Source organism: Helianthus annuus, chromosome 7, assembly GCF_002127325.2.
Source record: "Helianthus annuus cultivar XRQ/B chromosome 7, HanXRQr2.0-SUNRISE, whole genome shotgun sequence".
Lineage (NCBI taxonomy): Eukaryota > Viridiplantae > Streptophyta > Magnoliopsida > Asterales > Asteraceae > Helianthus > Helianthus annuus.
Window position 1 is genome coordinate 145,044,923 of NC_035439.2, and position 144,179 is coordinate 145,189,101.

Genomic DNA, 144,179 nt, shown 5'->3' on the forward strand with positions numbered 1-144,179 from the left:
GCTTGTACGTTTGCTTCCGTACAGGCGCGGTTGTAAGCCGCTATCAGCAGGTCAGTCTGCTGTTGGTACCAGGAGTGTAAGTCCACGCCTGGTGGAAGCACAGTTGGGGCCTGTGATAAGTCGTGTCCGAACGCAAAGGATGGGATCCTTTGGGTGGACGTGCCAATGTGTCCGGGTTGGGGGGTCGAAGGGTGGACCCCTGTTGGGACCGGGGGATTTGGGTTATCCGCATTGGTGTTTTGGTTATCAGTCATGATCTTGAGAGGGAGAGGGATGGATTAAAAAGTGCTAAAAGTAGCGGTGGGCGCCAATGATGAAACAATGGTTAACCGGGCAGGGTTAACACACTGGTCTCGTCAAGAAGGGTTAATCCCTTCCTCTCGGAGATCGCTGGCTGGGTCACCGGTGGATGATCTCCTGCACAAGGAAACAAGCCGTGACTCGTAACAAGGAGGATGGGGTGGGGGGTGCTCCTTGTTACCACTCTCCGGCGTGAGAATCAGTAGTTTGCTTGGGAAGCAAAGCAAGATAATAGTAGTAGTTAGAGGATTGTGAAGAGATACCTCAAACCTGGTTTGGGGTCGGTATTTATAGCCGAGGAGTGAAGGAGGAGATTGATGGATGGGCTGACGACGAGCTGCACCGTTGCAGGTGTGTCAGTCTCGCCGGCCGTGGGGGTTACGCCACGTCAGCCCATTGCTTTAATAGCTCTGACAGGGGACTGTCTTCGGCGCCACTTGCCTCGTGGTGTCAGCCACTTGCCTGGCGTGTCAGTCCACTTGTTGGATATGCAGGGTGCGGTGCGAGCCGCATCGCTGCATGCGGTAACGTCTGAAGTTACCGCGTCTCCTACTTGTGATCAAGAAATACGCGAGATGCGGTGTTGGCCGCATCATCGTATGTGGAGACTATTTGCTCGCTTCCCTTGTCGTGACGAAAATGGCCATATGATGCGGTGCCAGCCGCATCGATATGCTCATCTTCTTTCGTACTTGGGTCAAGCTATTCATCTTCGAACCGAATGAGTTCGAAGGATGTGACCGCATGGGTGCGGTTTGCTTACTGGTAGGGGTTTGTTTGATGCGGGTAATGGTCGTTTTGGGACCATACCCCTTCAAAGACGCTTCTCAAGCTCTTGTCAAAGACAACGATTTGAATCGACTTATTTAAATATGTTGTATTTCATATTTAATTTTGTATGGATTTGTATACGGTACGGGTACTACAATTTCCCAAAAATTATGTAAAGAGAGTATCTTTACAATTTTATATTTATTTATATAATTTTTTATTATAATTGTGACCCATTTCCTACAAACTTAAAACAGATTTCGTGAGATTGTGGCTACAATCTTAAAACTTTATTTATAAGGATTTTGGGTTCACGAAAAAATTTATACTAAAAAAAATATTTTTTAGAGATTGTGATCTTATAATATTTTTTTTTGGGAAATATGTTAGTAGTACAACTTGTTGTGTTTGGATTTATTGAGATTGAGATACAATCTTAAATCCTATACCGTGGTACAAAACGAACAGTTTTGGTTCAAACGTTTGGTTTTGAAACGATTTTGGAAATCGTTAATTTTTCTAACTTTGTGTTAGATGGGTTTAATATTGTAAGCCATACGTTTTTGTAAACGTTAATTTCTCTAACGTGTGTGTTAGACCGGCTTTATTTTTATAAGCAATACGTTTTTTGTAAACGTTTCATGTTCTAACATGCTTGTTAGAAATGGTCATATTATTTATATAATATGATTTAAAAAAAATGAGTGTTAAAAATAAGTTTATTTTATATAAACTAATAAGCCTTATAATGATTTTTGTAATCATTTATTTCTACACGAGCGTGTTAGAATTGGGTTATTTATACAAACTAATAAGTTTTATGACGGTTTTTGTAATCGTTTTATGACGGTTTTTGTAATCGTTTATTTCTAACGAGCTTGTTATAATTTATTTATTGATAAGCTTTATAACAATTTTTGTAATTTTTTACTTCCAACAAAAATGTTAGAAACTGTTTATAAAACTGTTAAATTTGAAAATGATTTTTGTAATCATTTATATTCTAACATGTGTGTTAGAAACATTCATGGAAAGTGTTAGTTTGGACAATTTTTTAATTGTTTATTTTCTAACGTGTGTGTTGGAAATGGCTTATTTATTTAAACCATACATGTGTTTATAGAAGGTCGAATTAACATTTTGTGGAAATGTTAATATTTCTAACGTGCGCGTTAGAATTTCTTTCATTTTAACATGATTGTTAAAAATGGTTAAATACAAATGCTTTGAAATGTTTTATGTAATCATTTGATATAAGTAATTTGTTGTAGCATTGATTTTAATGAATATAAACACTTATTTTATTCTTTGTATGGTTTAGAAACAAAAGCTCATACATTGAAGTTGATGTTTGATTGGCTTCAAGATTCAAATCACCATAAAGTGATGGTGTAGTTGTGTGAGATTTATCACCAATCTTAATTTGTGATTTCTAAATCCATTTGAGTGAAATTTTAATTACTAATTAAACTCTTCATATGATGAAACTCTTGAGTAGAATTTTAATGATGGCATTGATGAGTTTTATTAGAATTTAAATATATAATTATTGAGACTCTTAACTCTTCTTATGGTGAAACTCTTGAGTAGAGTTTTAATGATGACATTTGATAAGTTTTATTAGAGTTTAAGTCTATAATTATTAACACTCTTAACTCTTCATATGTGAAACTCTTGACTAGAGTTTTATTGATGACATTTGACGAGTTTTAATGATGACATGTAATGCCTTAATTTGGTCATGTTTTATATATATAAAATGACTTAAATTTCTAACACATGTGTTAGAAAATGTGTATCACGAATACAAGGTTAGAAATTGTTCATAATGAACATAAATGTTTTATGTAAACATTTAATTACCTATATGTGCATTATAAATGATGAGAAATTGTTTATTTTATAAACTATATCTTTGGAAAACGTTTTATGTAAACGTTCGATTCTATAATGTGCTTATTATAACATTTTTTTATCTAACATGCTTGTTAGAAAATGTTATTTGGTGAAAAACAACTTGGTGTTGTTGTGAACAAATTTAATTATTTAAGTTTACTGCTTAAATGTAGTATTTGTAACAACTTGGTGTTGTTTTAAGCATAATTGTCCAAGTTTAAAGTTTCAAGATGAAATGAGAAACTTGTACTTACAAGTGCATGGAGTCTTATTGAGGGAGTACCTCAAGACATGCCATGGGACGATATTGTTGAGAAGATTTCAGTAAGATTATAAAGTGTTGAAGATAAAAGCACTTTGCTATTTGATGTCTACATATTGTCTATGGTTCCGTTTAAATTTCAAAAGTGATTGACATTTATGATTTAGTTTCCAATGTATTTTATTGTTTTGTGTTCAATATCTTCGGATAACACATGCAATTTTTTACAAAGAAATAAATCACTAATGTTTGTGACGTATAAATTATTTTTGTGAAAATAATTATAACGCCAATTATACATTGTTTAACAGAATATGGTTTTAAACGGATAGTACATGAAAATTCTTGGACATAAACAACTTAAGAGTTGTTGCATTGACTAAATGTCAAAGACGAGACATCAAATGTGTAACCACATCATGAGAGAATAATGAAAGAACGTACTAAGTGTATTGAGATGAAATACACAAATGAGATTCATGTCGACATACTTCGTTAGGAGTCATTGGAAAATTCATAAGTGTGAATAATAAATCTTGCGAGATTTGTTCCAAGTGATCTACATGTAGATGCGTCTACCACTTGATTATTGTTAGAACTATATGGAGATTTTACCTTTATTTGGGAGAGCATCCTAAATATACATATCTCCTAATGAATAACAATAATTGTGTGCAAATCACTTATAGCAAAATTATGAATGCCATGTTGTTGAGTGTCAATCTAATTGACTCTATGTCACACATAATAGTGATTGTAGACGAGGAACATTCATCTTGTTGGTGATGAATGTGTTCACCAAGTGACTTGGATTAAGACTTATGTTTAAGTCCTTATGAGTCAATGGTAAAGTGTTGGAGATCAAAGGTAAACAAGTTATGTTCCTTAAATGAATGATAAAATTTAGCTATGTGCTATATACAATAATTCGTGAGACCTTCCTAAATATTGTTGTTTTAGGATTATGAATAAGTCTCATTATTTTGTCTTAACAAGGGATGAATGTTGCAAAGTGATATTATGATATCCTTAGGGTTGTGAATAATCAGAATGATGCATCTTCTGTTCACATGCTAAAGTATTGTAGTCTAAAGCATGCTAGACTAGTACTTGGTTAATTGTGGGTCTTGATGGAGACTAATTAACTCTAAACATTTAAATGTGTATGAACACAAAAAGAATTTGTGTATAGACAAAGTTGAGGGAGAATTTTCATTCATTATAAGGAAAAGGCATGTAACATTTTAAGAGTTTGTTCGAAAAGCTAATGAGGAGAACTCATTGTCTAAGCTTATTCTAGATGTTAAATTAGAATTATTCTAAGTTGGTGACAAACTTATGCCAATGGCATGTGTTGCTTTGCTTAGCTCGGAAGCTTATGTAAGCTAATGCAATATGAGTTAAATCAAATGGCAAGAAATGTGGGGGAAGATCCATTTAAGAAACAACCCTATTAGGGTATATAGAAATGGTTCTCATTAACCCATCTAGATGTTATCCAATAACACTTAAATGTGGGGGTGTCTTGCATTTGTACCATAAAATTTTGGCAATAAGGATTTTGTAATCCAATCTAACATTGCAAACAGACGACTAAGTGGAGGACACAAATGTCGTACTGCATAATGGAGATGTGTTTGCCTTATATAATAAATGTATCATTCTAAGACAAATATTATAACCAGATTCAGGTGGCCACTGAGGTTATAGTCTTAGAAGTTGACAATAGGCAATGTTAACTTTCGAGTTACGAACACGTCATGACAATTGATCTCAATTGCAAAGTTATCTTCAGTGACTTGTCAAAGACAAATATAATGTTATGGATCCAACAACCTGAGGGTTTATTAGAGATCAAGTTGTGGAATGAGACTAAAGCTCATGGAAAAAGGGTGTGTGAAGGAAACCTACCTTAGTTGACTGGAGATCCCAAGATCTAAGCTCAATAGGACAACGAATTCATATGCCTAAGGGCGGTCACTGTGGGGGCATAGCTGATATGCATAAGCTAGTATATATGGTCATATATACCCCCTAAATGATAAAAGGGTGTTTAAATACGTCCTAGTTCATTCCTATGAAATTCAGTGACAAATTGTGAGGCTAAGCATATTATGAGGTAAATGATTTTGCGTAATCATGATAACTACGATGCTTTTAATGATTTAAGGAGAATCACCTATGTTAGAGAGAAGTGGGGTCGCTTCGAATGGAATTGGGGGCACAATTCCTAGAGCTCTCGCAGAACCAGGAAAGTGTTCCACGACCATTATTGGACACGACTATGAGGGGATGACCCAGCTAAGGAGAGTATTGTGTGAATTGTATTGTCGTCTACATAAATGGGGTTTGTTCAAGGACATCGTGTCTACAAACCGCTAGGAGGCTAAGTATGCTTCACAACGGAAAGTTCAAAGGGACACCTACTTATCCGGCAATACTCAACTATCGAGGTTCCATTGGAAACTTTGTGTTTTGATCAATCTCCATTCATGTGGGGGATTGTTGGAAATTTAGATATTATGAATGGATATTAATTTAGTGAGATTATATTTTAATGAAATTATAATTATTTACTAGATTACTATATGGAACATAAACTCTTAAGAAGAGTTTTTATGTCAATTTATTAGTGTTTATTAGAGTTTATGTCTCTAATAAATCTCTAATTAAGTACTAGACTCTTCATATGTAACATAAACTCTTAAGTAGAGTTTTTATGTCAATTTATTAGTGTTTATTAGAGTTTATGTCTCTAATAAATTTCTAATTAAGTGAGACATGTCTCTACCCATGTCTTTTGTATTAATAGTAGGCTATGTGCCTAACTTGATGAGTTGTAGATATAAAACTACAAGAGTAAGAATACAAGTAGGAGATATAATATATGTATGAAGAGTCTTTGGAGAAGTAGTATTTGATGACCCATATGTTGGGAACATATAGAGATAAGTTTCTCTACATGATTCAACTACTTTCTATTTTTTAGTTTTCAAAAGGTCTAACACTATGTTTTTATCCGGTGTAACCTCGGGCGTGTGGCCTTCTCCGGCAGTACATACTGCTTCGGCTGTTGTACCCTGGGAAACAGACGCGTCATCTTTAGTAGAGGCGCGAAATCTGTTTTAAGGGAAGCGTGTTGAACACGTGCCTCAGCCACAACCGTCAACACCAGTTTGTTCACTCTTGCAGCAAAGAAGGATCGCACAAGGAGACGCGGTTCAAGTTCTCGTAGCAGAAATTGTACAAGAAGACGCTTCTCAAGCTCTTGTCAAAGACAACGATTTGAATCGACTTATTTAAATATGTTGTATTTCATATTTAATTTTGTATGGATTTGTATACGGTACGGGTACTACAATTTCCCAAAAATTATGTAAAGAGAGTATCTTTACAATTTTATATTTATTTATATAATTTTTTATTATAATTGTGACCCATTTCCTACAGACCTTTCATATTTCCGGTAATTAACCTAACTTTCCCAGTTTGTGCGTGCGCTGCTCACAACCTACCAATCTTCCATATTCCATCCTGAACTTGATTCATTCAACACTCTAATACCATAAACCTATTGTAGACATTTATTTAAAATAACTTTGTTTGAAAATTAAGTACTTTTGGATTATTTTTGTTATGGATTAATTTTCATTATAGAATCATGTATTTTTGGATTACTTTCTAAGTTGAAGTTTTACTTTTATGGAATTACAGGGGTTAATTAGTCAACCTGATTAAACCGCCAGTATAACCGATTATACAATTTCTAAGCCCAACCTGATATGATTTAAATACCAATTTTTAAAACATTGATTATGTGAGGGAATAAAATTTACTGTTCCAATTAGATCATTCTACTTTATTTTGGTGTTCTAATGCTGGATATTTTACCTGAATAGCAGGTCATAGTCTTACATGACATTTATTTAACTTTTTTTTAAAAAACATGTTGACATGGAATAAAAAAAAAGAAATATAATAAATCAAAACAAAATCAAAATCTAAAAGGATCAAATATTACAAATCGTTGAAATTTTATCGTTAGTTGTTTATCTTCTTCTATAACTTTTTAGATATTTTGAAAAAAAAATCACATTTTTTAAAAATTTTCGCGTTTTTTTAACTTTTCTACAATTTTTAAAATTTTTTTAAACCCATTTCGCATTTTTTTCCTAATCCATTTAGCATTTATGTGCCATGTCAACAAAATTTTTTAAATAAAAAACCTAAATAAATGTCATGTCAACAAATTTTTTTAAATAAAAAACCTAAATAAACGCTTCTCCTTACAACTTTCATCAAATGCCTCACCCTTCCTTTTTATTACAGTCATACGACACGTTTTTTGTTTCTTCAATCTTTGTTACTTATTAAAGTTTTATTTTTTTCTACTTTTAGAAATATTTGACCACCTAACGACTGTAAAATGTCTCGTGTGATTGACATCTTAAATCCATTAAATACTTTGGGTAAAATCTAATTTTCTTTTCATACGGGCCGTATACAATTATACGGCCCGTATACATTGTTCGTATCCATTGTATACGACCAGGCAAATTCTTTACACATGGTGTATATGGGCCGTATACAGTTATACGGCCCGTATGGAATGAAAAAAACTGACAAAGTCTGAAGGCACAGACTTTGCTAGTTTTATTTTATTCTATACGGGCCGTATAACTGTATACGGCCCGTATACACCATGTGTAAATAAGTTTTTGCCATGTATTAATATTATGACCCTTTAAACAATCCTTTTTATTATTTTGAGAAAACTAATGAATTACGACTCTGAATTTTGAGAATTTCTATTTTTTATCAGGATTTTAGATAAATATTATTAGGTTAAAACCATCAAACAAAATTGCCACCATTCACTCTCTCCCTCCCTCTACTATTTCCTTCCTCCCCACACTGCCGCCGTCATAGCCACACCACCTCCACCACTCCAAGTCCGCCGCAGCCACCACCACAATCGCTCACCAAGTTCAAATATTTTTTTTCTCCGATTTTCTAGCTTCCATCTCTCTCTCTAAAAACCCTATTTTTCTCTCTAAAAAACCCAAACTTTTAGCACATCAACCCACTCAAAGAACAAATCTAAAAGAATGGAGAGTGGAGGTGGTAGTGGCTGTAGTACCTGGCGACGGCGTGGTTGTGGTTGCGGTTGCTGTGGTGAAACCGCCTCTTAGTGGCGGTGGTGGCGGTAGAACCCATTGGGGGATGTTGTGGTGGGTGGAGAAAACGCCTCTGAACAAATGTACCTTTAAGGGCTAGGTAAAACCATGCAATGAAAGTAAAAAAAAAAACATGAAGCATTGTGTTATCTTTCCAACTTAATACGGAGCCGGAGGTCGACGGTGGTTCACCGCCAAGGTGGACAAGGAGGTGGTCTTTGAAGACTGTTTGGGTGGACCTGGGAATTTGTATTGTGTTTGTCTGAATGTAGGCTGAAACGATGCTTTAAACAAAGGGTAAAGTTGTAATTTGTGTTGGTGGCACTGTAGCCACCGACCTTGTTTTGATATTATATAAACTAGCTTACAACCCCGTGTATTACACGGATTGAATGACGAAAAATGTAAATTATAAACTTGTATATAATCCTTATTAATGAAATGACTTATTTAGATAAATTAATAAAACAAAAGAATAGTTATATTTTCGTTACTTGTACATGTGATTTGATACTTTATTACTAATTATTGTTTATACCCAAATAATATATTTTATCTTAACAAACATATATGGTTAGGGTAAAATGAAAACTTCTACGAGTTGTGAGAACCTAGATAACTTGACCTTACAAAAAGGTTTTTTGAATATTTTACAGAGAATGTGAATGAGCGGTTAAAGACTCAATGTGTTAAACTTTTTGATTTTGGATTCAAATGGTTAATACCACTAAAACATAAGGACTCAAAAAGTAAGTTACTATTAATTAAATTTGAAATTATACGTTTGATCTCTAACTATATTAAATAATATTATATTTATTATATTATTTGATACATTTATATTTGTTATAGATAATTATTAATTAAATTTGAATTTAGACGTTTATCTCTAACTTTATTAATTAATATTATATTATATTTTGTGTACAAAATTAATATGTAATACTACTATTAAGAGGAAGGATGCACAAAAGAGTGACACGTGTGCAAAATTTTTTTTTATTTATTAGTATAAGAAGATATCTATAATGAATATATCATGAACACCGGCATACATTGTATTATTGTAATAGACTTCCATGATGACATTAGACGCCCACATGCTATCATATTTCAATACACATGCGTGATTCAAGTGTGCAAGTTGTAGAGCTAGATTTAGATTCATATTACGTCATGGACTCATGAATTACTAACGGCGGATCTAGAAAAAACCTAAAGAGGTAACGCTTATATAAAAAGGGGCAGCGAAATCAAAAAAACATCAATTTTTTCCAAAATTTACACTACCGTCAGAGCGTTAAGGGGCAACTTGTTCTATGCTAGGTCCACACCACTGTAATGAAATCTAGAACTTATGAAATCCACTACGTGTGCTAATATGGATTTACTTTTATAAATCTAGAATATATGAAAATTCATTGACTTATTTATAAATCTGGAATATATGAAATTCATTGACTTAAAATTCCAATAGGAAGCAGAGGAGAAAAGATCTCAAGGGGAATGATCAATGATGCCAAACTAGTCTAGTCCCATGAGAAATTCATTAAATTGCTTAGTTTCCTTAAACTTGGTCATTAACTTCCCAATACTACAAGAACAGTTTCCACATGTGCAAAGGGGTGTACATGGTAACACTGAATGTACTTCATCCCACAAACCAGGCCCTCATCCTTGTGTAGTAGGTTGTGACTTCTGGTTTCTTTTCGGCACCCTTTCCGTCGACCATGGTGGCGACGATGGAGTTCTTGGTGTATGCAATTGTGTTGTGATTTTCGGGTTTTTAATTTTGGTTAGCCTGTTCCGATACCATAAAAATTTATGATATCAAAAGTTGTATTATAATTCACTAAACCATTTACAAGAGAAGGAGCCATAAAATAAGACCAAATAATACAACAAATCAGTCTAAAATTAAAAAAAAAGATATATGTTAATATCTTGGTTGAGTTCCATTATATGCAATGTTTAAAATACCGGTATGTACCAGTCGGTGATATCATATACCGGGCATGGGCCCGGTACGAAAAAAGACCGATAATACTAGAATATGGTATATGTTATACATTGGCGGTAAATCTTCTTCTACAGTTGAATCGGTTTGCAAAATCTTCAAATTTAATTTTTATATTTTATTAAAATCTGATAGTAAGGTAATAGCCGACCTTTCATATTTCCGGTAATTAACCTAGCTTTCCCAGTTCATGCGTGCGCTGCTCACGACCTTCCCATCTTCCATACTCCATCCTGAATTTGATTTATTCAACACTCCAATACCATAAACCTATTGTAGACATTTATTTAAAATAACTTTGTTTGAAAATTAAGTACTTTTGGATTATTTTTGTTATGGATTATTTTTCATTATAGAATCATGTATTTTTGGATTACTTTCTAAGATGAAGTTACACTTTTATGGAATTACAGGGTTAATTAGTCAACCTGATTAAATCGCCAGTATCAGTATAACCAATTATACCATTTCTAAGCCCAATCTGATATGATTTAAAAACTGATTTTTAAAACATTGGTTATGTGATGATATGATAGCAATAAATAAATGTAAGCAACTTAAAATATGGTAATTGTGACAACTAATGGAGTAAACCGGATTATGGTCAAAGTAGAATCGCTTGGGTCAAAACTGGCCGATCTAAAAAAACCATCATCTTGGTTTGTATCACACGGGTTCCGAACAAAATGAACTCATATGGCCATGAGGTGTACTCTAACAATTTCGGTGTTAACGGTGACATGTCATATTAACCGGTATTGCATGTGAAAGGGCATTAAAGGGATTATATGTTAATATGTTAACCGGATTATAAAGATTGAATTAATTATTCTTTTCTTTTTAAAACAAAAACCATTAAAAAATATGGTGAAGTTAACGAGATTAAACCATTTCCTTGAAGTGGTGTAAAGTAATATGGGGAAAAATAGATGATGTGGCACTTAGATGAAGTTAAGTGATTATTCTAATTATTACAAAACTATCGGTTTAACTGATTTCAAAGAAAAATAAAATACTAATTATTCTAATCGTCTTATATATCATTTAAAATGGGTCGATCTCTTTTGCCATTCAATTCAAATAAATACGTCTCATGAAAAGGTTATTTTCCCGATTATGCATATTTTCAGTTCAAAATTAGCAACCTTATATATTGTCAAAATATCTTTTCCGTAATCATTAGTTATTGTTTTGCCTGTCCATTCTTTTTTTTTTTTAAAGATCAACAAACTATTATTCAAGGGTGTACATATTCAGACACCTTGTTCCCTAAATTCACACCCTTCTATACGCTTCGTATAGGGCTATACGAAGCGTATAGGGTTGCTTTTCCCGACCAACTTCTGCACCTCGTACAACGTCACATCAGTCAACTTATACGGGGAGTCTAGGCCTGTACGAGGGGCCAATACGAAGGCCCTTAGACGCCTCGTATAGACCTATACGAGGCGTCTTGGACTGACCGATTTGACTATGAAGGGACTATGTCTGACATGACTTAAAGGCATACGGGGAGTAAAGACCTATACGAGGCGTCTTTAGCTCCCATAAAATGCAACCTACAGTGCGTTCTTGGTCCACATCCGAGGTTTCAACAAAAAACCACTCACATTCTGTTTGTTTTTTTATTTGTGTTTGCGTTATTATCATCCCGGAGTGTTGAAATGTCATCATATTGGAACGGCAACTATATCTTCGGGCAATATTCTAGCGAAAACTGGGGGCACGAAAGCGTTCCGGTAACAGTTATTAGCGTAAATGTTATAATTACTTGTTGTTTTCGTTTATTATTTACTAATGATGATACGGTTGTCTATTTTGGAGGAGTCTGGCATTCCCGATTCTAATGAGCAAGAGGAGGTTGTGTCTAGTATACAAGGAAAACAAAACAGCCCGTTTCTAGATTTGAACAAGCATCCTCCTGTTGATGAAACAGCCCCTGTAGATGACTCATACCCTGCTAGTGGATACGGAGGAGACGGTGGATACGGAGGAGACGGTGGATACGGAGGACACGGTGGATACGGAGGAGACGGTGGATACGGAGGAGACGGTGGATACGGAGGAGACCGTGGATACGGAGGAGACGGTGGATACGGAGGAGACGGTGGATACGGAGGAGACCGTGGATACGGAGGAGACGGTGGATACGGAGGAGACGGTGGATACGGAGGGGACGGTGGATATGGTGGATACGGTGGATACGGGGGATACGGTGGATACGGAGGAGACGGTGATCATCAGCAATTCATTTCCCCGGGCACTCCTTATGTTCATCAAAACAATTCGGACGTTGGAGGATATGGTGGTTATGGTGGATATGGTAGATATGGTAGTGAAGCACCTCCCATTCTGGACAGTCTGTACTTAAAAAAGACGGTATAAATTACTATTTTATTATTAATATTTTATTATTATTAATTTTATTATTATTATTTTTATTATATTATTATTATTATTATATTATTATTATTATTATTATTATTATTATTATTATTATTATTGTCGATGTTACAGGTTTTCAACTCCTTAGATGAACTAAAGAAACGGATACAAGAAATAGCAAATGCGGATGGTTTCGTTATTGTCACCCGTCGATCAAAGAAAATCGGGGGAAGAACCGGGAGGGTATGGCTTGAATGTGATCGTGGTGGTGAGCACCAGAGTACAGCAACACTTAGAAAAGCTGGAAGCAAAAAAACCGGTTGCCCGTTTTACCTGCTGGCTGTCCGAAACCACCCGTATGAAACCTGGGAGATAAAAGACGGAACAATTGAACATAACCACGAACTTTGTGAGGACCTGTCGGCCCACGCGTTTGTGCGAAGGTTTACTCCAAGCGAAATGAAACTGATCGAGCAGCTGACAGCTCAAAACATGGAGCCGCGCAAAATATTTCAAACGATAAGGAAGCAGGACCCCGACAGGTTTCATGTTCAGAAAGACGTTCAAAACGTTGTAGCGAAGATTAGAGCCGAACAAAGACAAGGATTGACTCCCATGCAGTCACTAGAAAATGTGCTGATGAAGAACGACTTTATTTACGAGATCCGGGAAGAACCCGGAACAGAGATCGTAACAGAGATCTTCTTTCTTCATCGGGACTCGAGAGTCTTGTGGCGTGCATTCCCCCACGTCATGATGATCGATGCAACGTACAAGACAAACATATACAATATGCCCTTTATCCAGATTGTTGGTTTATACATGCAGGAGGAGATCGAGACTGAGATCTACACAGCGGGGCTAGTGGTGGTTGAAAAACCCACTCTTGTTGGGTTTTGGCAGGTGATTGCGGGGGCGGATCATTGGGAGCATGACAAGTCGAAGGGGAGGGTGTCGTTTGTTAGCGACCCACTATACAGGTATGTACGTTTATTATTGCAATTATTGTGATTATATGCACTGTTTATTAATCTCTGTTTTTGTATTTCGCTAACACTATCTGCAGGTATCTGCACCATTTGCTCGCCACTTCTATATCAGCGCGCGGCTACAGCCGTGAGTGGTGTACGACCACAGATCTTTTTTTCCTATATTGTTTGTTGTATAGGAGGCCGTGCGCGCTAGCACACGGTCTAGCCCAGTACTTCGCCTCCGGCCATCACCGGCAGGAGCGCGGATTTTTGTATGGCGGGGCGTACGTGACCGTCATTGCCCGTTCATTTGGCCTCGTACCACATCAGGACCCACATCTACGGACGCCGGCCATCATGCCGACGCGGATGGGTATGCCGTCGCTATGGGGGATGAGGGTTATCAAGAGGTTCCCGGTTGGCCCGCGGTTTAAAAACCGCGAGGGGGGCGTATGGAGAGAGGAGGACCTACCAGAGCATTTCGAGGACGTTCATCCTCCTGCAGATCCTGCTGATGTAGTGCCCGTGGAGGACCCTCCGGAGGATCTAGACGGTGCAGCGGGGCCACAGCCACCGCCACCTGCCGGGGCACCTCAGTTTCCACGTCACGCTATTCGAGGTGGTGCCCCAGGAGCTGCACTACATCCGGATGTACTAGCCAGGCTTGACAGGCTCGACGATTTGGTAGGTTGGTTGGTACGGGCGGAGCAGGATAGACGAGAGAGAGAGGGATTACCCCCGATACCGCTTCCACCGGTTCGAGCACCACATCAGCAGCAGCAGCCGCAGCAGCAGCACCAGCCGCAGCAGCAGCATCAGGATTCAGATTCGGATTTGGATGCATAGACCTGTTGTTGTTTTTATTGTTATTGTGGATGTACAAACTTATCTTCTATATTTTTGTTATGGATGTAAACAGTTATCTTATATATGTCATATTTATGTTTGTTTTCAGTTATTCGGTTACTCAATGATTGTTCTCTTAAATTTAGATAATACGGAAACAATATAACCCCTGAATATAATACGGAAACAATATTTGAAAGAAATAAAATTTTAATCGAAAGAATAATATTTAAAAAAGTAAAATGTTAAAAACAATATAATATATTTAAAGAGCCGATTTTTAAAATAGTTGATTTAATCGACGCTGAAACAAAAAAATTTTTTAAACTTTTTATAGTGTAAAAAACAAAAAAAAACAAAACTTTTTTAAAAATAAAAAAAAACGATTTTTAAAGGCAAATAGTTAATTTTTAAAAAACAACAACTTTTTATAGTGTAAAAAAGAAAAAAAAAACTTTTTTTAAAACCTAAAAAAATTTCATCAAAAAAACACATCTTCAAAAACCATCCAAAAAACCAACCCAAAACCCACCAAAACACCCCTCATTTCAGCCAAAAAAAAATACCAAACAGAGACGCCTCGTATAGCCCCATACCCTGCGTATAGGGTTCCTTAAACAACGTGCCTGACACCCTCTGTACACCCATCGAATTCAGTGCATGGACGCCTCGTATAGGTCTATACGAGGCGTCTAGGTTTGCAAAAGTGTGGATTTAGGCGCAGTGGGTGTCCGGATAGGCGGAGCCTTATTCAATCAAGACCCAACCAACAGGTTGGATCAACACCACAGTTACATTACAACGTGCAGAATAACCAAATAATCACACATTCATACAAGACACCTCAAAGTTACACCACTGTGCCCATGTCAAGCTGTTAGCTTTGGCCCGATTCTTGACCCACACAAACCCGAGACGTTTAATCTCCTCCTTGATGCCTTCTATACTGCCGGTTTTCTACTTGAAAATCCACTACTCATTTATGCATTTTTGCCTGTCCATTCTAATTGTCATATCTTCTTTGCCGTCTCAACTTAGCTTAGGTAAAGCATCAAGTACAAGAGAACATTTTTTTTGAACTGTACAAGAGAACATTTTAATACAAGTATATCTTGACAATTTAGGTATAGCAAGTGTATTTTTCAATTTTAATACAAGAGAACATTTTATAGCATTTTCCATTGAACGTACTTCGTCCCCAATTTTCAAACGACTATAACGTTTTCATATCATAAAATTTAGAAAAAATTATATCGTTTTAACGAGTATTTCGTTTTCTTTAATTTGAGCAGACTATTTCTGTGGTTTTCTTAATTTTTAAAAAAATTATTTAAAAGCTATAAAGTTACGAGATTTGTGTAACGTTACATGATATGTTACAGTACGTAATTACCGGAGAAAAAACCATAATACCGTTTTTCATTTGTTTTTTCAATTGCTGAAGCTTTCAAATTACGTAATTACCTCTGCGTTATTTTGAGTCGATGATCTTAGGGAACCAATGGATATGGATGTTGCGTATTGTATGGTTACCCTCATCTCTCTTCTTATTAGAACAATGAGATGATGATATAATACTATTTAAACTAAAATCATTAATATTTAAACATTTTGATGTTCAGTTGGTTGAAATTCTTTAAAAATGTAAACTAAATTATATTCATCGATTCTTTGGTTTGATGGATTTATTATAGTCTAAGGGATAACATGTTTAGGAAATGCGTAATGAGGGATTATAGGGTGTGAAAGTTTTGATAACGTTCTAACACCATTCTTCTGGTATTATAGGGGCGTGAAGAGAGATGGTCATTTCTAAGATAATGACAAATGAAGAGAAAACAAAATAGAAAGCAATGATTGAAAGAGCATTAAAAGACGTTATCCATTACACAATTTTTAAAGGTTATTAGACCATGGGGGTGGTTCGGGGAAGCCCTTTGTGGCAACTCATGTGGCACCTTCTCCCAAGGGGAACACCATGGATCCCCGTTCTCCCCGAGCTCACTTTTGAGATTTGAGGATGTTGATTGGTTGGAGGGGAATGGGTACACCACTCCCCTAGATGGGGAAGATGATGAGGTGGAGGTAAGGTGATGATGTGGATGTTGGGGAGGGTTACACCACACCCCATGGTCTAATGATGTTAATTTGGCGAAATATAGTAAATTACAAAAATCGTCCTTTATGTTTACACCATATTGCAAATCATGTCTTTTATCTTCAAAATTTACAAATAATGTACTCTACGTCTACAAATCCTTACACGTTACATCCATTAACCCTAACTCAATTAAATTTTAGTGTTAAATTAGGAAACACAAGGGTATTTTGGTCTTTTACCCATTTATTTAAAAACATTTTAATAACTACTGTCATCGTCACAACGTCACCATTGTGGCCGCTAGCACCGCCTCATTGTTACCATCAAAGCAGATACACCACCATCACCACAACTAACACAATCATCATTTTGATCACCGCCGCCTAAGGACTGCCTGCCGGACGGTTTCAAGTCCACTGCCACGACCAACACCAACACAACAACTTCTGTTTTTGTTGCAACCTTCATCACCACCACATTCCAAGTTATGTAACAAATTTAAAAAATCAAATATAATTATTTGTAAATTAAATTCATCAAATATTGATTACCTATACAAAATCAAATTCATTCAGTTATATTCAGTTATAGTTTTTTAAAATTATTATATATAACAAAAGAGGGTTTCTATTATTTTATTATTTTTCTTTGATAAATTTACCAAAATGTCATCAAGTGGTTTTTATTTCTATTTTTGTATTAAATCCTTCAATTTTTAGCATTGTCCCTAACACTTTCTCAACTTTTTAAAAAATTTGTAAAATATCACTTTTGACTCCCTCAAGTTTTATGTGCTTATTTTATGTACGTGGGTCAACTATAATACGTTTCCGTGCTTATTTCTATTTACGTTTTTTGTTGGTCTATGCATTGTCTGGAAACGAGTCGAGTCAAATATAATATGTTTTCACTAGACGGTATAAATTCGAGTTACTTTACGTTTCGACTCCGCCGCCACAGGTGGTACCATTTATTAACGTATAAAACGCTATTTTCTTACGTGCTTATTTTAAGTATGTTTCGTTATAAATCCAAGTTAGTTTACGTTTTACCTTTTGACTTAAATCTTCTTGGTAATGAGTCAGTTCAAATATAATACATTTTCGTGCTTATTTTCATGTGCGTTTTTAGTTAGTCTACGTTTTAACGTAACTTTTGTTCGAATACGAGTCAACTCAAATATTTAACGGTATAAGTTCGAGTTATTTAACGTTTTGACGCCGCCGCAACACGCGACGGGTCAAAATACTAGTTTTAAGAAAAAGTTCATAAATTTTCAAATACAACTTCTCAAAATATCATTAAAAGCAAAAGCCTCTAAAATAATTGGCGTTGTCAAATGAGACAACATTTTCCATGCTACGTTCTGTACTTTTAAACATTAGTGTAAACTCAATAATTTATTATCATCCTTAGCTAAAAAACAAAACTAAGGTAAAAAATGGAATGTGTAAAATTAATTATAAAAAATGTACAATGGCTTTCTTTAATTATTACTGTAGTTCGATAACGAAAAGATCAATCATTTTTATATGCAAAAAATTTAAGTGTTTATATTGTTTGTAATTTTATTTAAACCAGTTGCCGGTTTATATCAATCGAAGTATGTTTCTAACAGTTAAAGTTAGTGAAAAGAAAGTTTTTGGAGTTTTTATTTTAATGCTAACGGATCAATAATCTATATTATATTATATTATATTATATCATATTTTAGAATGGTTAACTCACATTTTATGTAAGTGCTCTGTACAACAATCCATCAAGATTAAAATCCTCAATCAAGGAGCGCATTTATTACATACTTTCAATAAATTTAGGCTATAATCCGCTTGATGAATAAATAAAAATAATTAGAAATCTAAATAAAAGTGAATTGTTTCAAAAGAATTATAGATAGTGCATACAAACAATTACATTTTACGCTCTTTAAAATCAAATTGGACGTCAATAAAACTCTATTTGATTTATCAATGTTTATAAATCTTTTAAAAACATCAGAAATTAAATATTCGACCCTGTGTATAATTCGCTACCTAAATTAAGTTGAGATAACCAACTTTTAATAATGTTTAGAATTAGTTTTTTTAATATTTCTAGATTAAGTTGAGATAACCAACTTTAATAATGTTTAGTATTAGTTTTTTTAATATTTCTAGATTAAGTTGAGATAACCAACTTTTAATAATGTTTAAAATTAGTTTTTTTTTTTTTTTTTAATATTTCGAGTTGTGAAAGTGCAACATTTTTTTCAAGTCATGTGTTTCAAAGTGTAGAAAATTCTTCCACCAAATAATAAGTCTAACGACCTCCTCACCCATACCAAGTCGTCTTGTAGACCCAACTCAAAAAAGCTACCAATTTTTTTGAGACCATGACCAAGTCAACCCAACCAACGTATCCAAGAGATTACAAATACTTTGAATCCTTTTCTTTTTTTCTTAACCCCTTTTACCCATTTCTTCACATTCTTTTCTTCATATACACATACATTTATCATTATATTTATACCATCATTTTTCTTGTATACGCTACACCAACATTTTGTTATACACATTAAACCGTTCTTAACTCGAAAATAGAGACCGCGAAAACCGTCATTAATGGAAGAAATTGCTTCTTTGCTCTCTTTTGGGTGTAAGTTAGTTAAAGATCTAGAAGAAACCCTACCCAACATGGCAAACCAGCCTCATGTTCTCATTAGTTCATGTGATGATATCAGTAAGGTTTTCGGTAACGTGCGCGACCGGTTGAGCATGGCGGTGCAGGACTATGGGAACCACGAGGCGCAGGCTGGTGGCGGTGGGTCGGTGTCGGAGTGGCTCAGGAGTTCACAAGCAATGAATATGCAGGTGTTGCATGAACATGAACAAGTGGCTCAACACCAGCAGCATAGGTTTGATCAGGGTGTTGGTGGTCAAGAACATTTGGATGGTTCGTTGCTACGAACACGAAGAAGGTAATGGGAAATTATGGTTTGACAAAATGAATTATAAAGGTGGTTAATTTTTTATTATGTTTAGAACATGTTTTGTTTGAAGTTTTCCATGAGTTCATACTTGGAGGGAAAAAAGACTCTACATAATCTTACATGCAAATTTTTTTGTATATATAAAATGGGTCCTACACTCCTACGTATGCCCTACATGTTAAAGAGGCAAATCTATAAATGCATGCAAAAAGAATTTATTTATGTAAGATTCAAATTTACGTCACTATTTTTCCTAATATGGAATCTAAAAAAAAACCACTAAACTATATATATTTGTTGGTAATCCATCGGAAATCACCAACGAATTGCCGAGGGAAACTATGACGGTCTAACCGACAATTACTGACGAAAAATGTGTCGAAAATGAGACTTTGCACTAGAAAATTTGTCGGTAATCCGTCAGTAACCGTCGGTTATACTAATTATTTTTTAGTGTAAACTAGTTGTTAATTAGAAATGTCAATCGCTACACATTATAAGTCATAAACAATGTTTTTAGAACTAGACCGACACACTAAACGACAGGGCTCGGTCTTAGAGCCTAGTTTGCCGGTAATTGAAGAACGTAAGATAAACGTTTTTTTACAGATTTTTCACCGCTTAGTTAAAAACTAGCTGATTTACACATGTCATTCCTTGGGGTAAACAAACTAACGCTACATACATTGTTCTTCTTTAACCGGTAAAACTATTAAGGTTTTTTGAACGGCAAAATTATTTTTAATCCTGTCGTTTGTGCGACTTGAACTCCCTCTCAAGGTGTTTAAAGGTTTTATCTTTACCAATGGACCACCAACTATTAAGTATTGTCCGGTTTTCAAAAGATTATATATTTCTTGTTTGTAAATGCAGAAAACATGAAGCGGATAGACGAACCATTAGAGTGCCTGCGCCTAGAATGGGGAACACAGAAGTTCCACCGGAAGATGGCTACACTTGGAGAAAATATGGTCAGAAGGAAATTCTTGGTTCTAGATTTCCAAGGTATATAAATCAAAGTCAACAACATATTATTCGAACATAACAGTTTTCTTTATAAGACCAAAACACATGTTAACCTTCCAAAACTAAATTAAAAAAAAAATGAGTTAAATGTCATTTTAGTCCTTATGGTTTGGGTCATTTTGCCAGTTTAGTCCAAATGTTTGAAACATTGTCATTTTAGTCCAAATTGTTTCAAGCGTTGCCATTTTAGTCCACTGGGTTAACTCCGTCCATTTTTTCTATTAGCTAGAAAGGTAATTCGATTATTTTATATGGTCGAATTGCTCTTCTAGTTAACAGAATTACATATAAAATGACCGAAATGCCCTTCTAGTTTACAGAATAAAGGATGCAGTTAACCTAATGGACTAAAATGGCAATGTTTGAAAGCTTTGGATTAAACTGATGAAATGACCCAAACCACGGTGTATACGGTGTATAAAATGATACTTAACTAAAAAAAATTAACACAATTTTTTGAGTGTTTGTGTTACACGTCAGATTGAAAGTTTCTTGTCGCAAATCTTGAAAGTCCACAATTCTATGATTGCAACGGGTTAAAAGTGACCTTTTTAATTGGTTGAATTCAACGGTTTTGGTATACAAGGTGGTCCTCTTGCCACGACATGTGTTTACTGTCGTTTGAATATTCAACCTTTCAAATATTTAATTTCATGCTTACCATTACCATTACCATTCTGTTAATTTCTAGATGATAAACGACTTTAAATTTACACTTCGGTCCCTTATATTCCAGGGGATATTACAGATGCACCCACCAGAAATTATACAACTGTCCAGCTAAGAAACAAGTACAAAGACTTGATAACGACCCCTTCACTTTTGAAGTAACATATCGGGGTGATCATACATGTACCATGTCCTCTACCGCGCCCTCCATGGCCCCACCACCGCCAGTCGAGGCTATAACCACCCATTCTCCACCAACTCATTTGGCACCTACGGCGTCACAATCACTCCCTCAATGGTTATCGATAGATCTCAAACAGTCAGTCGGAGATCTTTATAGTATTACGCATCAAAGCATGCAACCCTTTAGGAACCAAACCGATATCGGTAATGAGGCAGGCCCATCGTCTCCTACTAACTATGTCGACTATCCAAGAGTGACAGATCTAGCGGATACGATGTTTAATTCTGGTAGTAGCAGCAATAATAGTATGGAACTAATTTTTTCTTCTCAAAATGAAGAAAAAAAGGAGGGTGGAGATAATACACATTAATTACATACATTAAAAAAACAATCAAGTTTTTGTACCTTTAGGAATGCTACATTTAACAAATAAATAGGTTATCTTTGGTAAGGTTCTAATTGCCAAATGTATAAGTTTCCTTTCATCCTTTTAGCTCATGTAATTTATGAAAATTGATTTTACATTTTACTTTTTTTATTGCACTTTCTATTATTTATGAAAATTAATTTTACACTTTACTTTTTTTATTGCACTTTCTATTTGTAAATTGGTGTTTTAATAAGATTGAAAGGTTTTTATTTTATTTTGTTATTGTTAGTTTTAGAAACGTTTTTAGATGTATGTATGCATGCATGAATGTATATAAATGTATATATGTGTAATATATATTAATATCTTGTTCTTGTTACCATGGTCCATCACCCCCACTAAGGCCACGACCCACGAGTGCTTGCCACCCTAAGTCCCACCATTCAATTTTTTTTATTTTTTTTTTTTTTTTGAACGGTGAACACAAAGAAAATAACATATCAAATCTACTTTCTCAAGATATACAAGTTAGTTATTGTTGACTGAAATTCCCGACTCCTTACAAGTCGATGATGGGAAAGGGTGACAAAGGAGTTCAAGTTACAAGTCGGTGAACTTGAAGGACCGTATTTAACAAGTAGGTTAAATTGGTTAAGTTTCCTAATTACATTAAGGTGTAGGGAGTGGTTAGACACTTGAAAGTGATAAACTTCAAAATCCACCAATGAGAGTGTGCCATGTCATTCAATGAAAAGTGTTTAAACTATGCTCAAATTGTTGGCAATGGTTAGACACTTCATGAATTGGTAAACTATTTAAAAAAATGAAAAATGTGTGATTGATTAAGATGACATGGACCCCACCCCACACACCCCCTCTCTCTCCTACCCTCCCTCTCCCCGATCGGTAACCCATCTCCACTTCTCCGATTTTACCGAGCGGCAAAACCCACCGGCAGTGGTGTTACCGCCCGGTAAACCACCTTTGCCGAGTGGGTTTGCCGCCCACTCCGGATAACATTATAATTATTTGGTAATGTCTTGGCCACCAAGTTAGGGTTAGACATTATTAAAAGATAAGAGAAGAGATAAAACGAGTTATGTTTTATGAGTTATTGCAATCAAGTTTTTTGAGTTATATTTTCTTGGTTATAATAAAAGTTCTTGGAGAGTTATTCCATTTGTTCTTGTTCTTATGTTTGATTATTCGATTGGGACTTGAATTGGTATAAGAGCCAAGTTCAATCATCATAATCAAAACAAGGAGCCAAAGTTGAATTCTCACCGGCTTTCGGAGTTGTTGATCGAAGCCGGCGTTTGAGAGTTCGTGATCTAGACCGAGTTGAGGGTTCGAGACCAATATCGGCTTAATCAGAACCTGTCAGGTTCCGATTTGCAATCAGCGGCATTACTTAAAGCCTTGGCCAGCGGCAATCAGGACTAGAGGATTTCCGATCAGAGTAGTCACGTTACCAGCGAAAATCGTTTTGCAGGTTATTGTCGTATGCGGCAATTTCTTTATAAGGCATTCTAGCTGCATTATATTAGAGAATAAAAACAAGAGACAAGAGAAGAGATAAACTGAATTATGGTTTACGAGTTATTGTATAATCATGTTTTTTGAGTTATATTTTCTTGGTTATAATAAAAGTTCTTGGAGAGTTATTCCATTGTTCTTATTCTTGTGTTCGATTATTCGATTGGGACTTGAATTGGTTGCTTGAGGTGGCTTGATTTTTTTTTGGGATCCGACAAGATATTCAAGAAATAAAAGAAAACAATTTGTTTATTTTTTTCTTCTTTGTTGCTGGTGACGTAGAACAAGAATACACAAATACAAGTTTGTGTTATTTTCGGTTGAACAAGTTTACGTTCACTGTTGACTTGAGTTGTATTATTTGATTCGAGTAAGTGGGTTCAATTCAAGATTTATATTTAGGTCATGTGTAGTCATAAAGCCCTTTTGTGGGCGTTATGCGACACGTGTCGTGCCACGTCACACAGGGGCTTTATGTCACTAGAGCCCGTAGTCATAAAGCCCCTACCTCATCATAACCAAAGTGTAAAATGCAGGGACCAAAGTGTAAAATGCAGGGACCAAAGTGTTTTAATGCAGGGACCAAAGTGTAAAATGCAGGGACCAAAGTGGAAAATGGAAACAACAAAACGCCGTGAAAAAAGTAGCGCCCTCCCCCCATTTTCATCTCATAAAGCCCCCCGTAATGGTGTTCAAGGGCTTTATGGGGCTTTATGAGGTGAGATGGAGCCCCACTACACAAGGCCTTATACACAAAACGCTTGTACTTCGGTAATTTTGAACCTACGTAGCAATGATGTAACTGCAAAGATTTTTTTCATCTACTTATATTAATAAGTATAATATATAAAATTATTCATATTGTGTTCTCACTGATTTGAGTAAACTGCCATTTTAGTCTCTGTGGTTTGGCCAGTTTTGCCATTTTAGTCCAAATCTCAAACTTTTTAAATCTGGGTCCCTGTGGTTTCGTTTTTGTTGCCATTTTAGTTCAAAAGTTAAATTTGGTCAGATTCCCCAACTTAAACCCTTAAGTTTTGTCCTTTTGCACATGGGCAAAATGGTCATCTTATCATTAATATATATCACAAATTTCTAATTAAAAAAATAAAATAAAATTCATCAATGACCTGTGCACCACTCCTCACCATCGTAAATAATTCCCACATCAAAACATCAAATTTGTAAATCTACATCTGAAACACATCTATGATACCCAAAATTCAAACACAGACACAACCTCTGCACATGAACCGCAGATTCAAGCTACCCAAATCAATTAACACAAAACATAAAACCCAACCCATATGATACCCAAAATTCAAACACAAACACAACCTCTGCAACCCCACATGAGTGTTCTTCGTTCTTCAAGATCTCATGCCATTACACTTCAAATCAAAAGTCAAATACAAGATAAAGGCCTAATGATGCTACTACCTGATTTTGACGATTGTTGATTTTTCATAAACTGTTTTTCCGCTAGGTTTTCCGATTGCCGTTTTGTTCAGATTCCGACTCGGAATCTCACATCAGCGATGAAGATGATGGCCGCTGTGAAACGTACGGTGACGATTGCTGCAGATGAGGTGGATGAGGATGAATATGATGATGAGATGTAGGAGTAGACGGAGATCGGTGAGGCGGCGATGACGATGACGTGTCTCCGACGACTCTACCACGGCCACTACAGTGGTTCTTCCATTTTAGATGTGGTACAGGTGAAGATGAAGATGAAATCAGATGATAATCAACGCTATGATATTAATTGAAAGTGGTGGTCGGATGGTGGTGATGGTTGTGGTGGTAGAACTGAAAGTGGTGGTCGGATGGTGGTGATGGTTGTGGTGGTAGAGATGGTGGTAGTTGGTGAGGCAGGTGGTTGTGTGCGTGGATTAGGTTTAATTTGGAGGAGGAAGATGATCTCTCATGTACATGTTTATAAGGTCATTAATAATTTTATTTTATTATTTTAATTAGAAATTTGTTATGATAAAACTTGCAAAGACCAAAATGCCCTTCACTAAAGGACAAAAAACCATGTTTTTTTATGAAAAATCTGAGCTAACTTTGCTTTTGGACTAAAATGGCCAAAAAAACGAAACCACAGGGACCCAGATTTAAAAAGTTTGAGATTTGGACTAAAATAGCAAAACTGGTCAAACCACAGGGACTAAAATGACAGTTTACTCCACTGATTTTATTATCTCAGATTTACCATATTTCATACAAAATAATATACAAGACATTGTCGATATATAGATAAATATTAATTTATTAGAACTGACAAAGAAAAATTCATGAGGTTGTGCATGTTTTTGGTTCTCATTTCATTTCATTTCATTTCATTATCTCGTTAAATGATACTGAAATTATATAATATATGCTCTGTTCATCTAATCATGTGAAACGAAATACGTGTATAGGTCGTGTTATTTATTTGCTTTATTTGTCAATAATAGGGCTGACAAATCGTGTTTTATCAGGTTTGACAACCTTAAGGTGTAAGGGGTGCTCACCTAATAGGTGAATCCCCCATCTTACACCTAACCAATCACATGGTGCCACGTCAACTCCCCTAATACACTCCCCTAATTCCCCATTTTGATGGCGTTCAAAATTTTTTTTTTTTTTTTTGTTAAAATTATGGATGTTTAAAAATTTATATAAAAGACATTTCATTAAATTTAAAAAAAAAAATACATTCAAACTAGAAAAAAAAAACACATTCAAACTAGAAAAAAAAAACACATTCAAACTAGAAAAAAAAATACATTCAAACTAGAAAAAAAAATACATTCAAACTAGAAATCGCATGGCCACCCGTACTTGTTAGCGATTTCTCGCTTTCGGGCTAGGATGATCGGCAACATAGTTGGCGGAACATCGTCGTGCGGCTTAAGGAAGGTTTTCATATCTCGATCGTAATTGTAGTTTTTCATCGTCTCGATTTGTACCGATATGAGCTCGCGAGCCTCCGACTCTCTTTTTTTCCTCAATTCGATCGCCTCCAATTCTACCGCTTGCTTCGCTTCTTTCATGGCGGTGTACACTTTGAATTGTGCCGCCAACTCGGCCGAGCTTCCCTCGGACGATGTAGCTTGACGCTTGTCTCGCCGTTGTGCTCTTTGTGGCGAGGGATCTTCGTTAATATCCGGTATTGAAAAGTCTACTTCAACCGGCTTTCTTTTATGTGCCGAACCTTCACCTTCCTCGCCCATCAATGGGACTTGGGCCCATTTCTCGTGTTTTCGAACGACCTCCCACGCCTCGATGTGTTGAAAACCGCTTGGAAATCTTTCTTTAAATTCTTTTAACGCGACTTTCATCACGTCGAGATCTTGACATCCACTTGCTCGTGTGCGATCCTACATGTTATAAAATAAAAAAAAAATTAGAAAGTGTTAAAAAAGTATGAACTTAGAAAAAAAAATAAAAAATATGCAATGTTAAAAAAAATATAATTTTTACCGCTTGTTGGTATAGGCCGTTGAAAAAGTTTATTTTCGCATGCATCGGGTTCCATTTAGACCGTACTTGATGAACGGTCCGGTTACTTCCACCGATAGTTTTGTTAAAGTGCTCTAAAATTTTACCCCAAAAACTTTCGCGACTTTGTTGATTGCCCTTTTTTTTGTTGGTAGAACAATGTACCCACGCCTTCGCCAACGCCTCTTCTTGTTCTTTTGTCCATTTTTCGCTCACCGTTTTCCCTTTTTTTTCTCGAGCCTCGTCTTCTTCGTTGCCCGCGTCTTCGTCCACATTATATTCATATTCCTCGTCGTCGTCGCCCAAATTTTGAGTTTCGGGCACTACCTCATCGTCCTCGTCGTCCTCGTCAATAGGTAGAGGACGTTCGACATTTCCTCGTGTAGAAGGAACTTGTGGAGAACGATAAGCATATGGGTCGAAGGCGGGGGATTGAGGAGGAGCGTCCATTGATAGCAAATTTTGAAAATAGCCGAAATTGGGTTGTTGGGTGTTGTAAAACGAGGGGTGTGGAGGTTGTTGGAAATAAAACGGGGGTTGTGAAGTGTATCCGTAAGGGGGTTGTGGTTGAGCATTTGCACCGCTCGAACCATCTCGAGACGGTTTCGATACCCGCCCCTTATTTTTTTTCTTGGCCTCGCGGGGTCGGTTCTCCATTGCTCGGTGTATAAAAAATAAAAAGTGGATGGGGTTTGGTTGGAGAGTATAAAAAATAAAGAGTGAAATGGTTGTGGTTGGAGAGTTTAAAAAAATATAGAGAATGAGATGGTTGTGGATAAAAAAAAGGGTGAAAATGAGTTGGGTATTTATATTAGTTTAAAAAAAATTGAATTTTTTTTTTTTTTATTAAAAAGTCGACCGTTCAACGGTCACCTCCTCGATCCACGCAACAATTACAGCGGTGAACCACCACCCAAAATCAACCCCGATTCGGGACCCCGCGGGGATGGCGGCGGTGTTCCCGATCGGGGAAACCCTTCACCGATCCATTCACCGATTGCGCCCCGTACACCCTTAGTCGATAAGATCAAACAAGGGTCCCGGCATTTGCTTTATAAATTACTCTATATACATATTATAAAGGGTGTGAAATAAAACCACATTACTTGAAAAAGAATATACTAAATTGACTGAAAATGAAGTAACCTACGAAAAAGGGATTCAACTTTCAAATTCATCGTTCATGTTCAAATTCATTTACATCATTCCCCATCTTCGCGTCTTTGTTGTTTTCTTTTGTTTTTTTCAGTTGTAGCTCGTATCTAGACTAGTTCTATTTTATTTTATTTTATTTTATTTTCGTTATCTTATTGAAATTTGTTATTGTTATGAACTGTTACAAATTATGTGTGTATCTGTTCAGAGATTAGTTTGTTTTGTTTTCTTATAGTTATCTTAATTGTATTAGTTTTTAATGTTTTAGTTTTTTATTGTTTTTCAAGTCACATGCTAAACAAATTAAATTTATTTAAAACAATTGCATTAACTTTCTTATCACAACATCTCTTGTTCGCGGTATTTAACACAGATTTGGACCTCTTTCCGAAACCATTGGCCAAAAAATATATTGCTTTTTTATGTGTATTTTTTTGATATATATTTTCGTTGTTATCCAAAAAGAAATATCATTTTTCGAGTGAGAAAGGAATGGGCCGTGGGCCTTGCATGACTGGTCCAAACTGCTATCATCATTCCTGGCCCCTGTGCCAAATTGGGCTCAACTTTGAAATGGTATTATTATTATTATTATTTATTTTGTATTTAATTTAATATTTAATATTAAAGTAATTAAAAAAAATGGTGAGTATGAGATAGAGTTAACAAGGTTAAACCATTTCATTAGGATGGGGTGAAGTAAACAGGTGATGTGGCGCTTATATGGAGTTAAAACGGTTAAAGTATACCCCATTGCCTAATAGACAAATGTGTACATATTTAGAAGTAGGATTTCCCGTAAGATCGAGAGTTCAAGTTTCATAATAGACAAATTTATACATATTTAGAAGTAGGATTATATGATGTAAGTTGGCCGGTAATAAAAGAGAGATTTAACAAATTTTGTTTGAAAAATTAAACTCAACTCATTGTTAAGAGTGTGTTGAAACGATCAATTATTTGAAAAATAAACCCAACTTATTGTAGGAAATTAGTTTTTGCCCCGCCCGCGTTGCAGGGCGATAAGGCAAATATTTCTCTCTCATAACATGTATGTCTGTACAGAGGGCAAAATCGGAATTATATTTTGAACAGGAGGCGAAATCATGATTTTAAACTAAGAGCAAAATATAATATTGAGCTAGGAGGAAAACATAATTTTATTTTTAACTGTGGAAAAAACGTAATTTTGAGCTGAGGGCAGAATCGTAATTTTGAGCTACAGGAAAAAACAACATTTTATTTTTAACTGGGGCAAAAACGTAATTTTAAACGGAGGGTGAAACCGTAATTTTAAATTGGGAACAAAATTAAAAAAAGAGTTTTTAAACCGAGGGAAAAAGCGTATTTTGAGCTTTAAACTGAGAATAAAATTAAAAAAACGTAATTTTAAACGAAAGACGAAAGCGTAACTTTAAACTGAGAATAAAATTAAAAAAAATGAGCTGGTCCAATAGGGAAGTGACATGCAGCTAATAATTTTGAGCTAGGGGGAAAACATAATTTTATTTTGAACTAGAGGCAAAAACGTAATTTTGAGCTGAGGGCAGAATCGTAATTTTGAGCTAGAGGGAAAAACAACATTTTATTTTGAACTGGGGGCAAAAGCGTAATTTTAAACGGAGGGCGAAACCTTATTTTTAAACTAGGAACAAAATTAAAAATTAGTTTTTGAATCGAGGGCAAAAGTGTAACTTTGAGTCAAGGGGCAAAATTATAATTTTATTTTGAGCTGGGGGCGAAAACGTAATTTTAGCTAGGGGCAAAATTATAAGTTTATTTTTTAGCTTGGGGCAAAATCGTAATTTTAAACGAAGGACGAAAGCGTAATTTTAAACTGGGAATAAAATTAAATTAAAAATGGGTTGGTCAAATAGGAAAGTGCCAGGCTAGCTGCCTGGCACTATTCCTTTTCACTTGTAAGGGTGAGAGGGGCACTCCCCTCTTAGGGGAGTCCCCTCTCTTACGCACACCCAATCAGGTTATGCCACGTCAACTCCCTTCTTAAACTCCCCTCACACCCTCAATTTGATGGCGGCACTCCTCTCTTAGGGACTTGTCTTTTTATTCAAAAAGAAAAAAAAAATTGATTGGTGGGAATGAAGGGACCCCACATGCAAACTCCCTCTTTCTCTTCATTCTTCATCGGTGAACCCTCCCCGATCCCCCTCCCCGATTTGCCTCACCGTGGGGATGGCGACGGTGTTCCCGCTCGGGGACTTGAGTCACCGCTCCACTCCCCGCATGGTGCCCCGTATACCCTAAATGTATATGTAGAGAATTATATATCGTGAAAAATATACTCACAATTATAATAACATATCCATATCTGATCCCTAGATGCTTGTGCAAACGCACATGTATGCAATGGCTTACCCAATATTTTTTTTTTTTTTGAGGATAACTTCATTCAACCAAAAACAAACCAGCTCGAAACCGAGCGGCCCAAACCCAAAACAAGCAACCCCTATTACAAAATTACATATTTACACCAATCCTCCCAAAAAATACCTCTATTCTTAGATCTATTTTTATACAAAATATAACCCATCGATCTAATATCTCAAAAAACCTTTTCAATCCTAAATGACTTTCCCGAAAAAATCAAATCATTTCTAGCTCTCCATATCATCCAACATGTAAGAATTGAAATTCCTTGGAACACTTCCTTCCTATGCCCATCCAAGCCCACCCACTTGTGAACCTCAAGAATGTCCCGAAACGAAAAGACGAATTGTGGTGTCTCACTATTTAGAATTGTGAATTAGGTTGCGTGGTATCGGGCGCTAAGCCCACACCACCTCAGCTCAAACACAATAATAGCGTTTCTCACTCTCATACTCTAGGCGCTATAGAGGTGGCGTTATTGACCCCTCGTCAACGCAATAACAAGCATTCATGAGAGAAAATAGTGGGATGTTCTGCTTTTGACCATTAAATCAACGGTAATATTTAAAAAATAATAATTTCAAAATCAATTAATATATCCTCTATATATAGAGAAACTCTCTTATTTTATTTCATTCAAACCTCTCTATCCTCTCTTTTATACTCTCAACCTTTTCTTATACTCTCAACATTTTTATTTAAATGACACGTCGTTAGACCAAGGCCGAGGATATTGCCTTATTCTCAAGTTGGGCGGGATACGATCGAATTAGGATTCCCAACCGATTCACCTCAGTGTTGAAGCATGATTAGGACCACATTCTAAGAATGTGTAGGTGAGAATTTTCATGGAAGAGAACAAATTCTAGGAAAGTCTATGCAACTACACATAAAGTGTACACATTTTGAGAGGTGCTACGTCACTGCCTTAAGCCGCGAGGAAGGTGAAGCCGAGGATGAAGCACTTACCGAGGAACGTACCAAGTTCGAAGCACAGTACGTAAGGCTGTTTGATCACGTTGTGGTTTGGAGGATTTTGCGAAACCGGATTTGGTGGCTTGGTGCAACACGCCTTACGTTTCCTTTATTTAAATGTCTAATGTTTTATTTGTGTGTTGTGTTTTTATTTTCAAGTTATTCAAATGTTAGTTGTTTATTTTTTTAGTTATTTAAATGTTATGCTTTTTATTTATAAGTTATTTAAATTTAAATGTTGGTTGTTTATTTTTTAGTTATTTAAATGTTATGTTTTTATTTATAATTTATTTAAATATTTTTACATAAAAACAATAATTAAGTAATTATTGAAGGGGCTCCATTCCATATCGTAAAGTCATTCTAAAAATGTAATGGAGTTCCTTCTTCTAAATGACGCCTGCGTATCGATGAGGTGGCATAGACTCCATTCCATACCTCGCAACCCCAGTGTCACTCAACTATGATAATATAACACATCAAAATTGTTTTTTCAGCGAGAGTCATTTGTATGCTAAAAATTCTTATCTATATTATATATAAGGATTTTAGAAGGCATTTTAAGATATCTAAAAATTAAAATCTTTTTAATGCATAATTTATAACTTAAAATAAGAGTAAATTAGTATTTTAAACACTAATTACACTTTAATCCCTTTATTTTAATTACACTTTAATTTTCTTATCTTTAACTAAATTATGTATAATTAGTTAGTACTTACATTTGTCCCCATTATAATAAAATGAACTACCTCTACGAGTTTTAACCTCCCATAACATTTTCATACGTTAATATTTTTATGAAAAAAAATACACCATAAAAACAAGCATTTTATTTCTCTTTAATTTGAGTACGATATTGCTATAGTTTTTTTAATTAACACGGCGTTCTAAATTTTGTAAGTTAACACGGCGCAACGTGCATGTGTGGTTTAATGTTTTTATGTCTATTTTTCCCGTTTAACATGTTCGACGCAACCGCGGTTCCAAGCTAGATCGACTTAGTGTTGATGGTTGTTAACGATAATGTGGTATTGGTACTATTTGGTAGAATTTTACACATTCTCCGCAACTGAGCTCAGACTTAATTCTAGTTAGTACTATATAATAACAAACAATATTTGTAATTATTTTCTTCTCCCTTGCCTCTTACCCATGAAACATATTGTATATACTTATTATTTTATTTTCGTTACAGGGCACTATATTTGCATTTGCTAGCGTCTAGCTGAGCTTACTTGCATGGCAAACACTGGCATTCTGGCCTATGTGGCACGGGAATGGGTACAGGACTGGGGTACGGGGAACGGCCAAAACTTAAAAATCCAAGATACGGATACGGCAAAGGTACGGCAAAAAATATAGAAAAAAATAAAAGTATATTAAACAAATACAATTGTCATTAGGACTTTCCTTTTTTTAATACTTTTGACGGTTGGACACATGGACAGACTTGGCCCTTTCTCATCTTGGTTACCAATGGGCTTTAGTAGATTATAACAAAAAGCCCACTACATCGGAGTCAAATTAGGTTTATCTTCTTCGTCTGGCTACTGTCTTTCTTTAGCAGCGCCGCAGCCTACCGGAAAAATGTGACTTTCTTAGTTTCTTTCTTTTCATCTCCAACACTTTCTAGAACGTCGCTTTCATCATCAGAAATTCGCACCCAAACCATGTAACTATGCAGCCGTGAGCCGTCCCCGAACCCTTTAATTATCGTCCCCATTTTCCGGAAGCGTTTAGCAACCGTCCCCCAATATCCGGAAATGTTTAGGGAACGTCCTCATGTCGTTTCCCTCCCCAAAACGTCCCCGGGATGGGTACTCCACGCTTCCGAGTGTCCCGTGTTTCATAGCTAGACTGGATCATTTCTTGCCGTTCTTAAGCATTCATATGTTTTGTCCACAGTAAAACAACGAAACGTAAACAACAACTAAACTTAAATAATGATGACCATTTATATATATTTTGGTCGGTTTGGAAAGTAAAACAATATAACAAATGAATTAACAGAATACGTATTTGATACATAGCCATGCATCTAGTTATCATATTAACTAGGATTTTGTTCCGCCGCGTGTTGCGGCGGCGTCAAAAGTTAAAGTCATTCGTATAAATATACTTTACATTTAACCCGACTCTTTACTGAAAAAAATTACGTCGCCATCGAATGAAAACGTATTATATTTGACCCAACTCGCTTTCGAATACAGTTTACGAATGTACATAAAATAAGTATAAAACGTATTATTTTTTACCTGACTCACTTGAGAAAAAAGTTTATGTCAAAACGTGAATTTAAAATGACAGGTATGTTAAAACTGCGATACACAACACACTACGTCGGCGGCACCTTAGTTGTTTATAGCGGACGACACATTATGTGATGCGTTGACCATATAAAACACGTGTTTGATGTATCCGATCAAGCTCAGTGTAACCTATATATGCATTTGTGGTTACAACGTACAATGATGACAATAACGTTTGATGCACGCACGTGACATTACACTTTTTTACTTTGTTACACACGGTACGTTCGTGACATTAACGCCATTAGATATATATAGTATGGCTCGATCATTGCGGTGTAAAGTTGTAACAATATTTTAGACAATCGTGTAAAGTCGTAAAAGTAATTTAGAAATTAACATGGTTATACATAGATAAAAAATAGTATAATAATGTGTGACGTTATGGTCTAAAGTCGTAAAAGCAATTCAAATAAGATTAGACGTGAAGTTATTAAGTAGAAAAAGTTAGCGGATCAAAGTTGTCAATTACCAAAAGTTAGAAGTAAATGTGTAACTTACTTAGTTTGAAAGTGTGAAGTGAAAAAATTAAAAGTATAAGAGGTTAGAAAGTAAAATTATTAGGGGGGAGGGGGTGGTCACCTAGTGATAGAATTCTATCACTCACAAGCACCAATCAAGTTCCGCCATGTCATCAACCATTTTTTCATCACTCACAACCTTTTTTGGTGGCAATGGTCATCACTCACCACCACACCCAACAATTTCCCCGCAACCAACAATTTCTCACACAAAATCTGGCCATCACGCCGTTATTTTTGTCACGCGTGCATCTTCCACGCGTTATAAACTTATGCCGGCGGCGGTCATCACGGCGTTGAAAATAGCCATAACGCGTTGAACTTCATCCGCCCTGGGTCCTCTTAGAGTTAAAATTATAATATATGAAAATTGAAAAAACATAAATGTTCAAGGGCTAAATGTGTATTTTTTGTAAATGTTTATGACTTAAAACACAAAAGGACTAAATGGGTACATTTTGTGAATGCTACTTAAAACACAAAAGGACTAAATGGGTACATTTTGTAAATGTTCAGGACTTAAAACACAAAGTCTCCACCGACTTTGTGTTTTAAGGTCGTGGGGTATGGGGCTTGGGTTGGGGTGTGGGTTGGGGGAAAACGCCCAAGGCACCACCCCGGGTGAGCTTGGGTTGGGGCGTGGCCCCTTGGGGCTTGGGTTTCAAGCTGGGCGTGGGGCGAGGGAGCAAGGTGATATGGCGGTTTGTGAATGGCCAAAAGAAAATAGCCGTTGGGCTAGCCGTTGGCCAACGGCTATATGAAAAAAAAATAATTTTTTCTTCCATTTTTTCACTATAAAACTCACATTTTTCTTCCATTTTTTACCACATTTAACCACATCTTCTATACATTTTCAAATTCTCCTTCTACAATACGAAAAAATGCATCCTTATAACCGTGCTTATGACTGGACCAACCCGTATGCATTCCAAGAAACTAATCCTAGCCCACCACCCAATCGTCCAATTCCTCGTCCATTTTTCATACACTCTTTTATGCCCCATGAAGCGAGTTATGCATCGCTTCTTGGGAATCGTGTATTTACTAACTTCCCACACTCCGATGATTCGATACCTACCATGTTTACACAATCGCCCATCAACCTTTCACCAACCTCCATCGACCTTTCACAAAACGAAACCGTTCCCAAAACTCAACCACCCAATGATGGTCCTTCCGCATCGAAACCCATCAAAAAGAGAAGTCATAAGAAAAAAAAACCCGAGGAGGATAAAGTAGTGGAAACCGCCAAACGAAAACAACAAAAATGGGTCTATGCTGAAGAAGTTGCATTGGCGAGGGCTTGGTGTGAACAATCTCAACATTCAACTTTAGGTATGCTTAACCTTTGTTTATATTAATGGAATGGTTATTTTTTATATAACTTTGTAATATATTAATATTTTTTTATTAAAATAGGAAATTCGCAACATCGAACCGCCCTGTGGGAATCGGTTAGTAGACTATTCCATGAAGAAATGGGTAGGGGGACTTATCGTGAAAACGATAGCTTATCCTCAAAGTGGAGCGAGATAAGCACCCAACTTACAAAATTTAGTGGTTTTTTAAATAAAGCAAAGCAAAACCCCAAAAGTGGTGAAACCGAAGCCGACGTTTTGACAAATGCAGTAAATGCATTCAAATCAAATATGAACACCGACTTCCGTTTCATGCATTGTTGGGAGATTTGTAAATTCCATCCAAAGTGGGCGACTATCCCCACTGGTAGCGAAACTAACTCGTCTAGTAAAAGGTTAAGGGCCTCGTCCCAAGCCCAATCTGATGCACGAGATCAAGAGTTTGAGGACCTTTTGGATGATTCGCCAAGCCCAAACCGGCCTGAGCATGGAAGAAATGCCTCAAGAAGGCGTGCTCAAAAACAAACGGCATCGCCTTCAGCTGGGAGTTCTGGCTCGCGTAGGGGAATATACAGCGACCAGTTGGATGACATTTCATGCAAGTTGGATACATTCAACGTATTCCAACAACAAAGGGCCGAAATACGAAGGAGCAAAGAAGCTAGAGATGCCGCTAGAGATGCCCTGAAACAAAGACGAGATGATTTGAAAATTCTATCACAGCCGATTGATCACCTACAGGGTGACGAGTTAGAAATAGTCTTGGCGTTGAGAGAAGAGATAAAAAACAAATATAAAAGTTAGGAATTTTTTTTTTTGTAATTTTCTTTATTTAAAAATATTAAAAAATTAAATTTGTGTTTTAAATCATATCGGGTCTGCCCAACGGGTCACCCCACAAGCCCACCAAACCCACGCCCCCCAAACCCCCGCCCCACCATACCGTGTGTTCTTGTGGGTTTACCCACGTCTGCCACCCATTCCACATGTCAACCAATGCTCAACCCAAGCCCCAACGCAAGCCCCACTATACCCCATGGTCTAAGATATTATAGAATTTGGTTCATATATATTTTTTGTGAAGTATATAAAGATGAAAGACGTTCAGACTGAATGCAATTAATTAGTCAGACAAGGGGGTACTTTATATGTGCAACATCATGTTGAAAAAATGAGAAGTAACCTTTGTTGTATGTTCCGATTCTAGGAAAGTGGCTGAGGAATCACACACATATGTATTTAACAATAATACTAATATTACTAAAAAAATAAATAAAATATGGTACCACATGTAAACAAAAGAACTGGTATATACCACTTGCAATGGGAAGTGGTACCACTTGTAAGGCTACTTGGTTGATTGCCCACTATACAATTACCTCAACATAAGGTAAGTTGATTGCACACTTTACACTTCAACTTTTGGAGCATGTTGTCCAAAATAAAGTTTTGTTTTTTTTTTGTTTTTTTTTTTTATAATTAATTGATGGTGTATATATCATTGGTCAGAGAATCAGACATGTTGTCAAGTGATCCACAACTTGATTGTGAATGTTGCACTATAATTATACAAGATATTTCTAGCCAGACAGTCGAACAATCAGCCGCTACAGTATGGTTTGTTCGAGGGGACCGATCATCATTTTAAAAATATGACAATAACACGTGGCAATATCGATAGACTACAGGAGCTAAATATAAATACTGACCTATATCATCATTTCTATTTTAAGTTAAAAGGTAACTCGATTATTAATCTATATTGAAAGAGGTTTATATACATTAATTATATCCTACACATCATTTGAATATATCCGCCGGCCGTTTAGTTATGCTGTCGAACGTGGGCCTACATGTATGCTTGACACTAGAATGAAAAAGGCTTAATTAACTAAGATATTTAAACATATTTTTTATCCAAATACAAAATATTGTTTTTTACTTGCTTATACAACTCTCAAAGATGGTCAACTTTCCAACAACATAGTTTAAGAGATTATAACATGTTTGAACATTGTATGTTATCATTTCTATTATAGATTTATTAACCTTTTGTTTTTATAAATAGGGATTTTATCTTGTTAGGTAGATTTGAACCTACAAATTTTAGATAGCGAAAAACTTTATTAATTATGAAGGATTTTATGTGACAGGTGTGAAAGGAAAAATGATTTCTTAAAATCTTAACTATGTCTTAAAAGCTTTGTACATGAAAATCAATAAAAGCCGTGTACAATAGAAAAAAGAAAAACTAAAAAAGGTTAGTAGTCCGTTGTTGATTACTGATAGACGGCTGAAGGATACCATAACTTAGGGGAATATGACTATCACCATCATGATAACACTCGCTACAATTTACTAGCAAACCGTCGCAGAATATCCCATTGGCGATCACCCAATGGTAATATATGTAAGAACTTGCATTATCCATGCCATACTTAGGATCTTCCTCATGGATAAGATCTATAGTTGCAGGATCACATGAGAGAGTGTTAAAGCCCTCACAACACTCGATGCCTGGTCTAGCTTATTGATTAGGGTGAGTCACTCAAGTCCCTCAAAATTATGTATCGGTTTGTTGTTATTATTCTGATTGAGTATCACTAGCGGATATGTCCGTTGGTAAAAGTCATTTGTTTTTTGATGTCCTTTGGTTAAGGTTCTAACAAACAAAAATAACGAGTTAACAAATATAGTTAGCCTGTAGAAGTAACGGGGCTTTAAGGTTTTAATATATGGAATGATAATGACGACATCACCTTCGGGCAAGAACTAATTTAGGGTACGAAGATGATAGAGAGACGTGGTACATAAAATAGATGAAAAGTTGTGATGGTGTTATGGCAGAACTCGTTCATTAGGTCATGGTGGTGTTAAGGTTACGAGACAGTCATGTTTATTTTAATATCTTAGCTTGATACAAATTTAGATAAAACCCACAAATTTTAGTGTCACTTATTATTTTCATGAATAGGTTTTATAAGTTGATTGAAAAATTACAATAATGAAGCTTTGAAAACTTCGTAATTACATTAAAGACATAAAACTAGATTGGTTAATATGATCTTGGTCTATAGTAATTTAACAAATGGGTTGAAAGTTGTTTAATCATTTAGTTTATAATTATAATTAAGAAACTTAATTTTGATGATCTAGCTAGCTCACATGCATGTACATGCTATCAAACAATTCAGTTGAACTAGTATACTTCAGTATCACATAATAGATATATTATTCAACTAGCTACACTAGTTGCAATCACAATGCACCACTTGTATGTAAAAAAAGAAATCTCGAATGATTCAACTAACTAACAAAACACTTCAATTAACAGGTTTTGATATATATTACTTTTAAAATCACCATACTCGATTAGGCTAACGAACTAAACATTTGACGAACAGTTCGTGAATCGTTTGGCGGGAAGTTCGTTTGTTTCATTCATTTATTAAACACGAACATGAACAAAGACCACGTTCATTCGTTTATATTCGTAAACGTTCACTAACTTGTTCGTTTAAGTTCAATTGTGTTTGATGGTTCACTAGTATTTTTAGTTTTTATATTTTATCTAAATATTTCAAAATCCAATAGATAGAATATTTAATAAGTGTCAGCGTATTATATATTCTGTTCATGAACGCTTATTCGTTTTTGTTTGTTTCCATTTGTGTTCATGAACATTAGTTTGTGCTCATTTGTGTTCATCAGCATTCGTTTTCGTTTGCTGCCTAAAATTAACAAACAAACGCAAATGAACATGTACAAGTTTATTTCCTTAACAAACGAACACAAACATGAATCTCGTTCGGTAAGTGTTCGTAAACAGTTTGTGAACACATATTTCTTAACAAACGAACACAAACAAGTTGTTCGTGTTTGTTCGGTTCGTTTACAGCCCTATCCTCGATCACCTTGTTGAATAGTGTTTGATCTACATAATTTTAACCCTTGGTTGTAAATTCGCATTCGTTTAGTAACCAAATCCATTGCACATTCATGGGTTTAAACTTATGACCCTATCTTTTTCATGAACTACAAGAATTACAATTCAATGTTTCTCCAATATCCAGATGGAAAAATCTAATTAGTTCCATCAAGTAACCAATAATATTTTCCTTGCTTATTTATACAATTGTCTACTTTACATGATATGTATGGTCCCCTATGTTTTTTATTTATACATAAATTGATTTTAAAAATGGTATTATCAAGCATAAAATATATTATACAGGATTGAGTGTCGGCATTGTTAACTTAAACACATAAAATACATGTTATATAATTTGAAAAGAGAAAGGATGATATATGTTACAATGTGCACTTGGTGTTGTACACCTCTAGCAAGCCTATTATTCTTGAGGTCACAAGATAACTAAAATACATCTTACAAAATTAAACTAAGGGAAACCACAAGTAATTGTACAACATGTATTTACAAAACTTTAGATTTTCGATGATGGCGACAGGCGATGAGGGGCTGATAACTCGAATAACCGACTCATATGTAGATAGGTGCGAACGCGAAAGAAGAGTGAATAAACAGGTAACAAGGAAACATAAATCAAAGCAGTAATTACAACATGTAATTACAAAACTTTAGATTTACGACGATGGCTTCTAGACATGGATCACGATATCATCATGTCTCTATCTCTTTACTAGTGTTGATTACTCGAAAAGGAATTGTTCGGTTAATCAGGAAAGTTGTCTCTTTGAACCAAGATAACCATATTCAGAACTGGCTCAGGAAAATACTCCATCAAATTGAATAATATCACTTAGAAAATCACCATTGTTGAGAAAATGAAAATCCATATTCAAATAGCCATGTGAGCTAGTTGAAGCACTAGAATCTTCAAGGTCAAACCTCATGAATGATGCACCCTCATGACATGATCCCAAATCAGCCCTTAACACCTCATTCCACCTTATTGCTGAAGAAGATTGGTCATCATTGCCTGATGAAATGTTGTCGGAAACATCGGTACTTTGAGCCTTAGATTCAACCTCTTGTTTAACACAAGTGTGGATGTTTGTAATAGTTGAGGGACTGTTAGGGAGAAGGTTATTGTTTTTGGAATCTTCAAGATTTAGGACCACTTCATAGTGTTGGTGTGAGAGAGAATCTGGTGAAGGGCAAGTGTGTTTGCCAAAATATGTGATGTGAAACATGTTTGATTCACCTTCTTCCAGTTTCTGAACTTGTTTCAATGCTTTGCACCCATGAAAATGTTTATGGGTGCACCTAAAGTAGCACCTACAACACATAACAAAATAAACTGTCATTATTTGATAAGAAAAAACATATAATTTATTTACATAAAAAAATTGTAAATGGTGTTTTTAACTTTTTAGACAAATCCATATTCTAGATTCGGGCTAATGACATGATAATCGATCAGATTTAAATCTTGCGTATCATCGATCATTAGCCCGATGATGAATTAAACTTTTTTTTTTCAAAATTATTGGAAAAAATAAGAAAAAATTGAGCAATGACTACCTTGGGAATTTAGAGTTAAGGATCTCCTTTTGTCCATACTTCCTCCATGCATAACCATCTTCCATTGTAGTACTTATCTTGACCCTAGAATCAACAGTCCTTCTGCAAAAAGTTTGATCAAAGGAGAAAAAAAAAAAACACACATCAATATGTGTTGTACCATGTGCCAATATCAATTGTACTTCACATAACATATCAAGTAAAACATATGTTTCCCCTAACTAACTAATTAATTAAGAACAATGTACTCCTAATGTCTTAGATCATGTACTAAATCTGATAATAAAAACATTTAAAATTTTCACACATATTTTAACACGTTCCTTCTTAACTGGTTGAGAGTTCTAGTCTGACAGCAACAAACATCAAATCAACAGTAGTTTAAAAAGCCGATACTAATACTAGATAGTGTGTGAGTTAGTCGTTATAAAAAAAGTGCGTTACCTTCTTTTGTAACAACCTCTTCTTTCCTTAACAACCGGAGCCGGTTTCTTCCCGGTGCAAACATCCGGTACCTGAAAAACCGTAGGACTCGCCGGAACCCTAGAAATCTCACCGGAATCCGTATAATTCAACATCGAAAGACCACCGGAGAAAGATTCGAGTATCTCCGCCAATAGATCCTTAACCGGAACCGACCCGTCAACGTTCATTCTCAACTGGAGAAAGCTCTGCAGTCTCTGAGCAGAATCTCTTCCTCTAATTAGGGTTTCAATCAATCTGTCCTTATTTTCTTCCATTTCTAGTAACATAAAAGTAATAAATCTCTCACAACTCTAAGGTTCAGATATGTGATCTATAATTATAGGGTTGAGTGTAAACTGTAAAGTGAAGCTGAAGTGATAGCTAGTGTATATACATATATATATATATATATGATAATATGAATGTTATTTACAGAGAGAAAGTGTTGAATTTATTGAGAGAAAGTGGGAAGGGACTAGGAAACATCTAATTCACATCCAGGAAACTTCAAGGTGAAAAAAAAATTCTAGAAAAATAACATTGTGACGTCACTATACTACGTCATTCATGGTGATGTGTTCAAGTAAAGTAGGTGTTGTACGGACGGGTAAAAAAGTTTGGTTGTGGCAGTTTTGTAAATATTGAGAGTTCTGTGTCCGATAAGATAGCGGTTCTTTGTTTTGGTACATTCAGCAGATGGTGATGCATTGAAAGGTTGGTGGACCCATTCATTTAACTTGTATTCAAGTTTCTATCTACTTTTTTTTTTCTTGTTTTGTCTTTACTTGCTCATTGGTTGCTAGGTTTTTTTTTTTTTTTTTTTTTCTGAACAGCAATTTAGTTGCTTTTATCCGCACGTTGCGGTGTGCGGTTTTAAATAAAGTTTATATTGAAATATCGATAAAGATAAGTGTGTCATAAGAGATTGAAAAGAAGCAGAATATGTTATATCGATTGAAACCCATAAAAAAACAAATACTGATGCTGTGTCGGTATCATTTCAATACATTTTGGTCCATTTAGTTACATGTATGGTATTGACCATCGATATAGTTTACGACATTAAAAATAAACTATTATGAACACAATTCGGTTTGTCACGGTAAATGTACTTGTATATTGAAGTTTATGCTAAATAAGATTACATACAATGGTTTTTTTACTCAAAAATTTTCTAATGTAACCCAAAAATAAAGTTGGGTTTTACAACAATCGAAAACCATAAAAACGAATACCAATAATACTTCCCATACTACCAACATCGGTACTGATATTGTTCGATCATCATCAGCTCCGTTCGTCACAATATCGATGTATTACAGTACTAGATATAGCCTACGATACAAAAAGAAACTCTACTTCGAACAAACTTCGTTTTCTACAAATTTATGTTGGTATGTTGAGAGTTTTCTTTTTTTTTAAACATAAATGCTTATTTAGCTTTTTTTTATTAAAAAAAATAACATATGCAAGTTACAAGAGGAAAACCAAATTTATAAATTTAAAAAGAGTGAAATGTATATTATGTATGTTGTAGGAGTAAGAATAAAAACTAAAAAAAAAAAAACACATTGAAGATACTATCCGTAAAAGTTTGTCTTTGATAATGTAAATGAATATGAACTAGTACTTAGCACCCTCGCGTTGCGGTAGGGGCGAACACTAATGTCACACTACTGCCAGCGACCAACGACACTGAAGTTGCGACGTGTTAATAAGAAAAAAATAAACAGAAAAGTAAAACATAGAATACAACAACTAAGTTGTTCTAGGACTCGCGCGTTACGATGAACCCGCGTCTATTTTTTCCTGTTTGACAGATTCATCGTAATTTACATAATATATATATATATATATATATATATATATATATATATATATATATATATATATATATCATTAATACTATACAAACCATAATGCATACATTACAACAACCATTGCATCAATATGTTGCAAATTATACTTATACAAGATTTTGGCTAAATTAATTAGATTATTATAAATAATAATAATTTACATATAAAACAACACAACTATGAATGGATCAAAACGATTGAATTTGATAAGATAATGAAACAATTATTTAATTAGGGTACAACCACTTAAGATAATGAAAACAAATTGAATTTGGTAAGGTAATGAAATCATTATTTGATTAAGGTACAACCATTTGACCACAATTTACAATCAAACATGCATATAAATATTACAAATTAATAGTATATAAATAGTATATAAATGTGAATGAATAGAATATGAATTCATGATATTCATCATAGGTTATTTTTTAAAGTATATAATATACAATATACTGTTTATAATTTTATTTGCATGTAAAAAAGTATATTAATACGTACTTTTTATTTATTGAATGATATATATTCTATAACGTAAGAGATATTGTTCATCAGAATATTAATTGAACAAAGTGCAATACGAAGTAAAAAAATATATATAGTACATGTTTAAGAACTCTTGAGTTTGAAGGTTATAATCCTAAAATACAAAGCCTAGAACATGGAGGGTAAAAGTGACAAGTAGAATTAAGTATAGTTTTAAAGTAATTATTATTTTATTGTTTATCCTTAGGAGTATGATTGGTTTAATTTAGTTTTTATTTGTTTTCAAGTAGGTTTCTAATTCCTAGTTTATAGGATTTGAATTATGCTAGATTTAGAATTAATGTAGTTTAATTAGTATGCTACTAGGTAGGGTATATTTCGTATGCAATTAGTATTTTTTTTGTTAGGTTCAGTATTATTGTTCCACGAATACAAATTTTCTTCATCTTTATTTCTTTGGTTTGGGTTAGATCTTGGGTTGAAGCCAACAATTGGTATCAGAGCTTAGGCTCTCGAACCATGGTTTGAAGTTTTGCGAAGGAAGTAAGTGATTCAAATAAGGTTTTTGCCGGATCAAAAAGGTGACCAGTTAAAGTAGGTAGTCAAGAAGGTAGTAAGAAAGAAGGTAAATCAAGAACGATCTTTGGAAGGAAGGTTGTCACGTTCGTTTCTTGAAAGTAGGTAAAGAAGGTAGAAGGTAAAAGAAGGTAGAAGATAAAGAAGGTAGAAGGCAAAAGTAGGTTGAAGATAGAAGGTAAAGAAGGTTGAAAAAATAATGGCAGAACCAAACCTAGAGTTGGGTCTGGTAAGAGAGCAGGAGAATGTGTCACTTCGATGCCCGAAGTTGACTGATTCGAACTACACCACGAGGTCGATTCTGATGGAGCAGATTTTAACGGTGTATGGTCTTTGGGAAATTACAGAAGTAGGTACGGAAGCTGATGAAAAGAAGGTGGCTACTACAAAGGCGATGATTTTTCAAACATTGCCTGAAGATATTTGATGCAGGTGGCTCAATATGAAACCGCGAAAGAGGTGTGGGATTCAATCAAAATCCTACATGTAGGAGCAGATATGGTCCAAAAGGCTCGTTTGCATACTTTGAGGGCTGAATTGGAAGCTATGAATATGAAGGAGAATGAGACAATAGATTTTTTTTTGCAGGAAAGTTGAATGGAATAAGAGCTAAGTTTAGATCTCCTGGTTCTATTTTGAAGGAAAAGGTCATAGTAAGGAAGTTATTCGGTTCAGCACCGAGGAAGTTTTACCATTCATAGCCTCTGTCGAACAATATTCTGATATTGACAACATGTTATTTGAGGATGCAGTAGGAAGGATGAAGGCGTTCGAAGAAAGGCTTAAGGGTTTTGATTAACATAAAGAAGCAGATCAAAACAAATTGCTTCTGGCAGGTACAAGCAATGGGGAAGGAAATCACGACCATTGAAGCGGTTCTGTAAGAAGAGAAGGAAAACAAGGCCAAGGAGGTGGTTTTGGAAGAGGTCGTGGAACTAGAGACAAGGGCACTTTCAGGTGTTTTGAATGTGGTGAATTTGGGCACTTTGGATACGAATGCACCAAGTGGGATGAAAAGAAAGAGGAAGCAAATCTAGCGGAAGACGTCAACAATTTACAATTGTTTTAAAAGAAGTACGAGTCAAGTTTTAGGATTAAAGGTATAATCCTAAAATACAAAGCGTAGAAGATGGAAGGTTAAAGTGACAAGTAGAATTAAGTATAGTTTTAAAGTAATTATTATTTGATTGTTTATCCGTAGGAGTAGGATTGGTTTAATTTAGTTTTTATTTGTTTTCAAGTAGGTTTCTAATTCCTAGTTTATAGGATTTGAATTATGCTAGATTTAGAATTAATGTAGTTTAAGTAGTATGCTACTAGGTAGGGTATATTTCGTATGCAATTTTCTGAATTAAAGAAGTATTTTTTTTGTTAGGTTCAGTATTATTGTTCCACGAATACAAATTTTCTTCATCTTTATTTCTTTGGTTTGGGTTAGATCTTGGGTTGAAACCAACAATTGCTATCAGAGCTTAGGCTCTCGAACCATGGTATGAAGTTTTGCGAAGAAAGTAGGTGATTCAAAGAAGGTTTTTGTCGGATAAAAAGGTGACCGGTTCAAGTAGGTAGTCAAGAAGGTAGTAGGAAAGAAGGTAAATCAAGAACGATCTTTGGAAGGAAGGTTGCTAGGTTCGTGTAACACTCGTAATATTTAAATGGGACTTTAATAGAAAATACACATTTTTCTATAAGATAATACTTTATTACCTAAAGTTATACAAAACGGAAGTTTACAAAATACCATATTCGTGTTAACTACCAACTAAGTTTAACATCCCAAAACGACAATTTAAGTGTCTACAACATAAACATTGTTTTTAACTGAATTAGATAACCGCAGAAGCTTCAAAGGATAGTATTTGGTTCTTGAATTGTTGCTTGATCGTCATCCGGAGCATGACCAACATCACCTAAGGTCAAAACTACATGAAATGTTAGTTTTGATAATGTTAGAATGGCTATAACAAGTTTCATGAGTCAAAACAACAAAAATTAAACAATTTCGGAATTTGGGGGGGGGGGGGCGTCGCGCTACACCTAGCCCCCTTTTTAACAGCAAGTTGTTTATTTGTTGTTGCACTTTCCCAGCTCAACCTTTTATCAAGTCCAAACTTAAAACCACCATAACTTTTGATCCGTAAGTCCGTTTTAGGTGATTCTTTTTCCTAAGCGTCCGTAATTAAATTACCAATGCATCTATCAAGATTATTATATCAAAAATTGGATGTACTGGCTGAAAGTCTATAAATGCCTTATGTATTTATCTGACCCGTTTAGCTTTTTCGTTAACTTAACCACTAACAAATTTTATGTCCGCAAGACGTACCCAACATTCGGGGCTTATGATCACCGGCGTTTCATTACCAAATCTATGGTTTCACGCTCTTGTAATCCGTCATTACCAAATGCTATTCTAAACACACTTTTATTACTTACTAAACAATTATTCGACCCGTTTAGCTCATTTATGGAATCCTCCATTTCGAATGACTACCAAACGCTTTCTAATCTAATTTTAACTCATTAAATCAAGTAGTGAACACTGTCACTTCAACTAATACAATCTTTATTCTAAAACACAACTTTGAACGAATACAATATCTAATTTGCATAATGTAACAAAACAAGTTACATACTTGGATGATTCATCAACATTGGTTTCTAACCATAATTACCTATTCCCGGGCTTGTCAACCTTAGCGTATCACGTCCGTTCCATGGTTTACGCTTTTATAACTCAATTTTTAATGAGTGACGTTTTAGTCACTTCAACACTACAATTTCAACCATTGTTCGACCCGTTTGGTTGTTTAATGGAAACCACCATTTTACAACACACCAAACTTATTCTAACCAATATTTTAATCTGTTTCTTTATCTAGTGAATTATATCACTCTATTTTTATTCCAACATGACTAATTACACAATATTATCAACCAACGTATCTAACTAGCTACTTTGACTCGTTTGGTTTGTCGAGTGAACTTCGTCACTTCTATGACATACCAAACTCGCATTTGACACTACTATCTCATTAATATTTCTAAGACTTTTATTTATGCACAATGTAACGAAACCGAAAGTCACGTACCTTTCAAAGCACCCCTTTCAATCGCGCGTCACCACCGGCTTGTCCACTTGACGCTCTGGTTTCCTTTCCTATAGAGTTCAGTCACAACCCATTTAGAACTCTTTTGTTTACATGTCACGCATAATTTGCCATAACTATACAAACATGCGTTTTAGCTCAAATTTCCAGTTTTTAATCTTCTTTTAGGCATTTTCACAAACACCTTAAGGGCATAATTTCACACAATTTATAATTAAGTTCAACATTTACCATTTAGCCAAGTTAAACATCAATTTAGGCAAATTCACATCAATTTTCACATTAATCAAATCTGAACTTATTTCATAGAACTCAATTTACACTAAGAATACATTATAATCCTAGTGTTCAATATGTTTCTATAAAACCCACTTATCACCTTCAATGGTGGTTATGAATTTCACAAGAAATAGGCAAAATTTCAACAAGTAATTTACTAGGGTTTATCCCTAGACACTATTTCATTCCAAACAACTATCATGCAACATCAATTCTGAATTTCATGAATTCACTTAGAAATTTAGATGGAGATTTTTCCATGGAAATTACATACCTTATGATCCCTTCAACAAGGTGATCACTAATTCGTGCTTCAAAATCGATTTGGTACTGATTTGAACTCTCAATTTGATCAGTTTTGACAAGAGCTAGGGTTTGGTGGGGAGCCTTGTGTCGCCCCTATGTTCTTGTTCGACCAGACACACCTAAGTGTGTGTTTGGTGTGGGTTATTTTGATTTTTAATCACCCAAGTTTCTATTTCAGCAACTTAGGTCCCTCAATTTTATTTGACTTGTATTTTTTTGGTGTTTTAATCCTATTATATGTTACCACATAACCCGTAACTAACTGGGTTATTGATTCCTACTTTGTTTATTCTCGTTTATTTAATACTTTATAATTCTAATATAAAGTTTTATATTTTCGGGGTGTTACAGTTCGTTTCTTGAAAGTAGGTAAAGAAGGTAAAAGAAGGTAGAAGATAAAGAAGGTAGAAGGCAAAAGTAGGTTGAAGATAGAAGGTAAAGAAGGTTGAAAAAATAATGGCAGAACCAAACCTAGAGTTGGGTCCGGTAAGAGAGCAGGCGAATGTGTCACTTTAATGCCCGAAGTTGACTGATTCGAACTACACCACGAGGTCGATTCTGATGGAGCAAATTTTAATGGCGTATGGTCTTTAGAAAATTACAGAAGTAGGTACGGAAGCTGATGAAAAGAAGGTCGCTACTACAAAGTGTAGGATCGTTTGTTGACCTGACGAGTCGTTCAGAAGAGTGCTTAGACTAATTCAGAGGCGGAATTCATTGAAATAGTCTTCGTAAAGCTTGATTTCACTACTTAACGTCTCCTGTATTGATTAAATGTCAAATTACAAGCTCTTGGAGACAAACGGGCAGAGCTTCGCCGTTACACCTTGAAAAACACACACATACACTACTTGAACCGCTCAAATGACCCCATATATATAGATCTTCTGGATCGCTTATATGGTCATGTCCATATAAGCGATCCACTCATAATGTCATAAAAACGACCCAACTATGTGACATATGAGCGATCCAATATAGTGACTAATAAGCGGTCCACACTATATACCCTATAAGCGATCCTATTCAATACAAGATTTCTCGTTTACCGATCACTATACAATCAGCCCTACCCTAAGACTCGAACGAAGATGTAGTCGACAGACAACTGCACCAACAGACTCCCCCTTGAATGTTGACGGAATCTTCAGTAAAAGTCTTCAATCATTCACAGCTCTTCAATCTTGTTCGGTCTTCTTCAGGAACTCTGCCTGGAATCAAATCTTCTTCAGAAATTCCTTCCTGAAACCATATGCCTGGATCTTTCTCTGGTTTTAACTTTCGTCAGACTCCCCCAATCATCATGCTGGGATCTCTATCTGGAAATCGTTATCACCATTGAAATCAACTCCTGGCTTTCTCTGTTTAAGCTCTTCTCTGGTTCTGATGTGTCTCCTGGCTATCTGTAGCAACAGGATCAGAAACCTGCAAGACTCTGACACACTATCATAATACAACACAATTGTGATTCAACTTAATGAATCAACTAATCATTTGATACTTTTTTTCAATTAAACACTGATCACAAACTTGAAACATTCCAATTTCTGATTCAACCTAATGAATCATTTTAAACATTTCAAATGACTTAACCAACCTGTCTGTTCATCAAGTTTAGCCTTTGAGATTTTGAAAATCAGCTCTCCAACATCAGTTGTCGAAAATCTTTTTGGATTTTTCAAAATATGAAACGTAAATGTGCAGACAAGAATTTAAATTCAAAACAAACATTTTTTTGTGAGTTTGTGCAAGAGGATCATATCAGTTTTTGAGACATATCACCAACACCGTTAAGCTTTTAATCGTTTTAAGTTCTAAACGATTCACGTAGATTGACGATATAATTGTCCTCTTAAATTTTCATACAATTTTCAATCTATTCAGGATACTATTTAGGTGTTTTATGAACTTAGTTCAATTCATGTGTCCCACCTCTTGAATATACTCCCGTATCCAGAATCCCAATATTCAGTCTTACAGGTATGAACACTACAATGATGTCTGTACATAAATTAGGGGATAAATGCGAGAACTGAGGGATCTCAGGTCAGAACTTCCGTTCAGCAGAGAGATATCAGCTTCGACTTAGCAGTGTGTCCCCTTTAGAGGATCTTTTTAGCTACAACAGATGATTATCAATTTTATTGTCTAATCAACTGAGGGCTTTATGCTATATTTCAAGCATTTTGTGGAAAGTATTAGCCAAGGACTAGGTCAGAACTACCGTTCAGCAGAAGTCCCGGAATAATACCCCAGACATCATAGAGTATAAACACCTAGTATATCAGAATACGAGACCTTTCAAACGAGATTTCAGGGGTTACCTATATATCCAAGTAGTGTTCCCCACGAATTTCACAAGTTTGAAATTTTAGGTTTATATCCTGAATAAATCTACTAAATGTACAAAAACCTATCGTCACATCATCAGTGAGACCGTTTATCACATTTGGCATTACATTTCTTTAGCGTGCTGTGATAGTCCAACTGATTTACTATCATTTCCTCTTTTTCACAACAAAACTCATTTTTAATTTTTCAATGTTTTTGACATTTTCAAATTTTCTGATTTTTTTTTAAATTTTTCTCCCCCTAAAATCAAAATATGTTTCAATTTTGATTTTCTGGGAAAATTTGAAACAAACTGTACAAATATAACAACATGATGAGAATCACTTCAATTCTCCATCCACTTGGCGTAAACAATCAGAACTCCCCCTCACAACAAACTATTTTCCCATAATGATTTCAAAACACTTAAGTTTGTTTTAATCAGAATGGTTTTTCCGAAAAATAAGTTTAGTTGTTTTTACCTTTTGTAAAAAAAATGGGGCAAAATCATCACATTGTTTACCAATTTCCTGAATGATAATTAAATCAAGTCCAATTCAATGACCTTGATTTAACCACTTGTAAGATTTACACCAATCACTACCATACAACCACTTGTAGATTTAGCAATTAAGCTTATCAAACATGTTTTTCAACCAATTACCATCTTTTGGTTGAATTCTCAAAGTGCCGATTCCTACTCCTCGCTTACAAACCCGGGAGTTCCGGCAAGTCCTGCAACTTCTCAAAAAACATATTTAGAAATATGCCGATTCATGATCCACAATACCATCTTGGGATCTCCGGCAAGTCAGGTTTTTCATTTAAAAAGATCCACCCAAGCCCGACCAGCCTTGGGTGTTTTCGACAATTTTACCTCAACCAATGGCTCCTCTGGCTTTGACGAACCAGAATCATTGCCTGAATGTGGCTTGTCTGACTTTAATGAGTCAGATTCATCGCCGACATGTGGCTCCTTTGTTTCCGAAGAAATAGATTCATCGCCAGAAGGTGGCTTGTCTGACTTTGGCACATCAGATTCATCGCCGACCTTTTCCTTCTTCTTCTCCTCTTTTGTCCTCAAATTTGTATCTGATGAATTCTTTTTGCTAGACTTTGCAATTGATGGAGTTGATTCATCAGAACTTTTATTCTTCCCAACGGATGAACCCGAGGACAAAATCTTCTCAAGATACTCTCTTGCCTTCTTCCTCTTTTTCCTCAGTCTGTCTTTCTGCCCCTGTGAAAGTTTAACTTTCTTTTCTTGAATTGACTGTTCTTGAACTTTAGGTTTCAGAACCTTTTGTTCCTGGGGCTTGACTTTGACTGGAATCTTTGCCAATTTCTGAGAATTAACCCTCAATCTTTCATTTTATTTCCTTGGGCAATCTCTGGCAATGTGACCTTTGATGTTGCAATTAAAGCATCTCCTGGTCTCATAACTCCAATACTGGCAGTTAACAGCAATGTGTCCGTGATATCCGCAGCTGTAACACACTCTGTTATCGTACCAATCACCATTTTGAGTCCAAACACTTAGATCAAAGCATTGTTTGGCTTGGTGATATTCCTTCCTCAAGTTTGCTGGATTTTGCTTTGAAGCACTGTGGTCCGACCTGCACCACTTATTACCAACAATTTTTGAGTTTTCATTTTTTACTTTTTGTAATTTTTCTTTTTGATTGGATGATCGATCTGATGAGCTTTTATAATCTTTTTGAACAATTTTCTCATTTTTAATTTTTTGTTTCTGTTCTGCTTTCTTCTTCAAAGATTTTTGCTTCGAGCATTCACCCTTTTCAGTTGATTGCAGAACAGTTTTCTGAAATTTTTTCTTTTTATCATCAGATTCTTCACCACAATCTTTAACTTTGACATTGTCAAAGTTTGTGACATTGTCACTCATTGGAACAGAATTAATTGGTTTTGGACAGGGAAACTTCAAATTGTCTGATGAAGTCACAAAACCTATCAATTTTTTCTCAAGTTCATCAATCTTGCTTCTGGAATTCTCAGCTTCTTTTTCAAACTGAGATATTCTTTCAAGATGAGACTTGATTGTTTTCTCATTATCATTCTTCAAATTTTCAAGAACAGATTTTTCATTCATCAAAACTTTTATCTGTTCCTGAAATTTTGATTCATTCGCTTTCAGATTCTTGTTTTCCAGCTTAATCCAGAAATCCTCATTTTCTGAAGATTTCTTTTTGCTTTCAAACTCTTTTTCCAGCTCTTTGATTTTCTTTCGAGCACTTTCACATTCTTTCTCCAAATTTATAATTTTCTGAAGATGTGAATTGATCAATTTTTGCTTCTCAATGTTGTTTTGGCTAAAAACATTTCTTCCATCTTCAAGAATTTTCAGTTGATTTTGAAATTCCTTTTCACCTTTTGATTTTTCAATTTCAAAATCCTTAATTTTCTCTTCAAAAACCTTTTCTTTTTCTTTCAGCTTCTCGTTTTCAAATGTCAAACTGTTCAAATTACTTAACAGTTTGTCATTTTCAATTTTCAGTTTCTCACAATTTTCCTTCAACATAAGAATCTGTTTGTCATCAGCTTGTTTCACATCTTCTAACTTCTTGACTTCCGATGTCAAACTTTCCGCATCCTTCAAGAGTTTGTCATTTTCAGTCTTGAAGCTGTCACATTTTAAGCATACTGATGCAGAACTTGAAGATTCAAGCTCTATAGATTCTTCATCTTTTGGAGTGTTCTTTGTTTCTATCTTGTCTGTACCTGCACAAAAGAGTTTAACAAAATCAATAGGATTCATACTATCATCAATATAACATTTCCTTTTGATATCATATTTCAGAGTACTCTTTGTTGCAAGATAACCACAAACTCTTCTATCAACTTCAATGAGTACATCCAGTTCCAATCTATCTAAATTCTTTTCCATCTCAGACAAAAATTCCCTCCTTTTCTTTTCTTCCTTATACCACTCTGCTCTAACTTCATTAAAGAACTGATATGGAAAAAGCCCTGGAAAGAAATCTCTCTGTTTTAGCTCAACCATAAACTCATCCCATTTAGCAGGTAATGTTGTTGTCAATTTTGATAGATATTCATCATTTGACATATTAATACCCCTCCACCACATATTGTCCGTTAAAATTTTAAACCGGTTTTCTATTTCTTTCAATGTTTCCTCCTTTTGACATATGAATAGTTCAAAACTTTCAGTCCAAATATCCAAGCTCACATTTCTATAATCGGTATCCATATTTCTCATATACCAATTATTAAAATCCTCAAGCTTATTGTTTTCTTGTTCATCGAATAACATCGTCATTTTTCACAAAATCCCAGCACGTGTTTGTTGACAAAAAAACAAATCAGAACAGCAATCGGACACAAAAGCAAACCGGACACAACCCTTGGAGCGAACCAGGAGATGTCACCAAAAGCGATCCAATGAGAATCCTTTGAGCGGACCAGAGGATGTTCGAACGAGCGGACCAAGAATTGTCCGTTCGAGCGGTTCCAGAACTGTCCGTTCGAGCGGTTCACAAGCGTGTTGTACGAGCGGTTCAACTATGGTTGTACGAGCGGTTCAAGAAGTGTCCGAATAAGCGGTCCAGAAATGTTCAGAAAAGCGGACAGACTTCGGACATCATTTTGACCCACTTAAACTTCGAATTTTAGCACCAAACTTTCAAGGGTTTGTCTCTGTGTAGTTGCGCACAATCCCTGAGATTTTGAGACGATTCCGACCGTTAAAACTTCTCGAACTAAGAAAAGAAGGTGTGGAAACCAGAAATTTGAGTGAAAATCGAGCTAAACGGTAAGAACTCTTCCTCCTGAGCTCTGATACCACTTGTAGGATCGTTTGTTGACCTGACGAGTCGTTCAGAAGAGTGCTTAGACTAATTCAGAGGCGGAATTCATTGAAATAGTCTTCGTAAAGCTTGATTTCACTACTTAACGTCTCCTGTATTGATTAAATGTCAAATTACAAGCTCTTGGAGACAAACGGGCAGAGCTTCGCCGTTACACCTTGAAAAACACACACATACACTACTTGAACCGCCCAAATGACCCCATATATATAGATCTTCTGGATCGCTTATATGGTCATGTCCATATAAGCGATCCACTCATAATGTCATAAAAACGACCCAACTATGTGACATATGAGCGATCCAATATAGTGACTAATAAGCGGTCCACACTATATACCCTATAAGCGATCCTATTCAATACAAGATTTCTCGTTTACCGATCACTATACAATCAGCCCTACCCTAAGACTCAAACGAAGATGTAGTCGACAGACAACTGCACCAACACAAAGGCGATGATTTTTCAAACATTGCCTGAAGATATTTGATGCAGGTAGCTCAGTATGAAACCGCGAAAGAGGTGTGGGATTCAACCAAAATCCTACATGTAGGAGCAAATATGGTACCAAATGCTTGTTTGCATACTTTGAGGCTTAATTGGAAGCTATGAAGATGAAGGAGAATGAGACAATAGATGTTTTTGCAGGAAAGTTGAATGGAATAAGAGCTAAGTTTAGATCTCTTGGTTCTGTTTTGAAGGACAAGATCATAGTAAGGAAGTTGTTCGGTTCAGCACCAAGGAAGTTTTTACCGTTCATAGTCTCTGTCGAACAATATTTTGATATTGACAACATGCTATTTGAGGATGCAGTAGGAAGGATGAAGGCATTCAAAGAAAGGCTTAAGAATTTTGATGAACATGAAGAAACGGATCAAAACAAATTGCTTCAGGCAGGTACAAGCAATGAGGAATGAAATCAAGACCACTGAAGCAGTTCTGGAAAAGGAGAAGGAAAACAAGGCCAAGGAGGTGGTTTTGGAAGAGGTCGTGGAAGGGGTCATGGAACTAGAGACAAGAGCACTTTCAGGTGTTTTGAATGTGGTGAATTTAGGCACTTTGGATACGAATGCACCAAGTGGGATGAAAAGAAAGAGGAAGCAAATCTAGCGGAAGACGTCAACAATTTACAATTGTTTTAAAGAAGTACGAGTCAAGTTTTAGGATTAAGGGGAGATCGAAGGTTATAATCGTAAAATACAAAGCGTAGAAGATGGAGGGTTAAAGCGACAGGTAGAGTTAAGTATAGTTTTAAAGTAATTATTATTTGATTGTTTATCCATAGGAATAGGATTGGTTTAATTTAGTTTTTATTTGTTTTCAAGTAGGTTTCTAATTCCTAGTTTATAGGATTTGAATTATGCTAGGTTTAGAATTAGAATTAATGTAGTTGAAATAGTATGCTAGGTAGGGTATATTTCGTATGCAATTTTCTGAATTAAAGAAGTATTTTTTTGTTAGGTTCAGTATTTTTGTTCCACGAATACAAATTTTCTTCATCTTTATTTCTTTGGTTTGGGTTAGATCTTGGGTTGAAACCAACAATTGCTATCAGAGCTTAGGCTCTCGAACCATGGTATGAAGTTTTGCAAAGATAGTAGGTGATTCAAAGAAGGTTTTTGCCAGATAAAAAAATGTGACCGGTTCAAGTATGTAGTCAAGAAGGTAGTAGGAAAGAAGGTAAATCAAGAACGATCTTTGGAAGGAAGGTTGCCAGATTCGTTTCTTAAAAGTAGGTAAAGAAGGTAGAATGTAAAAGAAGGTAGAAGATAAAGAAGGTAAAAGGCAAAAGCACCTTGAAGATAGAAGGTAAAGAAGGTTGAAAAATAATGGCAGAACCAAACCTAGAGTTAGGTCCGGTAAGAAAGCAGGCGAATGTGTCACTTCGATGCCCGAAGTTGACTGATTCGAACTACACCACGAGGTCGATTCTGATGAAGCAGATTCTAACAGCGTATAGTCTTTGGGAAATTACAGAAGTAGGTACGGAAGGTGATGAAAAGAAGGTGGCTACTACAAAGGCGGTGATTTTTAAAACATTGCCTGAAGATATTTTGATGCAGGTGGCTCAGTATGAAACCGCGAAAGAAGTATGGGATTCAATCAAAATCCTACATGTAGAAGCAGATATGGTCCAAAAGGCTCGTTTGCATACTTTGAGGGCTGAATTGGAAGCTATGAAGATGAAGGAGAATAAGAAAATGGATGTTTTTGCAAAAAAGTTGAATAGAATAAGAGTTAAGTTTAGATCTCTTGGTTCTGTTTTGAAGGATAAGGTCATAGTAAGGAAGTTGTTCAGTTCAGCACCGAGGAAGTTTTTACCGTTCATAGCCTCTGTCGAACTATATTCTGATATTGACAACATGCTATTTGAGGATGGAGTAGGAAGGATGAAGGCGTTCGAAGAAAGGCTTAAGGTTTTTGATGAACATGAAGATATGGATCAAAACAAATTGCTTTTGGTAGGTACAAGCAATGGGGAAGGAAATCAAGACCGTGGAAGCGGTTCTGGAAGAGGAGAAGGAAAACAAGGCCGAGGAGGTGGTTTTGGAAGAGGTCATGGAACTAGAGACATGAGCACTTTCAGGTGTTTTGAATGTGGTGAATTTGAGCACTTTGGATACGAATGCACCAAGTGGGATGAAAAGAAAGAGGAAGCAAATCTAGCAGAAGATGTCAACAATTTACAATTGTTTTAAAGAAGTACGAGTCAAGTTTTAGGATTAAGGGGAGACTGAAGGTTATAATCCTAAAATATAAAGCATAGAAGATGAAGGATTAAAGTGACAAGTAGAGTTAAGTATAGTTTTAAAGTAATTATTATTTGATTGTTTATCCGTAGTAGTAGGATTGGTTTAATTTAGTTTTTATTTGTTTTCAAGTAGGTTTCTAATTCCTAGTTTATAGGATTTGAATTATGCTAGGTTTAGAATTAATGTAGTTAAAATAGTATGCTAGATAGGGTATATTTTGTATGCAATTTTCTGAATTAAAGAAATATTTTTTTTGTTAGGTTCAGTATTATTGTTCCACGAATACAAATTTTCTTCATCTTTATTTCTTTGGTTTGTGTTAGATTTTGGGTTGAAGCCAACAGAGGTTCGGCCAATATGTTTGTGGATATCATTTCGTGGTGTTTTCTGGGTGTGTTGAAATAAGGTAAAACCTTAGTTTTAGATAAAAAATTAAAAACTAATTAAAATGATATTCATTAAATCAAAAACAAAAAAAAAATTAGTAATAATATTCACGTTGAAGATTAGACTTGTATGAACTAAAAATTGCACCATAAGAAATAATATCAATACTTTTATCACCATCATCCTGCAATAAAACACACATATAATATAACATAACGAACATGTTAATATGAAAGATATACGCAAAAATAATACTTAAAAAACCAGTAAAATCAATACCTTAGAAGCTTGTTCGACGAATGGGTTTTTTAAATTGGCATGTTCATCATGCAACTGAATCTGAAAAATCAAATAAGTTATCATTCAAATAAAAGTAAATAAAAGAAAACAATTATTCCTACTGTGATATAACAGAACTGACCTTAGAATTTTAATCTCGCATGCTTGGTTTTTCGCAACAGTTGAATTCAGAACTGGATCCATTTTTTAACTTTGTTTAGCAATAGTTATAGGGGTGTCCTGCTATGTATTTATAGTAGTACTATAGAAGTGCATTAGGATTTAATTTTAGAATTGTCACCCCTTTATTTAGGAAGTCTGTTGTGGTTAGTTTTAAGTTTTTATAATATATATCTAAGTATAGATATTAGGCAGTTTTAATAAAATAAAATGTTACGGTACTTTTAATTCTTTTTGTTTTTGTTTGCAGAGATAGAGCTCATCTTTGTAGATTAGGCACATTAGATCACAAGTATTAATTACTTGTACATTAAAGTATTATCGACTTGTACCTTTTAATCCGTGCGTCGATATTGAACAAGACAACTATCGAAACGTCGACAAAAATGTGTAGGTCGTCATGCTATCTTTGGATTTTTTTTAAACATTATAGTTTATAAGATATGTCAAGAATACGTAAAGAAATTATAAGTTTGTTGTGGAGGGGTGAATTGTAACTAATTATCTATAATTTTGTTAAAACCTTAGGGATTTAAGTGTAATAAGTTTAGGGGCTAAAAAATAAATAGTGTTTAAAAGACCAAACTACCCTCATTTTAGAGGTATTTATATAAATAAAGGGGAGAAAAGTTCTTATTTTTTAGGTATCTTTAAGTTATAATAAATAGTATGTTGAGACTGTTAAACTTAAAATAATAGAATTATCGGATTACTAGGAATGTAACTGAGTATATGGAATTTCAAGTCAGTTTTTCGGATTATTTGAAAATCGTATGTCGAGTAATAGATATCCCAATAAATAACTTTCACATAGGAATATAGAGGATTGACCAAATACAAAACAATCTTAACCTAGGAAACCAGGTCTAATAAACTTCGTTTGACCTCAATACAGCACCTTTGAAACCGACTCTTTGAACCCTATTAAAATATATGTAGGGTTTAGATTTTATCTTTTAGAGTTTAGCTTTAGCGTTTATCATATGATTTAAGGTTTAGAGGACCCGGGGGCGCTGCGTGATAAACACCCCATCACTCGTTAATAGCCGTTATACACCGCCGTCGGCCAAGTGTTCCACGCGTGGACTTTATAACGCGTTGTCATGATCACGCATTGAAACTTGAATTTTGTTACCGTTGTGTGTGATGATGACCATTGTTAATTTATAATCTAAAAAAAACCATCACTAGTGATGGACACCCCTAGTAAAATCCATCACTAGTGATGGAATCAAGCTCAATGACGTGGTGGACAATGATTGGGTGTAGTGAGTGATGGAAAACAATCACTACTGGGGCGCCCCTACCCCCTTAGTATGTGATTGAGGGTTTAGGGTTTATAGTTTAAATATAAGGGTTTAGCATAGGGTTCAGCTTTAGGCTTTAGGGGTTTAGAATTAGGGTTTAGCCTTAAGGTTTTTAGATAGGGTTTGACGAGCCGGTTCCAACCAGGGGCGGACCTATTAACAAAGAACGAGTTCCCAGGAACCCATTCGGTTTTTAATTTTTATGGTAAATATATATAACAAACTGAAAAGGAACCCATAAGTAAAATATAAAGGGAACCCATAAATAGAAAAGCCTTGGTTCTCCACTGGTTATGTCCGCGTTATTCTTCCCAAAACACCTGTTCGAATCTTGTTAGAGGCACAATTAATACTCTTTTTGTTCTGTTTCTTATTTCTCTTTTTTCTTTAATTTAAAACCCATTGATTTTGGTACATTTATATGAACATATCTGTGTGCCCCTGTTGCTGAGTCTTATTTGAAGGGGGTATTTGTGGTGTGATTTGAAAGAATAGTTTACAAATTAGCAATAAACCCTTTTCAATTTTTTGATTTTTGTTTTGAATCTGTGAAAAAAAAATGCCTGAAATTACACCATTTTGCTTCAATCATACATGTATAAAGCATATCTGTGTATCATCAGCCCGAGTAGTGTGTTCTGCTGAATTTTAAAGAAAACCCATAACTTCAATCTCTTATCATCTTAGGGAAGGCGGTATGGTTTCGGTGAATGATTCGGCAATCCCATTCACCGATCGGTGAACCATTTTCTCTCAATCGGTGATCATGAATCGGGGAGCGGTGACACCTTTTTTCAGTGAATAGTCACCGATGAGAGGAGAGAGGAGAGATACAACCAATCAAGTTTTTTTTTAATTGAGGGGTGTTTGAACCATACCTAGTGATTGAGTCTAAAATGGGGAGTGATGTGCGTTAGGTGTAATATAATTTGGATGTATATTTTAAGCCCTTTTTACACTTTTAGCCAAGTTTTAAATTTATAAAACACGATATTTACTAACACTAAACACACATATGGGCAAGTGCACCCATCGTGGACGTAGTATAGTGTTGGTAAGATACCGAGGTCGTCCAAGGACACAAGAGCTTTTAGTACCGGTTTATCCTCAACGTCTAATCAAATCAAAAAGTTAGAAAAGGTTTTTAAACTAAGAAAATAAAAACTAACTAAATGCTGAAAAATAAAATAAAATAAAAACAGATAGACAAGATGAATCACTTGGATCCGACTCGTGTATTAGTATAACCTTTGATTATTTTCGCACTTTTGCACTTGTTTAAAAGATTATCTTAGTTATTGTAGTAGGCCCCTCTTTTGAAGGCGACGTTACCCTCAACCCAGTAGTTTGAGTCAGCAAGGATACAATCCTAAAGGGTTGGATTATTGGAAGATAATGAATTAAGTTATTAATGCAAATTATGGTAGGCCCCGCTTTTGGCGGTGACGTTACCCTCGACTAAGTAGTCTGAGTCAGCAGGGATACAGTCCTAAATAGCCGGGTTATAATATTAATAGTAGTTAACTTATGAGGGGGTCAAAGAGTTTGGATCCCCGCCATCCAATACCTATGGGCATTGAAGGAGATCCTACTAAATTTGACCCAGGTCCCTTGCAGGACCTCTAAACGCTGAACAAGGGCAAGACCCTTACCAAACCGTTCCCTTAACCCCCGACCAGGTAGCCAACATACCTCCATATAGACCGTGGAGATATGAATGGTGAAAATCTTTTATTTTATATAGACAGTAAAATAATGCCAAGACACCACGGACAAACGATAAGGAAAGATCACCTTCAACATAAGCAACTAGTTATTAAAGTCATTAATACAAAACCAAATAAAAAGTGCAAAAGATTAAAAATAAAAAGTATTATACTAAACACTTGTCTTCACCAAGTGATGTAAGAGACTTAGGTAAACATGGCCTTGATTGTCAAGAACTCTTATGATCAATCTTGGATCCCGAGACGACTCACACACTCTATGATGGACAATGGATGATGGTGGTGGATGATGGTGTTATGGTGGTGGTGGGTGGTGGATGAAGTGTGAGAGAGGTGGTGTGCCAAGGGATGAGTTGAAATGAAACCAAGCACTCCTATTTATAGGCTGAACAGAAGGCTGGGCACGGCCCCGTGTCCGCTGGACACTCCCCTGTGCCCGTCTGACACTCTCTCTCTTCATTAATTGTAATTCGCAATTACAATTAATGCGCCTGCTGTACTTTCGCCATGCCCCCGTGCTCACTGGACACGGCCCCGTGGTGGGCAATAGAAGCTTCTATATGTTTGTCTTTTCTGCTGCTTCTTGGGCACGGCCCCGTGCTGGCTGAGCACGGGGCGTGTTCAGTCTTCTGACTTCTCTTTTTTGCTTGGGAGGATGCCGTTGAGGGGTCGGGCAATCCCCTTTTGTTCCTTTTCTTGTATTTATGTTAGATTTAGCTGTCTTTTTGCTTCTTTTGTGAATTTGAGCTCATTTCATCCTGAAAATACAAAAGGAAGACAAAAACACTCTTTTTCCAACATTAGTACTTAAAAAGGGTTAGTTTTATGCCTCATTTGATGTAATTTATATGTTGCATTTTACACACATCAAATACCCCCACACTTGAACTTTTGCTTGTCCTCAAGCAAAACTCTTTAATATGTGGCTTACACTCTCAAATGGAATGGGTAGAAGAGAAGGTTTTTGGCTTGTCATAGAGTGTCGGGAATCCAAGATCTTTTTGGTTTTATTTTTATTTATTTACAATCCTATTCGTTATGATTTATTTAGAACGTTTCATAGGATAAATTACTAATTAGGGCATAGCATGCCTTTTTAAAATTTTATTTATATACAAGTCACATACCTCACGGGAGAAATCTCTCACACTCGGCCGAAGGTGTATTTTTAGTGAATCACTCGAGAGCGGCGTGGAACTTATTCCTACCATAAGCTTGCCAAGCAATCAATCCTCCTCCTTTTTAACTATATACCTTTGTAAATATCAAGAGGGCTTTTTGGGTGAAGGGTTAGGCTTGGGCTAAAGGTGGGTGGTTGGGTTAGTGGTTAGTAAAAGGGCGAAAAAGCGTAAAAAGCGTCGGTTTTCGTAAAACACTTTGTTTTAGTGACTTTTTATTTCGAAGTATTTCTCCAAACAAGCTTTTGTTTTAATAGCTTTGTTTGTTTATTTCTAACTTCATCATTTTTTTTGTCACACGAAAAACCGAGCTTGTTACTAAAATAAAGGGTGAAAATAAAAAAGGGTTTTTTGGTGGGTGAAAAGGTTTTAGGGTAAAGAAATGAAAGATTTAGGCTCAAAGGGGTTAACTAGGGAGATTTTGGGTAGGTGGTAAAAAAAATTGAAAAATAATGGTGTAGAAAGAAAAATGGTTAGTCCTAATGCCTCCATCATTTACTTACTTGGGTTTAAGTTGGTAAGGACCGGGAATGAATCGTCGTGGCAAGTTCTAGAGTCGTAAGAACCAAACGGCTATTCACACAAGAAACGAAAAATGAGCGTTTAGTCTAAAGATGTAAATTTGTATGCTCAATAAAGGCTCAAAACTCACTTTTGTGGGAATGGGTTTTTATGTGATCAAGTATATATAATCAAATTTTAACTAAGCTTGTCATGCCGTTTCATAATTTTCTTATGTTGGTTCTTGTTATCACGACGCTATCGGTTGTAAATTTGTAAAATTATAACCTTATTAATCTTAGGATTCCAAACTTAAACTTTAGACAAGTAAAAAAAAACGAAAAGTTTTTGAAAAAAAAAATTGGGGTGATTAGCGGTTCCAATAGAGTTTTGTGTAAGGCTTGTTATTAGGACTTGCAAAATTTCAAGGTTTTAGCTTCCCCCCCCCCCCACACTTAAATTACACATTGTCCTCAATGTGTCCCAAAAATAAATTTTTAGGTTGATTGGATGTGTAATGTGGTGTTAAAAAGCAAAGATTTATGTTACTGGTAGTCTGGACACGGCCCCGTGTTCAGGTGCTAGTAACAAAAATTAAAGAAATGAGACAGAAGCCTGGACACGGGGGCGTGTCTGGTGAACACGGCCCGTGTCCAGTTACCTGAACTGGGCATTTTTCTGCAGGGGGTTCAGCACGGGGCCGTGTTGGTTGGACACGGCCCGTGTTGAACCTTCTGTAATGGAGAATTTTATGTCGGGTTGCCTTGTTAGTACTTAAAAATACAAAAGGAATTTAAGCTCATTTCATCCTGAAAATACAAAAGGAAGACAAAAACACTCTTTTTCCAACATTAGTACTTAAAAAGGGTTAGTTTTATGCCTCATTTGATGTAATTTATATGTTGCATTTTACACACATCAGGGAGTAGAATGGGGAGTTGACATGGCATGCTATTATGCGGTTCTCATCATGGGTTCATGTTCTTTTACTTTTAGGTGTTGTTTGTTTTTTAAGAGGTAAAAGGTCTGCAGTCTGCGGACCACATCTGCAAACATCTAAGGAGAAGAGGTGGACCAAAGGTCTGCAGTCTGCAAGGAGAAGACTGTTTGGTTTTTTTACTTCTACAAAAATCCTTGTTCTCTTCTCACAACACACACAACACAACACCTCTCTCTCTCTCTGCCTTCATCTACCACCACCACAACCATCCGCCACCACCTCCTCCACCGTCCACCTGCCACCACCACAACCAACAACCACCGTCAACACCTGCCGCGAAGCCAAGCATTACTGCAAACCCTAGCCCCTACTCCAAGAACCCACCTATGCTCTCTCTCAAAATCAGGCCACCGGAGACGTCGGAGAGAGAGATCGACAGAGAGAGGGAGACGCCAGAGAGAGAGATCGACAGAGAGAGGGAGACGTCGGAGAGAGAGACACACATGAGAGAGAGAGAGAGAGAGACGCAGGAGAGAGAAACAGAGCCGCCACCACTCCTTGGTGGCGACCCTCAACGATTGCGGCGGCGGAGGTGGAGGAAGATGGTTCAGGTCAGTTCAGAGTGGGGGTGGAGGTGGAGGAGATGGGTGTCGGAGGAGGTGGTGTGTCAGAGGAGATGAGTGTCGGAGGTGGAGGTGGTGGCGGAGTGGAGGTGGGCGGCGGAGGAGGTGGTGTCGGAGGTGGAGGTGGTGGTAGAGGAGGTGGTGTCGGCTGGAGGGAGAAGTCAGAAGAGGGAGAAGAGGTTTGAAGACTTGGGTTGATGTCTGCGTTAGGAAGAGGTGGGGAAGATGTTTTTAGTGAGAAGCTCTTCAAGAAAACAAACAAGTTGCAGGACCCAAAGGTCTGCGCGCGTCTGCGCGACGCAGACATAAGTGCTTAGAAGAGCTTTTGCTCAAAAAACAAACACCACCTTAGTATTAAAAGTGACTTGTGTTGGGCATTTCAAACAGCAAGGTGTGTCCTTTTAATGTTTCGTATTCATATTTGAATTGTTTATTTTTGAACTCTGAATTTAAATCCAAGAATGTTTAATCCAATTTCAGGTCTATATTGTTGAACATAGCAATTAGATGGTAATTAATTTAATTACGCTTAGTCGAACAGAAACGATTAAGAGAATCTCTTAGGGGGGGTGGTCATCACTTGCAAAAATTTCATCACTCACAACATCCAATCAAGTTCTGTCATGTCATCAACCATTATTCCATCACTCACAACCTTTTTTAGTGGCAATGGTTATCACTCACAACACCCAACAATAAACCCTCACACCCCCTCACATCCACTTATCACATAATACCCCATAACGCGTGAATTTTATCACGGGTTAAAGAACATCACGCATTATCATTTTGGTGGCGGTGGTCATCTACATTCTCCACGCGTTGAACATTGCTTTATCACGGAACAAAAGCTTCCCACCCCTATTGCCCTTAGCTAATAATCAAAAGAAATGGTTCGGTTAGTGCTTTGGTAGTTGAACCGGTTGTTCAGTTAGATGCTTTTGTAGTTGAACCGGCATCAAATAGTGCTTATTTATTCATCTTCTTATGCTTCATGTGTTTTTAGAGACGGGGATAAATAGTGGGATAGGAAAAAAAATATTGACTTTAGTGATAATGCCCGATCCGACCTGAAAATTCGAACGTTTGAGTTGACCGAAACTTAAACACCTAAAAAGTGAACCCAGTGAAAAAAATTCTGGATCCGCCACCGGTTCCAACACCACTAAAATGATCTTCAACTGAAGTTCGTTTGACTTGGTTTCCTATGTTTCTTAGGTTACAAACATTTTGTATCTAAACTAACCCCTAGCAACGTATATCTACAGACCTAGCATGTATGATCCTAGGTATAAAACATTAAAACACCGTATATATTTAAATATGTACGGCCCGTTACCATCTCTTCTTTGCTACTTCGATATATTTATTATTTATTTTTATGACCGACAAGACTTGACTAACAAACCAAATTAAGAAAATTGATTTTTCTTAAATGCATATTGGCACTCGCCTCCATATCTCAGTTACTTTAGTTCAACATCAAACAATATAATTGAATATTTATTTGGTTTTCAATAGTCTAGCTAAAGTTATATGATAACAAAAAACTATAATTAAGCCCCTCATGTTTTGACGGGGAGTAAAATCGTGCAAAATAACGTCAATATCATATTATTGCCAGAGACCACCAATAATTATTTGATCTAGAACCCATGTGTTGCAATAAATCTATCAAACGAGAAAAAATAGACATAAAAACATTAAACCACACTTGCACATTACGCCATGTAACATAAAGCGAAACGTAAAAACGTGAACCAAGCACGCACGTTGTGCCGTGTTATCTCGTAAAATTAAAAACAAAACGTAAAACGAAAAACGAAAAATTGCGAAAGATGAAAAGTATAGGAGACCAAAATTAAAAGGAATAGAGTTAAGAAATTAAATTAGAATTAATGAAAAGTTTTAGGTTAAAATTAAAAAATAAATTATGTAAGGTTAAACTTACAAAAATAAATAATAAACTTTTTGGTTAAAAATAAAAAAAAAATAACTTTTGTTTTTAAAAAGGGGTATTGGATTTTAATAATCCCAAGTTTCACTAATTAGCCGGTAATAATCCCAACTTCAAAAATTGCCTATAACAGTCCCGACTTGTAAGATTTTGGTCACCAATGATCCTTGTCTAACTGGGTTATAACCTTGTTGGGCTGGTGACCTGCAACTTATTCCGGCGACCCGTTTTATCCCTGAAACCACCAAACGAGACTACCACCAATCATCTCCGACCTCCTGTAATCTTCTCCGCTTCTCAAAAGTTTAAAATTTCCACCATCTACGCAACTCCAGTGACCTGCAACTTATTCCGACGACCTTCTTTACCCCCTGAAACCACCAAAGGAGACCACCACTTGTCATCTCCAACCTCTAGTGACCTTCTCCGCCGCTCAAAACTTCAAAAAACTAACTGGGTTATAACCCAGTTAGACAAGGATCATTGGTGGCCAAAATCTTACAAGTTGGGACTGTTGTAGGTAATTTTTGAAGTTGAGATTATTATCGACCAATTAGTGAAACATAGGATTATTAAAATCCAATACCCCTTTAAAAACCCCAAAACATGAGATATACCCGCATACACAAAAATCTTGCTAACTAATGGTATGTAAATAATTGCTTGTTCCATCACCTCATTTTCTTTTCTAATTATTTTATTTTATTATCTACTAAACCTTTTGATATTTTTCTCTAACGGGATATAAATATAATTGTTCAAACGCGATCTTCATTCCATCAAAATACAGTTTTTAATTAACTACTGTGGAAAAAATATTTTATTATTGTTTTTAAAGATGTATATATTTGAAGAGTTAAGATACTCATATTCTTTGTCCGTGTTTAGAGAAAGATTAAAAGATAAGTTAGATTCTTTGTCCGTGTTTGTGGCGGCTCTCCATTTTCTAGCCTTATTATTTGTAAACTTTATAATTTGGCTTTATTCAATTTTCTTCTCTTTCTGTCGGTTGGATTTTGTCCAATAATGAGTTGACGCCAACCTGCGCGTTGCAGCGGGATGTTGATAACGTGTTCGGTTTGTTTCATGATATGCATACATGATTGGCTAATGCTCTAATGTGCAATATGTGAACATGTGTTGGATAAATCTTAATCAAAACCATACATAATCTATAAAATTGTTTTGCGTATATGTTGTATGTACCAAGTTAAATAATTGATAGAATGATAGAATGTGTATTACTTGTTAGTTGTTACTATAAGAGACATTCTTCGGGTTGTTTTGTCGGGTATTGAGTTTATCAAGTTGTGTTCCTCAGGTTTTCAAAGATATAAATAAAACCCAATAACCAAACCATTCTAGATTCGGGTTTTTTAGAGGGTTGTATTCGGCTGCAAAAGGTGGGTGTAACACCCTAAATTTCGTATGTCATAGTATAATAAATTAATAGTGACGATTTAATGATAAGGTATGGTAAATATAGATTTTATCATTTTGAAAATTTTACAAATAATAGTAAGTTTAAACCCTTTTATGTAAATGAAGTTAATCAAAGGAAAGTAACCAAGTTAGTATGGAAAATTTATAATATGAGCAAACTTTAAAAGACAAGGGGCTAAATGTGTAAATGTGGAATGAAATTTGATTTAAAAAAAAGACTAGTTTATGTGGGTATGTGTGTGAGTACGAGACACAGAGCAAGAAGTGGGAAACCCTTCTCCATCAAGCTTTGCAAGAAATCCAAGAAATTAAGGAGGATTAAGGCTAGATTTTTTATGCATGAGTTTAGATTCATGATCCCTGAAGTGTTCTTGACATCAAGTAAGTCAAATTTCATGATTTGGTAATATTTGATTTAGTGGGTTATGTGAAATTTGTGATTTCGTATGGAATCAAACACGAATGCATGATGATATGAACATGTATGAATTGAAATTATGCTTGAATTTCTCTATGATGATGAATTAGGGTAAAACCCACATTGTGTGTCAAAGATGATCAAAATTTATGAAATTCTACATGCTAAATTAGATTAATGTTGATGATATTTTGATGAATAGATGATTTAGAACAATATGTATATGCTCATGGTGGTGAAATGAGAAGTTGAGAATGCTTATGTGAGTTAATGGATGAATTAGGGAAAAACATGCTTTAAGTACTTGTACTTAATGCTTCATAGTTAGTATGCACGCCATGTGTTTGATGAAATGTCTTAGAAGGATTTAGTTATGCTTTGACATGAATTCTTCATAAAATGATGATATGAAATGAAAATGGATGTATGCTTAGTCGTTTAACGCCATGATGAATAAGTACTAATGCATATATGACGTAAAGCATACGAAAGCTAAAAGTGTAAAGTTATGACATATAGGCGCGAAGAAAAAAGAAGGCACGAGTCATTCGAAGTCACAAGCAACGCAAGACCACGGTAAGTTCTTATGAACTTCGCTTATGTAGAAAGTAGAATCTTATGTTAGTTCTTTTGTGAATAATTATTTGATGTTTTTATACGGGAATCATTAGTAAAAATGCCTTAATATGAATTGATAGTAGAAAAAGGAGAAAAAGTATGTTGACGACCTGTGCAAATGGGTCTAAAGTATGAAAAGGATGTTATTCTTGATGATGTATTAAACACGTATTTAAACGGGTCAAATAGGATGAATCTGTTATGATGTTAAGGTAACTATGTGTTGACTTTTATAAGTCAAACTAGTGGAGAATAATAAATGAGAAAGTAAAAATATGCATGATCCGTGAGAACGGGTCGGATGAAATATGATGATTTATGATGAAGTGACTCGGTAATGGGTCAAATAATGCGGTAAAAGCTAACAATGAATTAGTAATAACGTTTTATCCGAACTAACATGCAAGTTTATGTTATGGATGTAGGTAAATCTCATGCTTAGGATGGCGAGCTTGGATTCGAACACACCACATCATCCATATATGCGCTTCCGGTTCAAGTTATCTCTTGAAATGGGTCAAATAATTTTTGTAATGTAAATGTAAATTTTATGATTTAGGATGTTCGTAAGTAGTTTGAAATTTTAAAAATCTTTTTGGGTCGTTCGGACATAACCCTTGTGTTAAGTCTTATATGGTTACAACTTTTATTTCTTTTGAAAAAGTGTCGTAGAAGTTTAATTGAATGATGTTTGTTAAAAACAGAGGAATTGTTTACAGTACGAACGGGTCTTGCCCAATTTTCGTTAAAAAAATAGTATGTCATTATTTGTACTTTCGAATGTGAAAAAGAGAGCGTTTTAGTGGGCTATGTGGCCAGTATAATACAAACTCTTGTTAGTTCTCATACCATCCAATATCAAGATTTAAGGGTTAATTATAAACATGAACCATACAACTTATAAGTTATAATGGTTGCATAATACATGATGGTTCTCTTAACATCCAAAACAACAAACATGAATTACACACCACCACAACAGATCACACAACATCAACAATGACAATTTTTTATACAACAAAGCAAACGTTATATATTTAATAATAATCCCAAATCAATATTTAATTATTTTCAGATGAAATTTAGATCGGATTATTCGGGTGCACTGGAATCTCGAGAAGTAACCCATTAACCGACTTAATTTACTGTCTACGAATTCGGGACATACCTTTAATCTGGTTCAAGTTTTATTGGTCACCTGTTAAACGAGTGTGGTTTACCATTCCTTATGAATATCTATTTAAACATGAAAGCAGGTGATAAGGTTTTGTGTTGGGTGGCTGTGAAAGTGAAAGAAAAAAAAGACATTTTTTAAATATACTTGTAAATTTACTAACCTACCCTCATGTGCAAGACACATGTCACAATTAACTGAAATTTTTAATCTGGTTAGTGTTAAATGACGTACAGTGTAATGAGTTTTCCAAATAAAGGATTGTGACATTAATGAAGTTAAAAGGTATCAATTGCAATCCGATACAAACATAAAGTACGAAAATTGTAATTTACCCAAACATTAATAAATTAAACACTTATAAAGATAAGTAGGGCCACCTTCTTCATCTCTTAACACCCACCCACCACAACTTAGCAGGCATCACCAAAACCCTTTCCCACCTATCAAAACCTACAACAGCGACAACCACCGTCTTGACACGTATACAGTCACAAATAAGGTAAGGTTTATGCGAGAACCACGAAAATCAATGTGAACATAACAAAATAAACCCACTACACCACAAAAAACCTAAACAAAACCTACCCCCCCCCCTCCCCCAAGCTAAATGCTAATAACTAAACCATCAAGCTAAACCCAAAAAAACATAAAAAAAATCTAAAAAAAACACAAATTTTTTTTATTAAAATCGCTACTTTTAGTATCCAAAAAAAATTAAACTTTAAAAAAAAATATTAACGAAAAGTAACGATTTTTATAAAAAATATTAAAAAAATTGTGTGTTTTTTATATTTTTTAGTTATTTTTTGTTGTGTTCACTAGTTCTCACGATTCTCGCAATAAAGGTAGTTTCAAACAAATCTTTCTCCTCTATATATTATATCTCAATATACCTGTTTCTATTATATCGACATATCGTAATATTTATTGTTTTCTTTTGGAGAAGAAATAAACTAATTTTGACATGAAAATTAGCAGATATTTGAGATCGTTCTAGAATGTTTACTTTGCTTAAATCATTAAATAATTTACAATTTTCTAGAAGGTTTACTTGTTGCTTAAGTCGTTAAACCCACGATTGAACATCTAGATACGTGAGAGGTGATTTTTTGAATTCTCTTTTTCTTTTTTCAAAACAAATTGTCGTTTTCATGTTTGAACAACCATTGATAATCATTATAAGCTACTACAAACATATTTGTGATATCCTTTTAAGTCATATTTGTTTGTTTCATTTAAAATGATCTTTCTCTACATTTAAGTATTTTAGGTTTGTATTTTAGTGTCAATCTAAATCACTAGCTCGATTTATTTCATCTGTTAAGATGAAAAACATTTTTGCCTTTTGAATAAAACAAGCAAATATAATCAAAAGTCATGGCCGATTTTAACATTTTACTCTTACACTTTTGTTCTCTATCTTTTATTACTTGTTTTCATTTTATACAGCTTAATATTTGTTATTTTTAAGGGCAATTGGATTTTAACACCTCAAACTTTGAAGAATTGGCCGATAACACCCGCAACTAACACTTTGATCTGTGACACCCCAAACTTTTAATTTTGTTTGTCATTTCACCACTCAGTTAAAAAATGAGTAACTGAGTTAGTCTTCCATCCTAGCTGGCATCATTAATCCTACATGGCACCCATGACGTGGCAAACACATGGAAGTTTGTTAGTGTTTACGCCTATGTGTCAAGACTTATCCTACGTGGACTTAATGACATGGAAGTTACGTGGCAAAGCTCATTTCATCTCCCCTTTAACATATGAAACACTCAGTTACATCTTGCCTGTCTCTCTTTACATCAGAAACACCAACCACCACCAGTTTCACCACCAACACAGCCACCCATCCCCATGTTCATCTCTTTCTCTCTCTCTCTCTCTCTCTCTCTCTCTCTCTCTCTCTCTCTCTCTCTTTCTTAAATACTACCACCACAACAGCATCACATCACCTTCACCTTCACCGTCGCCGGCATACCTCCACCCCCGCCACCATCACATCTTCAAACAACCCCAACTCTTATAGCTCGTTTTCCAGTTAATGTTCAAACAACCCCAACCGGTGAGAGATGTACCCCGACGAGGAAGGTTGTAGAGTTGAGGTTCGATTTCGACGAACACATCCACCGATGAGAGTTCTTTGGGTTCGATTCCGACTAACAGATCCAGCGATGAGAGTTAATTTCAATCTATTCCGACTAACAAGGGTTCCGGCGATGGTGAAACCCTATTTGTTGTACAGAGGCGACATTTTGGTTGAAATCGGAGACAGAGATCGGGTTTCCAGTGATCATTTTATTCATAGATCTAACAGGTATATCGATTTCTCTATAGAGGAGGCGTTTGTTTGAGTGCTCGATTTTTCAGATGGGTTTGTTTTTCCGGTACCTCATGACGGCGATGATAATGGTTATGGAGGGTGGGTGGTTGATGAAGAGGGTGGGGTAACGGCGGATGAAACAGAGGGTGGGGATGGTGATTCCGAGGAGTTTTTGAGTGTCGGAGAGTGATTTTGCAGTGAGGAATTGCGTGGGGCGGTGGATTATGGCTTTGTTGAGGATACCTGCGGCTTTATGGTTGATGAAGACGGTGGATTTTGCAGTGATGTTAGTTAGCATTTGTTGTGTTATCATTTTTTTTAATAATGTCAAAAATAGTCCACGTAGGATGCCACCTAGGATGGAAGACTAACTCAGTTACTCATTTTTTAACTGAGTGGTGAAATGACAAACAAAATTAAAAGTTTGGGGTGTCACAGATCAAAGTATTAGTTGCGGGTGTTATCGGCCAATTCTTCAAAGTTTGAGGTGTTAAAATCCAATTTCCCTATTTTTAATAACTTATTTGATGATATATGTTTCACTAAAAACATATTGATAGAAAAAAGTTATATTATTTATTAAAATCAATTCAAAAACCCATCAAAATTGTATACGGCCCGACTCGAACCGAACCAAAAAATATTATTTCATAGCGATAGACAAAGGATACCTAAAAATTTACGCTTCTGGATCCGCCACTGGTGATATCTGCATTGACATTTTAATGTCATAGTTTTTATTATGATTTATCTGTTTATGCACAGTTTGTTTCTCACACATGACTAAAAACTATGAGATTAGAGACGTCCATACAGATATCACGTGGCAGACCTTTAGGAACATAAAAGTATCAGTTGTCTATTGATATGTAATAATATTTTTGATTCGGTTCGAGGAGAGTCGGGTCGTATAAAATTTTATTATATTGGGTATTCAATAGATTTTTGATAAATAATTACTCTGTTAGTGCAAAATCACGAATAATTATTATTAATATTATTTTTTACATTTTAAAATTATATCATATTTAAGTAGATGAAAAAAATTAGAAAAAGACCCTCTTCACTTTTCATATTAAAGACATTTTATATGTTACAACGCATTTGTATTTAATCTTTACACTAGGTTTCTTTAACGGAGGCTATCTGAAAGAGCAAAAAGAAGTTTCCCATTTTTTTTTAAATTAAATAAGTTTATGTATCACCTTTTCTTTTTGTAAATATACAATAAAATTGAGTATCTTTTTCTTTTTAATTTGATTATAGTCTTATTATACTAAAGAAAATCATTTTATTATGCGTATAACGTGCGTAGTTATGTGTATACGTAATTATTAAAGAGGTTGTGTGATTATCATATAAGTTGCGTAATATTTTATATATAAGTTTCAGAATTACGTATGGGTGTAATAATAAAGATTGTGAAACGATCATATAAGTTGCGTAATTATTTGATCTTTATGCATGATTATGGCACTCACGAAATTACCCTTTGCTCTAGGGCACACGTTAAGTCCAGGTGGCTTCTATCATTTATTTATATTTAAAAAAATTATTGATTCTTTTGTACGTGTTTTCATAATATTTAATGCTCTGAGTAAATCGTTCCTATCACTATAATCAACCATCTAAAGTAGAAAATTATATAGAAAAAACTCTACTTTTTTAAATTTCATATCTACATCATTGAATACATGTGCCATTAAGAGTCATATAATAATTAGATTAAGTGCATCATTATAAGATGGTCTAGACTTTAGAACGACCAAACCAGTGATCTAATCTAAGACTAGTTTGGAACTGATATGAACTTGTATGTATTGGTCCAATTTGTATATATTTTTTCTTATTAATAACTAGTTCTCCAGTATTAGAATTATATAATCTCATCTTTTTCAAACCTTTGATTCGGGTTGATCTTTAGCCCTTGCACACCCTTAGATAGTACTATACGGTGTGGGAGGACATGAAAAGAGGGCATTAAGTGTTATGTGGCAGCCACGTTAGCAAAGGGGCATCCCTATAGACTATACGGTATGGGAGAGTATGAAGAGGAGACATTAAGCGCCATGTGACAGTCACGTCACCAAGGGGCATAGTAAAAAAAACACGGGGTTGGAGAGGCACGAAAGTGGCGTTTTTATGAAAATAAAAAAAAATTAAACATCAACCAATTAAAATCAACCCAAACAACACCCACCAATCAAGAGCCACCATGTTATCAAGTCTTCCCCCTCCACGCCGGTGAGATTTCTACCGCCCCCATAACCACGCCACCACTACAGCAAGACACGAAGTGGTGTGCCAGCGTGGTGTAACCTTCCACGTCACCACAACGCTCACCACTCCGTGTAATCTTAGTAACTAGACCACTAGATGCATGTAATTTCTTGGTTAATTCCTCTAGAGTAGATATGGCATGATGAAATGAAAACATACTTGTGGGTAACGCATATCGGCATATCGCACTATCCTAGGTTTACTATAGGCGAGGACATGAAATATGAAAATATCCGACTAGAGTCTAGTATCATGTTGTATGAATGATCATGAAAATATACCTAAAAATGTTAACCATATCAACAAACCTCAAGGATTTCTTTATGTTTCTAGTTTTGATGTTGTGAACAGTGGTTATGCCTAAGCTATTGTACTATACGTATATTCTTATATTTTGATAAGTTTAATGATTTTGTAACAAGTAAAATATACTTTCCAGTCTTATGTAATTGATTGACTAATTTGTGGTAGTTGTAAAAAATAATAGTTTACTATTTTTCAAATGCATAAAGTTATGGAATTGTATAGCCATCTAGTGAGTACGAAGCACCCTAATATGGACGTGTTAGAGGTTAAGAGTTCATTAATATCTAGGCTTTTTAACGTTTTAAATATTCATCCGGCACCAATAAACCACTCATTTTAGAATTCTTTGTGTTCGTGCGATTAGGGTGAACGGGCTGCAGCGCGGGGAACACCGTTGCAGGCACTCCTTGTCGCGCGGAGTGTTATATGTGCGGGGAGTAGTCACTGCTTGTAGGGGAGAGGAGGGAAGGGGAGAGAGAGGGGTTCCACCCAATCATGCATTTTTCCTTTTTTTTTTTTCTTTTTTTAAATGGTTTAGGTGAAACTTCCCCTTGTGATTAAGACTATGGGGAATGGGGCGGGGTTGAGGCGTGGGTTGGGTACAAACGCCCAAGTCACCACCCCGGGTGAGCTTGGGTTTCGGCGTGGCCCCTTGGGCCGGGGTTTTAGCCCGGGCGTTGGGCGTGTCTAGCGGTCTTCCGTGTCCGGCTCTCTCTGTTGGGTTGGCTAGGTTTAAAATTTAAAAAAATAACCGTTTGGCCAAGCCAAACAGTTCACCCAACTACTATAAACCCCCCCCACCGCCTGTCCACATCGCTACCCCAACCCTTCACTCAACCTACCCGAACCCGCTACCCACACTTGATAAATGGCCTCTTGGACGCACGAGGAAGAGCTAGCACTTGTCACGAGCGTCGTGGACGTGATGAAGGGCCGCCAACCCGGTGAGACCTGTTACTGGCCGGAAGCTTTCGCTAGTTACTGCACAACGTGGGGAACGACCGGCACAATCTAAACGCGTGCCAACACAAGTGGCGCAAACTACGACCGAAGCTCGACCGTTTTAAAGCCTACTACGACAGCGTCCCGGGCGGTGATATAAGTCACGAAGACCGGGTGGCGGTGGCCAACATCGAGTTCCGGGGCAAGGAGCGGAAGCTGTTTGACAAGCTTGCCCTGTTCGAAATCTACCTAACGCTTTAGGCTTTTTTTTATTATTTTGTAATCCTTTTTTTTTTTTTTAGGATTTTGTAATTTTTAGGAAATTTTAATAATAATTTTAGGCTTTTTTTTATTTTGTGTGTATTTTTTAATTTTAGGCTTTTTTTAAATTTTTATAAAACTGGCCAACCCATGCGGGCTAGCCACGCCCTGCCACACCGACCCAACACGTCACTCACCAGCGGTGCTCCTTGAAGTCCACGTGTCAACCCATGCCCCAAACCCCCACCCCACCATACCCCACGGTCTAAGTACTTGAGGGGAATTGAAGAGTGGAGTTGATATGAACGAATTTCATTGGCTCCGGTAAAAGGAGTTGAGGGGAGTACCCCTCTCACCTTTAATTTATTTTTTCTCCTCATCTACTACTTATAGGAATATATGTTATATTAAAAATCGTCAAATTTGAACTTTTAGCTACCTTAATCTACTACTTATAGGAATATAGGTTATATTAAAAATCGTCAAATTTGAACTTTTACCTACCTTAAATAAAATAAAACAAAACCAAATTAAGCACTATGATAATGACAAGTAGACCAATAAATAAAGGAATGATATGTAACTTAGCTAATTGTGTTCACACTAATATATAGTTCAAAATTCTTAGGGTATGTGTAACCTTTCGTGGGAGTTACGAGACAAGTGGCGAAAAAAATATAAGAGAGAGCTTTATGAGAGTTATATTACAAGAGGTTGTAGTGGTAACGAGGTATATAACCTCTTCTATTATACATACATATGTATGTAAATATATGTGTGTGAGTGGGGGAGGAAAATTGTGGCGTGATATTTTTCGCGAGACTTCAAAAATTCACCCGCATAGCTCCAATTGTAATGGTGTTGGCAGGCGCTATCCCACCCTCCAGCGCCATATCCAGCCCCGCTACGGGGACTCTTAGAGCATTCACATCCATTCCATCAAATTTTCACCCTAAATTACACTAAAAAACACTACATTTTCTCTCTCCTTTTTAATTAAATAATATTTTTTATACCTTTATCATTACCTTTTCTCTCTCCTTCACTCACAATCAATTTCAAAATATATTAAAAAATTATAATGGGTGAACAGTGTCCCCCCAAATATACAGATAAACAGTTAGGGCTGTAAACGAACCGAACGTTCAGCGAACAGTTCGTGAACCGTTTGGCGGGAAGTTCGTTTATGTTCGTTCGTTTAATAAACGAACGAACATGAACAAGAAATTCCGTTCGATTAGTTAAATGAACGAACATGAACAAAGGTCTCGTTCGTTCAATTGTGTTCGTGAACGTTCGGTAAGATGTTCGTGAACACTCGTTCATTTGCGTTCGTTTATGTTCGTATATTCGTGTTTTAATTAAAGATTTTTATACTTTCATATATTTTATCTATACTGTTTATACTATTAAACTTTATTTATATCATTACCCTAACAATTAAACTAGAAAACCCTCTTTCACCTTGTTTATGCACTATTTTCCTTTCTTTTCTCATTATTTACATCGACGAATATGATCTACCTCCGTTCCACAATAAGGGATTCAAGTTCTAGTGTTACTCTCTGGGCCATCCACCTTTATCCTTCATCGCGTTCGCCAAATTTCTTTGTGTTCGCTTGTGTAGTTGTGTTCGTGAACCGTTCGTGAACACGCTCATTTCCTTAATGAACGAACACGAACGTAAAATCTTGTTCGATAAGTGTTCATGAACCGTTCGTGAACACATTTTTTCCTTAACGAACGAACACGAACAAAGCCTCGTTCGTGTTCGTTCGATTCGTTTACAGCCCTATAAACAGTAACATTTTCTCTCTCCTCCACTCACAACCACTTTTCATACTCTTTACATTATAAAAACTTCACACATACAATTTAATGGATTGGATGTGAATGCTCTTATACTCTAATACACCTTGTTATAGTCAACCTAGCTAATTGTGTTCACACTAATATATAGTTAAAAATTCTTATACTCTAATACAACTTGTTATAGAAGTTGGCACAACTATACAAACTATCATCATCATAGTTTTTAACCAGTGCTTCTTAAAATATTAACAAGTGCTTTTTAAAAATATTAACAAGGATAAATTAGAACGTTACGATAAACTCTAATCACAACTCACCCCATCCCACATTCCTAGTAGATATAACAAAGGATAAAAGAATCCTATGCAAAAGCTACAATTACCCAGTCATCATAACAATCGAACTAGTAGCTTCATCGGACGTTTGATATTTTGATCAATTATCTATTCAACACCAAAATTAATTATAGGTTTTCTTTTATAAAAAAATAGATTTATAGTCTGGACATGAAAGCAATTTTGGACCATGTTCAAGTCAATAGCAAACATCTCTCATTACCCACTGGATTTCCTAATACCATTTACTCATTTTCAAACACCATCTTTGACTGAAATGTTTAATTAAATAATGATATTTATGTTCTTAGAATATGGACTTGGAAGCCTGTAGTCATGATCATAAACTGAATCCATGATCATGAACCCATCAAAAGATGAGGACAAATTGTGTCTGTATTTATATCTGTTTTAATTATTTATTTTAACTAGAATTAAGCACCTGTGCGTTGCGGCAGGGCGTAAAACCATATCAAATAGTACCAATGTCACACCACCGACAGCGAACACCAACATTGACTCGACCTAGGACCTGCGCGTTGCGACGAACCTGTCAAACAGAAATAGACGTAAAAACATTGAATCACACATGTACCTTGTGTCGTGTTAACTCACAAAATTTTGAATGAAACATGATTTCAGTTCATGGGGAAGAATTGATTTCAATCTTGATTAGTTATTACACTGACGTTTGCATCTCCCTATTCGGCTGGTTGATTAGTGGAGACATTGAATTGAATTGAGCGGCTCCGGCTTCAACACCGTAAACTCCGGCAACTTCCCGTCAGGTAGCTTGACTCCAGTCACCTCCTGCACCATACGCCTAAAGTTGGTCGGATCCATCTAAATAAATGAAGTTTGGATCCAGGTGTTACCGGATCGGATCCAGATCTGGATCCGGTTACAGTTGAAGGAGTAGGACTGCAATAATAACTGGGATTGAATAAATGGGTTGATTGAAGAGCGATTACTGTAAAGCTGGGGTTAGGGCGGAGTTGGTTTCTCTGGCGAATGATGTCTCGGGGTAAAATGGATCGGTTATGAGGGATATGAAGTTCCATGGGGCCAAATTGTCGAAGGAAGCCATTGATGGTGATTAGTGGATTGTTCTAGAAGTTGATGTGATGAGAATAAGGTTTGTTCCCAATTCTTATCCTAATTCATCTGTTGTGGTCCAAAACAAGATTCTCGAATTTGAACAAGATAAGGTCTTCTAAAGCCAAAGAAGAAACAGTTATAGTTCCTGAACAAGAAGAACAGAGCAGTGGTAATCAAGGGGATGTTGAGGCCACTGTTACTGTTCTTGTTTCCCGTTCGGATGTGCTCACCATGTTCTTTTAGGTAGTTTTTAACAAGAAAAATAACATTTTTTTTCATTGGGTCTATGTTTTTTGATTGATATATGAATGGACATCAATGTTAAGCCACAAAGAACATTTTTTTTCATTGGGTATATGTTTTTTGATTGTGTACTTTGTTTGATGTTTGAGCATATGGTGGATTGCAGTCGAATGGGTAGAGAAAATGATAAGAAGGTGTTGGGGTTTTTGTAGGTGGCTGGTGGTGGCGGTGGCGGTGGCGGCGGGCCGGCGGCATATGGTGGTGTTGGTGAAGACGGTAGTGGTGGTGGTGGTAGGTGAAGGGAGAGAGAGGGTGAGGGGGGATGGATAATCTGGATTGTTTGTTACAAAAATTGTCCTTTATATGTATAAAGACTAAACTACCCTCAAGTGACTTGCATGTGACCATATTTAACAAGAAAATCTAACCAGGTTGGGTGGAAAGGACAAAACTTGTAACAAAATACATACTAAAGGACACCGCCTGTCAACATTTGAAAAAAAGGACACCGCCTGTAAAGTACTATAAAGATAAAGGACAAAACTTGTAATTTTTCCTTAAAAAAAAAGAAAACAAATTATGTGGGGTTAAATGTAACACCCCAAAGCCTTATTATAAGTGAATATGATAAAGATAAGTATTTATAAAACTAATCATTTTTACAATGGTAATTAGGAGTATGAACCTAGTTAAAGTGTAAGTAAAAGTTTTGAAGGATAGATTTTTACCCTTAAAATACAATACCCAAACATGAGGGGCCAAACTAGGTGAATTAAAAGATGATATACATAAACAAAACTTAAAAATCCAAACACACACACACTGGTGTGTGAGGGCGTCGACAGGAGCAAGAGAAAGAGAGGGGAAACCCTCCAACTTAACCAAATCAGTAAAATTGAAAGGGAAATTGAAGCTTGATTGTATGCATGAACACAAATTCTCCATCATCTAAGTGTGCTTAACATAAAGGTAAGTTGAATTTCATGATTTGGTGATTTTATAGAAAGTGAGTTGCAACCAATCCTTGATTTCATGTGAAAATCAGTATGATTGTAAGTTAGAATCACCTCATAGAACAAGAATTATGCTTGAATTTGGTTAAATAATGCACTAAAAGTGAAAACCCATTTATGGTAATAGTATGATGAAATATGATGATTATGTAGATGTAAATGGGTGTAATCTTGATGTATGACTTGTATATAATGGAGTCTTGTTAGATAAATTGATATGGGATAAAGATTATGTGAAATTGATTGATCATAATCATTCATGTTATGAAATAGGAAGAATGTGCATAGACTACTTGTACATTATGCTTTGATTTAGGTATGCACACAAGGTGTTTGATGAAATGTCTAAGTGATGTTAGGATATGAGATTTGTACGAAGTGGCTTGACATTATGAATGAACTGTGGAATGACGAGGTTCGTAGTAAAATACCATAATAAGTATGTTCTTGATGAAATTCTATATGTGAAAGTAGTTAATGAGTAATTGGGTAGAAGTATAATCTAAGAGTTGTGTTATATGCATGAGTGATGTAATGCACATATATGAATTACTTAATTGTCTTAATCGCGATTAAGAAGTAGATGGGGAGTGTATGAGAATCTAAGAAAAGAGTGAATTCGAATGATGTTAGTGTTAGTTATGAATTAATGGAAATGCTAGTGTGGATGGAGCGGATTATGAATGTATATGAGTATACAACTATTTGACTATGTAAGAGTATATGTCATATGATATGAGCGGAAGTGTGTATGATGCTAATACAATTGTCTACCATTTTAAAATGAATACATGTTCATAAGTTGAAAGTATGTAGGCTAGACAGTTGACTTTCAAAAGTCAACAACGAATTAATACCACGCTTAAGCTTTTGGACAAATTTTTAAGCATAGATAAATCGTGTGATGTGTTTATATCACTTATGTGTTGTGCATGATGATCTTGGAGTTGCGTGAATGTGAAACAAAGGGATTATCAACCTATGTCTTATGTATGTGGTATTTGGTTTATGAAAGTCAAAGTTATGTATGTATGGAAAGAAATGAGCGTTTGTATGTATGATTTATTATATATATATACTAACCATGATATGAATGTGGTGATATGAAAAGGATATGAACAATATTAGCGGACTCAAGCATGGAGAGCTAACGAGTCAAGATGAGGCAAGGAAACAAATACGAATACGCACGCTTAAGGTAAGTGATTCCGATTCACTTATTAGTATATACATAGAATTTTCATGTTTATGAATGTGGAGAAATCATGTAAGGTTGTGTAAGGAATGAGAGTATTAAGATAAGTATGGACTTAGTTAGACGAAGGTAGAATTCTAAGACAAAGGTAAATTGTTGGAATTAAACGGGTCGAATAAATGCGCATAGGTAATGTAACGGTAATGAAATTTGTAAAGATTAAGGACCCAAGGTAAGGATTTTTAGTCAGTCACGTAGGAAAATGTTTTATGGACAATTAGAAACAAGTTTCAAGTGAAATGGATGCAAAACGAACAAGTTATGCGAGTTTTATTATTAAAATGGGAAGTTGATCTGGGCACCACCGTAGCTTACGGTGCCCACCGTAGGCTACGGTGGGTGCTGAAACTTTTCTTCTGCCATAGGGCAGTCCCTTCTCACCGTAGCCACTTTAAGGGCCAACGTAGGCTACGGCAGCCACCGTAGCTTACGGTGGAGGTCAGGTGCAAAATGTAAAGTTATGCATTTCTTTGTTTTTCTTTGATTTCGGACCTCGTGAACCCATCACAAGCCCCGATAAGCTTCTATAATGTACATCAGCCCTACCAAATGGCTTGGTAAGCTACGGGTGAGTACGTAACTCATCTTTAAGATCCGAAATGTACCCGAAATCACTTAAAAAGCGTTTAGGAAGCGTGAGTAAGAATGGGGTGTGTAAGCGAGTGTGCGGGGAAATGAAATTAAGTTTGTGGGCCAGTATGTATAGGTTGAATTTCATTTCAAAATGTGAAACTTTTAAGTAATTATAAATAGGAGTAAGTATGTATGTAAGTTGTTCACTCATGTTTTATTACTAGGAGGTTGTAATTAGGACACGTCAGTAAACCACATTGAATTGTGTAAGTGCTACGTATGAGCCTGTATATATGTACATATGTAAGGGTGTATGTATTAGATGACTATAAGTATACACATGGATATACGTAGACACGATGTAGTATTTATGGTACACGAAGGAATGGGGCTTGAATAGATGTATACATAGCTTCAATACGTTTGAGTATTAAGTTGCTAATCATATGCCTTGAGAATGAAATGAGATTTATAGGTATGCTATTGAAATCCGTTGTGCAATTTTGAGGAATTGGAATGCTAGATTGCACGTGGAAGAATGATCGAAAGGACTTGCAAGAATAGAAAGAATGCGGCGTGGTCATTTAATTATGTATGATACATTATGAATTGTAGTTATCAAATTCTAATGATGTGCATGTTTGTGGTGAATGTAGGTTATGCAGATTAACATCGGTATAAAGTATTGGAGGATTGAAGATTGAGTCAAGAGCAAGAATTGTACGGGAAGAGTAGTCACATAACTGGGGATTTTATATGTAAATGGATGCGATAACTAAGAATGAACGATGTAAACCTTTTAGTCAAGTATTAAATATTTATAGTATTAGACATCAAGTATGTTATATGGCTAATAAAGAAAGAAAATTTTTAGGCTCATATTTTCGCTACGTCGTTTTCAAGTTATTAATCTTTAGGGTGTTACATTAAAGTTGCAAAAAATAAAAAATTGGGTTAAAAGTACAAAATCAAGTTAAAAAAAAAACAAAAACTAAATCATAAGATATAACCCCATATGCCTAAAAAATAAAAATGTTACTTAATTTATTAAGAGTATTTAAATGAATGTAAAATTATCTTGACGTGCAAATGGACAATTGTTGATATATATCATGGGATAATATATAATATTTTATTTTTAACGGGTTAAAACTTTTATTAAATTAATTAAATTATATAGTAACATTCAGAGATTGCATGCATGCTCATGGAGCTAGAAACATCACTAGTATCATTAGATCTGGGATTTTGAATTTACACATACTACATCCCCACCATAAGACGTGGGTAAACCCACTAGTTATTGTACACATACTAACAACAATATGGATCGATGTTAGTATTTATAATATACTATTACTAATTACTATCAAGAATATTAATAAGATCATAAAAGCATAAATTGTTCTTAAAAGTAGAGTAGTATAGGCTAGTTTTAGTGTTAAAAAATGCCTTTCTAATTGCTATTTCAATAGTAACTGCAATTGTTATGCTCATCAAGTTGATACATGTAAAATACATGGCAATTAAATAAGTTACACTAACCAATAGGGTGGTGGTCCATTGATACATACAAAATCTTTGAACATCTGAGTTTGGAAGGGATAGATCTTGGGTTCAAGTCCCACAGACGATAGAGATTAAAAGAAATTCGTCATTAAAAAAATTAAATAAGTTACACAAAACTCTTAGGCTGGAGGGTGTGGTATAAAGCCCCTAGAGGCTTTATCACGCCACGTCAGATCCACCTAGACGCCATGTCATATGGGGGGCTTTAAAGCCCCTCCCTTTTAACTTGCATGGTGTGGTATAAAGCTCCCTATTAAACAAAATAAAAAAAAGATTTTATTGGTTGAAAATAGGTGGGCCCCACCTGTACACACCTTTAACCCTCGTTAACACACTGGCGAGCATATCATAGCGCCCCCCTTAACTTGCTCGATGTGGTCTTTGGCGCCCTAGGGAGCGCTATCGAAGATGATGTGGCGGGGTGGCGCCATGCCACACCCACCGGCCTTATAAGCAACTAAATTGATAAGGTATATTTTTACACTAAACTAGGTAAAATAATGAACAAAAAATAAAAAAAAATGCAATTGTTTTGGGTAAGAAAACACATTGCCTAAAATGCAAAGCAAAACGCAGAACAAAAAATAAAAATTACTGCAGAACAAAGCATAATTAAATACGTTTGAAAGCACTAAAATGTGCCATAAATACTACCATTGATACATTGAAACAAGCCTTGACCGTACCATTCATACATTGAAACAAGACTTGACCGTACCATTGATACATTAAAGAATCAAAGGAACGATAAATGCTAGTACAGTCCAAACCTTGATCATAACCGAACCGAACCACAATTAAACTGACCGAACCCTTGTCGAACAAATGCTAGTCAAGTCCAAACCCACATTCTAAATAGTCTGAAATCTTTGTGAAGTTTGAACAATCTATACCACATTCTAGTCAATGAAAAATGTCACTTTCTTGTTCCATTATATTTGTTCCCACTTTAGTTATATACTAATCTTTGACCGAATATATAACTTGGAATGAATCAATAATATTGTTCTTAGAATGTTGACTAGTTTGTAACTTTATCATGTGATCGTAATTATGACAAATTGGAGATGTTTTTATTTATCTGCAATTACAAGTTCACAAGTTCCTAAAATCAGTATATATACATAAAACATTAGTCAGATGTTTAGAATAAATGTTCAAAGCACCGGTTGTTAATATATGTTTTTTGATAGTGTAAACTTTATAACCTAGCTTATAAAAAGATAGAGTTAACTTCCATTTTGCGTTAACTTCCATTTTGCTTCATGTAATTTGGTTATTTTAATGGTTATGCCCCAATAGTTTAAAAATAGTCATTTTCCTCCCTGATTTTTCTAACTTATCGTCATTTTACTCCCTGCCTCTAACTCCATCCAAAAATCCATTAACTAGAAAGGTATTTTGGTAATTTTATAGATAAAAGCAAGGACATATAAGTCTTTTCACCTAAATAAACCTATAACTTGTTTATTTACATGTACATAAGTAATTCTTTTCTGATCTCCCATCTTTCCAACCACTCTTTCTACCGGCCACCACCATCCACAACCATCCACCACCATCTACAACTACCACCTGCCGACATGGCCGGCCCTGGGGGTGGGCGGGGAGGACCACCGGCCAGGGGGCCCGATATTTTGAGGGGCACGTTTTTTTATGAAAAAAACCCGGTATGTATATATAAAATCTTTTTTTAATCGGGTACATCCATACAAACACCAACATAGTACATGAATTCTCAGGGCCTAAGGGCACATTTTTTCGAGCTCGAACAGGGTACATGAATTCTCAGGGTCGGCCCTGCCTGCCGACCACGACTACTGCGACTTTTAACTAAACGTTTTAATTGAGTTAGAGTCAGGGAGTAAACTACCGAAATACCCCTACTTTTAATTGAACGTTTTAATTGAGTTAGAGCCAGAGAGCACACTGGCGACAAACTTGAAGGATCAGGGAGGAAAATGACTATTTTTAAACTATTGGAGCAAAACCGTTAAAATGACCAACTCACTGAGAGCAAAACGAAAGTTAACTCAAAAAAATATGTTAAACATTCAAAGTGTATACGGAGTAACAATGAAATTCTTCTGTTGTGGTCATTTTAAGATGAAAATTTTAACAGCTTGATTACGACACGTGAGAAAATAAAGAGAGAATGAGAAAAAAATAGAGACATGCTTTTGTTATAATTTTTTAAAAGTTTAGAAATGTTCAAAACTTAACATTATTTTTTGTATATAAATGGAAAAGTTGATATGGTGGAAAGTTGGAAAGAACATGACAAGAGCTACTTTAACGAGTGTGTTGCCAAAATACTAATAATGGAAAGACAAAACTAAATTTATATATATCTATATAGGCCGGTTATTGTACAATAGGGCTTAACGTACATTGCGTACGCGAGACATTATCAATATGCGATTTTGGTATTATTGAACGTCATGCGATTTGGATCATCTTCTATAGCATGTGATAGTGATTTTTATACACATATGCGATTTATATATACACACATGCGAAAATGGTTATTTTTTTGAACATGCGAAGCTCTGATTTTCAACATGCGATTTCATGTTATGAACGTGCAATTTCTAATCACGTATGTAATGTACGTTAATGCCAATTGTACGATATACTTTTCTATATATATATATATGTGTGTGTGTGTGATGGTGATGATGATGATAATAATAATATTGTTATTTTCTATTATTAATATTATTATTGTTATTTTAAAACTGTATTTAAAAATATTCTATAATTCGTAAAGTTTTTCTCATTGCTCATCATTAATATATTCAACATTCAACATCAGATAATATACAATAATTTACATATACTAATGCCTTATTTGGAAATAAGTTTTCTAAGTTTTATAATAATCATGTTTACAAATTTAGTAAATCATAATAAATTACTTTATCCCGCATCGTTGCGGGGAACAAATTTAGTAAATCATAATAATCAATTTTTTTGTCATTTAATGTGAATCACGTTTTAACATATAAAAGGTCACACTCTTCCATGTAAGATGGTTTTGATTTTGTTTTGAAAATTTATAAAAATCGAGAACAATGGTAATTTGATTTAAAAAAAAAAAAAAAAAATACTCTCGACTCTTGAGCTAGTTGAACTTGCTCATGAACAATCTATTTTACGCTTCATGAAATGGCTCAATTGTGGAATCTATTTTACGCTTTATAAAAAGTTAATCCGTCCTTAATTATTTTGTTCCATCAAGCATGCTACATAATAAATAACCAAAAAAAAAAAAAAAACCTCTTTAAATAATATAAAAAATTGAAACCATGTACTTACGTACTTACATACATAATTTTTTTTACCAAATGATGACATCCTAGTTTAACGTTTTGTTTTTGGCAAATTGGATTTAAATAATTACAGCTTTCTTAATTTGGCCGATAATAATCCTAATTCAGTTATTGGCCGATAATAATCTGAATGGTCCACTTTTGGCCGATAATAGTCTGCGTTAAATATAGCTTAACGAGGTTATGTTTTTTTCCGAATTACAAATGATGTTTTAGGACTTTTGATTAGAACGAGGATACGAGTTGATTAATGTAAAATTTATCTCGAAATATTGTCCCAAACGACGAAAACGGTGATTCAATTCAGGTGTTTAAACTTCCAATTAACAAAAATCAAGTTGTTTGAAGCATCCTTTCGAGGTAAGTTTTACATAAATCGACTTGTATCCTCGTTCTGATCAAAATCCATAAAACATCCGTTTGTAATTCGGAAAAAAGCTTAACTCCGTTAACGTATTTTTAACGGTGGACTATTATCGGACGAAAGTAGATCAGTTCAGATTATTATCGGCCAATAACTGAGTTGGGATTATTATCAGTCAAATTGAGAAAGCTGAAACTATTTAAATCTAATTTTTCTTTGTTTTTTTCTAACCAGCTAATTAAATTTCAGGAAGTTGATCGTATGTTATTCATGTGTTTATGTGTAAGTTTATAGATTATATAGATTATTATAAAAATATAACAAATGCTTATTTTGTTAACTAATAAATTATTCTCGTTTACAGATTTTAATATTAGCACAGTTGTATTAATATATTACACTGATTATTTTAAACTCCCTACACAATAATATATGCTTCTAGTTATTATTAATAACTTAATATTTAAACTGATCCGTAGGCAATATAATATGCTTCTAGGTTTACATTTAAACTTGTTTTCATATAAAAAAATATAAATAATAAAACGTTTTTCTCTCGGTTGCACACTTGCACTGTCCTATATTAATATAAAAATATAAATAATATTATAAATGATGCATTTTATATATTATAACCCTAGCCATATTTTTAAATAACATTTTCAGTCAACTAAAAACACCAAACGTTAATAAACATTTTGGTACTCACAATATACGGTATACCTACTTGTTCCCAGACACTCATAATTCTATTATTATTATTATTATTATCATTATCTATAATATAAAATATTCTAAAATTGAAATTGGATTTTATTAATCCAACAATAACCAACTAATAGATAATAATTTTATATATTGATAATTTGCCGGATAACATTTCTAATTTTTACTTTTGATGTTAAGGGCAATCTTACTCTCTCCTAGAGAAGTGACTAGGGATGACAAAAGAACCAGAGCCCGACGAGTATATCTGAAGCCCAAAACATCCGAAACGGGTATACCAACATCCGATGAGTGTGGGATCGGGTATGAGACTTAAAAAAATTGTGGGTATGAGATAGATATGAGCTTTGTTGATACCCAAACCGATATCCGAAATTATATACATGTTTGCCCGAACCATATACCCGAAACATATATTTGAAAACTTTTAATTTTTATTTTTATTTTCCCTTAACTATTGTGTAGTAATACTTTATTCCAGTAGATATATATGTTACTTAAATAAACTTTTCTTTTAACTATATATTTTCATGACATTATTTATATTTATATACTATGAAAGACAAAATTATTTTTTTAATTAAGGTTATAGTGTATTTACATTTTCAAATATCTTTTATATATATATATATATATATATATATATATATATATATATATATATATATATATATATATATAGGGTAAGGATAGTGTAAAAAGGGCCTAAAGTGTGAGAAGTGTATTATAACACTATATAGAATACTATATAACACCATATAAACACCGTATAACAATATGTAACACCATATAATACCATATAACACTATGTAACACTATATAACATTATATAACAAATATAACACTATACATCTATCATAGACATGCTATTAGACAACCTATAGTGTTATATTTGTTATATAATGATATATTGTGTTACATAGTGTTATATGGTATTATATGGTGTTACATATTGTTATACGGTGATTATATGGTGTTATATAGTATTATATATAGTGTTATAATACACTTCTCACACTTTGAGCATTTTTTACAGGATCCTCTACATATATATATATATATATATATATATAGGGAGCCGCTAGAATGAAAACCACCCCGAGTTGTAAGAACCGCGAGAACCACGCCATCCGGGTCGCCGTTTACCATGTTTTTTTTACAACTAGATGTGTAAATTATAAACACATCCGTAAAAAAAAAAATTAAACGCCCCCCCCCCCCCCCCGAGGGGGTAGTTTTTTACATCACAAGTTTGGTGAAAAAAAAAGAAAAAAGAAAAAAAAAATAAAAACACCAAACTTGTGGTGTAAAAAACTACCCCCTCGGGGGGGGGGGGGCGTTTAAATTTTTTTTTTACGGATGTGTTTATAATTTACACATCTAGTTGTAAAAAAAAAATCATGGTAAACGGCGACCCGGATGACGTGGTTCTCGCGGTTCTTACAACTCGGGGTGGTTTTCATTCTAGCAGCCCCCTATATATATATATATATATATATATATATATATATATATATATATATATATATATATATTTATGGCGATGTTGATATGTATGTTATTTATCATAATTTAATATATTATACCGATTTATAAGACATAAAATTATAAAAAATATATATACATGGAAATCATAACGGGTATGCCTGATACATGGCGTGTAATAGACCGGGAATGGGACAAGATTTTATAACCGGATATAGAACTGGGATTAACATTTAGCCGTACCCGATCCTTTTTCATCCCTAGACGTAACTCTATCTATCATAACTTTTATTTATGTTATTTCAAAACAATATACAACATTACCATTGGGATACAATTGATTAGTTGTTTATTAGAGACTAACCGGGTTAGTTCTTCTTTAGATTGGGATTGCCTTTGGTAAATAAAGTGAAATTAGGAATGTCCTTGGTCAAATTATTAGTATGAATTATTATCGGCTAATATATCATAGTACGGATTATATAAATTCAGTTTTCCTATTTTAAAACTTTTAAGTGTACTAAATAAAAAAAATGGTGAGATTTAACGTGTAAAGTTTCAAAAGATAAACAAGAAACATATTTCAGATTTGTTAGGATACAAGTGATCAATTCATTGTGTTTGTGAGGCTTTTTATTGTTAGTTTGCACTGTGTGAAATAAAGTCCATTTGAAGCCCCTATTAATTATATAAAAAAAAGAAAAATAAATAAAAAACAATTGTGATTGGCTGCTCACCACTCCTCCCCCTTTAACGCTCGCCATCAACATAGCGCACCAACCATAGCACCTCGTCTTGGCGGATCTTGAGTATGGATGGTGTTGGGGGCGCCACACAGCTGAAGTGGCTGGGGGAGCTAGCCCACACCACCCAGTCTAAATGTCAATACCATGGCCACTAGAGCAATTAATTGAATGTATAACTGACAGTAGTGAGGCTTGATGAATTAAGATCGAGTATTCGGTACTAAGTTTCGGCTGTTAATTTAGGGTTCAATACGGTTTTGTTTCAAGGTAATCCTCATCCTACTTTTTGAAACTAGATGCCTCATTACACTCATTCGACAATATTCTTTGAAATATAATAGCAATAATATACCTCATTACACTCAAACTATGGATAATGCTTACAAGGGAATTACAGACTTACGGAACAAACGGAATAATTCTATTTCGCTTGCTTACTTGTAAAAGGTGATAGATTGAAAATGGGTAAAGATAACGAAAATACAATGTGATGTATTTGATAATTATGTTTACCTTTTGTTGGTAAGGGTGTTAGTAGATAAGGACATCACAATTAGTACGATGAAGATAGTTGATTAGTAATGTCGTGAAGTAGACAAGACAATGTTTGCAATGTGTTTTCGATCTGTGTTTATTCTCTTTTAGATAGACAAGAAAAGGGGACTCTAAATCATAGGCTACTTCTTAGAGTAGAAGGCGCGTGTTCTTAGGCAGACCCGTTAGGGCTTTTCACCCTAGGCACAACTGCACAAGTTTAGGATGGTTTAGAATCACGAAAAATCAAAGGCCTCAAATTCTTAGTTGGTTTTATATATTGTATATGTATTAGGCCTAAATAATTGCAAAATTAAACCAATTGTTTTCTTAAAGGAGCCCAGATAAATTGTTTAGAAAAAAAGTCCTACATTTAAGGCCCAGTTTTGAATTAGCCTACACACATAATAGCAAGCTTGCAGCAACAAAGGAGGTATTAACCAGCGAATCAGTTATCAATAAAATCCCTAAAATAGAGCCGCAATCATCTTTCCCACTTCCCAATCGCAACCTGCTCTATTGATAATCACTCATAGAGTTGGGATTAGAGGAGAATTTATGGGCGAAATTAGGGCTAATTACTCAAGGTAGGTTAACTTTAACGGCTAATATGTTGAGGGTTTTGTTACTAAATATGTTGAAAATGATAATTTTTCAAAAGGGCCTTCACTTCATGATTCACTTAGGGTCTTCAGAAACGTTGCAACGGGCCTGCATGTTCTAGCTTCATTTTGTGAACCCACATCACCACCTAGTTATACTATGTCATCTCGTCTCATTCTGTTACAATCCAAACGAAACCATACAACTTGCGGCGGTGTGCTAGCTCCATCTTGTGATCCCCCACGCTTCCCAAGAAATTCAACAATCTCTTACTCATATAAGGAGATGAGCATCTATCGTGGAGGTCTATGCATCAACCCCAAACACCACTCGATTTACTTTAGGAAACGTGATTATCCCCCTCATGTTGGTCGTAGAATTGCTCGGTGGGGGACACCCAACAGTGGCGTACAATATATATACAATTTACCTAAAACTAGCTGACCTACGAATTATTTTCTGGGGGTACGGATGAGGAGTTCAACCATATTTTCAAGGGCGCGATCGAGTTTTTTTCCCTAAACAATACACTAATTTTTTTTTTCAAAGGGTATGTCTGCCCACCTACCAATACATATGGGTCCGCCCCAGCCTAAAAACATAAGAATTTGATTATGGTGTTCATACACAAATGGATAGCTATTATAAAAGAGGGGCCGTTTAGTTAATGACACGGAATGCTATCAGTTGGGCTTATTCGGGCCCTAGCTATATTACATATGGGCTTTTTTCTGTGTTCAACTGTTCACGTCGTCTTCCATATTTTTATCTCTGGAAAAAAAAAGTTCAAATACTACCAAGTTTCATGAGTTCAGCTGTTCAAGCCATCTTCCATATTTTTATCTCTAGAAAAAATTGATTAAAATACTACCAAGTTTCATGAGAATAAATAATCTACATAATCGAGTCTAAACGTCATTTGTGAAATTTTATGGTTCCGTACACGGTTGGCCCGTCAGGCTTATCAATCCAGGCTAAGATCTAAGGCCATCAAAAAACAAGGGCCTCCAAATTTTTTTCTTTTCATATATTAGACTTATTTTTAGCCTATTTAAACAACATTTCTAGGCCCATGATTTAGAATTTTACTTTAGTAGTCAACACTGTTCACGCACGCTTCATTACAGAAACCAACACCAGCGCCGCAACGCGCTAACCCTCGTTACTTGTGGTGTCTTTTGAGTAACCAATGTGAAATTGCTTGCGGATTGAGCAAAATTAAGGCCGACATTAGAAAAAATCATCGCTTTAGTTATTCAATGTCTCAAATTTTAATCTCAATAGGGCCTCTAAAAAACATTGGAACGACCCTGGTTCCGTACGAAATTGACTGGTTCCAAAAATAATCTCAAAAATGGCCACTGATCAATCCCAATTTCCATAATGGCCACCTCTCGAGTCTTGGGAGAGACGTTTCACGGATCCATGTGCATGGGAAGCATCATCCAATACAAACATGACATGTAGTGCCTCCCAGAAGTCTCAGACGTGTCCCAGAGGTCTTCCAAACGTCTTAGACGCCTCCCAAACGTCTTTTAGAAGTCTCAGACGCTTCCCAAGCGTGAGGAGTTTAGAAGTCTCAGACACTTCCCACATGTCATTTTTGCATGGGATGACGCTTCCCATGCACATGGATCTTTGAAGCGTTTCTCCCGGGAATTGGGAGATGGTCATTTTGAAAATAAAGCTTGGTCAATGGCTATTTTCGAGATCCCCACCCCTTTTTAAACACTTAAATAGTTAAATTATATGATTTGGCTACCATTATGGATTTTTAGAAAAGAAATCAACACATCATGGGTGATGTGTATTTTGTTATTTTCTGTACCATAACCTTCTAAGTTGAGTAGCATCACAAATAAAACTATTTAGCAATTTCAGTTAACATTTAGAATAAATTCTATAAGATATTTTACACAACGCAACCTGAGAAAATCCGAACTACGCATGTTACGGCGATAATAGATTTTTTTTTTTTCTAATTAAATAAAAAACAGAAGATTTGGTATTGAAATATAATATTTGAAATAATTAACGCAACTCTAAATTTTTAGACCAACTAACTCATGCACCCTCTAAAACCAACTCCAAATGTATATTATGAGACTAGAACCACTAACAACCTGGGAAAGAATATCTAAATTTACGACACACTTTGATACCACTAGATTAGACTATAGCAGTTATGTAAACATGTTAATTTTGTTAAAGCGTCTTCATCGGAGATGTCCGAATGTCAAACAAAGATACAAACACAACATTGTGGGCTTCATTCCAAAGTTTTTAAACAGTGGCGAAGCTTGAGATTTCCGACGGGGGTTTCGAAAACGTATATACCCAAAAATTTATATACGAAAACTACATATATTACACTGAGCGAAAAGTTCGGGGGTCCCACCCGGCCCCTTAATAACTGCACCCCTGTTTTTAAATGTGAGAATGTTTGGAATTTCGAATGAGGCGAACGAAGGAGAATAGAGCCCTGTACACACAAACCACATATATCCGATATCTAAAATTTGAAAAATGATGTATAATTGGAGATGAAGTGAGTGTTTACGGGTGTAAAAAATTATCTGAGATGTGTACCTGACATTTGACATAGACACATAGTCTAGCTTTAGACAGATCATTGTAGGGTAGCATCCCATGCCACCTCAACCAAAACAAACACTAAACACCACCACACAGGCATGCAAGAAGGGCGCCAAAACGGGGAACGCCACCCTCATAACGAGTTTCGGGACCCAACGAGATGGGGCCCAATCAATTTTCTTTTTGTTTTTTTTTTCTTTTACTTAACTTTTACTAAAATCTAAGTTAGTTAAAGCTTCCTATCAATAGGTCGACAGAGCATCATGCAATTTTTAGTTAACCAAAATGCATATGCACTTTTTAGTTAACCAGATATCATGTCATTGTTATCACCGGACCCAAATGTAGAGGTGTACAAAAACGGATTTTAGAACCGAAACTGGAAAAAAAACGAAACAAGTTTTTTTAACTGGTTTTTTTTTAAAAACGGTTTCAACCCTAACTGAATTGATGGTTTATAGACTGGTTAATGTTCTTGATGTTTGAAATCGGTTTAAAGAAAAAACTGTCTTTTTGCCCAAACCAGCTTTAAACCGAACGAACCAGTTAGTAACAGTTTGAGTTCCCATCATATAAAACCGATTAAAAACCAATGAGGTGGTGGTGGAGTGGTAAAGGAGAATCTTGGTGTTCTAAAGAACCTCAGTTCGATTCCTGCTCTCCCCATTATTTTCTGCGGCACCTAGTGATGATGGGAAACTAGGCGAATAGGTGGAGATCGCTAGTTTGATCCTTGAACTGAGCGGGTTTTACCTCACCGCACTGTCGTGCCTTCGGGCGAGTGTTCACGAACTTCGGCCCTAGGTGATGGGTTTTCCCCGGTTCGGAGGCGAGTGTACCGATGTGGTGAATTTCGCCAGTAGCACATTTACAGAATTCGTTGTTCGTTAAAAAAAAACCGATTCCTACATCTCTACCCAAATGTATTAATTTTTCAACTTCTTTCAGTAACAAGTCAAAATCCCCACACATTAATTATTCATCTAGAACCCTTCCTCATTCACCACACGATCACTTCTCCACACAATAAATCAACGGTCACGATCTCATCACCCTATCTATACACACCACATCAATACAATACTTACGTTCTTCTTGAAGCGATCTCACCATGGAGACAGAACTAAAACAACTCTTCGAGGCGGCGAAGAAGGCGGCGGACGCCGCCGCGACCGACGACGGACACCCGGAATCTTCGCCGGAGGAAGATCGATGTATTGACGCCTTAAAAGCGTTGAAAAAGTTTCCTGTTAATTATCAAGTTCTTGTTTCCACTCAGGTATTGTTTTTGTATTTTTTGGATTATTTTATAATTTATTTTTGGAATTTGTTATGTTAGTTACAATATTATAATATAATCTGATGTTATGGATCTGTTGTGTGATTGTTTATTGTGAATTTTTGGGTGAATTATGGTTACTTGTTAGGAAAGCTAGGGTTTTGATATGTGGAATTAGGGTTTCAAACTAGCGCGTTTGAGGCGCGCCCAGGCGCAGTGCTTATAGCTTCAGGCTACATAAGGCGCGCTTATTACACGAAGTGCACCTGAGGCTCAGTTTTTGGCAAAAAAAAGTGACCGTAAGGCACACGCTTTATGTATTTCCCGTATCTTTTAGCAGCAGGCTGTAGTACGGCATGCTTTTCAGGTTATACATGTAGGTGATTTCAATATTAAAACTTATATAAAGCTTATTTGTGCATCGGGTACGGAAAGCGATGCCCTTTTGCGCTTGGCGCTTCGCGCCTCAGTTTTAGACCTTGTAGCTTTTGTGTGCTTCTCGGTTTTTAAAACCAAGGTTGAAAACGGATTATTGGATTAGTTAAGGTTTCAGTTTGAAAGTTGATGTTGATCGTCTTTTCAATAAAGATTTAAGGTCAAGCCCAGTAAGAACATTAGTTCTTAGGGTTCGTGTTTTTAGTAGGGTAGAAGATACTAGTAGCCTAATTTGAAAACTGGCTTCTTTATTTTGCTTATGTGGATTAGGGAAGTACTTATTTATCCAGTGAGCCGGGGGTCTCACTGGAAGCAGCCTCTCTATTTCTACGTGTTAGAGGTAAGGCTGTCTACATCTTACCCTCCTCAGACCCTACCTTAGCTTTGCTATTGGTGGGATATACCCATAGTTATCAATAGCGTCCATAGCGGACGCTATCGCGAATAGCGTAGCGACGCGGCCACATGCCGCTACAAGGTACTATGCGACCACATATCGACCAAATAGCGACGTCCGATGGCAAATTCTGGCGACGGTGCTGCAATTTCTGTCGGAAACGAGGAAGAGGGAACCAGAGGCTCAAATTGATGGAAAGAAAGAAGCAAGTACCTTGTTTTGATGGCGGTCGTAGAAGTTTTCTCACTGATTTTCTGTAATTTCATGGTGGTGGTAGCGTATATGGATCTGGATGCGGGTGACGATTAGGTTTAAACGGCGGAGGTAAATGGGGGTGACGATTAGGTTTAACTTTATGTGTGTAGTTTTACAACTTAACCCCTCTGTCTTTCTGTATTTTACATTCATTCTCAAAAATTGTAAATTTTAACATAAAAAGAGTGAAACTAGTTGGTGTATTTTAACATTTAACCCCCTATATCTTCACTAGTTTACATTTAGTTCTTAAACTTACAAATCTAGACATATAAAGTATAAAATTAGCATTATAATATATGTATATGATTATAAATAGCTATATTTTTATTTAAAATTTTCTACTGCCTTATCGCTAAACACGAAATAGCGAGCGCTATTTCGTCGCTATCGCTACGTAGCATATAGGTAGCCTGTTGCTATTGGCCGCTATTCGCTATCGATAACTCTGGATATACCGAGTATGATGATGATGATGTGCGTGATGCCCTGTATTCATGTGTGTGTTATAAATGGTATGCAGCTTTGGCTGTATTTCCGTTGTTTTGGGGGGGGGGGATTTTTTTCATTTTTGAGGTCTAAAGCCTTAAGCCTTCAACGTATGCAATGGTAGTGAAGCAAGTGTTTTGCTACCATAATCAGATATAGGATCATACATATAATTTTTTGTTCTAGTTGTCGTTGGACCTCAAGCTGCAAGAAGGCTGCATGGAGCCTGCTATTGAGAAGATTGATCATATCATGATATACAAGTATATCCCTTTTTTTAATAACTGAATAAAGAGTTTCTGTTTTTTTTTTCTATCTAGTCACTGGAAGTACACATCAAAAAGATGCCAGTATTCTACACTGTGGTCACTAGACAAATTATATTGTTACTATTTAGTTATTTGAAAAAGTATATCGTACAATATGCCTTAACGTACACTGCGTACGCGATGGCAAAATCGCACGTTATGTTTACCAAAAAATGAAAATCGCATGTTGTGAAAACCCAAATATCGCATGTTATAAAAAAAGTTCGCATTTTAAAAAAAATTAATTCGCATGCTATAAAAAAATCGCATGTTAAAAAAAATCAAAATCGCAGGTTCAATAAAAAAATCAAAATCGCATGTTCAAAAAAAAATCGCATGTGGTTAAAAAAAAAATCATACTGCATCGCGTACGCAACGTACGTTAAGGCAATTTGTACAATAACCGACCTCTAGTTATTTTATATGTGGTTTTCCTTTTTTGTGCATCTAGTATCTCGATCTTCGTTTCTTCAAAAACACATGGAACGTTAAAGACTACACTTTAGTTGTTAAAATCATGCCTAGATGTGGCTTTGCCCCAAGATATGTTTTGTAATCATTAACTTGACGTGCTCGGTGCTTTATTATTCAAATAATGTTGCTTCAGGGTTACTCTCAAAGGCGTGAGGGCCTATGGTTGTTCAACGAATCGAATAACGAACTTTTGAATTAATTGAATCGAATTGTTAGAATTTTTTATTTTTTTTACCTGAATTCGTATTCGATTAAGATTAGATTTATTTGATTCGAATTTAATGCCCAAATCGAAATTCGATTCAAATTTGAAACTCGAATTCGAATAAATTCCTTTAATTCAAATTCACCTTCAATAATAAAGTATGTTACTTTTATTTTCAAAACTACTACAACTAAACTATAAGGGCTTTTATAATTTGGCCCAAATTTAAAAGGTTTTTTTTTCATGTGTGTTTGTGTATATATTCATGTATATATAAATATAAAAAGTATATACGTATAATCATGGTTTTAAAAAACGTTTGAGGCGTGCGCCTCAAGGCGCGCCTCGAGGCGAAACGGCCAAAAAACAAGTCCGAGGCGCGCCTCATGGTGTTTTTAATGTATATGTGCCTCAGCGGGGCTGAGGCTCTGAGGCTCTAAGAAAGCTGCGCCTCAGGGGATTTTGATAGTTATTTTTGATGTTTTTGACTTTTTGTGTCAATTTCAAGCATTTCATGTCTTTTTTAAGTGTGTTTTTGATGAATCTGATGATGAAATTAGTTAGTATTATTATTTTTATAATATATATAATTTTTATATTTATTTATTAATACCGCCTCGGCCTTACGCCTCGTTTCGCCTCGAGGCTTACGCCTCGTGAGGCGAAGGGAAAACGCCTCGAAACTCGTTTCCGTTCTTTTAAACCTTGCGGATAATTGAATTCGAATTTCGAATCGAATTTTTCAAATTTTTCGAATCCAAATCGAATACTGAACACCCTTACGTGAGGCCAATAGTGTACAATTAGGTTCCGTATTGCTTAGTTTATCGGTTCGTCTCTTTCTTTTGCTCTCCTAATAATTGCATTTGTCTTTGTTAAAGTTTTATTAGATCATGTAAGCTTATGGAGGTGAAATGTTAGTAGAAATGAATTTAGACATATAACTGCTTTCTTACCGTTTGAAAAATTACGCAACTGCCATTGTTGCAGGTGGGAAAGCAGCTTCGTCGACTAACAAAACACCCGAGAAAGAAGATCCAGTCATTGGCGGCCGAGCTAGTCGAAATTTGGAAAAATATAATAGTCGAAGAAACATTAAAGAATAAGAAAAACGGTAGCTTGGATACGAAAGGATCTTTTAAATCCGAGCATGGAGCCGATACATCCGATAAGAAAGTCTCGAGAGTCAACTCCGTCAAGGTTGAAAAACACGCCGCATCATCATCATCGTCAGACAAAAACGTTGACGTTGTCAAGGTTGAAAAACATGCCATGTCATCATCATCTTCAGACAAAAACGTTAACGTTGTCAAAGTCGAAAAGCGAGAAGATATCAAAGTCGAGCGGACAAATAAACCGACAGTAAACAATGTGGGCCCGCCAAAGTTGACTTCGCTTGTTTATTGTAAGGATCCGGTAAGAGACAAAGTTCGTGAACTTCTTTCGGAGGCGTTATGCAAAGTTCCGGGAGAGGTCGAGGATGAATTACGGGACGAAGTGGATGCATCGGACCCGTACCGCGTAGCCGTTTCGGTGGAGTCCGCTATGTTTGAGAAATGGGGGAGATCCAACGGTGCACAGAAGTTCAAATACCGATCGATAATGTTCAATATTAAGGATCCGAAAAACCCGGATTTCCGACGGAAGGTGTTGCTCGGGCATGTGAAGCCGGAACGGATTCTGGAGTTGACGCCCGAAGAGATGGCGAGCACCGAACGGCAGATGGAGAATGTGAAGATTAAGGAGAAAGCGTTGTTTGATTGCGAACGTGGTGGCCCACCGAAGGCAACGACCGATCAGTTTAAGTGTGGTCGATGTGGGAAACGGAAGTGCACTTATTATCAGTTGCAGACTCGGAGTGCGGATGAACCTATGACCACGTTTGTAACGTGCGTAAACTGTGATAATCATTGGAAATTCTGTTAAATTCAAGTGAAATAAACTTTCCAACTGTTATAATTTTTTTCATTTTTTCGGAGACATTTGTTTGAAGCATTTAGTTATATGCTTCTTAGACTTTGATTCTATTTATGCTGTTAGTTTTTGAACAATCGTTCGCATACGAGATTCTTTTCCTACATTCGGAATTAGATGCAACACCATCGTAAAAGTAGTGGAATCAGGCATGAAACCTCGGTTAATCATTTCTTCGAGAAAATCCTCCGCCTCTTGACACTTGGATTTCTTCAACAACTCTTGAACGATAACATTGTACATAACACTATCAGGCAAACAACCATTATCTTCCATCTTTCTAAGCAAATCGTTCGCTTTACCAAACAAGCCTCCTTGGCAATACACACTTATCATCACTGTATATGTCCTAACATTCGGTTTCAATCCTTTTAAACAGAGTTCGTCAAACAGATCCATAGCCACGTTAGGCTTCCCACATTTGCTACAACTGTCGATCAATATGGTATACAAATCTACATCTTCCGTCAATTCTTTGCTTACCAGCGACCGGAAGAGAACCAGTGCGTCAGAACACTGGGAGTTTTTGCACATTCCATGGAACAAGATACGATAGGTGCATATATCAGGAGCCAGACCCTTTGCTTGCATCTTGTTAAAGAGTTCTCTAGCCGCTGCAGGATTCCTTGATTGAAACATACCTTGTATCATGGTACTACAAGTAATAACGTTCGGGGTCAAACCCTTGTGTTGGATTTCTTGAAAGAGATGCCTGGCCTTATCAATTTGCTTCTTCTTACAGTATCCGTTTATCAGGCTATTATAGGTTACGATATCCGGCACAAGATTCGTCTCCAGCATGCCATTGAGAACTTTCCCTGCTTCATCTACTTCACCACGTAAACAATATCCATCGATTAGTGCATTGTAAGTGATTACGTCTGGATGTAGTCCTCTTCGTATCATTGTTTCTACAGCAAGCTGTGCGTCTTTTACCGATCCTTGCTTGCAACAAGAATTCACCAAGATATTAAACGTATCCACTCCCGGAGATACTCCTTCCTCCTCCATATCTCGCAACATTTTTGCAGCTTCTGTCTCTCGACCGAAGTTACATAGACCCTGAATCAAAGAGTTGTAAGTGATAACGTTTGCAAGGACACCCTTTTCGGTCATTTTGGTAAATAGTTGTAATGCATTATCAACCATTCGATCTTTGCAAAGGCTATCAATGACTGTATTGTACTGTACTACATCTGGTTTACAAGAGCCTGATTCCATGTACCTGAGCAGTTCAAAGGCCTTGATAGTGTGACCTGCTTTACAGAGCCCGTTAATAACGGTTCCATACATGATATGATTAGGCTCGCAAAGTTTATCTCTAAGCAGTTTCTTGAATAACTCAACAGCTTCAAAAACTCGATCAGCAAGAACAAGCCCATTTATGAGAGTGCTATAGGTGGCCAAATCGGGTGGATGACCTTGCTTGAAGATGGTTGCTAGTAAGGCAAAACCGTAAGCAACTTGATCCAACCGGCAATGACAGTTAATAGAGATATTCATTGCGTAAAGATCAGTAGGAATACCCATCAACTTAATTTGTTTGTAAAGTGAAAGGGTAGTAGAATATTGTTTGATCTTTACAATGCCAGTAATGAGCTTATTAAATTCAATGATGTTAGGTGGAGGTTGTCTTTGAAGCATTTCATCAAACAGTTGGAGGGCATCATCGAGCTTAGTGAATCCGCGTGTGTGTTTGAGAGACAGAAGTAGTCTTTGATTGAAATGAGAGGCTGAAGCAATAGGGTTATGAAGAAGACCAAGTCTTGTGTAGTTCATCCTGTAAATGATCTTATATTCAGTTTCAAATCAGGCAGTAGAGCTGTAGGGTGTATTTATGGGTTACCAAAACCTACCAGCACAGTAAAATTCTTTTAAATAATTTTTTTTTCTAAATTGTTTTAACTTTTTTAAAAATTTTACTAAATTCTTTTTTGAGTAAACTGCCATTTTGGTCCCTATGGTTTGGTCATTTTTGCCGCTTTAGTCCAAAATTCAAATTTTTTGCATCTGGGTCCCTGTGGTTTAAGTTTTATTGCCATTTTGGTCCAAAAATAAATCAGGTCATATTTGTCTTATAAAGTCCTGCTATTTTGTCCTTTTCTGCAGAGGCAAAATGATCATTTCTTTTTTTTATAAATAAATACCATATTTTATAAGACAAATATGAACTGATTTGCCCCTGAGAAAAATGACAAAATTGTAGGATTTTATAAGACAAATATGATCTGATTTCATTTTTGGACCAAAATGGCAATAAAACAGAAACCACAGGGACCCAGATGCAAAAAGTTTGAGTTTTGGACTAAAGTATCAAAGTGACCAAACCTCACGGACCAAAATGGCAGTTTACTCTTCTTTTTTTTTTTTACTGACTCTTTAAAATTTTCATAAATAAAAAATATCTTTTAACTAACAAATTAATATTCATTCTTTGAAAGAATAGAAACTTATAAAGTTTACGTCTTAGTAGCATTTACTATGTATTCTTTCCCAAAGCCGAAATTTTTTTTTTGAACGGCAAATTTGGATCACTGACGGACCACTGGAGTATCATCGTGCCACACGAAATTAAATATCGAAATCAATGTGTCTCAACTTAATCATTGTCATAGATTAAAAGAAATAATAATAAGCATAACTACTTCATATTAGACAGAGTAAATGGCATGTGATCGATGTCTTATACGTTTTATTGCACTGTAAACGTTTTGTATTACATCATTATTATAAATATAATATAATGTACTATTTTGATGTTATTTTGTTATCTTGAAGTGTTAACGTTGAAGGATGTTTAGAAAAAGACGAATGAGAGTAAATACGAGTTAAGACGTGAAGAGTTATATAAAAAATTCTAACTCATGTCCAATTTCATATTTCTACGGTAGTTAGCTTTTGAATGATGGTTCGCATACGCGATTCCTTTCCTACATTTGGAATTAGGTGTAGCACCATCGTAAAAGTAGTAGAATCAGGCATGAAACCTCGGTTAATCATTTCTTCCAGAAAGTTCTCCGCCTCTTGACGCTTAGATTTCTTCAACAACTCTTGAACAATAACATTGTACATAACGCTATCTGGCAAACAACCGTTATCTTCCATCTTTCTAAGCAAATCGTTCGCTTTACCAAATAAGCCTCCTTGGCAATACACACTTATCATTACTGTATATGTCCTAACAGTTGGTTTCAATCCTCTTAATAGAAGTTCATCATACAGATCCAAAGCTAAGTTAGGCTTCCCACATTTGTTACAACCATCAATCAATATATTATACAACACTATATTTTTCATCAATTCATTGCTTCCCAGCGAACGGAAGAGAGCCAATGCATCAGTTGTCTGGGAGTTTTTGCACATTCCATGTAACAAGATGCCATAAGTCAATACAGTTGGAGTGTGGCCCTTTGCTTGCATCTCGTTAAAGAGTTCTCTAGCCGCTGCAGGATTCCCTGATTCAAACAAACCTTGTAACATGCTACCGTAAGTAACAAGATTAGGAATCAAACCCTTGTCTTGGATTTCCTGAAAGAGACGCATGGCCTTATCAATTTGCTTCTTCTTACAATATCCATTTATCAGGCTGTTGTATGTGATGATGTCAGGCACAATATCCCTCTTCACCATGCCATCAAGAACTTTCTCTGCGTAATCTATTTCACCACGTAAACAATATCCATCAATCAATGCATTATAAGTGATAACATCTGGATTTAGACCTCTTCGTACCATTGCTTGTACAGCAAGCTCTGCATCTTTTACAGATCCTTGCTTGCAAAAGGAATTTACCAAGATATTAAATGTAGCCACTGAGGGAGATACTCCTTCCTCCTCCATATCAATCAACATTTTTGCAGCTTCTGTCTCTCGACCAAAGTTACACAGTCCATGAATCAAAGAGTTGTAAGTGATGATGTTTGCAAGAACACTCTTTTCAGTCATACGCGTAAATAATTCTAATGCATCATCAACCATTCTATCTTTGCAGAGGCTATCAATGACTGTATTGTAATGGTATACACAAGGTTTACAAGAGCCTGATTCTATGAACGTGAGCAGTTCAAGGGCCTTGCTAGTGTCACCAACTTTACACAGTCCATTAATAACGGTTCCATACATAACTTGATCAGGCTCACAAACTTTCTCTCTAAGCAGTTTCTTGAACAACTCAACAGCTTCAAAGACCCGATCAGCAAGAACAAGCCCATTTATGAGAGTGTTATAGGTTGTCAAATCGGGTGGATAACCTTGCTTGAAAATAGTTGCTAGTAAGGCAAAACCGTAAGCAACTTGATTCAGCCGGCAATGACAGTTAATAGAGATGTTGATTGCATAAAGATCAGTAGGAATACCCATCAACTTTGTTTGTTTGTAAAGTGAAAGGGCAGTGGAATATTGCTTCATCTTTACAATAACAGTGATAAGCTGATTAAGTTGGATGATGTTAGGGGGAGGTTGTCTTTGAAGCATTTCATCAAACAGTTGGAGGGCGTCATTCACCTTGGTGGATCCTGAAGCATTTTTGAGCGATGTAATTCTTTGATTGAAATGGGAGGTTGAAGGTGAAGAAGCAGTAGAGTAATAACGAAGTCCAATTCTTCTCGTGCAGTTCATCTCTGCTTTCAATTTCAAAACAGGCAGAAGCACAGTTCCTCCGCCCTCTACTTCGAACCACAACCGCCACTACTTCACCATGACCACCACCGGTGCAATTTTGACACCTCTTTCACTTGTTTTGTGTGAGTTTGAAGTTATTAGAAACAGAAGATACGATAGAGAAGGAGATACTTGCAGACGAGAGAAAGGGACTGAAAAAAGAAAAGAAAACTCGTGTTTTTTTTTCCTTTTCGGCAAGGGGTAAAAATAGAGGTTTCACACTCACTTAACGGATAAATCCATCAGCTAATTAACATATGGATAATGGAATTAACATAGGGATAATTAGGGCTGTAAATGAACCGAACGTTTAGCGAACAGTTCGTGAACTGTTCGACGGGAAGTTCGTTTATGTTCGTTCGTTTAATAAACGAACGAACATGAACAAGAAATTCCGTTCGATTAGTTAAATGAACGAACATGAACAAAGGTCTCGTTCGTTCAATTGTGTTCGTGAACGTTCGGTAAGGTGTTCGTGAACATTCGTTCATTTGTGTTCGTTTATGTTTGTATGTTCGTGTTTTAATTAAAGATTTTTATACTTTGATATATTTTATCTATACTTTTTATACTATTAAACTTTTATTTATATCATTACCCTAATAATTAAACTAGAAAACCCTTTTTCACCTTGTTTATGCACTATTTCCCTTTCTTTTCTCATTATTTACATCGACGAATATGATCTACCCCCGTTCCACAATAAGGGATTCAAGTTCTAGTGCTATTCTCTGGGCCATCCACCTTTATCCTTCATCGCGTTCGTCAAATTTATTTGTGTTCGCTTGTGTTCGTGAACCGTTCGTGAACACGCTCATTTCCTTAATGAATGAACATGAACATAAAATCTCGTTCGGTAAGTGTTCATGAACCGTTCGTGAACACATTTATTTCCTTAACGAACGAACACGAACAAGGCCTAGTTCGTGTTCGTTCGGTTCGTTTACAGCCCTAGGGATAATGGAAGTTAGCCTATACGTGTGGGAGGGCACGAAGAGGGCATTATCAGCTAATTAACATAGGGATAATGAAAGTTAGACTATACAGTGTGGGAGGGCACGAAGAGAGGGCATTAAACGTCATGTGGCAGCCATATCAGTAAAAGGGCGTGATAAATGGTCCGGTCCCACCTTTTTTTGTTAGTGTTAAAAAAAACCTTACCAATCGCACCATATCATGTGGTTGGTAAGAACCTCACGCCATTGCCACCACACCACCTCACGGGTCGGTGTTCCTTGCGTGGAGGGCAACCACGTCACTTTTCGACGCCAACCCCGTGTGGTCTTATGTCACGTATCAGTTTGTGATCGATAAAGAGAATAAAGAAACACATAGAAGGAGTAAACTCTCAAATCATCGATATCTCATTCTCATTCCGCTTGTCTCTTTTGTACAATTAGACTATTACAAATAACCCCTCATACTATACAAGAATTACACTAAAGTCCCTACACTATTTATTACCCAAGTATCTTATGAATTGTTAACAAAATGGGGACCAGATGTGTGAAGTGGAGGCATTTGTGAAATCTTTGCAAACCACAAGGACCATGGAGCGCTTAACTCTATTTTTAACATACTTTCGAATAAAATAAAACTTATAGAATTCTACGGTTGAGTTTATTTTTGACCAAATATACGAGGGGTTTTTTTTTCTCGCGAAAGGGGCACAATATGGCACAATACTAGTAAACATGGATAGCAAATGGTACCGGTACCGATTTCCCTGAACCGAATAATTTTCGGTACCGACTTTTGACGTTTTCGGTACTGGTTTTTACCTTGAAATACCGGTACTGAACCGTACCAGGTATTTTCGGTACCAATACCGGAACCTGTTTTTGGGGATTTTCGGTACCGAGCTCATCCCTACTCGTAATGGAGTGGAAATTCATGAGTGATGGTGGGTTGGGTGTATCCCGCGAGCCCTTGGATGCACAAATATATAACTTGGTTCGTATCCTGAACTTGTCAAAATCCAGCTAGGGTGTTTGCTCATTGTTTTTGCTTTCTTGCTTGTTTACACGCCCCGCAAAAGGAAACTAGATAGTTCGCAATTCTTACTTTAACTAAAAATGACTTAAAAATTTCAAGTCGAGTGTAGATCTTAAAGACACATCTGATGGGGTGATACAAATGCACATTATATATTGCAATCACCAAGATACGAATATGTTTGTTTCTTCTAACGATATTAAGTTAGTTTTAGAATGATAGTTCGCAAACGAGAATCTTTTCCTACGTTTGGGATCCAGGGTAGTAAATTCTCAAAAGTAGCATGATTAGGCATAAAACCTCGGTTTATCATTTCTTCAAGATAAATCTCTGCCTCCCGACACTCGTTTTTCTTCAACAACTCTTGAACAAGAACATTGTACGTCACGCTATTTGGCAAACAACCATTCTCTTCCATCTTTCTAAGCAATTCTTTACATTTACCCAATAACCCTTCTTCGCAATACACACTTATCATTACTGTATATGTCCTAACATTCGGTTTTAATCCTTTTAAACAGAGTTCATCAAACAGATCCATAGCCTCGTTAGGCTTCCCACATTTGCTACAACCGTCAATCAATATATTATACAACCCTACATCTTCCATCAATTCTTTGCTTTCCAGTGATCGAAAGAGAGCCAAGGCATCAGGAGACTGGGAGTTTTTGCACATTCCGTGCAACAAGATACGATAGGTGCATATATTGGGAGCCAGACCCTTTGCTTGCATCTCGTTAAAGAGTTCTCTAGCCGCTGCAGGATTCCCTGAACCATACAAACCTTGTAACATGCTACTGTAAGTAACAACATCAGGAATCAAACCCTTGTCTTGGATATATTGAAAGAGATGCCTGGCCTTATCAATTTGCTTCTTCTTACAATATCCATTTATCAGGCTGTTGTATGTGATGATGTTAGGTACAATATCCCTCTTCACCATGCCATCAAGAACTTTCTCTGCGTCATCTATTTCACCACGTAAACAATATCCATCAATCAATGCACTATAAGTGATTACATCTGGATTTAGACCTCTTCGTACCATTGCTTGTACAGCAAGCTCTGCATCTTTTACAGATCCTTGCTTGCAAAAGGCATTTACCAAGATATTAAATGTATCCACTGAGGGAGATACTCCTTCCTCCTCCATATCCCTCAACATTTTTGCAGCTTCTGTCTCTCGACCAAAGTTACACAGTCCATGAATCAAAGAGCTGTAAGTGATAACATCTGCAAGGACACCCTTTTCAGTCATCTTGGCAAACAGCTCTAGTGCATGATCAACCATTTTGTCTTTGCAAAGGCTGTCAATGACAACACTGTATTGTTCTACACCTGGTTTACAAGAGCCTGATTCCATGAACCTGAGCAGTTCAAGGGCCTTGCTAGTGTGACCTACTTTACAGAGCCCATTAATAACGGTTCCATACATAACTTGATTAGGCTCACAAACTTTCTCTCTAAGCAGTTTCTTGAACAACTCAACAGCTTCAAAGACCCTATCAGCAAGAACAAGTCCATGAATGAGAGTAGTATAGGTGGCCAAATTGGGTGGATGCCCTTGCTTGAAGATGGTTGCCAGTAGGGCAAAACCGTAAGCAACTTGATTCAACCTGCAATGACAGTTAATAGAGATGTTGATAGTATAGATATTAGAAGGAATACCCATCAGCTTCATTTGATCCAAGAGTATAAGGGCAGTGGAGTATTGCTTCTTCTTTACAATAACAGAAATCAACTGAGTAAATTGGAAGATGGAAGGTGGAGGTTGTCTTAGAAGCATTTCATCAAACAGTTGGAGGGCGTCATTCACCTTGGTGGGTCCTGAAGCATTTTTGAGGGATGTAATTCTTTGATTGAAATGGGAAGTCGAAGGTGAAGCAGTAGAGTAATAACGAAGTCCAATTCTTCTCGTGCAGTTCATCCTTACTTTCAATTTCAGTTTCAAATCAATGGCTACTTGATCAAGCGTACGTACATAAACATCAAATCTCTACTAAATTAATCTTTTTAATGGCAATTGTTTCATCGACGTCTTTTTACATGTTAAGTTAGTCTAAAAAAATATTCAAGGTGAAATATTTAGTATTTTTTTTTTTTTGTTATTTTAGGTTTTTTTTAGTATTTACCTTGGGAATTATATACTTATTACTATTATTTTTTTAACATTTAAATCAATAAACTAACTGAGCTTGAAATATTTTAAAAACAAGATGGTAATTTCTCTGAATTGAAAGCTGAAAGTTATCATAAAAGTAAGTCCTGCTTGGTAAAACATTTAAGTGAGTTATCGTTATAATCCGAAACGTCAGCGGGAACTGTCCATCCCTGTTGAAATACTAGCATCTTGATTCTTCTTATTCAAGTTCACCTGAAGTTACTCAGACATTGTTACGTGTCAATAAGTAGAAGGGGGTTAGTTGTAATTGTTAAGTAGTTTAGGGGGTTATATTGTGAGCGCTTCAATTGTACTTAAACAATCAGTGAATGAATGAGAAAGCATTGTTATCAGCTTCTGGTCCCTCTAACTTATTATTATATATAAGAGTTAATTACATAGTTAGTCCCTATGGTTTGCACAAAGTAACATGCTTAGGTACTAATAGTTTAAAATCACATTCTAGGGTATTAACTTTTCATTTTGTAACGTTTGGAGGTATTAACGTTATTTGTAGGTTTAAAATCACATTATATTAGTACTTAAGTATGTTATTTTGTGCAAACTACAGGAACTAACTATGTTAATACCCTAGAAGTTAATACCTCCAAACGTTACAAAATGAAAAGTTAATACCCTATAAGGTGATTTTAAACTATTAGTACCTAAGTATGTTATTTTTTACAAATCGTGTATTATCTTACTACACATTTCCATCCGCCGCGCGCCGCATTCTAACCCTCAAGTTTGAATTTCGCCACCACCCCTTCAAGTTTTAAGCTTTATATGTTTTACATTTTTTGTAATTGTCTTTTACGTTGCGCCTTTACGAATCGTGTATTATCTTACTACACATATCCATCTGCCGCGCGCCGCATTCTAACCCTCAAGTTTGAATTTCACCACCACCCCTTCAAGTTTTACGCTTTATATTTTACGCCTTGCACTATTACTTCATTTTTTTTACGCCACCACGCCCTCAAGTTTTAAACTTTGTGTCTTTACCCCTTGCACTATCACCCTCTCAAGTTTAAACGTTGCGTTTTTACTCCTTGCACTATTACTCCATTTTTACTGCCACCACCCCTTAAGTTTCAAACTTTGGGTTTTTACTCCTTGCACTGTGTTACTCTATTTTTACACCTCCTCCACTTTGAAAATTTTATAAGGTTAACGCATCATAAAGCGTTTGGACTAATTCATTTGATGTTTGCAATGTACCCGCGCAGCAACACGCGCGGGTCTAATTACTAGTTTAAGATTAAAACAATTTGAGATGAGTTTGGAAACTAAATTTCAAGAAGTTACTGGTTTCTAATCTACTTGTTGAATGTGTTTGATAATATATTTATTGCACATTTTCCATTCTAACTTATCCATTCATTTGTTTAATGTTTGTTAGCTTCCGAATGATAGTTCGCATAGGCGAATCTTGTACCGTAGTCGGTATTAGGTGAAGCAGCATCTCAAAATTAGCGGAATCAGGCGAGAAACCTAGGTTCATCATCTCCTCAAGAAGAATCTCTGCTTCTTGAAACTCTTTATACTTGAAGAATTCCTGAACAATAGCATTGTAAGTCACACTATTTGGCGAACAACCATTCTCCTCCATCTTTCTTAGCAAGTCTTTTGCTTCACCAAATAAACCTTGCTGGCATAGCACACTTATCATCACTGTATATGTCCTAACATTCGGTTTCAATCCTTTTAAAGTGAGTTCGTCAAACAGACCCATTGCCAAATCAAGCTTACCATATTTTCTACAACCCTTAATCAAGATAGTATACAGATTGACATCTTTCATCAGTGTGTCGCTTCCCATTGAACGGAACAGAACCAATGCATCAGAACACTCACCATTCTCGCACATACCATGGAATAAGATACGGTAGGTGCATATATCCGGAGCCTGACCCTTTGCTTGCATCTTGTTAAACAGTTCTCTAGCTGCTGCAGGATTCCCGGATTTAAACAAACCTTGTAACATGCTACTGTATGTAATAACATCCGGAATCAAACCCTTGTCTTGGATTTCGTGAAAGAGACGCATGGCCTTTCCGATTCTCTTCTTCTTACAGTATCCGTTTATTAGGCTGTTATAGGTGATGATATTGGGCACAAGTTCCTTCTCCACCATGCCGTCGAGAACTTTCTCCGCTTCATCTATTTCACCACGTAAACAGTATCCATCAATTAGTGCACTATAAGTGATTACATCTGGATTTAGACCTCTTCGTACCATTGCTTGTACAGCAAGCTCCGCATCTTTAACCGATCCTTGCTTGCAAAAGGAATCCACCAAGATAGTAAAGGTATGCACTCCTGGAGATACCCCTTCCTCCTCCATATCTCTCAACATTTGTGCGGCTTCTGTCTCTCTACCAAAGTTACATAGACCATGAATCAAAGAGTTGTAAGTGATAACGTCTGCACGGACACCCTTTTCAGTCATACGCGTAAATAATTCTAATGCATCATCAACCATTCTATCTTTGCAGAGGCTATCAATGACTGTATTGTAATGGTGTACACAAGGTTTACAAGAGCCTGATTCCATGAACGTGAGCAATTCAAGGGCCTTGGTAGTGTGACCTACTTTACAGAGCCCATTAATAACGGTTCCATACATAACTTGATTAGGCTCACAGAGTTTATCTCTAAGCAGTTTCTTGAATAACTCAACAGCTTCAAAGACCCGATCAGCAAGAACAAGCCCATGAATGAGAGTAGTATAGGTGGCCAAACTGGGTGGATGCCCTTGCTTGAAGATGGTTGCCAGTAGGGCAAAACCGTAAGTAACTTGATTCAGGCGGCAATGACAGTTAATAGAGATAGTCATGGTATAAAGATCACTAGGAACACCCATCAACCTCATTTGCTTAAAGAGTGAAAGAGCAGTGGAATAATGTTTCATCTTTACAACAAGAGTGATGAGCTGATTAAATTGGATGATGTTCGGTGGAGGTTGTCTTTGAAGCATTTCATCAAACAGTTGGAGGGCATCATTGAGCTTAGTGGCTCCACAAGCATTTTTGAGATGCAGGATTCTTTGATTGAAATGGGAGGTTGAGGCTGAAGCGGTAGAGTAATAACAAAGTCCAATTCTTGTGCACTTCATCCTTACTTTCAGTTTCAAATCAAGCAGAAAAGACAAGGTGCTGGAGAGGAAGAAAAACACTAGCTGACCTGCCATAACAAAACGTGATGAATGGTGGGAAATACGCATTCCCTTTCTGAGAAAATTAATTCATCTCGCTGGAATTGAAAGTGTAGTAACGATGAAGATGAAGATCTTTGGAAACCTACTTTGTTTATTGGCTTTTGGTTTCATGAAACCAGTACAGTTTTGTCTAAAATACATGATCTTTTAAATACTTCTGTAGTAAAGGTTTACACCCGCTCTCAGGTTTAGTCCTTGTTTTTTAAAAAATCAACACTCCAATCTCTGACGTATTCAATTGCTCACAATTAAAACCCTGGCACTAACTTCCGTCAGTTGACCGTTTGCTTATTTAACGGTGTGAAGGGCAATATGGTCATTTCGTCCAAAGTTGATTCCTTTCACTCCTTTTTAATCCCACGTCTTCCTTTAAAAGCTACAATACACTCCCTCTCTCTCCCAAAGTCTTCCCGACACCCACCACGGCTCCGGTAACTCCACCTTCTCTGGCAATCCATGTCCGGATCCAATATCGGGTTGTGTTGTAGTTGGATGAAAATTAACTTAGTTAGTGGTTGGATGAAAATTTATAAAAGTTATGTGACAAAGCTATTATTTTTTTTTTCATATAAAAATTGCATGTATGTTCTTTTTTATTATATATGTGACCAAATTAATTAAATAAAAGAAATTTAAAAGAGTTTGAGTAAATTGCCAAAATCGTCCCTGTGGTTTTATATTTGCCAGTTTCATCCAATTATCCTCAACTTAACAGAAAAAATAAACAAAGTTAGTGGTTTGGATGAAAATGACAAAAAGTTACAAACATTGGGGGCAATTTGGTGCAAAAGTGTCATTTTGGATGAAAATGGCAAACCTGTCTAAACCTCAGGGACGATTTTGGCAATTAACTCTTTACTTTTTCTACAAATTGTATTCGTATCTTTCTTAGATTATGTGTTAGGATGGGTATGACGGGGTTTAGAATATCTGTCTGGTCGGGTCCGGGTATTAGCCAGGAAATTCATACCTTGTGTACCCGGGTTCGGGTAGGTTTCGAGTTCGGCTATTAAACAACCCGCGTAGGGAATTCAGAATCCGGGTATTCAAAAACCCCGGTGCACTGAAAAGAAACAAAAGACGTGCAGCGAACTGTTGTGCGAGTTTGTAAGTGATTTTTGTAGCTTTTTGTTATTTTACTTCATAAAAAGCACGCACTCCCCAATGGCTCTATCAAGTATTATGTAAACCCGGGTATGGGTATTTCGAAAACCCGGGTATTCTGAAAACTGAGGTATGGAACGGGTAAAAAAACACGGGTACGGGTTCGGGTTCTACGAAGGATATGCATACCTGGTCCCTACCCTACGGTTAGGGTCGGGTTCGGGTATAATAACACGGTTTTTAAAATACCTGGGTCCGGGTTCGGGTTTTTTGTGCACCTCAACACGTACGGACATTTTTTTTTTCTCGACAAAGCCCCACATCACACATAACCTTAGAAAAGATAACATGACTAATGTTTAAAGACCCCCAAAAAATTAATAAAATAGTGTTTAACTGGTAATTGGAAAGTCATTTTCTAAACATACCTTTAGACCATCTGTAAATTTCCAAGCCAAGGGCGTGGATCGATCCTAGTCAACACACACGTGGCACCACTTTTGCAGGTTTTGTACTTGAACATGGCGTTGGCGGGGCATGGTTCTAACCACGCATGAATGGGCGGAGGGGAAGGTGTGGCATGGATATGGCAACTTTGTGCCGAGGTGGCTTCAGTTGTGATGATGGTCACCCTCTGGAACTGAACCACTACACGTAGTCTTACGGCATAAAAATTATGGAAATAAGCAAGAAACACTAAAAAATTGCTTCGCATCCAAATATAAGTTGTGCCACCATGCACAATATATTTTTTAACTTTAAACATCTAAAATATTTATAATAAAATTCTTTCAAAGAATCAAAGCTCACACCCCCAGCATGATCATAGCTGAGTAGCTGACTCTCACGAGGCCATGGCTGACCTACAGGGCGCTCGACTCGTTCTCCTCAACATGTGAGATCACTTTTGCCAACCTATGTTGCATGGGCGGTGATGATGGTGTGTGCACGTGGCCCGTGATTTTGTGGGGCACGTGTTTTGTTAAAAAAATCCGATATAGGCTCATTTACAAAACAATTTTTATGGTTTAAAAGTTAGCCTATTGGCATTAGGTTAAGTAAGCCCAATACCCATTTGATTTTAAAAAATAATAATAATGTTAATAATAATAATAATAATAATAATAAAAATATTACAGAATGACACATTTTTTCCAACTCGAAGAGGGTACATGAATTCTGAGATACGCCCTGCTTCTTAGGGGAGGAGGGGTGGTTCACTAGTGATAGTTTCTATCACTCCAACTATCCAATAAAAACATGTCATGTCATCAACCAAATTTCTATCACTAGTGATAGAAATGTAGGAGGGGTGGAATCACTAGTGATGGAATTCTATCACTCCCAAACTTTTTTTAATTTTCATTTTAAAATTATAAATTTCACTAATTTTTTTAATTTTTTATTTTAAATTAGAAATTAACAATAAAACACTAAAATTAAAAATTTCATTAAATTTAAAACATACTACTTCAATTTAACATACTAGAAACATACAATTTAAAAAAAAAAAAAAAAACCTACTCCTCGTCCGAATCCGGAAACTCCAAACCTAGAGAACCTAGTAGTTCGATTAAATCGAATCTCAACCGAAAGTGAGTTTCTTCGTTACGCAATTGTAAATGGATATCTTGTGGAACTTGAACTTGTGTAGGAGGATCCGGCACCCAATCCGGGGATATTGCACGTCCGTCGTGTTTGATCAGCATATTGTGCAATATGATACATGCATACACTATGCTATGTATTGATTTCTTGGTCATCGAACGAACCGGTCGGTGTAGTATACCCCATCTACCCTTTAAAACACCAAATGCCCTCTCAACATCTTTTCTTGCCGATTCTTGCAATTTTTTGAACGCCTTTTCTTTAGCCTCGACAGGAAATGAGGGAGCTTTCACAAAAACAGACCAAGACGGGTAGATACCATCCACAAGATAAAAGCTTCGTCTGTAATGTCGATATATAAATAGATAAAATGGATAATTTTATTTTAATTAATTGTTTACCGTTTTATAACGGTCAAATGTTCAAACGGTCGAATTTTTCAAATGTTCAACGCGTGCTCGGATCCACGCCGTGATAGTTCCACGCGTTATACAACCGGCGGCGGCGGTGTTCTCGTTGAAGTTTCACGCGTTGTGGGGTGGTATAACGGACCACCCCGTGTCCTCTTAGAGTCCATAGGGATATTCAGCCAATAGAAAATGTGTTTCTGTCCCTTAACAAACCGGACATTCCAAAGATTCAAAATGTATGCCTCTACCCGCTAATGCGCTAGATGTTTTTAAAATCTACAATCAATATAATTTCTGTTTCTGCACTAGTGCAGGTATCAAACAGAGTAACAGTTGTAGTTATTCAGTGTTTTGCATTATGAAACCACTAACCAGTATGTCAATTTTCAGAGAAGACTATTGCACAACAATTACACATATTATCCTGCATAATAATAGAATTTTATTATCATCTTGAAACCATCAAAAAACAAGACAAACGTTAACACGAAGATGTTATATTCGGCATTCCCCCATCTTTTCTTTCTACACTTGTTAGCTTTAGAACAATTGTTCGCAAACGAGAATCTTTTCCTACGTTTGGGATCCGGACTAGTAAATTCTCAAAAGTAGCATGATCAGGCATAAAACCTCGGTTTATCATTTCTTCAAGAAGGATCTCAGCCTCTCCAGGCTCGTTTTTCTTCAGTAACTCTCGAACAATTACATTGTATGTGAAGCTATCTGGCAAACAACCATTCACTTCCATCTTACGAAGCAATTCTGTACCTTTACCCAATAACCCTTCTTGGCAATAAACACGTATCACTGCATTATAGGTCCTAACAGTTGGTTTCAATCCTCTTAATAGAAGTTCATCATACAGATCCAAAGTTAAGTTAGGCTTCCCACATTTGTTACAACCATCAACCATTAATAACGCTTCCATACATAAATTGATCAGGATCACAAAGTTTCTCTATAAGCAGTTTCTTGAACAACTCAACCGCTTCAAAAACCCGATCAGCCAGAACAAGCCCATTTATGAGAGTGTTATAGGTGACCTGATTGTGTGAGTAACCTTGCTTGAAAAGGGTTGCTAGTAAGGCAAAACCATAAGGAACTTGATTCAGGCGACAATGACAGTTGATAGAGATGTTGATTGCATAAAGATCAGTAGGAATACCCATCATATTTACTCTCTTAAAAAGTGAAAGAGCAGTGGAATATTGTTTCATCTTTACAATAAGAGTCATGAGTTGATTAATTTGGATGATGGAAGGTGGAGGTTGTCTTAGAGCATTCACATCCAGCCCTCTAAAATTATACATACATTCCACTAAAAAACAACTCCTATATCAATATATTTCCACTAAAAACAAATACTTTTTCTCTCTCCTTTTCAATTAGATAATATTTTTATACCTTTATCATTACAGTTTTCTCTCTCCTTCACTCACAATCACTTTCAATATATATTAAAAAATTATAGTGGATGAACAGTGTCCCCCCAAATATACAGATGAACAGTAACATTTTCTCTCTCCTCCACTCACAACCATTTTTTATACTCTTTATATTTTAAAAACCCCACACTCACAATTTAATTCTTTGGATGTGAATGCTCTTAGAAGCATTTCATCAAACAGTTGGAGGGCGTCATTCACCTTGGTGGGTCCTGAACCATTTTTGAGATGCAGAATTCTTTGATTGAGATGAGAGGTTGAAGCAGGAAGTCGAATTCTTGTGCAGTTCATGGGCCTTACTTTCAATTTCAAATCAATCAGGCAGAAAAGGTCAGGTGCTGGAGAGGAAGCAAGACACTAACTGACAGGCTGACCTGCCATAACAAAAAGTGATGAATGGTGGGAAATACGCATTCCCTTTATGAGAAATTTAAATCACCTTGCTGGAATTCAAAGTGTAGTAATAGTGTAATACAGGATCAAGATGAAGATCTTTGGAATCGGCTTGGTTTCATGAAACCAGTACAGTTTTGTTCAAAATATACATGATCTTGAATTTTTTTATTTGTTATTTTTAACATTTACTAATAGCATATATATTTAGCAATGATTATATGTATCAATCTGTTATGATTCGTTCCAAAAATAGTGAACAACATTGTATTATTTATAGTTGTGATTATCAATAGAGAAGGCAAGGAGCCTATTCTTTCATGGTATCACCCTCCATCGATCCTCTTCCCTTTTCTTCCTAACCCTAAACTGGCTCACCTCCTACTCTTTCCTGCTTCTGCCGCCATCATGACCGGCCCCAACAACACTTCTCCAATCACTATTGAATCTAAAATCCACCCTGCTACCACTGTTACTAACATCAAAACAGTCATACCTATAACCCTTGAAATAGAATCCGGCCAATATAACTCCTGGGCAACCCTTTTCATTCTTCACTGCAAAGCATGCCTCGTCTATGACCATATCAAAAGCAAACCCGACACCACTTCTTCTTCTACCGAAACCACCAAACCATCGGACGATTGGGAGCGGCTGGATGCCATTGTTCTACAATGGATATATAGCACGATCTCAAACGACCTTTTACACACCATTATCAACAAAACTGCCACTGCGTACGATGCTTGGGTTGCCATCGAAAATCTTTTTCATGACAACAAGAGCGCTCGTGCGATTCATCTCATGCACAAATTCTCCAACACCAGGCTTGACGGTTTCCCGAACGTGTCTGCTTACTGCCAAGAACTCAAAGTCTTGGCTGATCAACTTGCCAACGTTAATGCTCCCGTCGACAGCGACCGTCTTGTACTTCAGCTAATTGCTGGGTTAAATGAAGAATATGATGGTATCGCTACCATATTACAGCAACAAGACCCTTTGCCGTCGTTCTACACCGCTCGCTCCAAAATCATTCAGGTAGAAAGCCGTAAGGCTGAACAAGCCTTACATGCCTCAAAAGCAGCAGGATCGGCTCTCACTGCCACTACACAGCGTGTGACATCGGCTGACATACACCGGCAAGATGACCGGACCGGCGGCAGGGGCCGCGGTCGGTCGGGCAGACGCGGCAGAGGACGCGGGGCATATGGCAGAGGTCGCTCAAATAACTACTGGCCACATCAAACTTACAACCCTTGGGCCAACCCACCATACAGCCCATATCCACCTTTCGGCCCTTCTCCTCAAGCATACTGGCCCATACCTCCATGCCCTTATCCTACCACTACTCGGCCCAGCAACAATCCGGCCCAAGGTTCAGGCATTCTTGGCCCACGCCCGTCTCAAGTTCACACCGCCTACAGTCCAACAGACATAGAGCAAGCCATGTACACCATGTCTTTGCAGCAGCCTGACCCCACTCAGTATATGGACACGGGAGCGACGTCTAACGCATCTCATGAATCAGGTAACTACCATTCTTTTTCTAATTCGTGCATGTCTCAAAAAATCATTGTAGGTAATGGCGACACCATTCCGGTATTAGGACAGGGCACAAAATACCTTCCCAAACCCTTCCCACCCTTTATCCTTAAAAACGTCCTATATTCACCTAAAATAGTCAAAAACCTAATATCCGTGCGTCGCTTTACCACGGACAATTCTATTTCTGTGGAATTTGACCCATTTGGTTTTCTTGTGAAGGATTACAAGACCAAGAAGCCGCTACTCAGATGCAACAGCAGCGGTGATCTGTACCCTCTGGTGCTCGGGTCATCTCCATCTCAGCCTACTGCTCTTGCTGTTGTCTCCTCTCAACTCTGGCATCACCGTCTAGGCCATCCTGGACGTTCTTCTTTGCAATCATTAAAAACTTCTAGTTCCATTGTTTTTGATAAACTTCATAATAATGTATGCCAGTCTTGTGTTTTTGGTAAAAGTACTCGGTTACCATTTTTTGCTTCAAGTAATATTACTATTCAACCATTTGATATTATTCATAGTGACGTATGGACTTCGCCTATTATTAGCTCAGGTGGTCACAAATATTATGTGTTATTCTTAGACGACTACTCTAATTTTTTGTGGACGTACCCAATCGCAAACAAATCCAAAGTTTTTTCATCTTTTCAACAATTTGCGTCTACAATCAAAACACAATTTGAACGAACCATTAAAACATTCCAATGCGACAACGGACGTGAATACGTTAACTCATCCTTTCAAAATTTTTTCACCACCAATGGCATCCTCTATCGCCTTTCTTGTCCCTACACGTCCTCCCAAAACGGTAAAGCCGAAAGAAAAATCCGCACCATAAATAACATGGTTTGTACTTTACTTGCCCATGCCTCCCTACCAACCCACTTATGGCATTTTGCTCTCGAAACCGCCACCTATCTTCTTAACATCTTACCAAACTCACACACCAAATCCGCTTCACCGACTGAAATATTATATCAAACCACACCCACTTTCGATCACCTTCGGGTATTTGGGTGTCTTTGTTACCCTCTTACCCCATCAACTTCCATACACAAACTTCAATATCGCTCACAACCATGCGTGTTCCTCGGATATCCCGCTACTCACCGCGGGTATCGTTGTCTCGACCTACAAACCAAACAAATATTTATCTCGCGTCATGTCGCATTTGACGAAACAACATTCCCATTCAGTCAACAAATTGGCCCTACACCCTCCTATGATTTCCTATCTGATTCCTTCCCATTCCATCTATCTCCCCACCTCTCTTCGGCCCAGCCCAACATCACTACAAACAACCTCGGCCCACTTCAACACCTCTCTACCCCTACCGCTACGCAGCCCAATCTCCATTATCCTCCCACTAATCCAAACACCCTACACCCCACCGGCCCACTTCCTTTAACACCTGACCCACCCAACTCCCCCAACAGCATCCGCCATAGCCCAACCCACAGCCCACCCTCCCCTCTTATCGGCCCTCCCCACAGCTCAAACCCACCCAGTACCCGTGCCCATTCTCCTCAGCCTATGACCGGCAATTCGTACACTCCCCCTCCCAACAACTCACTTGACCCAAACCAATCCCAACCGATTCCTGCCACGAGCCAACCTCCCACCGTTCCACCACAACGCACCATTCATACCCGCTCCATGAGCGGGATATTTAAACCCAAACACCCGCTAAATTTACACACTACCACCACCTCCCATACCATCCAACCTATTCCCAAAAACCCCATTGATGCCCTTCATATACCGGAATGGTTCTCCGCCATGACTACGGAGTACAATGCACTAATTAGAAACGGAACTTGGGAGTTAGTACCTCGTTCATCAGATATGAATATCATTAGATGTATGTGGCTATTTAAGCATAAATTCAAATCGGACGGGTCACTGGAAAGATACAAAGCGCGTCTAGTATGTGACGGTCGGTCACAACAGGTTGGTATAGACTGTGGGGAAACTTTCAGCCCGGTTGTAAAGCCTGCAACTATTCGTACTGTGTTGTCAATTGCTTTATCCAAACGGTGGTCGGTTCATCAGTTAGACGTGACTAACGCTTTTCTACACGGGAACTTAAATGAGACAGTGTACATGTACCAGCCTATGGGCTTTCGACATAAACAGTTTCCTGACCACGTGTGTCGTCTCAAGAAATCTCTCTATGGGCTTAAACAGGCCCCACGGGCCTGGTACCAACGATTCACAGACTACGTCCTCACCTTGGGGTTTAAACATAGCCGATGCGATGCTTCTCTCTTCACCCTTCATCATGGCAGCGACACCGCTTTCTTACTTCTTTACGTTGACGACATTCTCTTGGTCACATCATCCGACCTACTTCGTCATCGTTTAATGTCCAGCCTTGCCCATGAATTTGCAATGAAAGATTTGGGCCCCCTCAGCTATTTTTTGGGGATCTTTGTTACCAGAACAGCCGACTCCATGTTTCTTTCTCAACAATCATATTGCTGCTGACATCATTGCCCGAGCTGGAATGCAATCTTGTAATCCGGTAGCCACGCCAGTCGACACAAGTTCGAAGCTCAGTGCTACATCTAGCAAACCATTACACGACCCCACACTTTATCGCAGTCTTGCTGGGGCTCTTCAGTATCTCACGTTCACTCGTCCGGATATCACCTATGCCGTGCAACAAATTTGCATGCACATGCACGCTCCTCGCATTGACCATTGGAATGCTCTTAAAAGGATCATCAGGTATGTAAAGGGGTCTGCAACTCTCGGCTTGATGCTTACAGGTTCGTCGTCTCCGTCATTAGTTTCTTATACAGACGCCGATTGGGCCGGCTGTCCCGACACACGCCGTTCAACCAGCGGCTATTGTATTTACTTCGGCGACAACCTCATCTCTTGGTCTTCCAAACGACAGTCCACAATATCTCGCTCAAGCGTGGAGGCCGAATATCGTGGCGTGGCAAACGTAGTCGCTGAAATTTGCTGGTTACGAAACTTACTTCTTGAGCTTCAGTTGCCATTATCCCGTGCTACTCTCGTTTACTGTGATAATGTTAGCGCCATATATTTGTCAGGTAACCCGGTTCAACACCAACGAACCAAACATATAGAGCTCGATATACACTTTGTTCGTGAACAAGTTCAGCGGGGTCAAGTACGTGTTCTTCATGTTCCTTCTCGGTACCAAATAGCGGACATCTTTACAAAAGGGTTACCTCACATCCTGTTCGAGGATTTCAGATCCAGTCTCAGCATACGGTCTCCTCCCGCTTCGACTGCGGGGGTATAATAGCATATATATTTAGCAATGATTATATGTATCAATCTGTTATGATTCGTTCCAAAAATAGTGAACAACATTGTATTATTTATAGTTGTGATTATCAATAGAGAAGGCAAGGAGCCTATTCTTTCATTTACTTTTTATACAATTGTATTCCTACCTTTGTTTAGCAACTTCTAATTAGGTAAGTGCTAAACCAGTAACAGAGAGATCTGGATGCTTAATCGTCCAGGTCGGTTTTCATAATGTTAAATAATATATCCACCTAATAATATCTAGGCACACAATCATTAAACGGTGAAAATAAAGTGTGTCTATGTGGTGTCACGTAGCTAGAGGTGCACAAAACCGAGTTTTTTTTAATACCTGAGTTCAGGTACATACCCGGGTACAGGTATGACCGGGTTTAGAATTTTCGGGGATTGCCAATACCCGGGTCGGGTCCGGGTATTGGCCAGGAAATCCATACCCTGTGTACTCGGATTCAGGTATGAAACAACCCCCATAGGGTATTCAAAAAACCTGATCCGGATATTCAGGTGCACTGAAAAGAAACAAAAGACGTGCAGCGAACTATTGTACGAGTTTGTAAGTGATTTTTTTTGTAGCTTTTTGTTATTTGACGTCATAAACAGCATCCACTCCCCAATGGCTCTATCAAGATATCCATTATGAGTTTGGCCCCCAACAACTCTATTACCATTAAAAACGATCATAAAAGGCTTCTATGAACACAACATGCAATCCAATGGTCATACCCGGTTTCGGGTTTTTTAAACTTGATGCGGGTATTATGTAAAACCCGGGTACGGGTATTTCGAAAACTCGGGTATACTGAAAACCCGAGTATGAAAGGGGTACAAAAAAACCCAGTTACGGGTTCGGGTTCTGCTAAGGATATGCATACCCAGTCCCTACCCGTCGGTAGGGTCGGGTTCGAGTATAAAAACGAGGTTTCTAAAATACTCAGGTCTGGGTTTTTTTCCGGGTTCAGGTTTTTGTGCACCTCTACACGTAGCGACATTTCTTTTCATGACAAAGCCCCACATAAAACATAGCCTTAGAAAATATAACATCACTAATGTTAAAGACCCCTAAAAATTTAATAAATAGTGTTTAACTGGTAATTGGAAAGTCTATTTCTAATCATACCTTTAGACCATCTGTAAATGTCAACACCTAGGGGCGTAGAATGATCCTAGTCGGCACGCACGTAGCTCCACTTTTGCAGGTTTTGTACTTGAACACCGCGCTGATGGGCATGGAGGGGGCATGGTTCTAACCACGCATGAATGGGCGGAGGGGAAGGTGTGGCATGGATATGGCAACTTTGTGCCGAGGTGACTTCAGCTGTCAGTGGAGTCTCTGAGAATTCACATACCCTGTTCGAGCTTGAAAAAAATGTGTCCTTCCGTAATATTTTATTATTATTTAAAAAAAATCAAATTAGTATTGGGCTCAATAAACCTAATGTCAAGTGGACTAAATTCTAAACCATAAAAATGATTTGTAAATGGGCCTATATTGGAATTGGTATGTGTTTACTAGGGGTGTTCAAAAAACTTGTGGCTCGCAGCTCGCTCGAAACTCGCTCGAAAAAAGTTCGAAAAAAGCTCGGCTCGAAATTGGCTCGGTTGTAAACGAGCCAGGTCGGCTCGGCTCGGTTTGTAAACGAGCCGAGCTCGAGCTTGGCCTGGCTCGGCTTGTGAGCTCGTGAGCCGGCTCGATAAGGTTTACATCCTTCATTTTTTTGTCCCACATCGCTCAGAAGACAAAAACTAAGGAAGTATTTCCCATATAAAAGAAGATAAAGAAAATGTACAAAGTGAGTTAACTATTTATACTTGCATATTTAGCTACTTGGTTAAATTAAATTGCATATATGGCCCTTAGTATATAAAAATATTCATTTTTAGGGCTTTTTATTTAGTAAATTTTGCGGTTTTTTGTTAGTTCGAGCTAGATCGAGCCGAGCCGAGCTAGCTCGAATTTTAATCGAGTCGAGCTCGAGCTCGAGCCTCAAATCCCAGCTCGATTTGAATTTCGAGCTCGAGTCGAGCCAACTCGAATTCAGTTCGAGCCGAGCTCGAGCTGGGTCGAGCTCGGCTCGACTCAGCTCGTTTACAGCCCTAGTGTTTACTATTTAAAAAAAAAAAGTAACATATATATATCGAATTTTTTTAAAAATCAGGTGCCCCTCAAAATCACAGGCCTTGTGCGGAGGTCCTCTCCGCACACCATCAAAGCTGCCACTATCATCTGTGATGGTGGTTACCCCCTGAAAGTGAACCACTACACATGGTCTTACGGCATAAAAATTTGTATCAAATAAAAATTATGGAAAAACACATGAAACACTAAAAAATTGCTTCGCATCCAAATATATGTTGTGCCACCATGCACAATATATTTTTTTTTAACTTTAAACATCTAAAATATTTGTAATAAAATTCTTTCAAGGCTCACACCCCCAGCATCATAGCTGAGTAGCTCTCACGAGGCCATGGCTGCCCTACAGGGTGCTTGACTCGTTCTCCTCGACACGCGAGATTACTGTTGCATGGGGGTTGATGAGGGTGTGTGAGGAGGGCCACCACACAGGGCCCGTGATTTTGAGGGGCACGTGTTTTTTTTTTTTTTTTTTTTTTGAAAAAAAATCTGATATAGGCCCATTTACAAAACAATTTTTATGGTTTAGAAGTTAGCCCATGCGGCAAGTAACAAGTACATGGTCCGATGTCTCGCCCGCACCTCAACAAACCGGACGTTCCAAATATTTAAAATGTATGCAGATGTTATCTAACACACTAATTTTCATAGAAGAATATTGCACGACAATTGCACATATTATCCTGCATAATAATAGAATTTTATTATTATCTTGAAACCATCAAAAAACAAGACAAACGTCAACACGGAGATGTTATATTAGGTATTCCCCCATCTTTTCTTTCTACACTTGTTAGCTTTAGAACAATTGTTCGCAAACGAGAATCTTTTCCTACATTTGGGATCCGGACTAGTAAATTCTCAAAAGTAGCATGATCAGGCATAAAACCTCGGTTTATCATCTCTTCAAGAAATATCTCAGCCTCTCCACACTCGTTTTTCTTCAGTAACTCTCGAACAATAATATTGTATGTGAAGCTATCAGGCAAACAACCACTCTCTTCCATCTTCCTGAGCAATTCTTTACCTTTAACCAATAACCCTTCTTCGCAATGAACACGTATTACTGCGTTATAGGTCCTAACATTTGGTTTCAATCCTCTTGATACAAGTTCATCATACAGATCCAAAGCTAAGTTAGGCTTCCCGGATTTGTTACAACCATTAATCAATATATTATACAACCCTATATCTTTCATCAATTCATTGCTTCCCAGAGAACGGAAGAGAGCCAATGCATCAGTTGTCTGGGAGTTTTTGCACATTCCATGGAACAAGATACCGTAAGTCCATACAGTTGGAGTGTGGCCCTTTGCTTGCATCTCGTTAAAGAGTTCTTTAGCCGCTGCAGGATTCCCTGAATCATACAAACCTTGTAACATGCTACTGTAAGTAACAACGTCAGGAATCAAACCCTTGTCTTGGATTTCCTGAAAGAGACGCATAGCCTTGTCGATTCTCTTCTTCTTACAGAATCCATCTATGAGGCTGCTATATGTGATGATGTCGGGCACAATATCCCTTTCCATCATGCGCTCTATTACTTTCTCTGCGTCATCTACTTCACCGCGTAAACAGTATCCATCGACTAATGCATTATAAGTGATTACATCTGGATATAGTCCTCTTCGTACCATTGCTTGTATAGCAAGCTCTGCATCTTTTACCGATCCTTTCTTGCAAAAAGAATCCACCAAGATATTAAACGTATACGCTCCTGGAGATACCCCTTCCTCCTCCATATCTATCAACATTCTTGCAGCTTCTGTCTCTCGACCAAAGTTACAAAGACCCTGAATCAAAGAGTTGTAAGTGATATCGTCAGCAGTGACACCCTTTTCAGTCATCTTGGCAAACAGCTCTAGTTCATGATCAACCATTTTGTCTTTGCAAAGGCTGTCAATGACTGCATTGTACTGTTCCACACAAGGTTTACATTTACAAGAGACGGATTCCATGAATCTAAGTAGTTCAAGGGCCTTGCTAGTGTGACCAACTTTACATAGCCCGTTAATAACGGTTCCATACATAACTTGATCCGGATCACAAAGTTTCTCTCTAAGCAGTTTCTTGAACAACTCAACAGCATCAAAAACCCGATCAGCAAGAACAAGCCCATTAATGAGAGTGCTATAGGTGGCCAAACTGGGTGAATAACCTTGCTTGAAAAGGGTTGCTAGTAAGGCAAAACCATAAGCAACTTGATTCAGGCGACAATAACAGTTAATGGATATGTTCATTGTAGGGATACTAACAGGAACACCCGTCAGTCTCATTTGCTTAAAGAGTGAAAGAGCAGTGGAATAATGTTTCATCTTTACAATGCCAGTAATGAGCTTATTAAATTGGATGATGTTAGGTGGAGGTTGTCTTTGAAGCATTTCATCAAACAGTTGGAGTGCATCATCGACCTTGGAAGCATTTTTGAGATGCAAAATTTTTTGATTGAAATGAGAGGTTGAAGCAGTGGAGTAGTAATTACGAAGTCGAATTCTTGTGCATTTCATCGAATTTACTTTCAATTTATTCAACAGTACATTCGAATGTTTGGCTTGGCTTCACAATGAAAGACGAAATAATTAAATATTTAAAAGGGAGATGTTTTCATCTCATAACAGAGAATGATTGAGGGATCCTAATTTTACACTAACGGAACGGGGTGGTCATTGGTGATATAATTCTATCACTCTCAATATCCAATCAACTCGCCATATCATCACCCAATATTCTATCACTAGTGAGATTTACCGAGTATGATGATGATGATACATATGGGTATGAGTGGGGGTGCCACCCCAGCTCTTTGGGCGCACACCCTCACCCCCGGGGGGCAGAGGTGTGGCTGGGGCATGAGGGCACTGGTGTGAGTGTGGTCACGGCGAATAAGGCGAAGATTTCAAATGCTTTTTTAACCGGTTAAAATATAACATATTAATTCACTTTTTTTTAATTCACAATACACCATTAAACCCCTTTCATGAAGTGAGTATGGATACTTTTCATGCTTACGTGCCTTTGATGTGTCGCTTACTTTTTATTCACATTCACACACCATAACGTATGGCATTAGGTGAAATTCTATACCTAGCATTGCATTAGCCTAGACCGGCCTTATATTAAAACATATGCACACGTAGACCTGGCAAACGGATTGGGTCGGGTCAAAGAATTTACTTGCCGGTGTAATTGATTGCCAACATGCGCTACATGTCAAAGAATTGTAACTAATGTATTCTATGTAATAATCTCGGATAGTTTAACATGTCAAAGAATTGCTAACTAATGTATTCTATGTAATAATCTTGAATAGTTTAACAAATTTTAGAGATGGAAACATACTGATACATAAAGGACAATTTTTTGGTCAAATTTGTAGGAAATGGGTCACAATTATAATAAAAATATATAAATAAATATAAAATTGTAAAGATACTCTCTTTACATATTATTTGGGAAATTGTAGTACCCGTACCGTGTACAAATCCATACAAAATTAAATATGAAATACAACATATTTAAATAATTCGATTCAAATCGTTGTCTTTGACAAGAGCTTGAGAAGCGTCTTCTTGTATAATTTCTGCCACGAGAACTTGAACCGCGTCTCCTTGTGAGATCCTTCTTGGCTGCAAAGATGAACAAACTGATGTTGACGGTTGTGGCTGAGGCACGTGTTCAACACGCTTCCCTTAAAACAGATTTCGCGCCTCTACTAAAGACGACGCGTCTGTCTCCCAGGGTACAACAGCCGAAGCAGTTTGTACTGCCGGAGAAGGCCACGCGCCCGAGGTTACACCGGATAAAAACATAGTGTTAGACCTTTTGGAAATTAAGAATAGAATTGTAGTTGAATCATGTAGAGAAACTTATCTCTATATATTCCCAACATATGGGTCAAGTATTTCTTCTTCAAGAACTCTTCATGCATAACTTTATGTCTTCTACTTGTATTCTTCCTCTTGTAGTTTTATATATATCAACTTCTCAAGTTAGGCACATAGCCTACTTTTAATACAAAAGACATGGGTAGAGATAACTCTCACTTAATTAGAGATTTATTAGAGACATAAACTCTAATAAAAACTAATAAGTTGACATAAAAACTCTACTTAAGAGTTTATGTTACATATGAAGAGTCTACTACTTAATTAGAGATTTATTAGAGACATAAACTCTAATAAACACTAATAAATTGACATAAATCTCTACTTGAGAGTTTATGTTTCATATGAATAATCTAGTAAATAATTATAATTTTATTAAATTATAATCTCACTAAATTAATATCCATTCATAATATCTAAATTTCCAACAATCCCCCACATGAATGGAGATTGATCAAAACACATAAAGTTTCCAATGGAACCTCGACAGTTGAGTATTGCCGGATAAGTAGGTGTCCCTTTGAACTTTCCGTTGTGAAGCATACTTAGCCTCCTAGCGGTTTGTAGACACGATGTCCTTGAACAAACCCCCATTTGTGTAGGCGACAATACACTTCACACAATACTCTCCTTAGCCGGGTCATCCCCTCATAGTCGTGTCCAATAATGGTCGTGGAACACTTTCCTGGTTCTGCGAGAGCTCTAGGAATTGTGCCCCCAATTCCATTCGAAGTGACCCCACTTCTCTCTAACATAGGTGATTCTCCTTAAATCATTAAAAGCAGCGTCGTTATCATGATTACGCAAAATCATTTACCACATAATATGCTTAACCTCACAATTTGTCACTAAAGTTTATAGGAATGAACTAGTTATGCCATATTGGTAATGTTACCAAATGATCCATATTGGTAATGTTACCAAATGATCCGTAAGGCCACATTGACGGGCTATTTCTAACAAGGTATTCCCCCATCTTTTCTTTCTACACTTGTTAGCTTTAGAACAATAGTTCGCAAACGAGAATCTTTTCCTACATTTGGGATCCGGACTAGTAAATTCTCAAAAGTAGCATGATCAGGCATAAAACCTCGGTTTATCATCTCTTCAAGAAATATCTCAGCCTCTCCACACTCGTTTTTCTTCAGTAACTCTCGAACAATAATATTGTATGTGAAGCTATCAGGCAAACAACCACTCTCTTCCATCTTCCTGAGCAATTCTTTACCTTTAACCAATAACCCTTCTTCGCAATAAACACGTATTACTGCGTTATAGGTCCTAACATTTGGTTTCAATCCTCTTGATACAAGTTCATCATACAGATCCAAAGCTAAGTTAGGCTTCCCGGATTTGTTACAACCATTAATCAATATATTATACAACCCTATATCTTTCATCAATTCATTGCTTCCCAGCGAACGGAAGAGAGCCAATGCATCAGTTGTCTGGGAGTTTTTGCACATTCCATGGAACAAGATACCGTAAGTCCATACAGTTGGAGTGTGGCCCTTTGCTTGCATCTCGTTAAAGAGTTCTTTAGCCGCTGCAGGATTCCCTGAATCATACAAACCTTGTAACATGCTACTGTAAGTAACAACGTCAGGAATCAAACCCTTGTCTTGGATTTCCTGAAAGAGACGCATAGCCTTGTCGATTCTCTTCTTCTTACAGAATCCATCTATGAGGCTGCTATATGTGATGATGTCGGGCACAATATCCCTTTCCATCATGCGCTCTATTACTTTCTCTGCGTCATCTACTTCACCGCGTAAACAGTATCCATCGACTAATGCATTATAAGTGATTACATCTGGATATAGTCCTCTTCGTACCATTGCTTGTATAGCAAGCTCTGCATCTTTTACCGATCCTTTCTTGCAAAAAGAATCCACCAAGATATTAAACGTATACGCTCCTGGAGATACCCCTTCCTCCTCCATATCTATCAACATTCTTGCAGCTTCTGTCTCTCGACCAAAGTTACAAAGACCCTGAATCAAAGAGTTGTAAGTGATATCGTCAGCAGTGACACCCTTTTCAGTCATCTTGGCAAACAGCTCTAGTGCATGATCAACCATTTTGTCTTTGCAAAGGCTGTCAATGACTGCATTGTACTGTTCCACACAAGGTTTACATTTACAAGAGACGGATTCCATGAATCTAAGTAGTTCAAGGGCCTTGCTAGTGTGACCAACTTTACATAGCCCGTTAATAACGGTTCCATACATAACTTGATCCGGATCACAAAGTTTCTCTCTAAGCAGTTTCTTGAACAACTCAACAGCATCAAAAACCCGATCAGCAAGAACAAGCCCATTAATGAGAGTGCTATAGGTGGCCAAACTGGGTGAATAACCTTGCTTGAAAAGGGTTGCTAGTAAGGCAAAACCATAAGCAACTTGATTCAGGCGACAATAACAGTTAATGGATATGTTCATTGTAGGGATACTAACAGGAACACCCGTCAGTCTCATTTGCTTAAAGAGTGAAAGAGCAGTGGAATAATGTTTCATCTTTACAATGCCAGTAATGAGCTTATTAAATTCAATGATGTTAGGTGGAGGTTGTCTTTGAAGCATTTCATCAAACAGTTGGAGTGCATCATCGACCTTGGAAGCATTTTTGAGATGCAAAATTTTTTGATTGAAATGAGAGGTTGAAGCAGTGGAGTAGTAATTACGAAGTCGAATTCTTGTGCATTTCATCGAATTTACTTTCAATTTATTCAACAATACAATCGAATGTTTGGCTTGGCTTCACAATGAAAGACGAAATAATTAAATATTTAAAAGGGAGATGTTTTCATCTCATAACAGAGAATGATTGAGGAATCCTAATTTTACACTAACGGAACGGGGTGGTCACTGGTGATATAATTCTATCACTCTCAATATCCAATCAACTCGCCATATCATCACCCAATATTCTATCACTAGTGAGATTTACCGAGTATGATGATGATGATACATATGGGTATGAGTGGGGGTGCCACCCCAGCTCTTTGGGCGCACACCCTCACCCCCGGGGGCCAGAGGTGTGACTGGGGCATGAGGGCACTGGTGTGAGTGTGGTCACGGCGAATAAGGCGAAGATTTCAAATGCTTTTTTAACCGGTTAAAATATAACATATTAATTCACTTTTTTTAATTCATAATACACCATTAAACCCCTTTCATGAAGTGAGTATGGATACTTTTCATGCTTACGTGCCTTTGATGTGTCGCTTACTTTTCATTCACATTCACACACCATAACGTATGGCATTAGGTGAAATTCTATACCTAGCATTGCATTAGCCTAGACCGGCCTTATATTAAAACATATGCACACGTAGACCTGGCAAACGGGTTGGGTCGGGTCAAAGAATTTACTTGCCGGTGTAATTGATTGCCAACATGCGCTACATGTCAAAGAATTGTAACTAATGTATTCTATGTAATAATCTCGGATAGTTTAACATGTCAAAGAATTGCTAACTAATGTATTCTATGTAATAATCTTGAATAGTTTAACAAATTTTAGAGATGGAAACATACTGATACATAAAGGACAATTTTTTGGTCAAATTTTGGTGCAAAAATGTTGAAGGACAATTTTTTGGTCAAATTTTGGTGCAAAAATGTTGTGTTTTTGCATTTGCATTTGTCTGAATGTATTTGTATTGATAATTATACTTAGAATAAATAAATTTACAAAGTGCTTTATATAGATGATAATCTATTTACAATGTCATTTTTTTTAAACTTACAAAGTGCGTTATATAGATGATAATCTATTTACGATGTCATTTTTTTAAACAATATCTATATTTTTTTTCTAGGATAACTACACCACAATTTGCATATGTAGGATTTGAACTTTCAACCTTCTGATTGTAGAGTACACCACTTACCACCAGGATGGATAATATCATTATATGTTATTATAAAATTGAAAGTTGAGGAGTCACATATGTAAGAAAAAATGAATAGTAAAAAAGTCTCACAAACCATTTTTACTAAATAAAGGATGGATAATATTGTTGAGTTTTTTCCCAAACTAGTGTAGATACAAGAAATATTTACCAATTTGTGTACTTTGAAAAATATTTACCTATTTGGGTACTTTGCAGATTTTTTTTGAATATTTGCAGAATTTTTTATTTTTTACAAAAAATAATTACTCATATTTTTGCTCATTCTAATTCTGTGAGTAATCTAATTTAACTTTGGGTAGAAAAATAAAAAGAAATGTATAAATTAGGTAAAAAAATGAAAGAGATATAGAAAAGTACCCAAATAGGTAAATATTTTTCAAAGTACCCAAATAGAGTGCAGCGTGTGGTCCATAGCAACTTTTCGACCCCTCAGGGGCGGGGCTTTGTTTTTAGTAGATTGGGTTTTTCTATTCAGAAAGGGATGACGGCGCAGTTTGTTGCTCGTCTACCTGCTATACTTATATAATTTGCCCTGATGTTTGGAATGGAATAAAAATTGTTATTATTGAAAAAAAAAAAAACAAAAAAGTACCCAAATAGGTAAATATTTTTTGTATCTACACTAGTTTGGGAAAAAACTCTATATTATTATTTTAACATATTCTTCCAACAAAAACAGGTGGGTCAACGACCCCCGAACCCCTATACTTCCATCGAATCATTTTATTCCTAATATACTCCTCTCGTTACACCGACGCCTATTTCTTGATTACGACTCTTAATCATTATGCGGTAAGTTCCAGGCAATAGAGAAGTAAAATGTAATTAACGTTAGTTAATATACGTTTATCTAAAGATAAAAAGAAAACACACGAAAGACATGTGTCAAATAGATCAAAGAAGAACTATGGCATGGTTATCTAACAATTTGATTCCTAGTGAGTAGGGAGATCTGATGACTTGTAATCATTTGACAATTTTTATTATAAAACTACAATGAGGGTAACAAGGAGTGAATAAGGACATCTTTTATTATAAAAATTCACGACATATATAAAACTATAAACCTATTAACAAAAATTAAATAACTTATTTAAGAAAAATTAAATTAGATATATATATATATATATATATATATATATATAACTAAATATGTCACACCCCCAAAATACCACATGCGAAAACCACCACGAGGCGTGTAACGTATCAGGATCTAGCCACTAATCACATTGAACTAACAGTAATATAATAAATTCGAATTCCCATTCAACGTGAAAAGTGTAACTTAAAACATCTAGTTAAAACAATAAACGTTCAGCGGAAGCATTTGAAATAGTTTCTACATATTTGAAAACCACTTGTTCGCAAAACATAACATAACATCAAATATGTTAACAAGGACTCGACCCATGACATCCACAACTCCTCCGATTGCAAGCTCCATTTCATGAAATCATCTAACGACCTGCAAGCATGCAGAAAAAGTGTATCAGCATAAAGCTGGCGAGTTCACAGTTTTGTTTAACGAAAAATCATATTAAGTGTTTCAGTTAAAGACATGTCAATAAGACAATAACACCCCTGAAAACTGTTCCAGAATCGTTCCAGCAACACCCCTAATTTCTGCAATCCAGTGAAACGAGAGGCAATCGAAACAGGTGGTTGGGCCGACAGTAGCGGCGGCGGAGGAGGTGGTTGGGGCGACAGCAGCGGCATGGCGGTTGTTGTAGCGGCCACCTGCGGTGGGGTATCTAAGGTGAGTGAATTGGTGGTTTGCACTGCGTTTGGGTGGTGGTTGTGAAGGTCAGCAGTGGAAGATAAGGTGTTGGGGTGTCGGAGGTTAGTTAGGATTTCGAGGTGGGGGTTGGTTAGCGACGGGGATGTGTTTGCAGCGTTGGGTTAGGGTTTCAGCGGTAGTGATAGTGGGTTGTGGTAGGTGAGGTGGTGATGGTGTGTTGTGGTGGGTGTCTTGGTCGGTAGATGATTCCGACAATACCTTCGTCATCCTGGGCCAAACGCACTGGTTTTCGCCCTAGGTTTTCCGGTGAGACCAATGCTAGTGATTCCGGTCAAATTAACCAGTCAACGGTAGTGCTCCGGTGGCGGTTAATTTGGATTAGGATGAGTCTGCGAAGAAGAAGAAGAAGGAGTCTGAGAGTGGTGCTGGTTGATTGTCGGCTAAGCCGGTGGCTAAAAATGGTGCCGCTGAGACGGCGGCAGGTGGTGGTGCTGGTGCGAGAGGGTGGTGGCAGGTGGTGGTGGGGGTGGTGGTGGTGGTGCGAGAGGGGTGTGACAGGTGGCGGTGCTTGTGGCGGTAGAGAGGAGAGAGGGAAAGAGAGAAAGAGAGAGGAGGGACAGAGTAATGGGAGAGAGGGGTTAATTAATTAATTTATATATATATATATATATAGAGAGAGAGAGAGAGAGAGAGTAGGGTTCGCACGGAAAGTGTGTTTTTCCTAGAAAGTCTAGGAAGCGATCTGGTCCATCCGATTGGTGTGTTTAAGGGTTGAGATTAAATCAATGGCAATCTTGTAATATTTGAGTTTAATTAATTGATTGTTTTAAATGAGTAGGGGCAATTTTGTCAATCGCCGTGTTTTAAATCAATTAGATAACCGCCAGTTCCTAATTTCAAGCGATTTTCCCTCTCTCTCTCTCCAAACCTATCTTGGAAACCCCAATCCCTACCAAAAATAACTACAATCATGGAAGAAGATAACTTTAGAAACGATGGAGAGCACCGGATCAAATTAAAACACTTCTCCATCTCCACCATCTCCGAGTTCATCATCACCATTCAAATAGTGTTCTTATCATCTCCGTTTTCTTGACGATGTGTTTTAACAGCAAGCAAATTAATACAGTTGTGTTTTAGTAGCAAGCAGATTCATACAGTTGTGGTTTAGCATTCATATTCATACATATGTGTTTTAACAGCAAGCATATTCATACAGTTGTGTTTTAGCATTCAGATTCATACAGATGTGTTTTAACAGCAAACAGATTCATACAGATGTGTTTTAACAGCAAGCAGATTCATACAAATGTGTTTTAACAGCAAGCAGATTCATACAGATGTGTTTTAACATCCAGATTCATACAAATGCGTTTTAACAGCAAGCAGATTCATACAGTTGTGTTTTAACAGCAAGCAGATTCATACAGATGTGTTTTAACATCCAGATACATACAGATTCATACAGATGTGTTTTAACAGCAAGCAGATTCATACAGATGTGTTTTAACAGCAAGCAGATTCATACAGATGTGTTTTAACATCCAGATTCATACAGATGTGTTTTAACAGCAAGCATATTCATACAGCTGTGTTTTAGCATTCAGATTCATACAGTTGTGTTTTAACAGCAAACAGATTCATACAGTTGTGTTTTAACAGCAAACAGATTCATACACTTGTGTTTTAGCATTCAGATTCATACAGTTGTTTTTAACAGCAATCAGATTCATACCCTGTGTTTTACCATCTTTATATTGTGGGATCTATAAAAAATGACTTTGCCCTGTAAACTGTTAAAACACAGCACCAAGAACATGCTGATAAATTCCAGTAATCTTCTGAACAATGGAATATGCGATGTAACGTGACATAGAATTTTAGTTAATGAACACATTGACTTCCAGATTTGAATTCGAAAATAATAAAAATTCCGAAAATCATGGAATTTTAGTTAATGAAGATACATTCCAAAAATAAAATTAAAATGTGAAATTACATGATAGCCCTTCTACTTAAAATCCCTCAATGACACATGTCCAATTCTTATTCCTTCCTAGACTTTCTAGGAACAATAGACTTTCCACCCAACTCCTACTCTATATATATATATTAATGCTTAAATGAAAATTTTGCCGTTGAGTAAAATGACAAAATAGCAGGGTTTTTTTTTTTGAGAAATCTGAGTTGATTTTGCTTTTAAACCAAAATGACAACGAAAGTGAAACCACAGGGACCCAGTTGCAAAAACTTTGAGATTTGAACTAAAGTGGCAAAAGTGGCCAAACCTCAGGGACCAAAATGGTCGTTTACTCTTTAAATATTTTTAGAGTAAAGTACACTTTTAGTCCTTGAGGCTTACACCCGCTCTCAGATTCGGTCCCTATTAAAAATCAACACTCCAATACCTGACGTATTCAAGTGCTCACAATTAAAACCCTGGCACTAACTTCTATCAGTTGACTGTTTACTTATTTAACGGTGTGAAGGGCAATATGGTTATTTCGCCCAAAGTTGATTCCTTTCACTCATTTTTAATCTTTCATTTTCCTTTAGAAGCTACAATACACTCCCTCTCTCTCCCAAAGTCTTCCCGACACCCACCACGACTCCAGTAACTCCACATTCTCTGGCAATCCATGTCTGGATCCAATATCGGGTTGTGCTGCGGACGGGAAGAGGATTCAGGATTGAACTCTGTTTTAGCCGTGGAGCATGAAGACGGGGGCTAGCATAGGTGTACATAGGATGCCTAACTATTAGCTTAGGTATAACAGTGTAAAAGGGTTATTTTGGCCACTGATCATTTTTTGGGTTTTTGAAGTTAATGATCAGGATTACCCTTGTATTGTTATCTAATATCGGATATTAAACTATTGTGTATGAATGGTGGTCTTTAAACTGTGTTTTGTTTGAAGTTATTAAACTAATTTTAGGATCAAATGTCTCTGCCTTTGACTGTTACTGCATTGTCTTAAATGTTGATATCTAGGTGTTAAGGATCAATTGTAGCTTAGGGTCAAATGACACATTAGGATCAACTAAAGCTTAGGATCAAATGATAGATGCACCAGTGCACGTTAGGATCAATTCGCAGATGCACTGCTTCACATTAAGGATCACTACTACTGCACATTAAGTATCAATTCACAGCTACACTACTGCACATTAGGATCAACTAAAGCTTAGAGTCAAATGACATTGTGTTCACTTTTTAAGTTGCTGGTAGTGTTTGTTTGATGTGCTTAGGATGTTTGCTGCACATAAGGCTTTGGCAGGTTAATAGGATAATTTAAATTGATGTTTGTTTGATAAGGGTGCAGGGAGCATATGACTAATGTGTATTATGTTTTTAATGCACATAATCAGTTGTGTTGTGCATTAGGATGATGTCAATAGCATCTTCATTAGATTACATTCAGTTGAACGCACATAAGCCTTTAAACATGCACACGGGTTGTTTTCTCATTGTATGCACAATTGAACTTACTTATAAGTTTAACACTCATGATAGACTATGTTTTGCACAGTTGAATTTACCAAACTCTGGAACAGGGCTGATAGACTACGAACTGTCAATCACTTGAACAAGGAGCATACATCTTGGTAGGGATAACATGAACTGTTTGACTAGATAAAAAGGTCACAAGTGAAAGTCAAACCCAACCCAACTCCAAAAAGTCAAACCCAGTTCAACTTATAAGCTGCATTCCAATTCTAGTTACATGTGTTGATCTCTTATTGTTGTTGGGTTAGTACCTTGATATTGTTGTTTAATTTTCTGGTTACATGTGGTTTGTTACTAGATTAAGAAAAACATTTGAAAATGGAGGGAAATTAAGAAATCAACCTGTAGGGACTGAAAATGTAAGTAAAGTTTTGGGGGTATTTTAGTCTTTTCATAGAAATACTAATGGTCTGTTAGTGCTAGGGTTTTAATTGTGAGCAATTGAATATGTCAGGAACTAGAGTGTTGATTTTTGTTGAAATAGGGACTGAACCTAAGAGCGGGTGTAAACCTTAGGGACTGAAACCATATTTTACTCATATTTTTATTTGTTACAGAGTTAATGCCATTTATGTCCCTGTTGTTTGTCCACTTTTACCATTTCAGGTCAAATTTCAAAACTGTAACATTTTCCTCCCTAACATTATCAAAATGTGCCATTTCAGTCCAAACAACCAACTCCATTTAAAAAAAAAAAAAAAAAAAAAAAAACTCAGTTAATTAGCTGAGGGATAAAAATGACATTTGATTCTAGATTTTTTGGACTGAAATGGCATGTTTCGATAATGTTAGAAAGGAAAATGGTATAATTTTGAAATCTGACCTAAAATGGCAAAAGTGGACAAACCAGAGGGACGTAAATGACACTTAACTCTTTGTTATTACTTTTTAAGATTTACCTTTTATGCAAATTGTATTCGTATCTTTCTTAGACTATGTGTTAGGATGAGTATGACCGGGTTTAGAATTTCTAGGTAATGTAAATACCCGGGTCAGTCCAAAAAGACCAACTCCATTAAAAAAAAAAATAAAAAAAATAACTCAGTAAGCTGAAGGACGAAAATGACATTTTATTCTAGAATTTTTGGACTGACATGGCACGTTTCGATAAGTTAGGAAGGAAAATGTTACAAATTTGAAATTTGGCCTAAAATGGCAAGAGTGGACAAACCACAGGGACGTAAATGGCACTTAACTCTTTGTTATTACTTTTTAACATTTACTTCTTCTACAAATTGTATTCGTAGCTTTCTTAGACTATGTGTTAGGATGGGTATGACCGGGTTTAGAATTTCTGTCGGGTCGGATCCGGGTATTAACCAGGAAATCCATACCCTCTGTACTCGGGTTCGGGTAGGTTTCGAGTTCGGCTATTAAACAACCCGCATAGGGAATTCAGAATCCAGGTATTCAAAAACCCCGGTGCACTGAAAAGAAACAAAAGACGTGCAGCGAACTGTTGTGCGAGTTTGTAAGTGATTTTTGAAGCTTTATGTTATTTGACTTCATAAACAACATGCACTCCCCAATGGCTTTATCAAGTATTATGTAAACCCGGGTATAGGTATTTCGAAAACCCGGGTATTCTCAAAACCGAGGTATGGAACGGGTAAAAAAACACGGTTACGGGTTCGGGTTCTACGAAGGATATGCAACCTGGTCCCTACCCTACGGGTAGGGTTGGATTCGGGTATAAAAACACGGTTTTTAAAATACCCGGGTTCGGGTTTTTTTTGCACCTACACGTAGTAGGGACATTTTTTTCTCGATAAAGCCCCACATAACACATAACCTTAGAAAAGATAACATGACTAATGTTTAAAAGCCCAAAAAAATAATAAATAGTGTTTAACTGGTATTTGGAAAGTCATTTTCTAAACATACCTTTAGACCATCTGTAAATTTCCAAGCCCAGAGGCGTGGATCGATCCTAGTCAACACACACGTGGCACCACTTTTGCAGGTTTTGTACTTGAACACCGCGTTGGTGGGGCATTGTTCTAACCACACATGAATGGGCGGAGGGGAAGGTGTGGCATGGATATGGCAACTTTGTGCCGAGGTGGCTTCAGCTGTGATGGTGGTCACCTCCAAAAAAAAAAAAAAAAAAAAACCACTACACATAGTATTACGGTAAAAAATTAGATTATGTGTTAGGATGGGTATGACCGGGTTTAGAATATCTGTCTGGTCGGGTCCGGGTATTAGCCAGGAAATCCATACCTTATGTACCCGGGTTCGGGTAGGTTTCGAGTTCGGCTATTAAACAACCCGCGTAGGGAATTCAGAATCCGGGTATTCAAAAACCCCGGTGCACTGAAAAGAAACAAAAGACGTGCAGCGAACTGTTGTGCGAGTTTGTAAGTGATTTTTGTAGCTTTTTGTTATTTGACTTCATAAACAGCACGCACTCCCCAATGGCTCTATCAAGTATTATGTAAACCCGGGTATGGGTATTTCGAAAACCCGGGTATTCTGAAAACCGAGGTATGGAACGGGTAAAAAAACACGGTTACGGGTTCGGGTTCTACGAAGGATATGCATACCTGGTCCCTACCCTACGGTTAGGGTCGGGTATAAAAACACGGTTTTTAAAATACCCGGGTCCGGGTTGTTTTCCGGGTTCGGGTTTTTTGTGCACGTCAACACGTACGGACATTTTTTTTTCTCGACAAAGCCCCACATCACACATAACCTTAGAAAAGATAACATGACTAATGTTTAAAGGCCCCTAAAAATTTAATAAAATAGTGTTTAACTGGTAATTGGAAAGTCATTTTCTAAACGTACCTTTAGACCATCTGTAAATTTCCAAGCCAAGGGCGTGGATCGATCCTAGTCAACACACACGTGGCACCACTTTTGCAGGTTTTGTATTTGAACATGGCGTTGGTGGGGCATGGTTCTAACCACACATGAATGGGCAGAGGGGAAGGTGTGGCATTGATATGGCAACTTTGTGCCGAGGTGGCTTCAGTTGTGATGGTGGTCACCCCCTGGAATGAACCACTACACATAGTCTTACGGCATAAAAATTATGGAAAAAAGCAAGAAACACTAAAAAAATTTGCTTCGCATCCAAATATAAGTTGTGCCACCATACACAATATATTTTTTAACTTTAAACATCTAAAATATTTATAATAAAATCATTTCAAAGAATCAAAGCTCACACCCCAGCATCATAGCTGAGTAGCTCAGAGGGCGCTCGACTCGTTCTCCTCTACATGCGAGATCACTTTTGCCAACCTATGTTGCATGGGCGGTGATGAGGGTGTGCGCACGTGTCCCGTGATTTTGTGGGGCACGCGCACGTGTTTTGTTAAAACGAATCCGATATAGGCCCATTTACAAAACAATTTTTATGGTTTAGAAGTTAGTCTATTGGCATTAGGTTAAGTAAGCCCAATACTTATTTGATTTTAAAAAATAATAATAATGTTAATAATAATAAAAATAATAATAATAAAATATTACAGAATGACACATTTTTTCCAACTCGAAGATGGTACATGAATTCTCAGAGACGCCCTGCTTCTTAGAGTCCATAGGGATATTCAGCCAATAGAAAATGTGTTTCTGTACCTTAACAAACCGGACATTCCAAAGATTCAAAATGTATGCCTCTACCCGCAAATGCACCAGATGTTTTTAAAATCTACAATCAATATAATTTCTGTTTCAAACAGAGTAACAGCTGTAGTTATTCAGTGTTGAGCATTATGAAACCAATAACCAGTATGTCAATTTTCAGAGAAGACAAACATTAACATGGAGATGTTATATTAGGCATTCCCCCATCTTTTCTTTCTACACTTGTTAGCTTTAGAACAATAGTTCGCAAACGAGAATCTTTTCCTACATTTGGGATCCGGACTAGTAAATTCTCAAAAGTAGCATGATCAGGCATAAAACCTCGGTTTATCATCTCTTCAAGAAATATCTCAGCCTCTCCACACTCGTTTTTCTTCAGTAACTCTCGAACAATAATATTGTATGTGAAACTATTTGGCAAACAACCGTTCATTTTTCTTCAACCATTCGATCTTTGCAAAGGCTATCGATGACTGCACTGTACTGTGCTACACCTGGTTTACAAGAGCCTGATTCCATGAACCTGAGCAGTTCAAGGGCCTTGCTAGTGTGACCTACTTTACAGAGCCCATTAATAACGGTTCCATACATAACTTGATTAGGCTCAGAAACTCTCTCTAAGCAGTTTCTTGAACAACTCAACCGCTTCAAAAACCCGATCAGCCAGAACAAGCCCATTTATGAGAGTGTTATAGGTGGCCTGATTGGGTGAATAACCTTGCTTGAAAAGGGTTGCTAGTAAGGCAAAACCATAAGGAACTTGATTCAGGCGACAATGACAGTTGATAGAGATGTTGATTGCATAAAGATCAGTAGGAATACCCATCATATTTACTCTCTTAAAAAGTGAAAGAGCAGTGGAATATTGTTTCATCTTTACAATAAGAGTCATGAGTTGATTAATTTGGATGATGGAAGGTGGACGTTGTCTTTGAAGCATTTCATCAAACAGTTGGAGGGCGTCATTGACCTTGGTGGGTCCTGAAGCATTTTTGAGATGCAGAATTCTTTGATTGAGATGAGAGGTTGAAGCAGGAAGTCGAATTCTTGTGCAGTTCATGGACCTTACTTTCAATTTCAAATCAATCAGGCAGAAAAGATCAGGTGCTGGAGAGGAAGCAAAACACTAACTGACAGGCAGACCTGCCATAACAAAAAGTGATGAATGCTGGGAAATACGCATTCCCTTTCTGAGAGAATTAAATCATCTTGCTGGAATTCAAAGTGTAGTAATAGTGTAATACAGGATCAAGATGAAGATCTTTGGAATTGGCTTGGTTTCATGAAACCAGTACAGTTTTGTTTAAAATAGATGATCTTTTGAATTTTTTTATTTGTTATTACTTTTTATACAAACTAGATTTTTACCCGTGTCGCGCGTTACGGCGGCAACATCATGATTCTGACTTCGTTACATGCGATATGCGATATGATGATTACATTAACGTGTGGTGCCCATGTGTGACATGACGTGTTTTTTTTTTAATTTGTTACTCACATTACGTTAATGACATTAACATGGTTAGGCATATATAAATAGAGTATAAGGTCTCGCACATTATGATTTAAAGTCGTAAAAGTAATTCAAACAAAAAATTGAAGTGTTAGATAAAAGAAAAATTTAAGATCATGGCTCACCGACTAAGATTTTTAAGTTTATACAAGTTATTTAACCTGCGTGTTGTAGCAGAGGATGCAGTGAGAACTTAATCGATATTAATTCAGTTTGTTACGGGACTTGTAAGGTACTGGTACAGTACCATAATTCGCTACAGCAACCGAATCAACATGTGTTCGGTGCATTAGTTTTTGAACATTGATGTTTTTTCGTATTAAGGAGCATTATATTCATCAGTTACAAAGTTATTTTGTTAAATTATTAAAAAAACACGTATAACTTGTAAGTGTAAAGCTAGATGGAATTTTAGCGTAAAAAATATTGATAAAGATATCTAAAAAATATTAGTTAAATAATAAGAAAATATAAAACATGAAACCTAAATATAAAATAAAAATTTCAAGTTAAATAGTAATTTATTTTATTAATTTTAAAAAAGTAAGTATGAACGGATCCATATGTGAGTCATCATCCTTATGGTACTTTTCAGGGCCGTCTCCGAAAATCACAAATAAAATTTTGGCCCTGTGCAAGATAAAAAAATTGGGCCCTATTCGCATTTTTTTAGGCCTAGCAGCGCCCCTCAAGAACGTAATCGGGTTTTCTTAATAATTTTCTATTATAGAACAAATAACTTATCATCCATATCAAGCTTCTTTCACTCTTTAGAGGTATACTGGTACGTACATAGCCTAACTAAATTATAAAACCAAACATAAATATATTACAACAATAAAGCAGTAATATATGGCGCTGGTTTTCCTCAACTACGTAACCTTTATTAACTTGCTGATAACTTAAGGCATAAGTGGAAGAAATATTATTAACAAGAGACAATTCAATGCTTACTAACTCTGCAACATTCATTATGTATTTATATACCCCTCAAGTGGTCTTGCACTAACCCAAGTCATAGAATTCTCCATATTCTCCTAAAAATGTAGACCCTCCATTTCCTTCATTGTCAATTTGTCACCATTGATTTATTCATCTCATCCACCGAATCACTCGTATTTTTTCAAACAATCTGCCATCGCCTGCCATAAATTTTCCAATTTTCCAATGTGTATTTAATAACTTATAATTAAAAGTTCCAAGGAAGTATAAATGCTCTAATTTTTGTAGCAGCTTTTTGTTTCTTGTGATCAATGGATGTTTTGAAACAAGGCCCTTAAAGATGGGGTGGGCCGGGTGAGACGAAAAAGGTTTAAAAATTCTAGGGGATACCTAGCTTCGAACCTGCATCTCATGTGAATTAAAGGAAGCGCTCAACCATCTGAACTATAGCAACATATGAGTCATGTTTTGATTCGTATTTAAATTAAATATAAAACAGAAAAAAATTATGGGCCCTATGAGACTTTGGGCCCTGTTCGGTGGCCCATCCTGCACACTCTTCGGGCCGGCCCTGGTACTTTTCCATACGCAAAGAAAGATATTTATGTTAGTTTTTTGGATTTAAATAAATTAATACAATTTTTGGGAAGTTAAGGGGTTAGTTGTAACAATAATAAAAGAAAGAAAAAAACAATGACTTAAGGCAAGAACACTGACTTACAAAAATGAGAGGGACATGATTCGAAAAGCTGACCTCCTGCTTATATTAGGGGCTGTTTGGTAGCCTCTGAATGGTCATCAAGAGGCTACCTCGAACCATTAAGAATTTTACCAATGAGAAGGTAGAAGAATGTGACATATGATGATTTACCATTAAGAGGTTACCTCTTAACCATTCAGACTTGAGGTTACCTCTTATTCATTCAGAAGTTTTAAACCATTAAGAGGTAGCATCTGA

At 36.5% G+C, this 144,179-nt stretch overlaps 13 protein-coding genes and 3 long non-coding RNA genes across 17 annotated transcripts; 6 read left to right on the forward strand and 10 right to left on the reverse strand.

The window, feature by feature from the left end:
• Positions 1–13,626: 13,626 nt before the first annotated feature.
• Positions 13,627–14,860, forward strand: LOC118480499. Its single transcript, XM_035975401.1, has 2 exons — positions 13,627–13,788; positions 13,875–14,860. Exons 1-2 carry the CDS (start codon positions 13,631–13,633, stop codon positions 14,623–14,625), a joined length of 909 nt encoding a protein of 302 aa, XP_035831294.1. The 5' UTR covers positions 13,627–13,630; the 3' UTR covers positions 14,626–14,860.
• Positions 14,861–19,184: 4,324 nt separating this feature from the next.
• Positions 19,185–22,111, forward strand: LOC110870911 (WRKY transcription factor 55). The gene is made up of 3 exons (XM_022119978.2): positions 19,185–19,682; positions 20,568–20,699; positions 21,457–22,111. The coding sequence occupies exons 1-3, from the start codon at positions 19,327–19,329 to the stop codon at positions 21,941–21,943; spliced, it is 975 nt and encodes a 324-aa protein (XP_021975670.1). The 5' UTR covers positions 19,185–19,326; the 3' UTR covers positions 21,944–22,111.
• A 2,895-nt stretch (positions 22,112–25,006) lies between these two features.
• Positions 25,007–27,687, reverse strand: LOC118480304. The gene is made up of 3 exons (XM_035975079.1): positions 26,951–27,687; positions 26,309–26,847; positions 25,007–25,166 (listed from the first exon to the last, which is right to left on the reverse strand). Exons 1-3 carry the CDS (start codon positions 27,623–27,625, stop codon positions 25,007–25,009), a joined length of 1,374 nt encoding a protein of 457 aa, XP_035830972.1. The 5' UTR covers positions 27,626–27,687.
• Positions 27,688–39,934: 12,247 nt separating this feature from the next.
• LOC110872305 (WRKY DNA-binding transcription factor 70) lies at positions 39,935–42,149 on the reverse strand. The gene is made up of 3 exons (XM_022121075.2): positions 41,628–42,149; positions 41,184–41,285; positions 39,935–40,937 (listed from the first exon to the last, which is right to left on the reverse strand). Exons 1-3 carry the CDS (start codon positions 41,933–41,935, stop codon positions 40,424–40,426), a joined length of 924 nt encoding a protein of 307 aa, XP_021976767.1. The 5' UTR covers positions 41,936–42,149; the 3' UTR covers positions 39,935–40,423.
• Positions 42,150–46,298: 4,149 nt separating this feature from the next.
• LOC110870912 lies at positions 46,299–48,369 on the reverse strand. 2 transcript variants are annotated; one of them, XR_002553342.1, is made up of 3 exons: positions 48,233–48,369; positions 47,662–47,729; positions 46,299–46,479 (listed from the first exon to the last, which is right to left on the reverse strand). It is a non-coding gene; the product is annotated as an uncharacterized LOC110870912 (long non-coding RNA). The 2 variants fall into 2 exon arrangements; XR_002553341.1 differs by having other exon boundaries at positions 46,299–46,491.
• A 7,901-nt stretch (positions 48,370–56,270) lies between these two features.
• Positions 56,271–57,140, forward strand: LOC110869697. Its single transcript, XM_022118929.1, has one exon. It carries the CDS (start codon positions 56,271–56,273, stop codon positions 57,138–57,140), a length of 870 nt encoding a protein of 289 aa, XP_021974621.1.
• A 10,804-nt stretch (positions 57,141–67,944) lies between these two features.
• On the forward strand, positions 67,945–69,399 carry LOC110870913. The gene is made up of 3 exons (XR_002553343.2): positions 67,945–68,097; positions 68,654–68,710; positions 69,178–69,399. It is a non-coding gene; the product is annotated as an uncharacterized LOC110870913 (long non-coding RNA).
• Positions 69,400–80,355: 10,956 nt separating this feature from the next.
• On the forward strand, positions 80,356–83,213 carry LOC110870914. Its single transcript, XR_002553344.2, has 3 exons — positions 80,356–80,504; positions 81,660–81,746; positions 83,033–83,213. It is a non-coding gene; the product is annotated as an uncharacterized LOC110870914 (long non-coding RNA).
• A 12,183-nt stretch (positions 83,214–95,396) lies between these two features.
• Positions 95,397–100,232, forward strand: LOC110869135 (transcription elongation factor TFIIS). Its single transcript, XM_022118429.2, has 2 exons — positions 95,397–95,609; positions 99,163–100,232. The coding sequence occupies exons 1-2, from the start codon at positions 95,442–95,444 to the stop codon at positions 100,096–100,098; spliced, it is 1,104 nt and encodes a 367-aa protein (XP_021974121.1). The 5' UTR covers positions 95,397–95,441; the 3' UTR covers positions 100,099–100,232.
• On the reverse strand, positions 99,230–102,000 carry LOC110869134 (pentatricopeptide repeat-containing protein At1g62930, chloroplastic). The gene has a single exon (XM_022118428.2). The coding sequence runs from the start codon at positions 101,923–101,925 to the stop codon at positions 100,201–100,203; it is 1,725 nt and encodes a 574-aa protein (XP_021974120.1). The 5' UTR covers positions 101,926–102,000; the 3' UTR covers positions 99,230–100,200.
• Positions 102,001–102,970: 970 nt separating this feature from the next.
• Positions 102,971–104,985, reverse strand: LOC110869133 (putative pentatricopeptide repeat-containing protein At1g12700, mitochondrial). The gene has a single exon (XM_022118427.1). The coding sequence runs from the start codon at positions 104,761–104,763 to the stop codon at positions 103,021–103,023; it is 1,743 nt and encodes a 580-aa protein (XP_021974119.1). The 5' UTR covers positions 104,764–104,985; the 3' UTR covers positions 102,971–103,020.
• A 1,917-nt stretch (positions 104,986–106,902) lies between these two features.
• Positions 106,903–108,824, reverse strand: LOC110869132 (pentatricopeptide repeat-containing protein At1g12300, mitochondrial). The gene has a single exon (XM_022118426.2). It carries the CDS (start codon positions 108,725–108,727, stop codon positions 107,000–107,002), a length of 1,728 nt encoding a protein of 575 aa, XP_021974118.1. The 5' UTR covers positions 108,728–108,824; the 3' UTR covers positions 106,903–106,999.
• Positions 108,825–110,189: 1,365 nt separating this feature from the next.
• LOC110867168 (putative pentatricopeptide repeat-containing protein At1g12700, mitochondrial) lies at positions 110,190–112,593 on the reverse strand. The gene has a single exon (XM_022116299.2). It carries the CDS (start codon positions 112,185–112,187, stop codon positions 110,334–110,336), a length of 1,854 nt encoding a protein of 617 aa, XP_021971991.2. The 5' UTR covers positions 112,188–112,593; the 3' UTR covers positions 110,190–110,333.
• Positions 112,594–115,784: 3,191 nt separating this feature from the next.
• On the reverse strand, positions 115,785–116,216 carry LOC118480305 (pentatricopeptide repeat-containing protein At3g04760, chloroplastic-like). The gene has a single exon (XM_035975080.1). It carries the CDS (start codon positions 116,214–116,216, stop codon positions 115,785–115,787), a length of 432 nt encoding a protein of 143 aa, XP_035830973.1.
• An 8,585-nt stretch (positions 116,217–124,801) lies between these two features.
• Positions 124,802–126,891, reverse strand: LOC118480500 (pentatricopeptide repeat-containing protein At3g22470, mitochondrial-like). The gene has a single exon (XM_035975402.1). It carries the CDS (start codon positions 126,628–126,630, stop codon positions 124,864–124,866), a length of 1,767 nt encoding a protein of 588 aa, XP_035831295.1. The 5' UTR covers positions 126,631–126,891; the 3' UTR covers positions 124,802–124,863.
• A 2,072-nt stretch (positions 126,892–128,963) lies between these two features.
• Positions 128,964–130,754, reverse strand: LOC110867167 (pentatricopeptide repeat-containing protein At3g22470, mitochondrial-like). The gene has a single exon (XM_022116298.2). It carries the CDS (start codon positions 130,713–130,715, stop codon positions 128,964–128,966), a length of 1,752 nt encoding a protein of 583 aa, XP_021971990.2. The 5' UTR covers positions 130,716–130,754.
• Positions 130,755–144,179: the final 13,425 nt, after the last annotated feature.

Excerpts from the sequence above, each read along its gene's own strand:
- LOC110867168 (XM_022116299.2), bottom strand. The coding sequence starts at position 112,187 with ATGCGTATTTCCCACCATTCATCACGTTTTGTTATGGCAGGTCAGCTA.
- LOC110869133 (XM_022118427.1), bottom strand. The coding sequence starts at position 104,763 with ATGAACTGCACGAGAAGAATTGGACTTCGTTATTACTCTACTGCTTCT.
- LOC118480500 (XM_035975402.1), bottom strand. The coding sequence starts at position 126,630 with ATGAAATGCACAAGAATTCGACTTCGTAATTACTACTCCACTGCTTCA.
- LOC110869135 (XM_022118429.2), top strand. The coding sequence starts at position 95,442 with ATGGAGACAGAACTAAAACAACTCTTCGAGGCGGCGAAGAAGGCGGCG. Across the intron at positions 95,610-99,162 it reads AAGTTCTTGTTTCCACTCAG|GTGGGAAAGCAGCTTCGTCG; the intron begins GTATTGTTTTTG and ends CCATTGTTGCAG.
- LOC118480499 (XM_035975401.1), top strand. The coding sequence starts at position 13,631 with ATGCAGGAGGAGATCGAGACTGAGATCTACACAGCGGGGCTAGTGGTG. Across the intron at positions 13,789-13,874 it reads GTTAGCGACCCACTATACAG|GTATCTGCACCATTTGCTCG; the intron begins GTATGTACGTTT and ends CACTATCTGCAG.
- LOC110872305 (XM_022121075.2), bottom strand. The coding sequence starts at position 41,935 with ATGTTACTAGAAATGGAAGAAAATAAGGACAGATTGATTGAAACCCTA. Across the intron at positions 41,286-41,627 it reads AGAGGTTGTTACAAAAGAAG|AAGGACTGTTGATTCTAGGG; the intron begins GTAACGCACTTT and ends AACTTTTTGCAG. Across the intron at positions 40,938-41,183 it reads CTTAACTCTAAATTCCCAAG|GTGCTACTTTAGGTGCACCC; the intron begins GTAGTCATTGCT and ends TATGTGTTGTAG.
- LOC110867167 (XM_022116298.2), bottom strand. The coding sequence starts at position 130,715 with ATGAAATGCACAAGAATTCGACTTCGTAATTACTACTCCACTGCTTCA.
- LOC110869697 (XM_022118929.1), top strand. The coding sequence starts at position 56,271 with ATGGCAGAACCAAACCTAGAGTTAGGTCCGGTAAGAAAGCAGGCGAAT.
- LOC118480305 (XM_035975080.1), bottom strand. The coding sequence starts at position 116,216 with ATGGTTGATGGTTGTAACAAATGTGGGAAGCCTAACTTAACTTTGGAT.
- LOC110869134 (XM_022118428.2), bottom strand. The coding sequence starts at position 101,925 with ATGAACTACACAAGACTTGGTCTTCTTCATAACCCTATTGCTTCAGCC.
- LOC110869132 (XM_022118426.2), bottom strand. The coding sequence starts at position 108,727 with ATGAACTGCACGAGAAGAATTGGACTTCGTTATTACTCTACTGCTTCA.
- LOC118480304 (XM_035975079.1), bottom strand. The coding sequence starts at position 27,625 with ATGGAGAACCGACCCCGCGAGGCCAAGAAAAAAAATAAGGGGCGGGTA. Across the intron at positions 26,848-26,950 it reads ACGGCCTATACCAACAAGCG|GATCGCACACGAGCAAGTGG; the intron begins GTAAAAATTATA and ends TATAACATGTAG. Across the intron at positions 25,167-26,308 it reads AAGCGAGAAATCGCTAACAA|TGGCCGTGGTAGAGTCGTCG; the intron begins GTACGGGTGGCC and ends GAACCACTGTAG.
- LOC110870911 (XM_022119978.2), top strand. The coding sequence starts at position 19,327 with ATGGAAGAAATTGCTTCTTTGCTCTCTTTTGGGTGTAAGTTAGTTAAA. Across the intron at positions 19,683-20,567 it reads TTGCTACGAACACGAAGAAG|AAAACATGAAGCGGATAGAC; the intron begins GTAATGGGAAAT and ends TTGTAAATGCAG. Across the intron at positions 20,700-21,456 it reads CTTGGTTCTAGATTTCCAAG|GGGATATTACAGATGCACCC; the intron begins GTATATAAATCA and ends CTTATATTCCAG.